The sequence below is a fragment of the Artibeus jamaicensis genome, unplaced genomic scaffold (genome assembly GCF_021234435.1).
Source record: "Artibeus jamaicensis isolate MK-2021 breed Jamaican fruit bat unplaced genomic scaffold, CSHL_Jam_final scaffold_3222, whole genome shotgun sequence".
Taxonomy (NCBI): Eukaryota; Metazoa; Chordata; class Mammalia; order Chiroptera; family Phyllostomidae; genus Artibeus; species Artibeus jamaicensis.
In genome coordinates this window covers 4,883,257-5,009,535 of record NW_026522038.1, presented here as the reverse complement: position 1 = coordinate 5,009,535, position 126,279 = coordinate 4,883,257, and the positions used below count along the sequence as shown (strand labels likewise).

Here is a 126,279-nt window from a genome sequence, read left to right as displayed (position 1 = left end):
AAATGATGGGTAAACTGTATAATTTAAGGATGGGGGCAGGGTGGGGTAAAAAGCCTCTGATTGCAGGGGTCCAGTTCACAGGTCAATTGGTGGTCCTCTAAAAATGCCTCATTCATCATTCACTCAGGGATTTTCATTTCTAAAAATGTCGATGTTTAGGAAAAGAACTCTTGCTTTTCTATCACAACACACCCTTTCCCCTGACCTTTGATCCTGCTGAGTCTAGAAGAGGCATAGTTCCATTAAGCATATAGCATTTGAAGGCACGACAAGAGTACTAGAGGTGCTATAAACTTCATGTAATTAAAGCTAGTTTCTGGAAATTAGTGAAAACATAAACCATAGTTGGCTGCTTTTCCTTTGCTCTTACTATATTTATGAACAGTGAAATAGTATCTTCTTTCCCTTTTCTAAATTTCAAGGACTGAAATTATTTGAGTAAAAATAATCATGGTCTCCACCCCTTGAAACTGCAAAGATGTACCAAATAGTTTGTACAAGAGGGAGAAAATTTTCAAGTCAAGGATATAGTGTTTGAATTTCAAATACCAGAGAAACAAAATGAATTAAGCTGCTTTTATTTGGTTTTCCCAGCCTGACTGGACTCAGATGCTTTCATTACGTTTACTAAAGTAAACTTTTTATTAAGTGAACAGATCTTAAGTATAAATTACCACTGAAATTCCCTTCGTGCTCCCTCCAATGTCACCCACGTCCACAGGCAACCATTGTTTTGATTTCTGTGATCATAGATTAGTTTAGTCTCTTCTTAAACTTCACATTGATGCAATCATAGAGTAAGTTCACTTTGGTATCTGAGTTTTGTTCAACATGATAGTTTTTCATAGTCATCCATATTATTGTCTATATCAGTACTTCATTCCTTTTTTATTATTGGAAAGTATCCTTTTGTATGAATATATCATAATTTGTTTATCCATTTTTCTATTGTTGGACATGTGGGTTGTTTCTAGGTTAAAATAAATGAATGTTTTCATTTCTCTTCAGTTAATGCCTAGTTGCTGGTTCATTGGGTAGGTATGTGTTTAACATCATAAAAAGCTGCAAAACTTTTTCCCAAAGCGTCTGCTCCATTTTATACTCACTAGCAATGCATGTGAGGTCCAGTTGCTCCACATTCTCACCCCCATTTGGTACTGACAATCTTTCTAATTTTAAACATTTTAGTAGGTGTGTCTTAATATCACATTGCCATTTTAATTTGCCTTTCCTTGATGAATGGTGTTTCACTATCTTTTCACATGTTAATTGATCATTCATGTATCTTCTTTTGTGAGATGTCTATTCAAATCTTTTACCCACTTGTATGTATTGGGTTTCTTATTTCTTTATTGATTTGTAGAAGTTCTTTATATATATTCTGTATACAAATCCAGATCTATGTACTACAAGCATGTTAATATGTATGTGAGATTTATGTATTACATATATCTTCTCCAGGTTCATGGCTTGTCTATTCATTTCAGTAAGAGTGTCTTGTGATGAGCAGATAATTTTGATGAAATCCAACTTATTAACTTTTATCTTTAGAGTTATATTTTGTGTGTGTTATTTTTAATAAATTGTTACCAATTCTAATCTCTCAATTATGTTCTCCAAAATTTTTAGGAACTTTTAGCATTTTAGCTTTTATGTTAGAAGTTTTGATTCATCTTTATTAATGTTCGTATATAATATAAGACTGGAGTTGAAGCTCATTTTTCTTCATACATACCTTTACTAAATATATAGTTCGATTTGGGACAAACTTACATCTGAACAATAATAAATCTCCCATTCTATGAATGTTCATGAAGATCTTCTTTATCTCATCAATGTTTTCAACTTTTCAGTGTAGAACTTTACATACCTTTTGTTATACTTATTTGTACATTGTTTTTTAAATGCTCTTACAAGTCTTTATTTTTATGTTTAGTTGTTTATTGCTCTTTTATAGAAATAAAATTGAATTTTATGTCTAACTTTGTATCCAGCAAATGTGCTAAATATTTTTTATATATAAGGAGTTTTTTCATTGAGTCCACAATACCAGATGCAAAATTAGAAGAAAAAACAAAGTCATGTTTTCTCAAACTTCAGATATCTTTGCTTGCCAGCAATCAGGAGTAAGATCTGAAAGAAAAGTTTTCCTCTAATTCCTTTGGAAAGGAGGCATTAACTGCATTTTATGGAAGGTAAATCCAAGGTTAGAGAAGTTAAAGATCTTGCCCAAAGTCTCATAGTTATGAAGTGATGGAGACGGACACAAACTCCATATCTTTCTGACTCTAGAGCACATGCCAAAACCCCCGCTCTCTAGAGCCCCTTTATTCACTAAGAATGCTAAGGTGAGTGTCCATCCCCCATGCTGGCTCCGAGACCAAAACAGCAACAGGAAAACATGGATTATCGCACCCACCCTCCCGTTCTCTTTTGCCAGTGTCTTTAATATCTCCTCAACGTTTAAAACTCCACCTGGTAAGGTATCTCTGGCTGCTGTGAATGCCACAATGTGTGTCATTTGAGAAATGAAGTCATCTTCTTTAGTGATCCATAAAGATGTGTCTGGAGATTATTAAAAAAAAAAGAGGTGGCCATTATATTAGGAAAATAGATGTCCTGATCTTCATGGAAGGTTAAATCTGTGATCAGTACAGGGAAGTCATGTATGAGACAACAAGCCCTAAAATGAATACAAAATATTGGAGAAGGAAGAGAGGAAGAGATTCAGTCACCTTTGCTGAGACCAAGACATCCTGGAGCACTTTTGAAACACGGAATCCCAGATCCTGTGATAGCTCAGCTGAATTAAATCCATGTCTTGAAAAGGATCCATTCTCTCATAGGTCACCTGTGGCTCCAGTTTCCCTGGGTGCTTTCATGTATTCACTTTAGCCCTTTCATGAAATGTATCTGCCAAACCAAGAATAACAAAATTATGCAACTCTGGCATTTTGCAGAAGAAAGCCTTTGTGCGCAGTATTTTAAAACTATACACCAGAATCTGACTGCCCAATTTGGAAACCAGCTATAATCTTCATCCTTAATTCCCTCAAATGAAGATTACAAAGTAAAATCAAGCTCACCGTTGAGTCCACACAAAAATACATATATGGCCTCAATCCTCCCATCTGTACTGAGGCAAAAAGAGAATTGAAATTTCATATCTGGGTCTTAGGCTTCAGATTGTCCAAAATGTAACTTCCGGAAGAAAGGATCTACTTCACAGTTATGGCCAAAAGGAACAGAAGTGAGATTTGTGATCGCCTGGCCCACTCACAGTATGACGGACTTGGGTATGATTCCTGCATTATGTTCTTATTTTATATGTTAAGAAATGATAGGTGTTGTTTCTCACCAGTCGATAAGTGGTTCAGTTTAATGTAACACATATGTTGATCTTGTATCAAAATAAATCTGACCTTTAATTAAGAGCCAACTTGCATTTGGTACAACTCTTTTAGCAAGCAATTTGGCAACACATTTCAGAGCCATAAAAATATTCATAGGCGTTGACCATGTAATCTCACTCCTGGCAATGTCTCCCCAGAGGAATAATCTCTCCACTAAAAAAAGAAGTTATAATCATACAAATAGGTATTGTAATGTTATTCATGGCAGCAAAAATTAGACACAGTTTTTATTGCCAGTAACAGAAATAGTTAAGAAAGTATGAGAATACAATATAATCATTAAAAAGGAAGTGTTTACCACAGAATTAATAGAAAAAGTACAAACTCCTATGATTACATTTATTATTTTGTATAACAAATAAACCCAGAAAATTGAAGCTAGTTTATTTGAATAGGCAGTGAGATTATGCATTTTACCACCTTTTTAGTTTAAGATTTGTTGCTTAAAGTTGTCATTTTATAGAAAATCTAGTAAGATATCGACTGACCTTCAGGTGAAGAGCATTATGTTCGGTTCTCTTCTAATCTAAAGACCCTGCCCTCTGCCCTGCAGCCTCTGAGAGTGCCTTCTGATTGCCTCCTCGTTGAAAGGGAAATTGCTCTTAGATTGTAATCCCTTTAGAATGTCTCCCAAGGCCTTGCCTGTAAGGATTCTACATCCTAGTCTCAGTAGTTCATGTCAAGAACACCGGGAGTCCCAAACACACGCTGTTTAAAAATTGAAGCAAGATGATTCTCAGAAGGCAAGTGGTTTAAAAAAATTTCAAATCTCAATCTAGCCCACTGCTAGCAAATTAATTTCCATCCAACGTGTTACCTATTTCCAGCATAGGAAGAGAAGCACAAAGCCTCAACAAGACAGTTTTTTGTCTGACAATTACTAAGAAAGTAGATGTTTACTTGATTTAGTTATTAAAATTAAGCATGTAAAGGTGAACATGTGCTTAAGCAGTATTGTTTTATATGATAATTTTATATTTATACCTTACTTAACTCAGTCTATTTTTTGATATGTATGTACAGATTTACTAAAACATTGTCTTCAGAATTCTCTATGACAAAATTTGGATTTCACCCACTACTGTGACTCTTCAAGATGGCACTTCCCATTCAGCTTGTCTGTCTGTTAAGCACTGTTACATGTTTCCCTTTTCTTCTGATAAGTGTTAGAGTAATAATGTAATGTGATCATGACTTTTTAGAACAAATTTCTGTGTGAAAAGTTTCATATGTAGCAAGGACCAGCTATATAATAATCTGGGTCCACATTTGAGTCTTCACCAAGAACACCTGGTCTCTTGACTCACCGTTCTTTGAGGAAAAATAAGTACCTGAAGAAGCAAACATTGCCCCCAGGAGGATAACCAAATTTGGATTATATTGGCGGAGGGATTAACCGACAAAGTCAGGGCTTTGGACGGGCTGCAAATTGGGAAGATTTTTGCATCTATAGGAAAAAATTAATTTGTTATCTCTCATATTTGCTGAGAGGAGTACCCAAACATAGGAGCAAATTATTTTTTAATCTACTGATGGCAATTCAGGTATAAAAGTTATAGGATCTGCTGGATTTGAAACATATTGACCACACGCCTGCTATTTGCCTGAAGGGATTGGTGTCCTCGGTATTGTTCTCAGTGTACCACACAAGTCAGGTCCTTCTTCACAAGCCAGAGTTCCCCTCCTCTCAGGGAAAAATCAGCTGCATTAATTAATGTGTGACCACATAACTAAGGAAGCTCGTGCTGACAATAGTGCCTGGATATTATAAATTTCTCATTTCCTTTCATGACTCTTTAAAATTATGACTACTTGATTACTGGCTTGTTTTTATTTCAAGTTAATTATCTCAGAGGGAGCTACTCCAAAGTGCTGCCGCCAGATTCCTAAGTCACGTAACCAACCACACATCTTGTCAATACAGAGTTAGTGCCTGGCACAGAGCAGGCACTGGGTATATATCTTTGTCAAGTGAAGAAATAAGTGCCCAACAGGTTAAAAGTAAAAAGAAAGAGCAGAAACCCATTTGCATTGTGCATGTGTTCACATGCACGTGCACCTCTAAAGCACACAAATATAGAGACTCAGAAAATCTACCTAGTAATAGGAAAATCTTCCGTGGAGCTGATGATGGATTTTCCCCCAGAGACGCATCCCCCAAATGTCACTTCAATCCAAGGGAAAACCCCATCTGGTCATTTGGAAAACTCTGAGACATCCCCAGGGAGAAGGGAGACGCATCAGTTCTACCCTAAAAGGAAATGAGACCACTGGGAAGGGAAAGCAGGCACCATGTGAGAAGCTCTGTGACCCTACACAACCTCCCAGCTGCCCAGGAGCAAAGCCAACGTGTGAATCTCAACCTCAAATGCCACCATGGGAGAGAGAATCTAGTGTGTGGCATCTGAGCCCCATAGCCAAAGTCACACCCTGTTTACTATGACAGCTGTCCCTGCTGTTCTTGGATAGGGACAAGGAGGAGGCCAGCTGAGAACAAAGTCAGAGGGCACAAGAGTGAATTTGGTTCCTGGACTCGTTAAATCTTTGAACAGATTGTTCTTTGCTAGAATTAATCCATTTTAAACTAGAACTTTATTTGATGGCTCTGTTCCTATATTTTCCCAGCATGCCACATGGCTTGGAGCAATTCACATTCATTGCCCTGTCCTTGACTTTTACCTGGAAGTTACTGACAAAGTCAAGAAACAGGCCAAGAGTTAGAGAACACCAAGTTCAAATAATAATAATAATAATATAGTACTGTGAACATGCTATTTATTCTGAAACAAATGAAGGAAAGTTTTCAGCACCTAGTAGTCTATTTCACACCCTTTTTAATGTTTCTGAACACCTGGTTAATTGCATTCCTGAGAAAGGTGACATTTCTGGGGCACTGAAAGCAGGGGGCACAGCTATTTCCCCAATCATGTTTCCAGCCTGGTGCCAAGAATGTCCAGTTAATTACTGAAGGAAATTATCTCACCTGAGATCCCCTTGGACTGCCTGCATTTGTTTTATGCTGATTATGCTGAGTCAAATTCTACTGGGCATTTAATCCAGCAACTCTTAACCGAATTCTATCCTCCTGGCCCAACACCTGCCTTCGGGTAGTTCACCTGCACAAAAGTGCAGAGACCTAAGTGCCAGCAAAGGCCCTGACCTTGGATAAAACATTTATCCTTCTGGATGATGGTTTCCTTCTCTGTAAGTTAAAAGAATTGTTCCAGATGACTTCTAAGGTGTCTTTTGACTCAAAGGTAGTATGTGCTGTAAATGGTAACAGAAGAGACTGCCAATTACAGTTCATTGTCCATCTGCTGGAGAAAAGAAATCACAGCATTTTTAATGGAACTATGGAGAGCTGATTCCAACACCTTCTGTTACCCACCCCCCCAAAAAAGGAAATAGGACCTATAGGAAAAAAGGTGTCCCAGCTAGTTAGTGACGAAACAGACTGATCCCCAAATCTCTTGCTGTGTTGACATGTACCTCTCCAAAACATGCTCCCAAGCACAGTTGCCAAATTTCCTACTGAAAATGGAGGTCTGACATCAGCTAAGGAGTGGAAGAGTCAAGGTCTCCCTTACCTCAGCTCTCCTTGCTTTTTGCTAATATCCTTTCTAGAACTCTCACTTTGCTTCGCATTTAGTTGGGTGCAGGTTTAAACAACATACAGGCACAGACATGCACACATGCTCACCCCACAGGCACTTACCCACACTTTAGACTGTGAACTCTTTGAGTACTTTATCTACTCCAAAGTGCTTTACACATGGTCGACACCCAATAAATGCTTACAGGGTGTTGCTGCATGTGTGAGGTGGGGGTAAACCAACAACTGACCCTTCTTCTGCTCCGTGTTCTATTCCCCTTCCTGATTTTGCTCCAATAGCCCATAAATACAAACCACTGATGCCTATACAGATATCACAGAGGCAGCCTCATTACCGGAAGACCGGTAGATCTCAGCATACAAGGTGCCCTGGTGAAGGTGCACTAGCAAATATGGATTGAAATCAGGCCAAAACAAGGCTTAAGCCTTTGGAACCACTGGGACAAAAATGGGTCAATAAAGAGACTAAACATACAAAGGACCACAAGCTGCCTAGGCAGCCACCCAGGCACCCACAGAGCTGACAAGTGGGCTTGTCCCCTGTCCCAGTTTGCTTGTGCATCACATAGACACCACAGAAGACATCTGCTGTCAACCAGTCCAGGAGGCGGCAGTGGAGGATGTGGTAGCGGGGACCTGCGGTAGCAGGCGTGTGAGGCTGCTGCCCAGGACCCAAATCCACCTGATGCCTGACTTTCCCCAGGCACTTAGCAGCTCCTCTTCCTTTGAAGAAGAGGCTTGAAGTAAGGGAGAGGGGGGACAAATAGAAAGGAAGTTAAAACACCAAGAGAGTGCACCATAATACCTCCTTGCACAAAAATATCAAGATAGAAAAACAGATTATCCTCTACCTTGAGAATTAAACAATTGTTTAAATTGTTAAAAATTTAAATCAAATAAAAATATAAAATAAGATTCTTTTTAGACAGAATACTACTTATATTGTTGTCTTGGTTTTATAAAATGAAAGCTATTAAGAATATTTGGATGATTCATATGAGCCAATTATAAATTTCTAGTTTAAATAGTATCTTTTTCCTCTATAGAAGTAACGCATGATCATGCCAGAAAACTGGGAAAGTGTAAAAACACAAAAAGAGGGGAAAAATTAATTGCCCATAATCCCAACCATCTGGCAGCAAGATCTTGGTATAAAATGTGTTGTGGCAAAATTTGTTCTGTGGCTTCTGCTACCAGAGCAGAAGGAACATCGTGCTGCAGCTGGGAGAACAGTGAGGTCTCGAGGTGTCTACTTTGAAAGGGACTGAGGCATCATTGTCCCATGTACAATGTTTCTTGCATCTTCTTCAGTGAATGTCTCTATTTTTCATAGTACATGGTTAGATACTTTCTGGACATATCCTACCATTTATCTGTTCTCTGCTTCACATCATATATAAATTAAATTGCATATAAATTAAAAACATCAAAGTAAAAGACAGCTATAAAAAGGGGCAAAACGGCTCTGACTGTGGTGGCTCAGTTGGTTGGCCATTGTTCTACAAAGCAAAAGGTTGCCAGTTCAATTCTCAGGGCACACGCATAGGTTGCAAGTTTGGTCCCTGGTTGGGTATGCACAAGAAATAGCCCATCAATGTTTCTCTCCTTCTTTTTCTTCCTTCTCCTTTCTCTAAAAAATAAATGAATAAAATTTTTTAAAGACTCAGAACACTTGGAGAGCACAAAAGCAATTTTGGGATGGAGAAACCTTTTTAAGTACAGTAATAAGGCCAGAAACCAGAATGGTGAATATGAACTGATTTAACTACACAACGGTGTGCTTAAACTGTAAAACTTTTCTATGCACAACACAATAAATAAACCTAAAAGACATATGAAAAGCAGAGAAGGAATATTTGCTATATACAGGGTCCGGCAGAAGTAATGCCTGCTTGAGTGTGGTTGGTAGGGTAATAATATGGGTATAATAATTTGTAGTTTTAATTTGAACATTTCACCTAAAATGTCATATTGTGTTCTTGAGTATGATGTTGTTATGTTACAGAATTACATGTTTATGATTTTGTAATAAAAATGGGGTGTTATTTGTGCTGGACCTTGTATATAGATGTATAATTAGTATACTGAATATTTAAATATTCTTATAAATTAAAAGGGCAAAGACCACCAATGCAATAGAAAAATGTGAAAAGTCCAAAGCTAAGCTATTCACAAACAAGTATAAACAACCAAAATATATAAAGGTAAAGGTTCAATCTCAGCAAGAAAACAATTGAAATAGCAAAGAAATGTTTGGTCACTTGTGAGACAATGAGAATGACTTGATTCTTTTGGTGGAGACCTAACTCCAAAATATCCTTTGCCGAGACTCATCATTTGTCAATATTTTGCCACATTTGTAACATCAAGTAGATATTGAAGGACAAGTTGCATACATAATAATACATCATGTGTGTTTACTCCTCAATATTATATGTGTATCTCCATTTTAATCTTTTGATTATCCTATATAAAAAATTTTTTCTGCCATCAGGTAAAAAGCTAATAATTTAGCTTAGCTTGTTAATTACGTTAGTGAGTATCAGAGCCACAAAACTATTCTGCAAAAGAATTTCCTTGGTCATCATGATAACACTTATTAAATAACCATGTGTGATATCTGGCAAATTGACAGACATGGCCCCTTCCATTCGAGAATTTGGCCTCTAAAACATGACCACAGACAACAAACTTGCAGCCATACATAAAAAACTGTATCTGAATTCCAAGAGTGTACTAGAGGATCAGTTTATCAAGGAGCAGACTGCGCACCCATAAATACACACAGGCAGATGCACATGCATATTTGAAGAAGCTAGGACACACCCCTTAAGTAATGCTAAATGCTTTGAAAATTAAAACCTTAGGTGTCCAATTTTACAAATGTGCAAACTGCTAAAGTGAAATAAGATTCTGCTAAGGGTAAAACGATAACAGAACCCACAAGAGTGTATGGGAATGTGGCAGGGATGGGGTGGGGGGTAGGAAGGAGTCCTAAGGAAAGAGAATGCAATGAATGTTGAGTTTGTAAGTATTTCCCTGGGCTAAGGAAACTCCATTTGTCCAGAAAAAAGAGAATCAGCTGCTGCGTTGGGACATTGGCTATATATACGATGTGCTTGCGCATATGGCACAGATCAGGTTTAAATAAATACTAAAAATACCTGCCTTAAGCAGCCATAGTCTAATAATACATAAGTACCATTGAATTTAGACTAAAGATACACCTTAATTGCATTAATATCAAAGTCGATTTCAAATTTTTTAATTGTCACTACTTTCTAATTTTTTAATTTTTCACAAGCTGAGGAAGCTGGTCTAATGACTTATGTGCATTGAAGTTCTGGTGTTCCTTTCAGTGAGTGTCAAATACGTAAAAAGTGATTATAATCATAAGCTCTGCAAACCAGAACAAAAGTAGTTTCAACACAAATTTCTGGCTGTAATGCAGAGATGGAGCTTCCGCAGGGTTTCCATGTCCTGCCTTCACTTATTTTGGTCTATTATCATATATATTTGCTTTTTTTACTTGAAAATAGTTTGAACTCACAAAAAAAATTGCAAGGGACCTCAAAAATATATTTTATCCAGATTACCAATTGTTAACCTTTTGCTAGTTTTGCACAATCAGTTTCTTGCTCTCTCCAAATATATATTGAAGTATATATTGCATACATACATCATAATACCGCACATCCTTTCACTCCTCAGTATTACATGTGCATCTCTTTTTAAAAATATTTTATTTATTTATTTTCAGAGAGAGGGGAAGGGAAGGAGAAAGAGAGGGAGAGAAACATCAATGTGTGGTTGCCTCTCATGTGTCCCCCGCTGAGAACTGGCCTGCAACCCAGGCATGTGCCCTGACTGGGAATTGAACCACGATCCTTCGATTCACAGGCCCGTGCTCAATCCACTGAGCTACACCAGCCAGGGCACATATGCATCTAACTACACAAATATTGGGACTTCCAGTCGAGATAATGACATAGGCAGATATGACTCACCTTTTTGCACAACCACATCAAAATTACAACTAAAATATAGAACAACCTTTGCCCAGAACTGACAAAAATCAAGCTGAACTAAAGTCTGACAACTACGGAATTAAAGAAACCACATCCATCCAGACTGGTAAGAGGGGCATAGATGTGGAATGGGCTGGTCCCACACCCATGTGCGGTGGATAAAAATTCAGGAGGGATATCTCAGGAGCAGGGAATCCCAGCCCCACACCAGGCCCCCTCAGCCCAGGGTTCCAGTGCCATGAAGATAAGTCCCCACAACTTCTGGCTGCAAAAACCAGCAGAGATTGAGTCAGTAGAAGAAACTTCCGGAGCCCTAAGCGGTCCCTCTTAAAGAACAGACACAAGCCCTGTGAGGGCGCCAAAGGAATACTTTTCTCTCCCTCTTTTCCCTCCCTTAGATAAAAGACACGACTCACCTACTCAGACTCACTCCTTCTAGGCTCTGACACTGTGGAGATGTCTTGAGAGGCAGCAGCAGTGTGCAGAGGGAGGCAGTAGTGTCTGGCATCAAGGTGAGCAATGGACACAGGACAGTGTCCATTTTCTAGGCCCTCTGCCCACAGAGCCAGCAGGCAGGTGCCATATCTAAGATTCCATCAACCTGGCCAAGACTGTTTGACCCACTTTGGAGATCCCCAGAGAGTCCACCCCACTCAACTTATAGGCCCACCCAAGCTGCTTTTCCATATGAATGGCTTGTCTTGGCTTATACTTCATAACTTCCTAAAGCCTCTCAAACAAGCAGTAGCTGGCCTCAGTGAGCCCCAGGCCCAGCACTAGCAGCAGCCAGCCTAGATTCACAACTTGGCTTCTCTTGGAAATTTCGAGGCCCAGCACAACTAGCAGCCATCTCAGATTGCTTTATAGCTCAGGCAGCGTGGCTTTGGGCAAAATGCAGGTGGGGGCTGACCTTGACCTGCACCACCCAGGAAACCTCAGGGCCAGTACACCCAGTGGACAGCTACTGACCACATCAGAGCACTACCACCCTGCCCCAGTACAGCCTGATCCTCCATAGAAGGTGGAGGTTGGTGGTCAGTGGTCACAGCCAGTCCTTGCAGGTGACTGACCTGGATAAATACCTCCTATTGACATGCCAACAGCAACCAAGTGTCAACTAAAAAAGGAGGGTATACTCAGCCCCCACAAAGCACGGACCTCGAGTACCAAGCTTGGGCTATAGGGGAGTCTGTGCCATTGGACCCTATAGGACACCTACTACATTAGGCCACACTACCAAGACAGGGAGCCATAGTGACTCTACCTAATATATAAAAACAAGAACAGGAAGGCTGCCAAAATGAGGAAACAAGGAAACATGGCCCAGATGAAAGAACAGACCAAAACTCTAGAAAAACAGCTAAACAAAATGAAGATAAGCAATCTCTCAGATGCAGAATTCAAAACAGTGGTTATAAGGATGCTCAAGGAACTTAGTGAGGACCTCAACAGCATAAAAATGTCAGTTAGAAGTGAAGGATACACTAATTGAAATAAAGAACAATTTACAGGGAAACAACAGTAGAGTGCATGGAGCTGAGAATCAGATCAATGATTTGGAACATATGGAAGAGAAAAAACAGCCAATCAGAACAATAAGAAGAAAAGAGAATCCAAAAAAAAAGAGACAAGGATAGTGTTAGCAGCCTGTGGGACAACTTCAAGTGTTCCAATATTCACATCATAGGGGTGCTAGAAGGAGAAGAGAAAGATAGAGAAATAGGAAATCTATTTGAAAAGATAATGAAAGAAAAGTTCCCTAATTTGATGAAGAAAATAGACATACAAGTCCAGGAAGCACAGAGTCCCAAACAAGATGGATGCAAAAAGGCCCACCCCAAGACACATTATAATTAAAATGCCAAACATTAAAGATAAAGAGATGGGAGGGAGGCTGTGGGAAAGCAGGTGGGAGGGGAGGGGATTAAGCAGTACAAATAGGTAGTTACAGAATAGCCATGGGGATATAAAGTACTATATAGGAATGAGAGTAGCCAGAGAACTTAGGATCATGACCCATGGACATGAACAAGGGCGGTGGGATGGCGTGAGGTAGTAATAACATATCACTAAACAATGAATGAGTCAACAAGGAGATTAAGGAAGAAATCAAAAGATACCTTGAAACAAATGATAGTAACATGTTATTTAGCCTCCATGTCTTTGTGCATTTTTCAGTTTTTTTCCTGTGTGGTTCTAGTTTTATACCATTATGGTCAGAGAAGATGCATGATATGATTTCAATCTTATTAAATTTATTGAGACTTGTTTTGTGTCCTAACATATGGTCTCTCCTAAAAATATTCTATGTGTACTTAAAAAGAATGCATATTCTGCTACTTTGGGGTGAAATGCTCTGAAGATATCAGTTAAATCCATTTGGGGTAGAGTGTGTCATTTAAGGCAGCTGTCTTCTTGTTCATTTTCCTTCTTGAAGATCTCTCCATTGATGACAATGCGATGTAAACCCCCCTATTATCACTGCATTACTGTTATTCTCTCCCTTTACGTCTATCAATATTTGCTTTATATATTAGGTGCTCCTAAGTGGGGTACATAAATGTTTACTGGTGTTATATTTTGGATTGTTCTTTTTATCATTATTTAGTGTCCTTCTTTGTCTCTTACTATAGCCTTGGTTTTAAAATCTACTTTGTCACCTTTAACAGGAACCTAAACAATAAAACAAACAAACAAGCAAAATAAAACCAAAGACACAGAAGTAGAGAACAAGCTGACAATGACCAGAGGGGAGAGGGGAGGAAATTTCAGGGGAAAAGGGGAAGGGTTCACAGGAACAAGTATAAAGGACACATGGACAACAACTAGGGAGGGTGGAAATGGGAGGGAGGTGGGGAGGACTGGGTGGGTGGGCCAGGAGGGGAGTAAAAGACAGAAAACTGTACTTGAACAACAATTAAAATGTTTTAAAAATCTACTTTGTCAGGTATAAGTATTGCTTGCTACCTCTTGTTTTTTCCCCTTTCCATTTGCATGAAATATTTTTTTGCATCCCTTTTAATTTTAGTCTGTGTTTCTCTTTCATTAGGAGTGGATCTCTGTAGATAGCATACTTATAGGTCTTGTTCACTTATCCATTCTGCTACCCTATGTCTTTTGATTAGGGCATTTATACCATTTAGATTTAAGGTGATTATTGCCATTTTCTTCTTTTAACTATGTCTTCGCTCCTCCTCCTCCTCCTTCTCCTCCTCCTCCTTCTTCTTCTTCTTCCTTCTTTCTTCTCTCCTCTTCCTCCTCCTCCTCCTTCTCCTCCTCCTCCTTCTTCATTTTCTTGCACGCCCTTTAACGTTTCTTATAATAATTTGGTGGTAACAATCTCTTTCAGCATTTTTTGTCTAGGAAGCTCTTTGTTTCTTCTTCAATTTTAAATGATAGCCTAAGGCAGTCTTAATTGTAAGCTCTTTCTTTTCATTATGTTAAATGTTTCATTACAATCCCTACTAACCTGAAAAGTTTTTGTTGAAAAATCAGCTGACAGTCTTATGGGAGTCCTCTTGTAAGTAACTGTCTTTCTTTTGCTGCCTTTAAGACTCTCTCTCTGTCTTAACCTTTGATTTTTTAAATATGATGTGTCTTGGTGTAGGTTTCTTTTGGTTTGGAATGCTCTGCACTTCCTGAACTTTTGGCTTTTTCTTTCACTAGGTTAGGGAAGTTTTCATTCCTTATTTTTTCAAATGGGTTCTCGATCTCTTTCAGTCTCTCTCTTCTCCTTCTAGTACCCTCATGATGTGAATGTTATTATGTCTCATGTTATCCCAAAGGTCTCTTGAATTATATTCACCTTTTAAATCCTTTTTTTCTTTTTTGCAGTTCCTATTGTCGTTTTCTGCTATGTTGTAAATCTACTTCTGCTATGTTTCCAATTCTACTTCCAAATCTCTGATTTGATTCTTTGCTTCATCCAATCTATTGTTTATTCCTTCTAGTGCATTCTTTATTTCAGATATTATATTCTTCATTTCTAACTGGTTCTTTTTTATGGTTCCTATATCCTATTTTAGGCTTGCTAGCTCCCTTTTTAAAATTTATTTTAGGGGAACAGGAAAGAAAAAGGAGAGAGAAACAGAGAAGGAGAGAGACAGGTCTGTTGTTCCACTTATTTGTGCATTCATTGGTTGATTCTTGTATGTGCCCTGACCAGGGATCAAACCCACTACTTGGCTTATTGGTACAACACCCTAACCAACTGAGCTAGCGGGCCAGGTAATGTGTTTTGCTATCTCTGTTGAAGTTCTCACTAAGTTCCTTAAGATTCCATATAACCATTATTTTGAACTCCATATTTGGTAAATTGCTTGCCTTCATTACATTAAGGCCTTTTTCTGGAGACTTCTCCTGTTCTTTCACCTAGGGCATGTTTCTTTGTCTTCCCACTTTGGCTGCCTATTTGTGCTTATTTGTATGCATTATGTAGATGTAATATGGCTTCCAGTTTTGGTAGGGTGGCCTTATGTATTTAGTAGCTGTCCTGTGGAACCTAGTAGCACAGTCTCCTTGATCACCTGAGCTGTGTGCTCCAGGAATGTTCCTTTTGTGGTTTATTTAGACACTCTTGTTGTAATTAAATCTTGATTACTACTGGTCCATTGGTGAGTGAGGTCAACCTTCAGACTGCCTGACTAGGAGGATCACCCCCAACCATAGCGTACAAGGTGCTGTCAAGGTGTTGACCACACAAAATAGAATTTGCCTCAGAGACTCTGGTGCCTGCTGAGATCTCCTTTGGGATAAACTACTTGTGAAGTTAATTGTATCTTACTTTGATGTTCTATATTCTGCCAAGACATCAGCAGGGCGGGGGTTGGGGGGTGGACTACCAGGGTGGGGCTAGCAGATCTCCCATGGTGAGGAGGCACCAGTCAGCTTCATGGGACAGTGGGGGAAATGCCCCCTGCTCCAAAGCCACGCCACAGTCACTGACATTCCCTGAGTCTGCCCAGACCTTTACACCACAGTCCAGGCAGCTGACTCCTCCATAGGGCATGAGCTCCACAGGGTGGGGTGACAGGGAGTCCAGGGGATTGGGCTACTGCATCCCTCCAAGTTGATGTGGTAAGGAGATGAGCACTCCACCCGTCTTTCTTGGTGGTGTGGGAGAGAGACTCAACTCAAAGGCACAACCCCCCGTCTCTCTTCACACGACTCTAGTCTGCTCTGCCCTCCATCTGCCAGAGCCCAGGATGAGTGGCTGTGAGTAAGATTTTGTGCATTGACCCCTTAAGAGGGAATGTGTGTCTCTCTAGCAGACGGCTGTCTCTCCCTGGCAGACAGAATCCCTGCTGAATTTCATAGCTAGATGTTATGTAAGTGCCTGTCCCAGCTCTGGTACTCTAAGTTGGGAAGGCCAGCTTGGGGTCAGATGCTGCACTCCTCAGGAAGAGCCTTTGCAGGTGAGATAGGCCTCTGGGATCTCAGCTGCCACCCATGCGAGCGGGGCCAGCCCTTTTGATGTCTCCATCCTTCCTATTAGTCTTCTGTAAATCCTTGGTTATAAGATTTCTGTTCAGTTTGTCTTCAGCTGGTTATTCAGGTTGATTGTTCTATATTTTAGTTGTAATTCCAGTTTGATCCTGTGAGGAGGTGAGCGTAACAGCCACCTACTCTGCCACCATCTTGGATCTCTCATGATGTAAATGTTCTTCAGTTTGGGTTCATTTGTTGTTTTCTCATGACTAGATTCACATTATTGCATCCACAGCTAGAATATTATATGTAAGTGGTATTGTGGCTTTCTCAGGACATCCCATATAGAGACTGGTTATGTCGTTTGTCCCCTTATCCATGATGTTAATTTTCTATCCCCAGCCAAAGGGTCTTTCTGCTTATCCACTATACAGTTATTATTTTCCCCTATTGCTATAATATAATAAACAATCTGTGGGGAGACATCTGGAAGACCATGCAAGTATCTTGATCCTCCTCCAACTTTCCCCCCTAGATTTTTTATTCATTCATGATACTTGCCCCAACCAATCTTTACTATGATAGCTACTGGTGATTTTCCAAGTCTTCTCTCTGCGGATATATCAATAAGCTTTCTGTTATAAGAAAAAAACTCTTACTTCTTATCTATCTGCTTATCTATCCTCCTATCTATGTACCTACCTACCTAACCTACCTCTTTACTATACATTATTAGCAATAATGCATGATTTCTATTTTATTCAATGGATTATAATTCATTACTGTCTTCACTTATTTTTATGCTCAAATTGTCAGATTTAGCCAGGAAGAGAACTTCCAAACTGGTTTCAAGGGGGCTTTTGACATTATCCCATTGCTTTTTTGAGCACTTCCTCAATATTCTGCCACAATAAGATGTTTCAGATTCAACTCTTACAGTCCCTAACACAGTCTTGAAATCAGCTATTTCTTCGGAGTCCTGGCTCATTTCGGTGGGAATGCTATTTAGAAAGCAAGATTTGGGTGCTAGTTGTGCTCAGTACTATTAGAGTGTAACAGAAACATATGTAGATGAGGGGTGACAGATGGTAGATAGATGATACATAGATAGATGAGAGACAGACAGACAGAGATATGAAATAATCAGTTTACACCTTCAATTCCAAAGTCCGATCAACCCCACAGCATTTTCCCCCATTCTTTCCTATCTTGTGTTTGTATCCTTCTTCATAGTAAATATCCTGCTTTCTAAGATTATCAGTCCGTTTGTTCATTTACTTATTCTGACAATACAGAAGAAATGGTTTTAGAATTGTTACACTTGTAATAATCCAAAAAAATAACCTACCAAAAAAAGAATTTGAGATTTGTTTGCAGTTCCTTCTCTCCCTAAGACTGATATATAGTATCTCACATAGTACCTGTAGAGTGTCCTTTGACAGTCCTTGTAACAGGACTGTATCCCAGAGTTCTTTGGGAGAGACTTCCACTTTTACTAATATGGAATAGACATACTTTTATTCTCTCCTTCTGTTCAGTACAGCTAAAAACCTTAGAATTGCTGGGTAAAACAAACATAAGGAGAGTCTGAAAGGTGGAGAGAAAACAGACAAACAGGGACCTCAAGCCCCGAAAGATGACGTGATAGTAGGGAGTTCCCTGGTTTTTTTTTTTGTATATATATACATTCAAGTCAATGCATGTGTGGGTCTATGTAAACCATAATCATAAATAATTCATACTATATAAATATCATAATCAATGATTTGTGATATATAAATGTCATATGTAAAGGAAGTATTCATCCACTTTTATTTTCCTGAGAGTTTTTATTAGCAATGAGTGTTGAATTTTTCAAAGGCTTTTTCAGAACTATGAATATATTGATATACAGCTGACCCTTAAACAAAATAGATTTGAAGTATACAGGTTCACTTATAAGCAGTTCTTCAATTGACAATTTAAAAAAAACTTGTGGATAGCCACTGAGCCTGAAAGAGACATGGCATCGGCAAATATGGGACAGCACTGCAAATGTACTTTCCCTTGTGACTTTCTTAATGACACTTTCTTTTCTCTGCTTTGTTGTAAGAACACAGTATATAATACATACAATACACAAAATATGTGTTACTTGACTGGTTAGGTCATTGGCAAGGCTTCCAGTCAACAGTAGGATACTAGCAAAGTTTTGGGGGACTCAAACATTTTACATGGATGTTTGAGCTTGCAGGGGCTTAGCACCCCTAACCCATGTTGTTCAGGGTCAACTGTAGTGGCTTATTTTAATACATTTCCTAATACTGAACTATCTTGAGTTTTTTGTAAACCTTCATGAAGTTTTCTGAATGAAGTCTGTTCACTTAAATTTTATGTTGGACTTTTCATACCAATATTCATAAATGACATTCATGTGAAATGTTTTTCTTTTTAACTGTCTTTTTAGCATATTAGTGTTATAGTGGTCTTTAGATATTAGTGCTATACTTGCTTCATAAAAAGAATTTGGAAATTGTCCTTCATTTTCTCTGAAGGAATTTAAGTAGCTCTAAGACTGTCTGTCTCTCTGTAGGATTCCCCTGTGACATCATGTGGACCTAGTGCCTTCTGTGAGCTAGTTCCTTCCTAACTTCCTTTAATTCTGTTGTAACTTACAGCCATTAACAACCTAACCAAAAACAAACTAAGCAAACAGCTAAAATAGGAACAGAATTACAGGAATGGAGATCCCATGGCGGGTTACGCTTTCCAGGAACACCTGTGCACATTTTGGTAAACTGTGTTTTTCTATGAAATGATGCATTTCATCTGGATTTTCTAATTTTTTTACATAAAGGTATGCAAAGTAGTCTTCTATGATTTTTCATGTTTTCTATATATTAACAGTTATTTCTCTCTTGTCATTTTATGTAGTATATTTGTGCTTTTTCCCTTTTTAAAATTAAATTTGTTAGTGGTTCATCTCTCTGGCTGACTTGTTTAAAACACAGGATTTTAATTTATTTTATGTATTTTTTATTTTCTGCCTCATTAGCATCCATTGCTACTTCATTTACTTCCATGAGCTTCTTTTTGTTTATTTTCTTCTTTTTCTAGGTTTGGGGTTTTCTTAATTTAACTCGGTAATTTTTATTTTTATTCATTTTTATTTTACTGACATGTTTTTGCCACTATGGATTTTCTGCTGATCATTGTTTTAAAAGTACCTCATTAATTTTTTAAATTTAACTTTACTTTTTACTTTTCAATTAAAATTGACATTCCAATATTGTTTTATTTATCATTTAACTTTTTTATTTTATTGATTCTAGAGAGAGGAAAAAGTCAGGGGAAGAAGAGGGAGAGAAATAGTGATTGGTTTCCTCTTGCACACACCCCAGCGGGAACTAAACCCACATCCCAGGCATGTGCCCTGACCTGGAACTGAACCAGCGACCTTTCAGTTTGCAGGACAGTGCTCAACCAACTGAGCCATACTGGCCAGGGCCATTATTATTTTATACTAGTTTCAGGGTCTCGTTAGTTCTTTTATATAGAATTTCGTCACTGTTTTTTAAAAATTCTGAAATTTCTGCTTATATTTTAGCTTTTATCCAAAAATTGTTCAATGGCAACATTTTTTTGTTTAATTTCTAGGTGGACTTTCTACCTGGCGGGTTAAAGATAGCCATGTATCTCTTACACACCTCCACTGACAGGTGGGGTGTGTTTACCTTTCCACTTAATTCTGGACTGGCCTGTAGCTACTTAGGTTAATAGAATACATTCTGCTAGTTGTGTCTTTTAAGACAACTGCCATTTTCTGCTTTGTTCTCCTGAATCCCCAAACCACCACATAGGAGTCTGACAACTCATCTAGGAAGACCGAGGGCAGGGGCCCTGAAACCAGACGGAAGGGGAGGGTCCCAGGTACACCCAGACTTCCACTGTCCCCACCAAGGAACCAGACACGTGACTAGAGAAATCACCTGGCAGTGTGTCCTCCCAGCTGATAACACAGGAACAGAAATGAATAATCCAGTTGAGCCCTTTCCAAATTCTCCCCCAAGTAATCACAAAATGTAATGTTTTAAACCAGTAACAGACTACTTTAGTGGGAAAAAAAAAGTCATTGATGTCTTTCATCCTGGAAAACCAAATGTACATAAGACAGAAATTCAGGGGGGAAAAAAGTAGCCAAAATGAGTAAGACCAAGCCAGATGTCATCTTTGTACCTGGATTCAGAACCCACTCGTGGTAGCAGGACAACTGGCTATGGTGTGATTTATGATTCCTTGGATTATGCAAAGAAAAACAAACCCAAACATACACTTGCAGGACGTAACCTGTATGAGAAGAAGAAGACCTCACCCTGGCCAGTGTGGGTCAGTTGGTTGGAACATCCTCCCTTAACCTGAGAAGTCATGAGTCTGATTCTTGGTCAGGGCGTGTGACTAGGCTGTGGGTTTGGTCCCCTGTGGGCCACATGCCGATCAGTGTTTCTGTCTTACATCAGTGTTTCTCTCCCTCTATCTCTCCCTCTCTCCCTCCCTTCCCCTTTCTCTAAAGTCAGTGGGCATGTCTTTTGGTGAGGATTTTTTAAAAAAGGAAGAAGACCTCAAGAAAACAGTAAAAGGAATACAGGCACAACATGAACAAAGTCAGGGGATACAAAGGTCAGCATAGGTGCTGGCAAACAGTGAACTAGGCCAGTCAGAGAAAGACGGGTGCACTGTGGTTTCCACGTGGTTTCACCTGCACGTGGAATCCAAAAACCAACATAAACAAACAAACGAAACAGAAATAAACTCATAGATACAGAGTCATATTATGACAACATGGTTTACTCCACTAGTTTCCAACTCCGGTTGTTACAAAAAAACATAGTTGGTTTTTTAAAATGTGGATTCCTTCTGCATCTTTGTAGCTCTAATATTGTTTTTACACACATTGCATAGAGCAGCGTTTCTTGAAGTCTTTACAGGCATCATCCCCCTGGGTGGAGCATCAAAATGTCCTTTTGAAGACCCCAGGCTGATGAACCCAAATTTCTGACTGTAGAACCAACCCAGGAGCCTCCCTTTTAACAACCCAAGCAGATGCTCCTGGGCACAGTGTTTGAGGGCAACAGTTAGTGTCATGTGCTGCCCAAAGCTAATCTGGTCTCCCCGGAGTCTGTGCTGCGTATTCTTAACCTTTTCTTGCATAATTAAGTTTCTCCATGCTGGCTAATCTTAGGCGCCTTCCTAAGGAAATTGTGTAGATTTGACACCCCAGATCAAACCTGTCCCTATAGAAATGGCTTAGTAATGCAGAGCATAGAGGAACTCATACCTTCTTTGATATAACCACTACTTACATTAAAGTGACTTAACATTAGCATTTTTAGCAAATGACATAACTGTCCTAGTTCATAGAGTGATTCTAATCAACTAAAGTCACAGATTTTTTTTCATTCGAACACCCGTATTTGTGGTAAACAAAAGACAAAACTTACAGTTATCCCTATTAGATTTAATTTCATTAGTATGCCATCTCATCAAGGTAATTTTCAAAATTTGGTTTCCTCACCTAGCATGTCCGCGTGCCCCTTGTTGCCTTTATACAGCACGGACGGTCTCTGATGGAGGTCCACAGGGCCCTGTCCTTTATTCTATTCGAACAGAATAAAGTTTTATAACTGGCTTAGGTGAAGGTAGGCAGAACAGCTCTGGGGGGAATACGTGCCATCATTGAAGGCACAGAAATGCCAGTTTTACCTTAAGAAATGAGATTGGTTAGAGAGAGGGCTGTTTTATATTTTTAAAAATCATGGCATAATATGGAAATCCATGTGATTTTCAGTTAGGACACAATAGTTCCGGGCAATGCCCCTCTCCTGGCAGTCACGGAGGACAACTGCCCTGGCTTCCCCAGGTGACCTGTTTACTGTCCCTTTCCACTCAGAATATTCTAAGGGACCTTGTCTGTTTTCAAGTCATCTGCAGAGTTAGAAAGCATATATTCATTCACTCATTTATAAAAATGCCAAACAAAATAGGGTATAGACATCTTACTGCACGCTTTGTTATGTCATTTAAAACCATTACAAAACATACTAGAAGGAGGCAACCCATTTTAGTCCAAGTCAAGACAAATAACAATTGCTGGCTGCTAGTTGATTTTCAAGCCGTTTTTTAATCTATCTGCCTAGTAACCTCATTTTAAAAAATATTAGTTTTTCAAAGCTTCTCCTTAGTTGTCATTTGTTGGCTGCTAATGACCATACCATTCATTTTTGCACGCTCAATTATGGCTGAAAATTCTGTTACCTCCTGAGGTGTAATTCCTCTGGCCTCAGTTTAAACATCTTAGTGTTAGTTGACTAATCTCCCATCTATTTTGGGCTGAAAATTCCCACTTTTCATAGTTTCTTCTTTATATTCAGTTTAAAAACACATCTAGAAAAGAGAAAGGGGAAAAAACCCAGCTGAATGATTTTGCTACTTCTCTAATATGCTTTCTGTTATCATCTCTAAGCAGTAGACTTATTATTTCCTTGTTCTTTTTAACTTAGAGAAAACATGCCTTATAGTTCCTTAGTCAACCTTATCATTTTTTTATTCTTAATTTATTGGGAGCCTTAATTTAAGACACTTTTATAAATAGATTCGCTGCATTTTTACATTCATCCTTAGTTACTCTCTCTTCTTTATATCCTTTATACAGGTGTTTGAAATTTTAGATTACTAGGCAGCCATTCAACTTACCTAAGCTGTCTCCCATTTCATTTGAATTATTTTGCAATTATTCCACTAGAAGTTTTGTTGTTTTTTAATCTCCTTTTGTTAGTCACGATCCCTTTTTGAGACTCAAGCCCATGGGTCAAGAACTGTTATTCTTTTGAACTTTTAATGAAAGTTTGCCGAAGTCCAGCGTGCTTGTCTGATCCTGGAGCCCAGGGTTCGCCCTCCTGTCCATCGTAAACTCTTAGCTTGGAGTTCTCACTAATTTTGTACATCACAGCACAACACCAGTGAGAGTCTCCCATATGACACACCCTCATGCATAACCCAAATTTCACAAACCTGAGGAATATTGTGTCTGAAAGTAAAACATTGGAATCTCATTTCATTGTGGCCTATATTGACTCTCCACAATGACATGGTGACACTAACAGACAAGCTGCTGATTAAGTAGAATTCCATGTCACTTCCTGTAAGAATGTAAGAGCAATGACATTGTCCAGATAACCTTGACTACATGCAAATGTATGTGTTTTTAGAAAGTAGATGGTTTACAATTTTACTTCTTTTACTATTAGTAACAAATTGCTTGCAACTCACTTCCTGTGCCAAGAGAAGTTAAAGATGACAAAGGTGCTTTCTCCCCTCCACACCACCAACTGGCTTTTCCTCATTGGTCAAAACTAAGCCAAGCCTTACTCAGTTTGAATTATGAGCACAGTCAGTAATTCATTTCATTAGGATGGTCCAAGTCGTCTTTCCTGACAAAAACAGCCTGCCTTGTAGAATTTGGGTGCCATTTGGCTCCATCTGTCATCTATGATGCTCTCCCACAGACATATATATTATTTAAAATGTGCTAATATTTTGGCAGTTTCTATATAAGCTTTTAAAATATGGCAGTGAGATTTCACGATGACTCTAGAAGAAATGCAAGTTGTTGCAGTCCTTAATTTAAAATAAGTTGAGCATAACTTGAAGCTAAATAAAACATTGCTTGCAAAAGGTATTTTTCTAAAAAATCCTAACAATGAATACTGAATTAAAGACTTAGATCGCCCTGGCTGGTGTGGCTCAGTGGATTGAGTGCTGGCCTGTGAACCAAAGGGTCACCAGTTTGATTCCCAGTCGGGGCACATGCTTGGGTTGCAGGCCAGGTCCCCAGTGGTGGGCATGCGAGAGGCAACCACACATTGATGCTTCTCTCCCTCTCTTTCTCCCTCCTTTCTCATCTCTCTACAAATAAATAAATAAATAAAATCTTTTTAAAAAATTAAGAACTGTTAGATCATTTGATGGGAGCACCAAGGACAAACAGGCTGGAAAGGAAAGGAAATTCTACAGAACAGGGAAATTTGTGAGTCCCAAGCAAGCCATCCATCCATGCTGGTCTTCTTCTAATATGCAGATTATGGGCAAACTAGAATTCCTTTTTCTTTTAAATGAAGAGCCATTTGAAATGAACATTTTTTTCATTGTCCAGCTACTTGTATTACAATTTCCATAATGTGTTATATTAAAGCCAATCTATTTCTTAAAAAATATATAAGTTTCCTTAGAACTTGCTTCTCAGAACATTTAAGGATCCTGACACACCTTCATAAATGTGTTATATATTCTAAAACCTTCAATGTAAAGGGAATGTCATTTCTAGTAAAGGTAATGAAAACTTTAAAAAAGCTCAATTTTTTAAATTGAATTTATTGAGGAGACACTGATTCATAACACCGTACAGGTTTCATGTGTACAACTTGACAAAAAATCATCTGCACACTGCTGTGGGGCAACTTCTCTCACAAGTTCCCCCCGGTGCCACGGATACACGTGAATGAATAAATATGGCCAAGAGGTGCTGGATCTGCTTGGGGAAGGAGGGGTGGGCTGTGGCCAGTTTCTCTGGGGAGACAAAGGCCAGCAGCAGCCAGTTTCTCCAAGGAGAAAAAGGCCCCAAGCGCCTTTCTCCATAGCCTTTTATTGAGTTGTAATACACAGGAGTACAGGGCGGCAAGGATCAAACAGTAGATAACATTACAAAGAGATCTGAGTCAGTGTCTGTCAGGAAGACAGTGTCTTCCTTCCATGAAGGCCTCCCAGGTGATGGAGTCTGGCTTAGGTTGCCCCCCTCCCCCCCCCCGCTGTGAGGGGTCTTACCCGTCATTGACTTCGGACCAAGCTCTGGGGGCAGGGAGAGGAACTGAGGCAGCGTTTGCTACCAGAGACAGGCTTTGTCTCCTGCGGCTGGCATTCCAAAGGTCGTCTTTAGTCTTTAGCCACAAGGGGTAGAGATACAATTCCTAAAACCAGGCAGAGCGGTCTACTACACACTGCATCATGCACAGAAGTAAAAAGCAAAGTCTCTTTCTGTCCCCATTTTCCAGCCCTTTGCCCACCTCCACCTACCCCCACCCACCTTTACCTCTGGCTGTCACCACACTGTTGTCTGTGTCTGTGTGTTATATGTGTGTATGTGTGTGTTTGGGTTAATCCTTTTGCCCTCTTTCATCCAGGTCCCCAGGGCCCTCCCCTCTGACACTGTCAACCTGTTCCACATACCCATGCCTCTGTTTCTATTCTGCTCATCAGCTTATTTTGTCCCTTGATTCCATATACAAGTGAGATCACATGGTATTTGTCTTTTAAAGCCCCTTTCCTGTCTAGTCATGTGATGAATACACTGAAGCTGCTCTTTCAAAATGTTAACACATCCTTTATTGGATCTAAAAAGACTTCCAAAGTTTGCCCTTTATCCAGGAAGTCAAAATATAATGTGGCCAATAGAAACAGCTTAGATGTGGTCTTTGACTACCTGAATGTCTTCAGGCAAAGCAGAAGGGGGAAAAGAAGAAAAGAGTGGGAAGAAAAGAAAAGAGACAGTGAGAAAATAAGAGTAAATATCAAAATAGTAAAGAAAAGTGGTTTTAAAATGAGCACTTGAAAGACCCACACAATGTGTTAGCAAATGTATTAAGTGCAAGGTACTATTTTTTTAAATGGCTTCACTATTGATCATGTCCTCTTTTTAAACTATTTTTTGCTAATAACTGTATTTCTAGGGACCAGGGAAATATTGGATACAACTATATAATGTAGTCACGCAGCGTGGTACGTGCAATCCTGTACTGCTCACTCTCGTCCACTAGGTAAGGGCCACACCAAATGCCATAAGGCACTTCGAACTTGAATGAACATCAAGGCTTAGCTGGTCTCACTAATCTTTCCTCATTGCTCCGAATCTATGTTTTAAAAATTCAGACTTCACTCTTTGACAATGATTTTCACATGAATTTACTTTTAAGAACTAAAACATTATCCTAAAACATATTTCTAACTTGTTAAGCATGGCTCTAAAAATTATTTCTCTGCACATCTTCTGCAAAACAACATCAAGATCATTTGTCCCTTCAGTTCAGAGGTCTGACTGTAGTTTTTTAAAACACAATTAAAATCCCTCCATTTGTGATTTTTATGGAGGATGTGAAAGTCTGTCTAAAAGTTATCTAAACAAACAGTCAAATATACCCTCAGAGATGCCATTTTTTGGAAGAAACTTTGTGGGTTCTGGTGTGCCTGAGCTATAAAACCTTAGGAATAATACTCTGGTCTGGAACCCTTGTTTTTAAAAGTCATCCGTGATTCCACACTCGACCCAGAACAAAGCAGCAATTTTTCTGAATCATCTCTGTGCCCTCGTGTCCAAAGCTCCCCTATACTTTGAGACCTCGGGGACAGAGTTTCAAATTGGATATAAGTCTCTTTTGCCAAATCCTCTTCCCAGAAGGGTTCTGATTTACACTGCAGTTTGCAAACTTTGTACAGCAGGAAAAAAATCAATGGCAAGACAACAACACAGGCAGTACCGCTCACCACAATAAGGACAGGCCCGGGAGAATGACCTTCTTCAACTCTGTCGGTAGAAAAAGTGATACACTGGTCTTTCTGGGGAGGCACTCCTTTTGGAGAGACACATGCTATGTATTGCCCACCTGGCTCCAAGCCCTCAATGGTTATTTGGTTGTTGCTGGAGTCTGCATTCAGCAGCAGCAGGTCCTCCTCACCATGCTTGGAATACAACACGGTCATCTCAGGGTTATGCGTGATGTTAACAGTGTTCCACATCAAGGTCACACTCTCTTTGGTCCCACTGACTGCTCTGAGATTTTCGACTGTGGCATTCGTCTCCATAGGCATTGCTCGATCCAATAATGCCAGCTCTTCTTTTTTACTTGCACTATCTGGGGGAAGCTTACTTCCACCCATCTCCACCTTTAAATTTCTTTTCCCATCTGGATGGAGCTGGAGTGACTGCCGACTGACCATAGCGGTGCTTGTTGAAATCCTAGTACTTAGAGTTGTAGCTGAAGAAACAGTGGAGGAAAAGAAAGGAGATAAGGAGAAGGAAGCATCAGCAGAAGGAGGTGAAGTAGAAGTAGAAAGAAAAGTGGAAGAAGATGGAGAGAAAGAAGAGGAGGAAGAAAGCCAGGGGGATGGCGGAGAACCAGGTACGGACATAGACCTTCTTGATCCCGGCTGAACTTCTCGCTCAGGGTGACCTCCAGGTCTTCTCTCAGCAGTGTCTGGTGCCACGGTGGTTGTGACAATGCCAACGACTGTCACAGTAACCACAGCTTCTGAGATCCCAGCCAAATTTTTGGCCTTGCACGTGTAATCCCCAGCATCCTTGTAAGAAATGCCTGTCAAGCTTATTATGGACCATCTGACTCCTTCCTTAGGAGATTCCTGAATTACTGGAAGAAAAAAATATATAACTCTGAAGTGGGAGGAAGGAAAAATCAACATGCCAGCTGAAAAATAAGCAACTATTTGGTTCTACAATCATTTCTTTCCCATAAACCAAGAGGGAAATGGCACACCACAAATCCCTGATGGCAGACGGTGCCATTGCCCACGTGAAGGTCTAGGTCATGCCAGGTGCTGTGAGAACTATATGGGGAATGGTATTGTGAAAAGACATGAAGCTGTGAATTGGGAGACTTGATTTTAGTAAACTTTTGTCCAATAAGTCATACGTAACTCAGATAAGTCAGTGTCTTTAGGCCTCTGTTTCTATACTTTTAAAATTAGAGGATAAAACAAAAGTGATCTCAAAGATCCCTTCTAATTTTAATACACTGTGGTCCAATACAATGTTTATCACAAGACCTTGATTAAATATTTCCCCAAATATTTAATCTTCATTGTAATAAAATGCTATCTATCAACAGAGGGCACAGTAGGTCATTTTCCGGCCTGGAGAGGTCATCATTTGTATTTTTAATCTTTCATTTTATATTCACTTTATATGAATTAATAAGCCATGGATTCTTTTATTTGCAGAATAATATATGATCCCGGGAAAGTTGGCATTTTGCCTTCCTAAACACTAAAATGTAACATACGTCCATCCTGTCTTGATTTCTGAAGCTTTCTGGAGAATAACAATACACGCAGCAGCAACCCAGTTGCCCCAGATTTAACTCGCTGCTGCAAAGAACCATTTATGATCTATCTGTAGGCATATTAGGCCTTGATTTTCTATTACATCAGATTTCATTATTTGAACTTTGATTGAAGTTAATTGTGAAGAGTTTAAATATATTGCTCTAGTCATCAGAATATCACTACTGAAACAGAGGCCAAAGCACTGCCTTGGTTGCAGTAGGATCTGAAAAGTCTATGACACCAGCATTTCTAAAATTGTACTTTTTGTTTCATAATAATGTTTGCATGTAATTATTTAAAGAATCATTTTAAAATAAGAAACTGGCATGAAAATCCCCTCTGCAGAAGTTGTAATGGCTGTAGGATTTAATGTGAGCGGATCCAAGAAGACACAGCAAGACAAGGGCCTTGTGGGCAATCCCTCGTGCCCTGGGTCATGTTATGTTGTTTTCTAAGAAAAAAATCAGATTTTCTAATTTCATCTATGCAATCAGTCAGATAAACAGAAAAATATTAACCAATCAAATGACCTTTCAAATCCCTGTCACCTAACAATCTTAGCATATTTTAATAGAAGTAATCAGCCAATTGAAAATCTCCCCAATTCCTCAAGTTAAATACAAATCTTTGAAATCTCCTTGTTTTAACATAGGCTGAATTAAGAAAATACCTGTGTAATTAACTGGCGAGCTGTCCGGTCTGGTCCACGTGAGCTGTGGGGTGGGGTAGCCTGTGGCATCACACCGCAGCAGGACGTTGCTGCCCAGAGCTGACGTGATTTGGGTGGCCGAGGCCATCACCGACGGCTTCAGGCACTGATCCAACACGGCCCGCTGAAATAAGACCCCTGCCAGGCTCTCGGGCTCGCTGCAGACCATCAGTGGATCAAGAAGTACTATGGAAGGGTCAGCCACTTTGGACATCTCCATCACTTTGGAAATGTGACAGTCACAGAACCAAGGGTTGTCTTGCAGACCTAGAGGGAGGAAACCAGAGGGAGGAAAAGGCTGATGAATTTATTCTCATGGCTTCCACTTACAGCGTCTTGGAGAAGCCGGTGTCCACACGATCTCCTGAAAAACAGAAGGACTCTCGGGGATGAAACAGAGTCACCTCTCTATCGGGTTTGCCCTGCAATTCAGCCACCAGAACGAAAAAATCCTGCCGGTTTGTATCGTTAATGATCACAGCTAACCGTCACTGAGCACTCACTCTCTGCTTTGTTCTAAGCATTTACATGTTTTATCTCATTTAATCCCAACAACCTTATGAGGAGGAGAGTATTCTTATTCTCGCACTTTTTTTTAATCCTCAGCCAAAGATATCCTCATTGATTTTAGCGAAAGAGGAAGGGAGAAAGAGAGATACATCGATGTGAGAGAGAATCAGCAATTGATTGGCTCTCATTTGCACCCAAACAGGGGATCAAACCCACAACCTAGGCATGTGCTCTGCCTGGGAATTGAACCCACAACTGTTTGGTGTAGTCGACAACATTACAACGAACTGAGCCACCTGGGCACGGCTATTTCCATTTAAAAGGTAAGAAAGTCAAGGCACAAAGAAACCAAATAATTTGACCAAGGTCACATAGCTAATTAGCATCAGAGCCAACATTTGAATCCAAGTACCTCAGCATGCAATACAGTGATAGAGATATTTCTCAGGTGCTGTTGACGTGCTTATATTATTATAGGTATTATAGGGTGCCAAGAGCACCTTACACAGTCTGCACTGAGTCATGATTTTGTGTGATCTGAAGACACTGAAGTAGTGTAAGTTCTGTGCAGCAAAAGCATTGAGTGAGATGCAGGCAATGTGAGGAGATAAGATTGGGAAGACTGGCAGAGGTTAGAACATAGCTTGGCATGAATGTCATACATGGGGCCATGGAGGTGCATGTTCAAGTCTCTCCTCCAGAGAGAATCAGCAGCCAGGAGCAGAGCTGGCTGACAGCCTCTAGTTGCAAGTGCCTTCAGGGTCTGCCTCAGCTTTCAGAGTTCTTAGCTGAAATGTTTTGGCCTAGTGCGAGCTTAAAGGAAAGTGAGGAAAATGCTACTGAAAACTAGAGGAAAGGGGACCCTTGTTATGGAACAGCAGAAAGTTTAGCAACACTGTGGTTAACATGGAAAGCAGAACACATACTCAATAAGACAAATATTCTAGCTAAGGATATTGCCATGGAGTTCGGAACTGCTGCCTGGTGTCTTCTTGCTGCTCATAATAATATAGAAGCAGAGGTCCCCAGCTTTTTGGCACCAGGGGCCGGTTTCATGGGAGACAGTCTCCCCACTGATGGTGGGGAGGAGGGAGGGGATGGAAGGGGGACAGTTTCAGGATGATTCAAGCGCATTACCTTCAAGCTCACCTCCTGCTGCACAGCCCGGCTCCTAAAGGCCCGGACTAGTACTGGCCCCCGGCCTGGAGGCTGGGGACCCCTGAATTGTGATATATATAAAAGAGCCCAAACTTGCTGGGTTCAGTACTGAAACTGTTGCAGTATGGAGGCTCCTCAAAAAGTTAAAAGTGGAGCCCTGGCTGGTGTAGCTCAGTGGATTGAGCACAGGCCTGTGAACTAAAGCATCGCTGGTTTGATTCCCAGTCAGGGCACATGCCTGGGTTGCAGACCATATCTCTAGCATGGGGTGTCCTAGAGGCAATCATACATTGATGTCTCAGTCCCTCTCTTTCTCTCTCCCTTCCCCATCTCTCTAAAATAAATAAATAAATAAAATCTTTTTAAAAAATTAAAAATGGAACTGCCTATGACCCAGAGTTCCACTCCTTGGTACATCTGTGAAGAAATCTGAAACACGAATGCAAAAGAATATATTCTGAACAGCTCTGTGTTCACTGCAGAATTATCTATAACAGCCAAGATACAGAAGCAGCCCACGTGCCCACCAGTAGACCGTGGGGCAGCCCTGGCAGGTCGGCTCAGTTTGTTGGAGCATCGTCCTGTACACCAAGAAGGTTGCAGGGTTGATCCCCAGGGGGGCAACTGATCGATGTTTCTCTTTCTCATTCTCTCCCCCTTTCTCTTTTTCTAAGATCAATAATAAAAAAATCCTCAGGTGAGAATTAAAAAATAAAAATACTGTGAGGTGTGTGTGTGTGTGTGTGTGTGTGTGTGTGTGATGGAATATTACTCAGCCATAAAAAAAGAATGAAATCTTACCATTTGCAAAAGCATGGACAGACCTGGAGGGTATTGTGCTAAGTAAAATGAGTGAGACAGAGAAAGATAAATATCATATGATCTCACTTGTATGTGGTATCTGAAGAGCAAATAAACTAACAAACAAAATAGAAACAGACTCATAGAGATAGAGATCGGACTGATGGTTGCCAGAGGTAAGGGCAGTTAGAGGCTAGATGAAAAAGATGAAGGGATTAGGAAGTGCAAAGTGATAGTCACAAAATAGTCATTGGGATGTAAAGCACAGCATAGAGAATATAGTCAATAACATCGTAATAACTACATACAGTGCCAGGTGGGTTCTGGAAATATCGGGGGAACACTTTGTAAAGTATATGATTGTCTAACCACTATGCTCTACACTTGAAACTAATACGAAATAATATTAAGTGTGAACTGTAATTGAAAAATAAAAAAGAAATAAAAGTTTTTTTTACTCCAAGCCTTTCTAAAATTCCCAAATTAAGAAAGTGCTTCAGAGTGAAACTCAAATCCAAGGTGGGTGGGAATATGAACACATTTGCTAAGATCTCAGGTGGTTCTAAAATGATGCTTCAGAGCCTTCAGTCAGACAAATGTCTCTAAGGAACTTAGGGTGGTGTCCCAGAGCAGCTTCCCATAAATGCCAAGGTTGGAAAGATTTACCTCAGAAAAATCTGTGGTCATGGCTTTTTACTAATGGAGTGGATTACACAGTGATTCCTAAGGAGAAAAGACAGAATTATAATTTTAAATATTCTAAGAAGATTTAACTGTTCATTTGTAAATTCTACATTTCTATTTAACTAAAGATTTAACCATTCAAATGTAAATTCTACATCTCTATTTAGGCCTGTTTTTATTATAATAGCACTTCATGACTGGTTCAGATGTTGGTAAACATTTACTGCCTTTTTAAAACAAAATCTTCTCTTAGAAATCCCTTTTCTTTCACAGTGCATTACCGTAGACTTCTTCCTCTTACATGAAATCCATGACTGGTTCCCTAATATTGATTCGAATCCTAGCCAACCTGCCAACAAACATCGAATTCATTCTGTAATAATTAATATGTATAGAATACTTTATGCTTTCAAAGTGTTTGTTATTCCAGATTTTTTCTTTGTCAGGTAGTAACAATACAAGTTGTCATTTATTGTTGCAAAGACTGTACTTGTCAAGAATTGTGAAAGGTCTGAGTTTTGCCCTACTCTAGGCAACCAGCTCATCCCAGTTTGCTGGTTTTATAGACGTTGGCAGGAGACACAGACTCCCGGCCAGAGAGGTAGGAGAGTTTCGTACTCGCAGCTCTGGAGGGAGACATTGTCTGTACTACACTGGGCAGTAAGCATGCCTACCCTTTGCTCTGAAGGGGGACATACCTCTGCCTCCCAAAGCAGCTCTATGCACAAACATCCTTGAAAAGATAGTTTAGAACAAAAAGCAGTCAGAGCCTGCCTCTGCTCTGAAGACGTGCAGAGATGTGGGAGACCACGGAAAACTGTCTCCCAAGAGCGCTAATCATGCCAAAGGGTTTGTCTACCTCAATCCTGACAATAGCACCAGGAGGATAATATTAGTATCAACCTCACTTTAAGAAGGAGAAAACCAAGGCTCGGGAAGGTAAGGGATCTGCCCAAGGTCACACAAGAGGATGCGGTCAGGATTTGAGCCTCACTATCTTGCTCTTAAAGCTTTCCTTCTCTCCCACTGTGTATGTCTTACACTGACCTCAGGGAGCTCCTGTGACTTTTCCAACTTCACGCCAAAGGACATTAGAGCACAAAGAGATTACTGTCTCGACTTCATGAGAAGCCCTAAATCCCGTATGTTGTAGCCTCCTAATCTAATACCCTTTCTACGGTAACTCACCTCTTCATCACCCTAACGCATCCACAGCCACGGGGGGCAGTGAGAAGGGCTATTGTGGACAAAGAACAGAAGTCGAAGCAGTAGTGTCTGGAGCAGAAAGTCTTTACAGAGAAAGAGCCGTGTGCCATCCGCCATGAACAGTTCCATTCAGGCTTTGAAACTGTTATCAAACTGTGGTAACAATGAAGCAGAACTCTTAAAAAACTAATTTAACTTTTTATATCTAAAAGTCATGTAAACCAGGAAAATATTTTTAAATCCCTCAAAACTAAACTGTGCATTTTTTCCAGCTTTGAACCATCTAAGGTCAAGGTACAACTTTTAAAGCCTGGATGACAGTAACCTGAGTGCTGAACACATTCGTCTCCTGTTTTTTTCTTCTGGGGACAAAGGTACAAGAACTCTCTGAAGTTAAAGTGTTACTTCTGCTGCATTCCTTCAAAGCGACAGGCCAACCGCAGTCTCAGTAATCTGCATTAATTATTTTACATGACTATTCTTACTGAGGGCCGGATGAACTTGGCCTTATCCCCTTTCTAAAAGGGTAATGTTTTCCATGCATCACAGCAGTAGGATTTAGAGGGCTAATTTTGGGGGAAAAGTCAGCAATAAATTCCTGTACAAGTTATTCTGCAAACTCAAGCTCTCAAAGGTGAAGACCACGCCTTAGTCAGCTTCGGGGAGGCAGCGGTGTTTAACAACTCACGGGGGAAAAGAAAATCATTCTGCAAACGGTGCTGGAACGACACACACTTGCTCCGAAGAAAACAACCTCAACCCCTACTTCACACTATACTCAAAACTATTTTGAGTTGGATCTTAGTCATAAGCATAAAAACTAAGAATAAAGCTTAAAAGTTAAAACTATAAAGAGAGTAGAATACCTCTGTGACCTGTAGGTAGGCAAATATTTCTTACATGGGAAAGCACTAACTATAAAAGAAAACGACCGGTAAGTCAGATGTCATCAAAATTTAAAACTTTCTTACCGAAGACAGCATGAAGAAAATGAATAGACAAGCCACAGACTTGAAGGAAATGCATATAACAGACAATAGACTTGTTTTCAATAATAAAAAGATAAGCAATGTTGAAAAGTTATAAAGGAATATACTATGGCCAACTAGCCAATGAAACACGGTCCACATCGTTATAGATGGTCCTCAGCTCAGAGGGCGGTGAGGCCCTGTCAGACCCGGGACAGGCTGAGAGTGTCGTAAAAGTCAAAACTGCATCTACACACCTAACCTCCCAAACACCACAGCCTAATCTAGCCTGCCTGAGACGTGCTCAGAACACTTACGTTAGCCTACAGTTAATTATATTGTTTCATCCCCAAAGTAATTGCCTTCCTCTTCTTATCACCAGAAGCAGGAGACACAAAGGGGCTTTTTGCAGACATGATAGGATGCAAAACCATAAAATAAAATATAAAAAAAACACTAGCAACACAGGGCACTCTAGATGGCGGTCCCCAACCTTTTCGGCACCAAGGACCGGTTTCATGGAAGACAGTTTTTCCATGGACGGGGGTGGGGGCAATGGTTTCAGGATGATTCAAACACATTACATTCAAGCTCACCTCCTGCTGTGCAACCCAGTTCTAACATGCCCGGACCAGTACCAGTCCTGGACCCGGAGATTGGGGACCCCTGCTCTAAAGTATCAGTTGTTGACCCTTGTGCTCTGTGGCTGACTGGGAGCTGAGGCTGCTGTCACTAGGCAACATCCCAAGGGAACATCATTACACATGTCACTAGCTTTGGGAATGATCCAAATTCAAAATTCGAAGTACAGTTTCCACTCAATGTATGTCACTTTTGTACCATGGTAAAGCTGAAAAGCCATAAGCTGAATCACTGTACATCAGACCATCCTAAGTCTGGCACAGGCTGTGGTCATCAGAGAAGTGCAAATTACATCACAGTGTGATGCTGCTCCCCCACCCCCTCCACCCCCAAATGGCTGAAAGAGAAAAGACCCTTGTACTGGTGAGGACATGGAGCTAGCAGACGGTTCTGCCGCGCTAGCGAGAGTGTAAAACAGTGCAGCCTCTTTAAAGACTAGCAATTTCCTTTTGTTTTTAATGAGCAGCTTCTTTAAAAGTTATGTATATAGTTATTCTATGACCTAGCAATTTCAATCCTAAGAATTTGTCCAAAAGAAATGAAAATAAATGCTACAAAAGCTTTGCACAAGAATGTAAATAGCAGCTTAATTCAGAAGAGCTGAAAACTAGAAACAGCCCTGTGTCCCACAACAGGAGAAAGAAGGAACAATTGGTACCTTCATAAAAGAGAAGGGACTCTGCAGCGAGGCCCTTTCAGTACACTGATGAGTCTCAAAAACATCACGCTGAGGGGAAGAAGCCAGGCACAAGAGAGCCTCTTACATGATTCTGTTTACATGGAATTCTGGGGAAGACGGAGTAAGCTGGGGGACAGAAACAAAAACAGTGTTGCCTGGGTGGGAGGAGATTTACTGAGAAGAGGCGTGGGGGAGCTTCCTGGGTGCGGGATTAGTCTGCATCTTGGTGAGGGAGGAGTACACACTTATCATCGTTTACCAAGTTACACACTTAAGATTCAGTGTATGCAAGTTATACCTCCATTCCTCAAAATTAAAAAAGAAAAATTTACTACTCGGCTGTAAAAAAAGAAAAGGAAATCTTACCCTTTGCAACTGCATGATGGACCTGGAGATCATTTTGCTAAGTGAAATGAGTCAGTCAGAGAAAGACAATTGCCGTGTGATTTCACTTATATGTGGAATCTAATGAACAAAATAACTAACAAAAAAATAGAAACAGACTCATGGATACAGGGAACAGACTGACAGTTGTAGAGGGGAGGAGGTTTAGGGGACTTGGTGAAAAAGGTGGAGAAATTAAGCAGAAAGCCAAAAAACTCAAATACACAGGCAAGAGTATGGTGACTATCAGAGGAGGATGGGGGAGGTGGAAGAGGTTATGGTGGAATAGATGGTGATGGAAAGAGACTTGAGTTGAGGTGGTGAAAAAATCCAGCCATTACTAATATAATGAGAACAGTTTGGGCAACACTGACGTAAAGTGGCAGCCAAGGAGAGTGGAGTGGAATGCACATGCGTGAACAATGATGACTTCACTGCACTAGTCAGTGGGAGCGGTAGATGCCATGTGTACTGAGTGAGCATATGTTGTGTGGCCATAGCATTCAAAATTAGCAAGTAGAACACCAAACCTCCATCAAATTTTGTGTTAAGCTTGAACATTTCTCCACGGAAACTATTCGGATAATTCAGAAGGCTGTAGCTATGAGCAACTGGTGATGGGCAGCTTCACTATGACAGCGTGCCTGCTCCTGCATCATGTCTCATGCAGTTTTTTTGTGAAACATCAAATCACTCGGGCGACTCAGCCCCTCTTCAGGCCAGAGTTGGTGCTCTATGACTTTTGGCTTTTCCCAAAACTGAAATCGCTTTGAAAGGGAAGAGATTTCAGACCATCAGTGAGATTCAGGAAAATATAATGGGGCAGCTGATGGCGATTGGGAGAACTGTGTGAGGTGCCAAGGTGCCTACTTTGAAGAGGACTGAGGCGTCATTGTCCTGTGTACAATGTTTCTTGTATCTTGTCTCTTCTTCAATAATGTCTCTATTTTTCATATGGTATGGATGGATATGTTTGGGACAGACCTCATATAGATGACGTATTATAGAATTTACACCTGAAACCTGCATAATTTTACTAGCCAATGTCACCCCAATAAATTCAATACAAAATTAAATAAATAAATAAGTAAATGTTTAAAGAATAAAAGAATGAAGCCCTGGCTGGGGATCTCAGTTGGAGCACCATCTCAATGTGCCCTGGTCAGGGCGCATAAAAGAAACAATAAATGAATGTATAAATAAGTAAAAGAACAAATAGATCTTTCTCAAATTAATAATTTTTTTAAAAGAATAAAATAGTGATATCCTTGAAGATGGGCTACAAATTGGAAGCTTGACTCTGCCTCTGTCTCAGCTGTAAAAGAGGGTGGTGAGGATTACGGCCGCGGTTCAGGGGGCTCTGCAGGAGGCTGAGATGCTGCGGCAGTCCCCAGAAGGACGGCTGGCTAGAGTAAGCCTGAGCTCCCTGGAACTCGTCCCCTCCGTGCCTAGGGAAGGACAGGCATACCCACAGGGCTCGAGTAGTGGTTGTTGAATTAAGTTAATGCCATTTTTGGAAATTCTTTGGAAGTACTCGGGGGCCACTGTAGCCCTTCAGGCGAACTCCATTCTGAATAGAAGAACCCATATTTACAACTGAACAATTTGGGTACCAGGAAAAAAGCACCCAATGGACATTTTATGACCTCTTTGACTGCAGGCTTTTTTCTCCAAGATAAACAGTGTTAGGCCTTACGGAGTCTGCCTGTGTAAATATTTACTTGTTCTTGAGAAAGAGGCCATGGAAACACCTGTATTGCACATCAAAAATCTAATGTAGCTTCATAGTTAATTTGAATGTTTACTTGCTGGACACTGCATTTTATGGGTACATTAAAGTACAATTTTATTAAGTTGGTATTTTTACTCATGTAGAAGAGAGAAGGAGTGATGGAAAAGCTCCTCCCTAAATTTCTTTTAAATAAATCAATGATACAAAGAACTCAGTGAAGAAATGCATGTGGAAGGAAAGTAAGCCTGGTGTTGTTACAGAGCAACCTTGAACTACAGAGGAGTGAGGAAGGGCACAGGTTCTGCTGCCACGCAGCCCGTGCTCATCCCAGCTCCTCCACTGCTGGGCCCTGGGCCCACCTCCTGCCTCATTTCCTCGTCTGCAAAATGGGGATGAGATGGTCCTTAGGACGGTGTTAGTATGACACTGGAAGAAGACACACCCACAAGGTCTAAGAGGTAGGCGTGGCCCTGAGTAAACACTCCATCTGTATTAGCCATTACGATGATTATTACAAATAGAAGCTCTCTCTGCCAACAATACTAAACACAGGGCAATAAAAATGAAACAAAAGCAGAATGCATCCCAGAATGACAGTACATGAGTAAATTCTCCAGGCCGCCTGGGAAGATTAATTGCTATGGTTAAACAGTGAAGTGAGCTCTAGAAAATCTAGAACTGGTTCTCATCACCATATTTTAATGGTGAACTTTAAAGACTCAAATGTAATAACAAAAAAGCCAAAGTAGAAAAGTCTTTCTTTATAATAAATTGCCACCTCTGTCACAGCTGCCGTAGATAGCATCTAGCTGCTTCTCACTCCAAAAGGCTTACAATTCATTTCACTGGCCAGGCACTCAATAGTTCTTTCACCCTTCTGAGAAGTACAGCCTCTTCTGCAGCCCTGATGGACACAACTTATGAGCTCACAGCACATCTGTAATGGGCAAGCAACATTTTAGGAACTCAATCTCACTGATCAAAGCCTCAGGCTTGTGTCTCATATGTAAGTATGAAAGGCCTCGCTGCCCATGGATACCCCTGAAAAGGGCCTCGGTTCACTGATTTCAAATGGGCAACCACTTTTCCTGGCCATTCACCATGTGCAAAGCACCGTACAAAGCATTGTGAGAAGACACAAAAAAAAGAAAAGAGAGACTTTACTGGAGGGCGTTTACATTTTAAAAACACAAGACAAATATATATAGAACATAAACAGAGTCAAAATTGAAATATCCAAAACTAATCACAGCTAAACTGAGACCAAATCCATTAGGAGACCTATTTGGAGGCCGTAAAATAACTGGTGTCTTTATTATTTCTTATTTGATGAAGCAAAGTTGGCGGCTATCCCCTAATTAAAGCACTGCAACCTCATCAAAATGCCAGTGCCTCTCTCCCACTCCTGAAGGGCCTAACAAAGGGCTGAAAAGAGGACCGAACAGCGGGTTGAGCGTGGCAGAGTATGGAGCATCAGTGTGCTCAGAGGAACCGGGGTAGGTGGGCAGTTTGTCACCCATCTTCAGGCTCTCTAATGGCAGCGTTAGTCTCTCAGTTTTGGAGGCAAACTCCCCTCCCCCTTCACAACACACACACACAGACACAGACACAGACACACACACCCCATTATATCTTACACTGGGTAGATGAGTATATTGACCTAAGTCAATGGATAAAATGCTATTCCACCAAAAGTGCAAGTATAGAGTAAGCAACCAAACTCAATGAATACAAAAAGACTGGACAACCGAAGGGATGCTGAGCACATTATCTGGACCCGAGAAGCGCGGAGGCTTGTGAGCTCACCTAGAATAATTCTTCTTGGTGAAAGGTCCAGGCTTCGGGGCGATGTTGTGAGCACGTGGGGCCAGCTCTCCAGGAATTCCGGCGGCAGTGTGGTCAGCCCGTTGCTTGATAAATCCAAGTAGGCGAGGTTCTTCAGGTACCTGACAGCCTCGTTGGGCACACTGGTTATTCTGTTGTTGTGCAAATCCAGGGTCCTTAGGTGGGGCATGTCCTGCAGAGACGCCCAAGGGAAGGCGTCCAGAGCATTGCCATCCAGGCGCAGCTCGTGCAGCTGCCTGAGGTTGTAAAAGCTGCTGGCCTCAAGGCTGGCGACGGAATTGTAGGTCACCCAGAGGAACTGGAGCTCCACCAGGTAGTAGAAGGCCTCGGCGGGGATGCTGCGGATGACGGTCTTCTCTATGCGAAGCTTCACAGTGTCCACGGGGACGTTCGTAGGGACCTCGGTCATATCCAGGTCATTACACAGCACTGACCTAGTGTTACAACGAGAACAGTGAAAGGAAATCTTATTCGTGAGACGCATTTGTAAAAAACAATACTTACAGAAACATTCCCTACTGGTTTTCACAAAGTGTCAACTCAGCCTGGCTGATCTATTCGTTAATAATCTGTCATCATCATCTTCTAGGTTGACCATAGGAAATGGCCCTTTTTTCAGTTCACAAATGATCAAATAGAAGCAGTTTCACATGGTTCATCCCAACAGTGACAGAGTTCTTTGCAAGTCAGGCCCGTGCAATGCACCTCACGTCCATTACCTTGTTCAATTGTCACGGCAGCTGTAGGACGTTGATAGTGGGGAACAGGTAAAGTCTCCAGCTCTGGAGTCAGGCTGATCTTAGCTCAGATTTAAGCTCTGCCACCTCCTCTATGGCAAAGCCAATCCTCACCAATTGCTCAACTTCATCTTCCCCTATAGTGCTGGTAGGATGGTTCATTAAAACAAATGCAAAGTTTTACACCTTCCTGACTCATAACAGATACTCAGTGGGTTCACGCTATTTTTGTCATCAATCTTATATTTACAGCTAAAATAACTGAGGCCTGCCAACATCAGATAACTTCCCAAGGTCACCTAGCCAGTGGGTTACACAGCCAGCCTCCAAACCCACATCTGCTCACCTCCCAAGGGCACACTTAACCTCATTGCAAAATGGCCCATTTGAAAAGAATCCCCTGTTGGAGTTACAGGTGTTTCTTAAGGAAGGAAGGAACAAGTGTTCACACTAGATGTTCAAAGGTGAGCTCTATTTTAACAATGTGACTTCTAGCCAAGGAATGAACCAGAAACAGCAAGTTTATTCCTTTTACTACTCTCTAACTTAAGTGACCTTGAGCAAGTCACACTGTGATCTTGCTTAGTGGCACATGCAAATCATGCATTGGAAAACAAGCCTGTCCACTATGTGGGTGTGAAGCATGAAGAATCAGAGAATTTAGATGCCTTATAACTTGGAAAAAGATCAGTTTATCTCACGCTGTATACTCATTCCCACTGGATTGCTGAAAATGAACAATGAAACATTTTACAAAGCAGGATCCAAATCACAACACATTTACACATGTAGTAAACAGTAACAACATAACAGCCACTTGATGAAACACATCACATTAAATCGGTGAACTCTGAAAGTCAGCCCGTGCCGCAAAGAGAGGTGGAACGGCACGAAGCAGATGTACCGCTACCATCTCCCGTCTGTACCGTTAGGAGAAGATCGTACGGAAGCACTGCATTTCTCGGGATGCCTCCTGCTCTCCATCTCTGTTCCTTCCACAAATTTCAGTGCTACTTTAGACCAGAATGATCCAGTTTCTACTCCCTAAGTTGGCATGTCAGGGTAATGGGAAAAAAAAGCCTGGATTGGAAGCTGAAAGACCCAGTGTCTTTTATCAGCCAGTCACTGTATCAACTCATGCTATGACCTTGGAGAAGTCATTTAGCCTCTGGATGGTTTCATTTCTTCATTTGTAAAATAACAGCAGTAGAGCTAGATTATTTCTAGAGCTTTTACCAAGAGTAATACACTGTGATTTTCATAAAATCCATGAATAGTGGTGCCACCAAGAAGAAGGAAACACTTCTATGATTATTTCTCAAAAGCACCCTGGCCTGACTCATTAACTGCTAACACGTCTTTTGTCAAGTAGGTATTTAATTTGTTAAATTCTTCTCATTGTCCAAAACCACCTAGTGAATTTCTCAAAAAGATACCAAGAGTTGGTTAAGTAAAGTTTATGGAATAACAAGACAAACTACCCAATAACATGTTTTCATTTTTGTTGATTTGTTTAAAGTTATAGAACATAAATTGAGTGACTCTTTTCAACAAATTATTTTTTAAGAAGCTCACTGTTCAAATAACCTCTAAACTCACAAAACCAACAACTGAGTCATAAAAAAAATCTGAAATTGTCACTAAATATTTTCTTCAAAATATCATGATCCATCATGTTTAATTAACAAAAGTTCCACTTTGCATGTAATTTCTATATTGAAGTCCTCATGTATAAGTATGCAATTGTTTATGAATAACCCTCAAAGGAAATGGAAAACCAGGAAGCAAATGATCAGGGCACATCCAGCACCTGCTGACCTGCCCTGCTTTCTATAATCAGGCTGAGCTGGCCACACACATTTCAACTTGACCTCCTGAAAGGAGCATTTTGTCAACACAAGTGCAATGAACATTTTTGTAACTCAGAATGTGTTTGAGTCTCAAATGATTTGAGGGGCTTTTAAGAGCTGAGCTGCCCAAGACGAAAACAATGGAGCTGACACCCCATATTAATATAATTAAGTTAAATCTTATGTCAATTAAACCTTCTCTCCTCTGATTTCTGATCGACAGTTTGATTTCAAAATAGAGCTGCTGGCAGAGTCCTTTTTCTCCGAATCATGAGAGCACTTAGTAGCAAGGAGAGGAGCATACCTTGATCCCAGGCCGTCGCTGCTGCTGTGATAACCGCAGGTGCACTGTGAAGGGCACGAACAGCTCACTTCTTCCAAAAAGCTAAGCACCATGCCCAGACATGCTAAGAGATGCATTGCTCCTTTTAGAGGTTATTTGAACAAAGGGTAAAAACAAATCCTAAGCATTTAGAAACTAGAGTGACTGGAATGCAAACAGCCATTTAGTAAGCGCAGATTATGCAGGATTAGCTGAGATCTGTAGTTACTTAACCTTCAAGTGTATCTTGTGGGGGATCAATCTTCCTAGCCTTTGAATATGGTTTCAGCAAAGTAACACATTCTAGGGAAAATGAAAATCAAACACATGTCAAGAAAATTTCATTAGTTGCCCATATCTAGATTTGCAAGAAAATACCTGTTAAATTCTTTTCCTATGGATGTAATTGTTACTACACTTTGAAGCTATACTTAATGTTAAAAATAATCCAGTTCTTAGAAGATACTAGAAAATAACTGCGGACTATTTACATTATAATATTATAAATTTTATTTTGTGCATTTGCTTTTTTCACCAGTATGCATAACAATCACTTTTACAAAATTTAGCTTTAAGAATAGAAGCACATGATAAAAAATTGATTTAGAATAGAGTTATCAATATTGCCACATATTGGCATTCTCCAAAAACAAACTAGACAAAGTCCCTAGCTAGGAGTGTCCAACAACTCACTTCAGTAATTATTTATTAAAGAGTGTTAATTATATTATTATCATAGTTATACCCTGCTCAGGCAAGATACCAGGTCATCGACACAGCGTAATGCACGCCATGACAGAGAGAAAGAGAAGAGGCCTTAATCTCATGTGTCTGGACTCATCAAAGGAGATGAACAGTAAGTTTACATATAAGGAAATAAAGAAATATTCCCTATGGTAGTCAGTGCACAAACAGAAGAACTATAAACTACACTTGAGGAATTCAGTCTATTAGGACAATAATCTATGTCTGCATTTGACCTAAAAAGGCTCATATTTTAAATAAAGTTAAAACATTGCAAACAAGTAAATAAAGGGTTTTGATAACTTGTGTTTTCCTCTTTTTTTTTCAGATTCTTCCAGAAGTCAATGGGTTTTGAGGTACATCCATTGGCAAAAGACTTGTCACAGGCATAGCTGGATGGGTTTGACATTTGAACATGTCAAAGATCGCCCTCCGAAACCTACAATAAAAAGGGAAAATCTGGCACTATCCTATAATGACTTGAAATTTTAAAACATTTTCACATATGGCTAAGATGCCACTACTGCCAGTTGACATTTCCAGATAGATTTTTGCCTCCAACTTTCTCTCCTGTTGAGAACCTTTATAATGAAGAAAGTACATGGTATAGTTGAAGACCAATTTTGTGTCATTAATTATAAACATTGGAGACATTTAATAAAAATCAGTAATTATGTGTTTAAATGACACTTCTAATGCCAGCTGCAATCATTTATTTATTTGAACAAGGGATATGCATTTCATGCATCTGCTCTTCTGAGCAAAGGCCAGCTGAAATTAAGGGGACCTTGAGAATGATCGATCTTTCCAAAAGAACTATCAACAGACTGAATTTAACACGCGTTCTTTACTTTTTCTTATAGGGTCTGTGTAGCCATAAAGTTTTTGTACTTCTTCACATGGCTATAACTAAAGCTGCTCTCCCAGGTATGTGCATACTTGCATCAGTTCAATAGAAACAGCATTGACATTCCAGGGTCAAAATACTTGACCTGTACTGAGATATAAGCTCAGTAGATTGCTTCATTCCATCTTCCAGAAGCAAAGGAAAATGAAATAATCCAAGTTTCACTGAGGAGGCAGAAAAGAAATCCTTACCAAGAGTCCTAACAAAAGGGATGGGTTTCTTTCTCCGTAGTCCTACATGACCACCCTCTCCTGAAGCCTGGGATTTTTCTCTTGCATTTGAATGGCATGTCTTCCTTCCAGTAAATATACAACTATGCTCCCCATTTAGGGAGCCCAGCGTTGCCTTGCCTTGTCCATTACCTGGTAATAGAACTACTCTTTTCTTGGAAATACCAGTTCCACGTATTTTGGGTGGGGTAACCAAAAGAAGCTGCTGAGCCAGCAGCTTCTCTGCCAGAGAGTCATCTGAGATGAAACTTGAATTCAGGGCTGCTGAGCTGGTAGAACTTGGGTTCAGGGTTGCCTGCGATCATCTCGCCTCCCTGTGGGAAGAGCCTGTCATGGAACTGGAGCTCTAGGCATGTAAGGTTCTCCAGTTGCATGAGTCAAACAACTTTTAAGAACTTTTTCAAAGTGAGTTTCTGTCACTTATCTCCTCCCCAGAAGTCTTAGAACATTGTGGTCTTTTTAAATATTCTTCCTGTATCCACTATTTTGTTCAGAAGCCTTTTAAACATTACTTACTTTTTATTGGCAACCACATAAATACAGGGATTGTAGAATGTAGAAGATTTTGCAAACAGTGGAGCAATGATGGCCATCGAGGGAGGGATCCTCTTTGGGTCACCGAAAGAAGCCCATAAGCACACGACTGAGTAAGGGGACCATGCCACCAGAAACGTGAATATCATTATCACAGACATCTGTAAAAGAAATCAGTATTTGCCCAACCCAATAGCTAAATAACTAACATATCTAAAACAGCATGAAAATGATCTAGATTGAAATTTGAATAAGTTTATGTTGTTGACGGCATAAAGGAAAAAACTGAATTTTACCCCCCATTATTCTTTGCTCATGTGCAAAAAAAGTCATCTGTGACAGCAACAGCTTGTGAAAGGGATGCAACGTGACACAAATGTAGAGAGGGCCTCCTCTCCTTTGCTGTGCTAGGGAAGAGTGCAAATGCTGGCCTTGATGAAAAGCCGGTATGTACCCACTTCCAACTCATTTCTAGTCATTGTGGAATGGACTTCTGGCAAACACAAACTAACCCATTGCACACAGCTCAGAAAGCCTCAGGAGCTGGAGGTGACAGCTGGCTCTGAATGTGGGGCTGCCCGTGGAACTTAAAAGAGAACTCACTGAAATCTCCAAAAAGAAGCAGGTAGAATTCTGAATTCCCTCTGCATGCAGCCAGGCAGCTGCCCCCATCTTCTCCCGAGAAGCACCCAGAAGGTCAGTGTAAAAGGGGGAAAGCAGGGAAACTCAGGCCTGGGGAACACTGCGCTCAATTGAGAGCTAGGGCATTGTACTGGAAAGAGGGGTGCTTCTCCCGCCCTGCTCCGAGCCATAGCATACAGACAAACAGACTCCCTCCCAGGCATTGGGAAGAATCCCGTCCTTGGAAACTGACCACCCTGAAGAAAAGACCTGGAGACGCGGATTGTCAGAAAGCCCCCCAAAGAAACATCCCAAGCAAAGAACCCATCGAAGCCTACAGTCAGCACTTTAGTGCATCACTCAGTCCTCAGGACAGTCACTGACCACCAGACACCGAGGAAGCATGCAAACCAACAGGCAGAGACCAAAATGGCTCAGAAACTCAAGAGAAACAATATGTGATGAACATAAGGAAAATATACACAGAAGATACAAAACGAGAAGAGGAGGCTATTAAAAAGGAGCATAGAGTATAAAATAATTCTTTTATCTATAACAATAATTTTACCCTGTATAGGAGAGCCGAATTTTTAAACACAATGGAAGGGGTAAGGTAAATGATGTGAGTTGTGCAAGTGCAGGGCCAGATCCCATCTTTATTTAAAACTTATATTGTGTTCAATATGGGTTTTTGCATTATTTTTATTTTTGACAATATTGCATTGACTGCTTTTTTTAATTACTGAGTTTTTTGGTGCCTACTTAAATTTTGCACCTGAGGCTTGAGTGGCACTCTCCCTACCTGACCCCAGACCTGGACAAGGTTGAGGAAATCCCTCAGAAAGTAGAAATAAAAACAAACAAACCCCAAACAGGGACAATATAAAAGAGAAAATTTTTTTAAATGAGAAGATAAATCCAAGAGATAAATATCCAAATAAAAGGAGTTCCAGGAAAAGAGAACAGAGAAAACAAAACAGGGTGAGAGATCACCAGGAAATAACGTAAGAGCTCGCCCAAAGCGGGGGCCCTGGGTCTCCCCAGTTACCCAAGCCCAGCGTGTGGGTGAATGAAGAGCCACACCAGTTTGCAAGTCCAGAAAACCAGACCCTACCAGCCTCCAGAGATAACACACAGGTCGCTACACAGAGTCAGTCACCAGCACACAGCGAGCCTTCTCATGAGCAACACCAGAGGCTAGGAGACTGCAGGGTATGCCTTCCAAGTTCTCGGAAAATCATCTGTCTGCTTAGAATTTTATACCAGGCAAACAATCAGTTCATTATGATAGTAGAATTTGAAAACATTTTCAGGCATGCAAAGTCTTTAAAACTTTAAACCTCCTCATAGCTTTCTCAGGAATCTTGTTGAGAATGTGCTCCACCAAATGAGGGGGAATAACCAAGAAAAAGGAAGACACGCAACCCAGAAAACAGGCAATCTCACCCAAGAGAGAGGTTGCCGGCTTTCTGGACTGTGGTTTTAGAAGACAGCCAGTGGAGAGCAGGGCAAAAGGCCCAGGAGTGCCAGGAAGCAGGGTTCCATGAAAAAGAGAAAGTCTCCGATGCCTTTGAAAGTGCCGAGAGGAAACCGATGCTCTTGGTGGAGAGATTAGAGATGAATTAGTGGCAGGTACACAGGGGAGTAAGCAAAGGAAACCAAAATGAGAGAGCTCTGGCAGGAGAGGGGAGCAAAGAGAGAGAGAAGAAGGGAGAAAGAGGAAGAAAGAAGAAAATAAACAAATCATTAACTCCATGGGAAAAAAGTTTTATAAAAAATGAATCAATGATCACTTTGTAAATTATATAAATGTCTAATCACTGGGCTGTACATCTTGAAACTAATATCATAATGTACATCAACTGCAATTGAAAAAATTTAAAGATCGTTTAAAACAAAATATAAATCATTGACCCCCTACAGAAATCTGCAATAAATAAAAGTTAGGTAATCACAATAGTGTAAACTTGACTCTTCATCTAACCAAACAGGATGAGGAGAGAGAAAGGTTGTTGAGGAGGAATAGAAAAGGTTGGCTGCATAAGAGAAACAAATTCTCATTGTCCGCAGTGAGAAATCAAGAGGGAAGGGCAAACAAAAATATCCCAAATAGCAGATTAGCATTGTTCAGAAATAGGGAGGCAAACGCCAGGCAAGAGAGCCAGAGAGTAAGAATCGAGGGGGTGGAGAGAGGTGACTGCAGGGGGTGGGGGACCACAGAGGAGTAAAAGCCTGATTACTGAGTATTTTAAGGATGTTAGTGCTTTACCTTTGTTACAGCCACCTGGTCTGACCAGTCTCTGCTGAGGAAGGCAGTGCAGTTTCCCGCAGCGCGACATGTAATGGATCGAGCGACATGGTAATAGCAGTAGGACATCACTGCCAAGGGCACAAGAAAATTTATGGCAATGACTGTCATCGTGAAGGACACAAAAGATCTGAAAGTAAGAAAAGCGAGTCATTAAACCACTGCTTGACCGATGTACTAAATCGAGGAGGGGGAGCAGGGTTATTATTGGAAACAACACTGGCACGGTCCAGCAGCCGTTATATTATTCGATGGCCTAGGAGGTGTGTTTGACTCTCAGTCCGTTTGGACTAGGGGTTGGCAAACTCTGGCCTCGGGGCCAAAGCCGGCCTGTCATCTATGTTTGTAAACAAAGTTTTGTTGAACCCACATTCTGACAGGTGTCCAGACTCTTGGCATCTCTGGGCCACACTGGAAGAAGACAAGTTGTTGTGGGTCACACAGTAAATACACAAACACTAACGAAAACTGATGAGCAAAAAAAAGTTTTAAGTAAGTTTATGATTTTGTGCTGGGCTGCATTCATGGCCATCCTGGGCTGCAAGCAGCCCGCGCTGCAGGTGAGACACCCCTTTAGATCCCGTCTGTTCACGGGCAGAGTGGAATGATGTAATAGGAATAGTCTTGCCTGTAAAAACTTAAAATATGTACTTGTCTACCCTTTACACAAAAGGTTTTACAATTCGAAACTTTGTTGCTCTGAGTAAGCTTTCATTTTCTTTAACAAACTAAATTATGCTCTTTTCCTTGGTAAATATAGAAAAGCATTACTAACTGGCAAGCAAATCCTTGCAGGGATAGTGCTTTTGCTGCATAATTCTTGGAAGGTGCTTTATCGCCGGATCATTTTGAAAAGACAGGAAGGAGCCAGCATTGGCTTTTGCCTGAGCTGTGTGCTGTCTAGCAATACAAACACCCCTTACCCCTCTCAGAATCTCCCTCTGAGTTGCAGATGCCAAGGGTCCCCGGTATCTCCTTTGTTTCCAGAGGAGAGAGATGAAGGGACAGGTTAACCAGGGCAAGGGGAGCTGGACGGCCTTTACTTGCAAACAAGCATAATTCAATGCTGAATCACATCACCCCTACCAAGGAAGCTCTTCGACGCACTGTATGGAAAACATTTGATGTGAGCTTAAATTTGAAATGGTGAGACCATGTCCACATCAGAAGCATTTGATTATCAAGTGTAAAAGTGTCCCTTACACATCATTTTTCCGCCAGTTTATGGTACAGGTAGCACCTGTAGGATCGGGGGCATAACTAGCCCACCCTACGATAGGCATCAAAGCCCAGAAGAGGCCATTGATCCAGGCCCCCAGGATCATGCCGAGGTAAGTGCGTGTGGTCATTCTTCTTCCTGTTAATAAACATATGAAATAGCCACATCATTTGCCAGTAATGCAATTCATACATTCACTTTGTTTTAACTGATTATTTAAAAATCATTATCAACTAGATTGTTTACAGATCACCTCAGCTCACTCAAAGCCTATGTGTAGCCCTGGCTGGTGTGGCTCAGTGGACTGAGGGCCAGCCTGTGCACCGAAGTGTCACAGGCTGTATTCCCAGTCAGGGCACATGCCTGGGTTGTGGGCCAGGTCCCCAGGAGGGGGTGCACAAGAGGCAACTACACATTGGTGTTTCTCTCCATCTCTTTCTCCCTCCCTTCGCCTCTCTAAAATAAATAAATAAAATCTTCAAATAAAAAAAGCCTGTAAACAGGGATAAACGGATCACCCAGAGGCCAAGCTGAGAGAAGCAATTTCCAGACCTAAGGAAACAGCATCTACAAAGTCCCAAAATTGGGAAAAGGGTTGGCCAGAATCCCAAAGTGAGGGGGCCCTAGTCAAAGAGAGAAAAGCAGCTGGGCTTTCGAGCCTCATAGGAAATTTGGATTTTATTCTAAGTATAATAGCAGGTCATTTAAATTTTTGAACAAAGATCGTTGGAGAAATGACGCTGACCACAACTTCAGCCATTCTGTCCACATTTACAGTGGCTGTGTGTCAAGAGGCACTTAGGCAAGCAGTGGATTCACTGAGAAAGCTGAGAAAAGCGCTGCACCTGCATCAGGTCGGCAGATGGTCAGGTATCGATCCATGGCCACGACTGTGAGTAATCCAATACTCGCCATTCCGAAAAAGATATTCAAGCCAGCATAAATCTGAAAACCAAAATTGTACAGAATCCGCCATTCTATACACCTTCCAAGGGACATTTACATTTTTATCCCATTGCAAGAATATATTTTAAATACATTAAATGTTTTTTATTATACTAATTTTTTATTTAACCACTTTTTATTGTTTTTCTGTTACAATTGTCCCAGTGTCTCCCCCTTTGCCCTCCTCCACCCATCCTACTCCCACCCCCACTCCCACCATGAACCCCACTCTGTTGTCCAAGTTCATGGGTCATTCATACATATCCTCTGTCTGGTCCCTTCCTCTTCTTTCCACCATTATCCACGCACCCCGTCCACTCTGCTGTACTAATTTTAAAATACATCTTCCACTGTCAAATTGTAACTGGTTTTAAAAAGGTATTTATGAAAAGTGTTTTGAGAGTTCATCAATTAAAATAATTTTTTTAACATTTAAAGACAAAATAAAACTTCTATACAACATACTCTAGAGTGCAAAGTCAAACCATAAATTAGGTACAATGCACATAACCAACAGAAGATTAGTATTCAGAAGGCAGACAATGTAATAATGGGAAAAGACAACCAGAAAAATAGGCTATTCCTACAAGGGTGAATCTGAATGTTTATGGCAATATATATATATATCACATTACATATTCAAAGAAGTGCAAATTATAAATAGACACCATAATACACCTATCAAAATGATAAAAAAAAATTTAAAGTCTGATGATCCAAAGCCCTGGGGAGAATGTGAAGTAATAGAAGCTCTTATAAATGGCATCACAATTTTGGAGAGCAATTTGGCCACATCTGATAAGTTTGAAGATGAACATTTTCTACAACCCAGCCACCCTCCCCTAAGCAATGTGTCTAAAGAAACTCTCACATCTTGTAGGAGGCATGCATCAGAACATGCACTGAAGCCTTTTTTTAATGGGAGAAAAGCATTGGGAAGAAAGGCTCAGTAACAGGAAAATGAGCGTGTTGGGGCATGTTCATAAAATGAACGACTTACAGCTACATGCATCGACATGGATCAACCTCAAAACTATTGAATAATGAAAGTTGTGTAATGCAGACAACATATTATTTACACAAAATTTAATACATTCAACCAGTGTTTAGTTTATGTACATGTAAATGTACATAAACATTTTCTATCTTATGTAGTAAGATAGAAAAACATTCATGGGAGAAAAGGGAATAAGATCGGAATGGTATGCACTGACTTTCAACAGCATCTGTAAAGTTCTATATCTTTAAAGAGAAAAACAACCTGAGCACGTGTGAAAAACATTAAGATCTGACAAAACTTGTTGGTGTGTATATGGATATTCATTTTCTCTATTAGTCTCATTTTACTCTTTAGTTTTAGAGTTAATATAGTAAACTTTAAAAAAAACAGGCCAAGAGTCCTATTTGCCTACTATCTTAATGAAAATTAATATTAATTTCTTTTCTTGTCAGTAAAAATAATAGTGGATATATTCAATTCTCATGGAGGACTTCCCATACCAAAAAAAAAAAAGGATCAATAATGTGGTAGACAGCTTAACTATCTTATTTAGATATTATAATTTATCATTAACGTTTATTATTTCAAATGGAAGCATGGTATTTCTTTTTCAATTTGCAATGTGCAAGTTTTCACTTGAATATGCAAGGATGTGCTTTTGTTCTTTAGTTGAGTGTTAATTTTGTTTTCCTTTGGGTTGGGGAAATTTAAAAAATACATAAATATGGCTAGTAATTTCATTTCTTATATTAAAGAATATATTTTCCCAGTCACTCCTGAAACTGTTTTTAATAAGAGCGCCATAACTATTACCTTATATGATCTTATTTGATTAAAGCCATGGGATTTTTTTAGACATTTAAATTTCTATCTCTTTAATCTACTTTATTTAGATTTCATTCCAAAGATCTCCAATACCTGACATCCTGCATCTCCAAATTTCCAGCTCCCATGCAGGTCGGAAGCAGCAGACATGGGATAGCCAAGGCTACTGACCCCTATGTCCGTGACAGCCAGGTTGATGATAACTGCACCTGTGGGTGTCCGAAGCGCTTTGAACTTGATGAAGATGCCCAGAACTATGATGTTGCTGAGAATACTTATTGTACCTGGGAACATACACAAAAATTATATATATATATACTTTATTGTATGTTTAAAAGTAGTGTCAAAATTAAACATTTAAGCCCCTCTTATGCATATATATATATATATATATATATATATATATATATATATTCATTGCAGCATTATTTACAATAGCCAAGATGTGGAAACAACCTAAGTGTCCATCAGAAAGTGAGTGGATAAATAAGAAGTGATGCATACACACAATGGAATGTGAATATGAATCAGCCATAAAAGAATGAATCTTACCATTTACAATAACGTGGATGGACCTACAGGGTATTAAACTGAGTGAAATAAGTCAGAGAAAGACAAATACCACATGATTTCACTTACGAAGAAAATGAACACACAAAACAGACACAAACTCATGGAGACAGAGAACATTGGATGGTTGCCTATGGAAGGGGGCTTGGGGAGTGAGTAAAGTGGAAGGTATACTTGGGAAGTTCAAATGTGTTGTTGAAGGTGAAAATTAGGGGAACTTAAGAATAGTAAGTGTTTGAACAGAAGCATAGAAAGGTTAGATACGCCCCCTGCAGTTCATCTACCACCAACCCAAACCCATATTCATGACGTTCCTTGATAATGTGCTGTGGTTATATGTGGGGGCTCGAGAACCAAAATGCCTGATTTCAACCCTGATCTAACTACTTAGTAGACATGTGTTCGGCAAGTCACCTAAACTCTTCATCTGTATAAAGGGGAAAGCAAAACGAACTCACTTACTGAATTAGTGTAAGGATGAGCTATGCTGTATGTGTATTTAGAACAGCACTTGGTATATACCACCTACTCAAACGATGGCATTGGCAGCCGCAGCAGTAGAGAGGCTGGGTAGAGAGGTAGCAGCAGTCACCGGACTCACAGCAGTAACATTACCAGTTAATGCTGCAGAGGTAAGAACCGTGTAGAACGCTTTCTTAACAGGAAATTTTCTTTGCACACTATTACTGTAACTAGATCAAAAATGACAGCTTTTCTTGGTCATCTACAAAAAAAAACCTAACTAAACCAAAAGTTTTGTATACAAAGTATTTCTGTGTAATTGTCATATGATTTTCTTTAAGTGGCATACTGTTTTCTCATACAGAAAAAAAAAATAAAAAGAACTTGTCCAGTACTTATCATACAGAATAATTCTGAGTATGTCATTAAAATTTACAAAAATTAATTCAGGAAACACAATCTAGCACAAAATAATACTCTAATTGTGAATTACGGGGAAACTAAAAGTTATAAAAAATAAACTACATACAGTATGATTTCTTTTACTTTTCACTCTGCTTGTGAATATGTTTGAAAATTTGTTTAAATCAATCCAAAAATAACAGTTATGGCTAAAATGCATTACTAAGTATAGTTGGAAATATGGTGACTGGCCAACGTAGAACTTATACCACAATTCAACCTGTGCATAAAGAAGATAAACAGAGAGCTATTGTCATTTCCCCCATCCCTTCTTTATCTTAACTCAACATACGCATCCATGAATGTGTTATGGGGAGGGGGACAAGTATTTGTCCAACACCTACTGTGTCAGGTAAGTGTATTTATGTCAGTAAATTTCACTCCACAAGAATCATGACAAGTAGCTTACTCTTACCCCCATTGTACAGATATGAAAATAAAAGGACAAGGAGGTGAAAGAAGTCGCTCACTGCTGCAGAAATACTGAAAGATAAACTCCAAAGCTTGAGCCTTTTTCAATGCAGCACTCTGGCAGTGATCACCAATACACTCTGCTCGCTCTTTTTATGATACTAATTTTCTTCCTAGGACTTTTCAGTCTTAACTAGATTCCACCACCAAGGACAAAACTACAAAAACTATGTAAATGACATAAAAATGCATTTTGCATGGTGCAGTCTTTCCCAATAAAAACTTAACAATGTAATAACCAAACATATGGATTGTAAAAGAATTACTAATTTTATAAACATTTCTCGGCCCCACTTCACTGCTCTCGCATTGTATATCAAGATTCAAAATAACATGTGACATTAACCACCATTAACAATGCTTTCATTTATTGCCTCACCTGCATTCTCTTATTTGATCTTTACAGCCAGAAAACAGAGCAGGTATCATCAGCCCTAATTACTTGAGCACCCCAACTCAGAAAAGATAAGTGACTTCAGGTTTGCCATCAATATGGAACTTGAAACATTATCTCTGAACCCACGCTTTTTCTACTGCCTTATGCTGAAAACCCTGCTTTTCTACACCCACAGGAAAGCAAAAATACCATTAACAGAGTAGTAAATATCCATACCTGCCATAATCAAGTAAGTTGCAACAATATTGTGTTCAGTCTGTGAAAAGACAGAGCCATCTTCATTGTAAGAGCCTGAACTGTTGCCTAAATCATTCTGGGGCATTTTGGAAGGAATATATTGAGGTGGCCTTCATAGTAAGCCTTCAATAATTATAAATTGTTATAAATGCCACTGAAGAGTTTTCAGAACCAATCATTTCCACTTCAAGACCTCAGAGAATAGCCTTTTCATAAGGGCCCTCCCTTGACAAATGTGATTGGGCTAGGAACTAATTCCCAGAGCAAGGGAAAAGCTTTTTAGCAAAGTAGAGAGAAATTCACCAAACTACACATTCTAATCAACTTGGGCATCCGCCTTACATACCTAAGGAGATTATCAAGTGTGAACATCCATTGAAACACTCAGACAAACTCAGAAAACCAGTGCAGGAGCTGATTTAACTGTTCTCTGCTGGTCGTCAGTTCTGAAATTAAGAGCCAGACCTAGTCCTCTGAAACTATTAATAAAATAGCTGGTTTGGGTTTAAAGTTTTGCCTTAACAATTTAAGAGAGACAAAAAAGTAATCTCCCCACCTCCTTCCAAATCTCGTGCCCCTAAGGCAGTGATATTGTTTGGCTTATATCCTTTCTGATTATCTTTGCTATTGACACAACGGTTTCAGGTTTCTTGCATTTCCTTTTGAGCAAAAATGGAGATATGAATACATAAAATGATTCTGTAACATTTCCCTCTACAGCCATATCATAAAATCCAGGTCTATAAATGTAAGTCTAACTTATTAATAGCTATATATTTCATAACATGGATATAGCATGATCTACTTCACCATTCACCTCAGTTAATTTATCCTATACCTAATAATGCACAGTTATCTGATAATAATAATCACATGTATCAGCCAAGTGCCTGGGTTCAATCATTCATTTTGTATAGGGGCAATTCTAACACTCTGGACTATGTTATAACTCAAAAAGTAGGTTACGTAAGTGAGTTACAATCTAACACGAACATTTATTGTTAGAGATATTCCTAACACCATTTTCCCCATATTTTTATACCATATATTACTAAAATCTGATTCAACAATTTCTTAAAATCACTAACTTTAGAAAAATGTTAGGTGCTTGCAGCATTATTTACAATCACCAAGATATGGAAGCAGCCCAAGTGTCCATCAATAGATGAGTGGGTAAAACTATGGGACATTTATATAATGGAATACTACTCAGCCATAAAAATTTATACCCTTTGCAACAGCATCCATGGACCTGGAAAACATTATGCTGAGTAAAATAAGCCAGTCAGAGAAAGACAAATACCTTATGATTTCACTCACATGTGGAATCGAATGAACAAACTGAACTAAGCAAAATACAGACAGACTCATAGGTGGAGAGTAGGATGACAGCTAAGGGGTGGGGGTAAGTTAGGGGGTGGAAAGATGGAGCAAAAAGGAAAAAAGACTCATGGACAACAGTGTGGTGATTGCTGAGGCGAGTTGGGTATAAGGGGACTAAGTAGAAATGGGGAAACAATACAGGATTACACTTTACGCTACATGCACCAGTGTGAGCATGATGACCACTAGAGGGCGGTATCTCCCCACTCAATTTAATCTTGTGTGCCTTAGACCAGCACAGCAGGAAGGGACACAAGGATTTTTGCCTCCATTCACCCAGCTATTTATAGACTGAAGCAGTTGAACTAGATTGGGTGACCTGTCCCAGATATGAGAGCTAGCATAAGTCAAATTCTTAATAAATGTAAATACTTGACAGTATCAGTACTAGTAAGTTTGAACAGTATTCCAGTAACAAAGTATTTTCAAACATTGAAACAATGGACGTATCATTTAAGTGGAACTCCCTTTTAAAAAACCTTTGTTGGGTTTTAAATCTTTTTCACACTCAATATGGAGAAAACTAAACATTTTCAAGTATGTTTTGGACCAGTCCTTTCCTTTTCTGTAATGGGTTATACCTAGCTGTTACATCCACTTAAATTTCCCAGAAATAATTATTTCTATTTATAAAAATTGAATAATTCTGAAGATGGCCACCTATCTGCTATAGATAGGTGTATTCAAAGTACTTTTTTCATGCTTCCTTCATGAAACAGAAAAGCTATATTGTTATGAAGCTTAGAATACTAATAGACCTGTTTCATATCAATGTTTACATAGCTCACAGCTCTTTTAATCTTGTAAATTTCAATTGTCTAGTCCATCCTCCTTTCATAACTCTTCCAAATTTTTCAGGAATATGGGGAAATATGGTGTATATTCCATTACACTGTTTAACTGCTATGGCAATAAATACATTTTAACATGATGAAGCATGTTAATTCAGTTAGCTCAAAAGATTTAATGTGAATAGTGATCAAAATATTCTTTACAGTGGAACTCAGTGATACCACAGTACCACATTCACTGGTGTTAAGCTCCCTAAATGTGAACTTAATTCAAAACTAAATGCCCCAAAGGAAACCCAGAAACAACTATATAGGGAAGGACAAATAAGATGTGAAAACAAAAGATTAATGGTGGCCAATGACCAAAAGATACACCTAAGAAAAAGGTGAAATCTCTAAGTGGTTTGTCTACCGACACATATACTACTTCCATCAGACATTTTAAGACCTTTTTTTTAATGTAAAAAAAAAGTGTGGGAATGTTATTTGTCCTTGGGATGATGTCTCGGCCCCTTTGGTGCTCACCATGTCTTTTATAAACCAAGCCTAGAAACCTGGCCCTAACTCTAAAAACTTGAACCCGACGATTCTAAATTAAATAGCCTCCTGTCCCATGTTCTGAAAGCATGACTGCTTCCTGTGAAACAGTAATTTACAACACATTTCTTCGTTATATATATTCACAGCCTACATATTTACTAATGTTGCCACAATTCCATTAATCCAAAAAGATAAGTAAAACCCACAGTACTGACGCAGACAATACTATATGCTACTCCCAGGAGTATTAGGTTAGAAAAATTTAGGAGAAGATCTGGCAACCTCATTCTTCTGAGAAAAAACACAAGTTGGGGGAAACCAGTGACAGGGAAGTGGTCCTGGACCACACAGTTTTCTAACTTGTTCTCGTGACTGCTTCTGACACCACACCAACCGGGACCAACACCGATCCCATAGTTGTGTCTCTACACGGGATTCTGGACGTGTAGCAGGAAGAAAATCAAGTATCTGCTTGCGTGAATGACATCTTATACTTTTAGAATCACCTTTAAAAAAGTAAAATAAGAACAATTAGTAAAACTTTCAACATTCAAACTATATTGAATGAGGAAAATTAAACTTGTCTTCAGAAATGTCTCGAACTGCAGTTGTTACTTTGAACAAAGCAGTTCCAACTTTAATAGAGTTGTAATCCATGCTAAAATTTTCTGATCAATTAATCGTTACAATCAGAGACACTGCTTACTAACATAAAAAAAGAAAACACAATAGAGCATGTTGATGTTCTTCTATATAAAAGGCAAACACTTTGAAAAGGATGTTTACAAATAATATTAAAGCATTGTTTCACTAGCCTAATTTTTAAGGATCAGTTATATAGTACATAAACCATTTTCTCTACATGAAAAACACTGGGTTTAAGTTTTAGTTGTTCATTTTAATTTCAAAACTAGCTCTGGTTTAATTAACACAGCTCTAAATAATGTAAAGGGATAAAAGACACTTTTATTATAAAAATTCAAATATGGTTCATATGAAAACTGTCCATTTATTAAGCAACCACAATTCCAAGCAGAATACAAAACATAGGAACACTTGTTCAGACTCCTTTAGAGCATAAATGCCTCCTGTTCTGTCGCACTCATGTTTGAGTGATGTTGACATCCGAATGCCACTGTCACATAATCCCCAGGACTTCAAGACTTGCTCCAGAAACAAATCTGATCCCCAGAAGTAGGTCGTGCAGGTTAACGCAGAAATCAACTGGTAAAGTTCCTCTGTCAAGTTTTATGTCTAATGTCCTCTCCCTGATTAAAAAAAAACAAAAGTATTAAAGGTACAGAAATGAATTTTTAATAGTACTATCACCCAAATCTAAAGTTTAAAATCAACATTAGTCCTTGTCATGTTTAACAAACATACTTTGACAAATTTAACTGTCATTTCTATTACACCTTCTTATTTTTCCAATTAAAAAATACAGCAAAATAAACTTGAAGGTAAAAAAATTCAAAAAGAAAAAAGAAAGAAAGAGTGGAATGAACCGAAGCTATAAATTAGGATAAAGCTAAGAACGCCAGGGTAGGCCACAGACTTGCTGGCAAATAGAAATAAAAATAAATTAAAAAATTTAAATGGCAGGCAGTACCAATTCTAGAAATTCAATCATTAAAGATTTTCCATTTACCTCTGAAACCACCACTCCCTCCTCTTCCTCCTCTGAAGCCTCCGCCTCTACCCCCGCCTCTTCCGCCTCTGAAGCCACCTAAAAATAAAAGATACATTTATTAAATAACCGCAGCCATTTGTATTCTGACAAGCCTACAAATATAATACAATTTCTACAACCATACAGAAAAATACAGATTCATAAATGAATCTTGTAGAATTTTTTAAAAGATAAAAATGGAAAAAAAGTAGAAGTTTCCCAATTGAGAAGGAGGCTACAACCCTAGATTAAAATTTTAAACAAATATTGTTTTTGTTTGGGGGTTTTTGTTTTTTTTACATTGTATTAGGATAGAATGGACCACCCTCAGTAGCTTCTGAGGCTAATACATTTCCATCACTATTGCTACTTGAGCAAACCTGGTTCTCCACACTTCTGAGACAAGTATTTTGTTTTAATGAATTAGGGAAGTGTGTTACTATAAAGCTGCATTTAGCCCTATTGTTAACTGTGTGAGCATCTTAGCCTTTTGGTTACGGTAAATACTTTTTTGATTGAACAATGGCTTTTTATCATAAAAACAAAGGAAAGCTGATAATGAGTGGTTTTCATCTATACGTTCTACAATGAACGCATTAACCTTTTAAGGTTAACTGAGCAGCATATGGACCATCATCAATATTCACATGTAGATGAGCCTTGAAATTTTATATTTGTACAGCAGTTCTCTATTACACAACACCTACTGGATTCCTAGTTCACTCTTCCTTTTTACTTATTTGGGGGCTTACTTTGTAAATGACGAGTTTAAAAAAAATTATAGTAAGTCCTGGCCACAGCAATCAGCCAAGAAAAAAGAAATAAAAGGCATCCAAATGGGAAAGAAAGAAGTAAAACTCATTATTTGCAGATGACATTATATAGAAAGAAGCCTAGAGTATACCAAAAAAAACCCAAAAAAAAACAAAACCCTATTAAAACTGTTAAACAAATTCAGTAAGGTAGCAGGATACAAAATTAATATCCAGAAAACAGTTGCATTTTTACATACTAGTAATAAACTATAAGGAAGAGAAATTAAGAAAACAATCTCATTTACAATTGCATCAAAAAAATACTTAGGAATAAATTTAACCAAGAAGGTAAATGACTTGTACTCAAAAAATTACAAGACAATAAAGAAAGAAACTGAAAGATACAAATAAATGGAAGCACATAACATGCTCATGGACAGAAAGAATTAACATTGTTAAATGTCAATCTCAAAATCAATCTAAATACTCAAATCAATCTAAAAATGCAATGCAATCCCTGTCAAAATACCAATGGCATTTTTCACAGAAGTAGAACAAATGATCCTAAAATTTATACAGAACCACAGAAGACCTCATATAGCCACAGGCATCTTGAGAAGTAAGAATAAAGTTGGACGTATCATGCTACATGATATCAAATTATGCTACAGGGCAACAGTAACCAAAAACAGTATGGTACTGGCATAAAAAACAGACACAATAATCAATGGAGAATACAGACTAGAGAGTCCAGAGATAAACCTACACCTATATGGTCAATTAGTCTATGAGAAAGGAGGTAAAAATACACAATGCAGTAAAAACAGTCTATTTGATAAATGGCATTAGGAAAATCAGAAAGATACATGCAGAAAAAATGAAACGAGACCACCTTCTTACACCATATATAAGGATAAACTAAAATGGATTAAAGACTTAAAGGTAAGATCTGATACCATAGAAATGCCTAGAAAACATAGGCAGTAAAGTCTTTGACATTCCTCTTAGTAATATTTTTTTTCTCATACATCTCCTCGGGCAAGGAAAACAAAAGAAAAAATAAATAAATGGGACTATATAAAAAAAAAAGACCTTGCACAGCAAAGGGAGCCACTAACAAAACACAAACAGAACCCACTGAATGGGCGAACATATTCACCAATGATACACCCAATAGGGGGTTAATATCCAAAATTTATAAAGAATTTATAAAACTCAACATCAAAAAAACAAACTATCCAATTTAAAAATGGGCAGAAGACCTGAATAGACATTTGTCCAAAGAGGACCTATAGATGGCTAACTGACATATGAAAAGATGCTCAATGTAACTAATCACCAGAGAAATGCAAATTGAAACCATAATGCGGTATCACCTCACAGCTGCCAGAGTGGCCATCACCAATAAGTCCAACAAGCTGGTAAGGATGTGGAGAAAGGGGAACCCTTGTGCACTGCTGGTGCAGCTGTAGACAGGTACAGCCACTCTGGAAAATCAGCCACTCTGGAGGTTTCTCAAAATATTAAAAGTAGAACCATCTTGTGACCCACCAATTCCACTTCTTGGTACTTATCTGAAGACACCCAAAACAGTAACTAGAAAAAAATATATGCACTCTTATGTTCACAGCAGCATTATTTACAATAGCCAAGATATGAAAGCAACCTAAGTGGCCATCAGTAAATGAGTGGATCAAGAAGACATGGTACATATATACAATGGAATATTACTTAGCCATAAAAAAGAAAATCTTACAATTTATAACATGGTTGGACCTAGGGGGTATTGTGCTGAGTGAAATAAGTCAGAAAGATAAATACTATGATTTCACTTATATATGGAACCTAAAGAACAAAATAAAGAAGAGAACAGAAACAAACTCACAGAAAGAGAGAACAAACTGAGGGTTGCCAGATGGGAGGAAGTTGGGGGACTGGGTGAAAAAGGCAAAGAGATTAAAAAGTACAAATTGGTAGTTTTCCAGTCAGGGCACATGCCTGGGTTGTGGGCCAGGTCCCCAGTGCGGGCATGTGAGAGGCAACCACACACTGATGTTTCTCTCCCTCTCTTTCTCCTTCCCTTCCCCTCTCTCTAAAAATAATTAAGTAAAATATTTTAAACAATAAAAGAGAAAGTATTATGAGAAAAAACAAATATACATTTCTAAACACTGGTATAAATATATAAAGGTTTTTAAAAATAGAGTTGTGAATTTTTTTTAATGTTGCGTATGAGACCAAACACAGAATAGGAATGAGGGCATCTCTCTCCATCAGATACCCAAAGAGGCACTCCCAAGAATATTTTTAAAAGAAATGTGTTTGCTCTCTTAAGAAATTATCTCCTAGCTATCTAAATGCAAAAAGTACATTTATAGGGTGAAATCGTAACTAAATCAAGAGACACAATGTGAAAAGTACGTTGTCTCTTTTCTGATCCAGTAACAGAAGCTTTCCAACCCGTTTTCAGCTCCTCTTCCTTTCCCCACTGGCCTGCCCACCTTCCAGGCGTCCGCCCACCACCACACCCACAGACACAAGCACGCCCAGCGCTGCATCCCAGCTCCTCCCCAAGGCTGCTCAGCATCTACTCGCCCATGATAATGAATGTACCAAAGCTTTTGGGAAATACATGTCGAAATACTGACCCAAAGCAATTAATTTATTGGTAATAAATTATCCATTTATTATCAATAATTTATTGATGTCTTCAACATGACATCGGAAGGCACAGATTTTATTTCTAGGCTGCCAATTGTTTGATTAGGACAAATTGACTTGTAAGCCTCCATTTCCTCATCCAAAAAATAAGGATATCACAACCTAGCAAGGTTTTCTGAATATTAAAATATACTTAGCTATTAACTATATGACCAGCTCCCAACATATAATCAACACTCAATGACATTAATTAAAATTCAGTTATGATCTTTTATTTTATAAAATTCCCAATAAAACATGAATAACTCAGAGATGAAATCCCTCAAAATTATACTTTATTAGATTTTTTCTTTTTAAATAAGTCACTGAAACTAACATTATTGCTATGGCAATTTGCGAAGATTTAAAGATAGCTTTAGAAAAATAAATGAACAAACAAACATTAGGGAGGTTTGCCTATGTACAAAATTTAATTGTACTACATGAATGAACTACAAGTTTGAAAACTCATTACGAATTTTATCCCACAAGTAACTTACCGCCTCTACCACCTCTGCCTCCGCCTCCTCCTCTTCCTCCTCCTCGCCCACCTCTACCTCCGCCTCTCGGAGGTCCCTTCTCACCTGGAGGTCGAGGTAAAAACCTCTGCAGTGGCAGCAGCTTGTATGGGTCTATATAGAACTGGAAGTATAACAGAAACAGTTAGAGTCATGACTTGGAGGCAGTATAGTATCATCATTAAGAATCCACACCTAGACTCCAAAATGCCTGGGTTCAAATCTCAGCTCTTCTACATACTACAGTACACCCCTGGACTTAAGTTTCTTTGTGCCTTAGTTTTCTGATTTGTAAAATCAAGATAATGAGGTACTGGGTTGGCCAAAGAGTTCATTTGCTTTTTCCATAAGATGGCTCTAGTAGCACTTAGTCATCTAACTTCATTCAAAACAATTTTGTTAGATTGTATTGTACCAGCGTGCATTTTTTTAAAAAAAAGTTCATCATAAATGGTGAATTTTTGTGTAACCATTTTAATACTGAAGATGGGAGGAAAGAAGTGACATTTTTGGCATACTATGCTTTATGATTTCAAGAAAGGTAAAAATGCAACTAAAACATGAAACACGATTTGTTCAGTGTATGGAAAAGGTGCTGTGACTGATTGAATGTGTCAAAAGTGGTTTACAGTTCCATGCTGGAAATTTTCACTGGACCACGCTCCATGGTCAGGCAGACCAGTTGAAGTTGACAACAATCAAGTTGAGACATTAACTGAGAACAATGTGATATCACGCAGAAGATAGATGACATATTCAAAACATCCAAACCAATAAAATTATTGGTAAAAATGAAAAATGTGTCTTCTATTTTATGAGCAAACTGAACAAACTTTCGGCCAACCCTGTACCTACATCACATGATTCTTGTGAAGATCAAAAGAACAGAGTACCTAAAACACCTAAACTTTGGCGTGTAGTAAGTATAACATGCATATAAATAGAAGACCAAAGACCAATTCAATCTAACTCTTCCTTAGGAACAGATAATGCCTTGCAAAAATTAACTACATTTTAACTTAACAGAATTGCTGTAAGAAAAATGAAACCATTAAAAACTTAGTATTAAAGTCCCAACTAAAACATATGTCTAGTATGTCTACTAGCTATTTCAAGACTTTAATAAAGGATCAATAATGTTTTACTGAAAATATTAAGTAATGGAAGATTTGTAGAAACTAAATCCACTGTACATTTAGGGTTAAAAAAATACTGTTTCACGATAATGAAATATAATGGATACATTTCACAATTTTACACAAAACGCTCATGAAGGCTTCAAAACTTCCTAGTATAACAAAATGTCTGAATCCCTCTGTAGATATCACCTTATCACTTTCCTTCCCTGCAGAGACCATCCCTTCAAAAACGTTATCAAGGTCTGCAATGTCCAATGTGCCAACCACTAGCCACATGTGCCTAGATCGAAATTAACTGACAATTAAAAATTCAGCTCCTGAGTCACACGCCACATTTCAGGTGCTCAAAAACTACAAACTGCTAATGGCTACTGTGCTGCAGGAATTTCCATCTTCGCCAAAAATTTGACTGGACAACACTGGTCTAGAGACCATCACAACAACATAGGCTGGGTAAGGAAGGCTTGAACCTAAACACTGAATCTAGAAATGGGGAGAGGTACAATGTACTAATTTAGCATCTGTGATTTAAAACCAAACAAAAAACAACTAAATAAAACCTCAAGTAAATAATGCTGTGAGGAAAGGCAGGTATCCAGATCAAATCTAAATGGCTGTTACAGGCAAATTCTTTTCTTCACATGAGAAGCCTGGCTCTCAGGCCCACCGGTAAAGCAGTGCAATGTCCCGCTGCATGCTTGTCAGGGTTCCCACAGCCAGATGCCAGATGCCAGCAACAAGGCACTGTCCCCATCCCATCTCCGGTCCGAAGCCGGCTTCTGAGCCCACACTCCACTGGCTCCACGACTTGCTGCCCTCCATGTTGCTCTTTCCCATGAGGACTCTGCAACAGCACTTTGCCCTGGCTGAGCGGCACTTACTCTTGGAACCATATTGTTCTCTCAACCTTTATGTACTGCTTTTATGAAACTCTCCTGGTTTACCTTCTCTTTTTTGGGCAGTTACTTCCCAGTCTCGGCTTACAGATAGATAAATTCAGGAGGTGCCCCAATTCTTCCTAGACTCTATCACACACTGCCTGTTAATGACAACTTCCCAGTTCTATCTCTAGTCCATTCTTCCTTTGAGCACCTGTGTGAATGAGTATCTCACAAACACTTCAAACTCATTACGCCCAAAACTGAACTCATTCTCTCCCACCAATTCCCTTCTTCTCCAGTGTTGCCATTTCAGCAACCAGTGACACCATCCACAAAGTGCTGAAATCAGACATCTGAAACATGGTAGCATTTTTAACTTCAACAGCTCATCAATTATCAAAACCTATCAATTCTACTTCCTATCTCTCTCATAAATCTACCCATTTTTCTCCATTTCCACAGTCCAAAATATCTCTTTCAGGACTAATGCAGCAGCCTCCACCTGGCCCCTTCACCCAGAGTACTGACCCCTTCCTAGGTTTCTTTTATTTTTCCTGAGCTCTTAAGTATAAATTTAACCATATTTTCCTAGTATTTAAAAACTAATGCTGAAGTCTAAACTCTTTCCCATGACCTCAAGTCCTTAAGTAAAGCCCCTGCCTACCTCTAGTCTTAATTCACAATTTTCTCATTCCTAAATATTCTATGTCCAAGCTACACCTGTGCTTTTTCCAGATCCTTCAAGTGGCTTACTGTGTCAGACTTGCACTTACTGTTTTCTCTACTTGTAACACACTTCCTTCTCCTCTTTGCCTAGTGCAGCCTAACTACACCAAAGTTCTCCAGGAGCCTTCATTTTAACAACTGAGTCCTGGTCCCTGCTTAAGACATTCAGGGTCCAATTTCTAGGAGTGCGACCCAGAAATTCATCTTCTGAAAAGCACCCCAGATAATTCTGACATGAAGTGGACTTGGCAATAACTGCTAGTCAACTTTCAGGTCTCAGCTTCAAGCTCACTTCCTCAGAAAACCAAGACACTAAATTTGGTGCCACTACTACATTTTCACAGCTACTTGTATTTCTCTTGCACTGCACATACCTGAATAGTATTGAAATATCTGTGAAGTCATTTAATTTCTGACTTCACTCAAATGAGTTTTATCATTTAATATTTTACTTAGAATGTTTGGTCATGCAAGGCTTTTCAATAAGACAGTTTTACATAAACTAAAAAACATAACCTAGCAGCTACAGCATTTGCTAATATGAACAAGGAATACTTTCTGAAAGCCTGTATTAAATAAATTACTCTTCAAGATAATAAGGTCAATGTGAAGTACAGAATAGATCAATTTAAGAGCTTCACTGGTGATATACTGAAGGAGTCTCAAAGTGCCCTATGCAGGACTGCCCTGGGGTAGGCCATTCACTTATAAATCCAAGGACCCTACATACCATGAGCTTGACTCACCTTCTGTAGTTTTTTAAAGGATGATGCCTTCATGTTTTCTGACAGTTTAACTGAAAAGTACTATTAACTGTATTAAGGGAAAATCAATTAAGATTAAAAAAAGGTAACCATCTGAATTCATATGTAATTTTAAAAACAAGGTTAGGATATATGGAAATGTTTACTAAAAGTGAAAAATGAGTTTCCCAGAAGAAATTACCATTTTGTTTTAAAACTAGTATTTTGTTTTAAAACTTCCAGTTCCACCGTACTATTCCAGGGGCCCCGTCGTATCCGAAGTAAAGTACCTCTATCCTGCAGCACTCATCCTGATGGAAATCATTTCTAAAACCTTCCAAAGGACCTGTCTTTACAATACAGGGGTGGGCAAAAGTAGGTTTACAGTTGTGAGTATGCAAAACAGAGTTGATGCTAAAGCTATTTATTATGTTTTCCATACAAACTGTAAACCCACCTTTGTCCACCCCTGTATATATGGAAATACATTCTCCTCTCTTGATTCTTCTTTATGGTCCAATCTCAGCAATACTGTCATGAAGCAAGAGGTTCAATTTAATTAATGCTTAGCTCCAGAAAAAGCAAATAGTCACCTTTCAATGAGATCACTACATCTTCCAATGAAAAAGGATACAAAATCTCTAAGTTGTCCAAATATCTCATCCACTTTTCCAATTTGTTCTTTGTTTTCTAAGTAAACTGGAGCATTGAAATAAGGCACCTTATTTTCATCTGTGGTACATTTACAAACAATGTCATCTTCACAGGGATGCAGGAACTCTCCTAATACTGAAACAGGACAAGAAAACATTAAAATATAAAACAATTTCAAATGACATTGACCAACCTCTCCTAGGCACTTTCTTCTTAACTACCTGGGATTTCACCGTATCTGTTCTCCTGAGAAACAAAAGCCTTTGAGTTGATATTCCAATCCCCCCAAACCAGCTATGTGACACAGGGTAAGGGCCTCACTTTCTACTTTAGTGTCCTCATCTTTAATACAGGGCTAATAACAGGTCCAATACCCGACATATAGTATTCTGAGTATTAAGTGCAATATTAAATGTCAAGTGCTTAGAAAAGTGCCTGGCTCACCGAGACCACTCAACCTGTAACAGTGATTTTATTACATCAATAACTATTATTATTTGCTTAAACACCATACTGCATTTTAATGTCTGTTCTTCCTTCTCCCTGATCCCTAATGGTAAAATCAGTCTTGGTTGTTCCCCTGTATTTTTTCTTTCCCCCTTTATACCTTCCCACTACCATCTCTTCACCAAGGACTCTTCAATCTTTTCCAGAAAAGTGTGAAATCTCAAAATACCTACCTCCATTTCTAACTGACTGTCAACCCAAACTAAATTATTCATCCTATTACTGCAAAACCAACTCTCCCTCCCTATCACTCAGGCTCAAAATCTGGAACACTTTAACATTTCCCAGGACAGTATTCGTCAAGTTCTACCGAGTTTGTTTCCATTGAAATCTCTCTCCTATCTAACCTTTCTTCTCATTCCACCATGTTCTCGCTGTTTCTCTCAGGCAAGGACTGTTGAAATGGCCCTGGGCTAGGGCCTCTTGACTAACCACTACCCTCTGCAAACCACCTTGCATACTGACCTAACCCATTCTGAATGGTGGACTGTGTTCATCTTTTCTCCTCTTTGATACACACTTCCACTGTCAAATCTGTGTCACTTTCCATGACTTCCATTCCACCTCACTGATAATCACTCCAAAACTGCTCTAATTAAGTCTTTTCCTTTGCCTCCCCTCTGCAGCTTCTCTTCCAAGCAAAATTTTTTCTCTCAGCTCTCTTATAAGTAAGATAAACTCTGGGCTTTGGCGTCAGAAAACTTGCTTTGTATACCAAATACACCACTTACTGATTGATCACTTATTCCTAACCATGATGCTGGCAAAGAAACTTAACTATGAGTCACAGTGTTCCTACCTGTAAAATGGGAACAATAGAGGTACGCATACCTATTTAGTATCTTTCAGACCAAGCTCAAGTTCCAAGTTCTATGATGCATTCTAAGTGTCCTTATCTCCCCCTTACACGCTTGAGCAGATTATAAATCCGTTTACAGCATCCCCACAGATTTCACTCCCCAACCGAGCATCGCCCTCCGTGTGTGAGTTGCTGGACCTATCTTAAGAGTACCTGACCCCCAGTCAAACTTACTGGTGATACAAACCCGCAACTTCCTCGGCCCATCCCCATCCCTACTCCACGCCCTCCCCCGCCCCGTCACCGGGTAGGATAAGCTCTGAAAAGGACATACAAACTACGTGTTCTGGAGGTCCTTGGTCTTGACCTTTATTAAAGCCTCCGCGGCCACCCCCACGTCCAAATCCTCCTCTGCCGCCGCCTCTGAAATTGCCACCGCCGCCTCTGAAATTGCCGCCACCTCCACCTCGGAAGTGGTTGTTGCTGCCGCCGCCACGACCGAAGCCACCACCTCCACCGCCCCGATTAAAGCCTCCACGACCTCCGCCTCGAAAAGACATGCTCGCTCCCACCTGTGAGAAAATCAGTGAGTGCCTCTTGGTCACTGTGACCTCTGCGTACACCACCTCACCCTTCTGAACCTCCGCCTAAACACCATAAAAGGGGACAGTAATAACAGCAACTCTGCTACCAAAACCAACTACCAAGCCGCCAGTGACGAACCCGAAGGGTGAGGAGTGTCGCCTCCTCATAGTCCTGTGAGCATCGACCCACCGCCACCAGCCTCGTCGCCCTCGTTAGTACCTCCTCCCCCAGCAGGCAGCAAGGTCTTCTTGCTGTTGTCCCGCCCTTCCCGCCTCCCTCCCGGCCGCAGCATTCCCTGATCCTTCGGCTCCTACAACCACTCACCGGATCCACGTGCGCGTCTGGCCCGGGTGCGCACACCCACCCGCCCGTACTTCCGCCGTGCGCGAGCCTCCTCGGCCACCGTACCGGCACGAAGTGGCGGGGCGAGTCCAGAAACTCTAATAACTGGTTCTGTTTTACAAACACCGAACAAACAAAACTCACCGGCAGAACCAACGACACCGTCGACTTTCCAAAACAGCCTTCAGTGCAAGAAGAGTAGCAGGTCTCAATTCAACCACTGGTTTACGACAGTTAGCCTTGCCTACCGACGAGCCAAGGAAGTGACGCACGACGCCGGCGTCCGTCGCTACCCGACGTAGCGCGAAGTGTTGCTCCGTTGTTGCTCCGGGAGGCAGCGGAGGTTAGCGGCGGCTTCTCTTCGGCCCTCCCTGCGCGTGCCCAGGGGGTACCAGCTTCCTCGCTGGGTCCTTGCTTTTCAGGCTGGGGGCGGGAGGTGATCCTCTCGCTCCTCGGTTCTGTGCCAGCTGTCACCCACACTTCTGAGCAGCTCCGACCCGCGCTCTGCCCAAAGCGTCGGTACCCGAAGGCTGGTCTGCATTTTCTGGAGTTTTTTCCTTCCTTGTCTTTTGAAGTACCCACGGTTGTGGCTGAATTGTGACGGTACTTTTGTTCTGTGGTTTCACTAGAAGAAAAAGATGCCGAGAAACTGTGTTATTTGATAGAGAAAGCCAAATCATATTTTTGTCTTTTGTACCGGATAGTTTCTTTGTCAAGTACGTTTTGAGCACTGCCAGGCTGTACACCGTACATACTACGAGCCCCTCTCCCCTTCTTTCTTTAAGCCCATCATTGATACCTGGTTTCGGCTTCCGCTAACGAGTCTTGCCCAAAGGAAGCTGATGACTTGCTAACTTTGGTTTGCCTCTCTTACACCCGAATCCTCTGAGGCGTTACCTTGGTATTTAACACAATTGACCTCCGCTGAACGAGGATGGGCGTTGGTACCTATGTCAGTTATTTTGATTTTGAAAGAACTTTGTAAACTTCACTGTGGAAATATTAGGAATCATAATATGTCTTCTACACTAAAGTATATGCCGCTTGAGAAAGCACCTAATAGTCCTACGTATAAAAGGAATTTGATAAACTTTAAATTCTATACATCAGAGGTAGAATTCTTCACAAGTTACCTGCTCTATTTTGCTCTGTGTGATTTAATATTTATTTGTATTCAGTGTTTCTCTATTTAGTGTTCCACTTGTTATCTTAAACTCAGTGTGATGAAACCACTGAACTTTTATGGGACCTTCTAAAGTGAAGGCCCCCCACTAATTAGAGGGACAGCCTACAACTTTGGATTTTCACAGCCCTCAGTCCTTTTCAGGCTCCCTTCTCTTCCACTTCCCAAATTGTTCATCATTCCAGTTCTCTGTCCTCATGCTCTTGGTTTTCTGAGTCTTTGGGCTCAGACCTTTCAGTGCTCTTCTCTGTCATCATCGACATTCCTGCCCCAGCCTTGGTTGCTGTATCCAAAGTTACCAATTTCTATTAATTCCGTGTAACAGTGATCCCCTTTTTTGTACCAGGGATCAGTTTCGTGGAAGACAGTTTTTCCATGGACTAGGGAAGAGGGGATAGTTTCAGGATGATTCAAGTGCAGTACATTCAAGCTCACCTCCTGCTGTGCAGTCCTGTTCCTAACAGGCCTGGACTGGTACCTGTCTGCAGGCCCGAGGTCAGAGAACCCTGCCGTGTATGGTGGCTCTTGTACTGTCATTACAGGCCTTCTGTTGTCACTTTCTTGTGTTATTCTTACCTGAAATCACCCAATATGATCTACAAGAATTCAAAAGTATAGAAATAATAGCAGGAAACAACAATAATCTCACATTCTGAGCCTGTTTGTGCCTCAAAATAAATATTTCCAGGCTTAACTTTTTTTCTCTGTGTACTGCATGTGATGACATAGTGACCTTACTAAAATATACCATACCATAGTCATCCTCAGGACCCCAAATACCTCCCCATTTCCTTTAGCAACAAATCTAAATTAAAATTCCCCTCTTGATTAGCCCTTTGGTAGAATTAATTTTACTTTTCTCCTGTGCTGTGCACCTTCCCTCTGGCCCCGTCAAGGCCAACACTGTTGCCTTGCTTCTCGTTCTCTGCAGTTGTTGAACAATTCCTGCTCGCACGTGCTTCTTTTCCCATTCACCAGACCAGCCTTTTTCTGTCTTTTTATCCTGGAGGCGTCCTTGAAATAATTTTCAAGTCTCAAATCTGTGCCAAAAAAAATTTATGATGAGCAAGTTGTAGGCATAATGACTCAGTGATAATTGTCAATGCTTTTCTTTAATGGCTAAAATACATGTAACATAACCTTTACTGTATTAGTCGTTTTTAAGTGTATAGTTCAGTGGTTCACATCGTGCAGTTCAGTGCTCTTTTCAGCAGAGACTGTGGAATTGTATACCTGAAACCTGTATAATTTTATTAACCAGTGTTACCCCAATAAATTCTGTAAAAAATATTTAAAATTTTTAAAAGAATGTTTCTCTGTGACTCTGTTTATTGTTGTTCCATTTATTATCCTACTCTGTAGTTTTCCCTCCCTCACAAACGATATCAATTCTGATGCAAACTAAGTGGGAGAGGAAACCAGTTTTTCCTTTGATTTAGTAAAGGTTGCAAAATGATTTTAGTGTGAATCTCTATTTATAGGCCTATATATGCATAAAAGTGTTATTTTTGAAACTAAAAATAATGAAATTTACCTGTTTAGTAGGAAATCTTTGCTTGTCTTGCCGTGTACATTCTCAGTTCTGAGTTGATCTTAAGACTGGCTTACACAAGCCAAATTTCATTTGCAACCAAAATGAGATGATTTCTGTGTTTGTTCTTAATGCTCATTAGATAAGAAAAAGGTTGTTTGCACAAGATGTTGAAAAGTACAGTAAATTGTTTATCACTTCCCTATATATGGCAGAATGCTTTTTTGCAGAAATCCAGAACTTGTAGAAGTGCAAATCAATAAATTTCATCTTATGTTTATAATCATCCACTCACGAAATTCTTCCTCTTTTCCCGAAGTCAGGTGCTCAGACTGAAAAGAAGATTCAGAGAAAGGAGCCCTCTTTCATACATACCCTTATGTTGAAAGGGAGGGAAAATACTGTTCAGTTTGTTCTCCAATTTTCCCAGGTGACTGGGTCTCAACTTGACACTTGAGACTTTCTCACTGTCAAGTCCAAGCAGCAGTGAAAATATTTCAAGATTTCTTTTTGCCATGATTTTTTCAATGATTTAATGTCTATTTAAAACCAAGAATCTTGTCACTTGAAATCAAAATATGTTCTCCAGGCCCTTGAATATACTTGTTCAACTAGTTCATGTGATGAAAAATATCTACTAAGTAGGCTAAGTTTCTGTAGCCATTCTTGATCTTCAGAGCATTTGGCAAAATCTAGCCTACTATTTTTTTGAAAGTATTCCCACAACTTACTCTTTAGCTCAACCATCCTGTTAAGAACCAAAATATTAGTTTCTGTTAGTGTGTAACAAATTACCCCAACGCTTAATGGCTTAAAACAATAAATATTTTCTTGCATAATCTCTGTAGGTCAGAAATTCAGGAGCAGTTTAACTTGGTGGTTAAGCTTTAGGGTCTCTCGTGTGGTTGCAATCAAAATGTTAACCGAGGCCACAGTCCTCTGAAGGCAAAAGTGGAGAAGGAGGGTCAGTTTTGGAGGTGGCTCACTCCGGTGCCTAGCAACCTAATGTCCTCTTGTCCGGTGCCTAGCAACCTAATGTCGTCTTGGTGAAAGAACTTAGTTCTCGCCACATGGGCCTGTTTACAGAATGCTTAAGCATTCTCGGAACATGGCAGCTGGCTCCCCCAAGAAGGAATGATCTCCTAAGCCAAGAGATTTTATGTATGTGGCAGTAAATTTATGTGATCTTTGTCCATGCTTCCACACACAGTTTTTTAAACATTCTTAAGTGAACTGGCCTTTGGAAACTTTTGCCATTTTTGTAGCATCACTCAGAAATTTTTTCATTTCAGCTCCAAAAATGTCTGACACCAGTACTTCTCTGGGAGGAAAAGAGTATGTCGTGAATCATCAGGGTTTTCTTTTTCTCAGGAAGCAATGCTGAAATCATTGATGGGGTACCATCGATACAGATGCCAACACACTTCCTCCAAAATGTACCTTTTGTTTCCAATCTGAAGACAAAACAGTAAATGTATCTTGACCTTTGTTTTGGGCAGCATTTTATTATGGAAACATTTTCTTGAATGTTACCACAATTTACATATCTTGCAAATGCTATCACATGACGTTTGTTATTGAAATCTGTTGATCCATCAGTGTGGATAAAAAGTTTTTTGTTTTTTGACACACAATCTCTTCACCATGTGACATGTCATCAATTACAACAATTTATCAAACTTCAACAGAGAAACTTTTTTAGTTTCTTACATTATGTATTATTCGAGCATTTTACATACTAGAATTGTGAGTTTCTTACCAACTGTGGGGCTTTTTCCTTTTTTTAATAAAAAAGTTCTACTTAATAACTTGTTTTTTGGACCTTCTTACTGAAGGTAACAGACTTTTAAAACAAATTTTACTCTGGGGTTTCAAAGGCCATTTAAAATTATTTGTTCCTTTAATATGATTTATAGTTGTCTTCTCAATTTTGCTGGGGCCATTGCTGCATTTATTAAGTTCTTCATTATCAGAATTACCTATGCCTAGAATTCTCTTCCATCTCCCACTACATCCTCAAAAATCACCACACTGTGGCTCAGGTAATTGGGTGTTGTTCTGCAAGGTAAAGTGAACTTCACCTTGGTTGGGGCACATGCCCAGGCTGCAGGTTTAGTCCCACTTGGGGCCTGTATGGATTGATGTTTCTGGCTCACACTGATGCTTTCCCCCCTCCCTTCCCCTCTCTAAAAATAAGTAAATAAAATCTTTTAACAACATCACCACATTGGACCCTAAGTCATGTTTGCAAAACAGGTGCTAATAAAGTGTAAAACAAGGAAACAAAATGGAATTACAAAAGAAAAATGAAATCTTTAAAACTACAATTCACTTTTCACCTAGGAGCTCCATGTTTTGCAATATTTACAACATGACAGCAACAGAAAACTATCTGAGTCATAGTGTTTACAAAGCCTTTCCTTAGAATTCAAATGCACTCTTTGATGTGGTATATCAGGAAACCTTGTTTGCTCTCAGCTGGCTGTGGGCAAGGGAAGCTGGGGAGGATCTGACAGAGACAGAGTTCGAGGGGGACAGGGCGATGCCATCAGCCTGCTTCCCCTCCCTCAGTACAACTCAGCACTCACCAGTTAGCAGCAGCCTTCCTTCCTTCTCTTACATCAAAAACAGGACAGACTCAACCAAAAGAACATAGTCATGCAGGGCACTGCCGTATAGGTGAACAATTTTTAGCAAAATTATTAACAGGCTGCTCGATCTATTCATCACTGCAAGTGCTGGCATTGCAATTGCATGGAGAAGGAAATCCAAAAGAATTTTTCCAGCCCTGACGGGAATGGAAGTTTGATCCCTGGTCAGGGCACACACCTAGGCTGAGGATTCAATCCCTGGTCGGGGTGCATATCGGAGGCAGCCCATCAACATCTCTCCCCCTCTCTCTCTCTCATCAATAAAAACGTATCTTCGGGGGAAGATGAAAACAATTTTTTTCAGTCTCTTCTGGAACCCCTAGTAACCTCTCACAGAACCCCTAGTGATATCTGCAGACCTCAACTGAGAAATTGGAACTAGACTATAAGCTCCTGAAGAGTGGGAACTACATCTTACATGTTTTGCTATCATAAGTACTTAGAATAGTGACTAAAAATAAAAATAAAAAACTGATGCCCAGTAAGTATTCGTTGAATTTAACTGAATTCTTCTCTATATTTTGAGTTTCTGTCCATCCATTAAGGTTCTATTTGTTGACAAGTGATTAGAGAATGGTCAACAAAGAGATTATAAAAGAGATGGGTGGAGCGGAAAGAACGTAAGTACATTTGAATTATGGGATCCAAGATCTAAAACACAATACATCCATTGTGTTACTGAAGTTATGTAATCTAATTAAAATACTTGGTAAGGAGATATTGTAAATGACAGAGAAGAAAAAGGACTTAAAACTTTATATTGGAACAGAATTTTAAAAGGACTTAGCCAACTTGCCATTAAATTGAAAATATTAGTATGAACTTATGACTTTCTTTTTAAATTTTTATTAAAATTTCAAACATGACCAAAAGTTGAGAATGTTATAATGAGCCCCTATGTACCCATAATCCACCTTCAATAATTACTAGCTTTTTGCAGCTCTTACTTCATCTACAGACCCCTAGATTTTTAGAGTATATATATTTTTCAATAGTGTATTTTGTAGTAAGCCCCAAATAGCATTTAATTCATAAATGTCTAGCAGAGATCTTTTTAAACATAAGTACCATACCATTATCACATCTAACAAAAATAGTAATTCTGTAGTATCAACTAGTAACAGTCCATTGTAGGTTTTTCGAAACATTATTTCAAAATGTTTTAATAGTTGGTTTGATTAAGTGAAGATACAAGCTATGCCCGTGAATTACGTTTAATTGATATATCCCTTAAATGTCTTCTTTATCAGTTTCCTCTCCCTGTTTTTTTTTCATGGCATTTATTTGGTGAAAGTGTCTTTTATCTGGTAGATTTCCCATCCTCTTGGTGGTATAAAGAATGTTTCCCTATTCTCTCTTAGTGAGATCTGGAGAATTGATTATGTTCAGGTTCTACTTTTTCTTTTTTCTGCAAAAATCTTTTTATAGCATCTCATGGGGAGGCTCATGATGTATGGTTGTCTCTCTTTTAGCAATGTTAAAATTGATAAATAGGATTTGTATCAGCCTGGTTCATCTATTAGAACATTTCCACTTTTTTTTCTTTTTTTTCACCAAGATGGCACTGAAAGTGAAGAAGGAAGCTTCTGCCCCTCCTAAAGCCAAGGTCAAAGCAAAGGCTTTGAAGGCAAAGAAAGCAGTGCTGAAAGGCATTCACAGCCAGAAGAAGGAGGAGTAGAAGAACAAGAAGAAGAAGAAGAACAACAGGAACCATCACTTGTCACCTACCTTCCTACAGCCCAAGACGCTGCGGCTCCAAAGGCAGCCCAAACATGCTGGAAAGCACACACCCTGGAGAAACAAGTTTGACCACTACGATCCCCCCAACTACGGAGTTGGCCCTGAAGAAGACAGAAGATAACCATCCCCTTGTGTTCACTGTGGATGTCAAGGCCAGCTAGCGCCACATCGGACAGGCTGTGAAGAAGCTCTATGACATGGACGTGGCCAAGGTCAGCACCCTGATCAGGCCTGATGGGGAGAAGAAGACCTATGTTCCACTGGCTCCAGACTAGGATGCTTTGGATGTCGCCAACAAAATTGAGATCACCTAAACTGAGTCCAGCTGGCTAATTGTAAATGTAAAAATTTTTTTACTGTAAAAAAAAAATAAAGTGCCTTGACCAGAATGGCTTAGTTGATTGGGCATCATCCCACAAAGCAAATCACCAGCTTGACTCCTGGGCAGGGCACATGCCTGTGTTGCAGGGTGGGTTCGAGAGGCAACGCATCCATGTTCCTCTCACACATCCACATTTTTCTACCTTTCTTTCTCCCTCCCTTCCCCCCTCTCTAAAAATAAATACATAAGATCTTTAAAATAAATAAATAAATAAAAATAAAGTTTCCTTCCAGCCTTTCTGGTTTTAGCAGCTATTGATGATCATCTCCTAGATCCACTGGTCCATGAGGGGCTGCAAAACAGGAATATGCTTATTTTATCATTTCTTCAGCAGTTATTAGATGAAATAAAGGACCTCACTGTACATTTTTATTTCCACTCTTTATTATTGTTGTTCTTTTTAATGTTTAAATTGTTTCATCTTCGGTATATGAGAGCCCATTCAAGGTGGGTCTTATGTCTTTTTATACCATTCACTAGCCTCTGATAGCTTTCTTGTTTTCTAACACAAGATGTCTCTGCTTGATTTACACATTTTCTCCCCAAGATCTTTCCCCAAGGCCTCGCATGCTGAACGCCTTCATGAGACACATACGCTGCAGAGGGTAGGAGACAAGACCTGGCATATCAATAAAATTTTTACAAAACCAATGCTCAGGAACTTGCCAGGACATATTCTCTGAAATTAAAGAAAAATTGTTTCATCTTGCACTTCCTTTCATAAAGAAGGAAGTGTAAAACTTAGTGAGGTTTTAGGGGAATATTCCCTTTTGGGAATAATTGCTCTCTCAAGGAATTGTTCACCCTGAGGAGTGCTGCTCTAGCTGCCAGAACAGGAAAGAGTTCTAAAGCCACCCAGAAGATCCCACAGTGTTGGGGGTGTAAGTAGCGAGAAAAAAACCTTACATAGCATTTGAGGAAGATCCAGTGGGTTCCCCCTCAATACAGGACCCTGTGATTCAAGAACAAGGCCATGCAGTCTGCAGCAAAAAGTGTGCTCTTTTTGAGAAACAACCTGTAACTACTGGGTCCTGGTAAATGTGGAACAACTGAAGACGGGACACTGCATCACTATGTGGCCAGAAATGCCCATTATGAGCTGGGTCTTAACAGACCCGTGAAGCATAAGGTTGAGCAGCCCTAGTAAAAAGGTAATATGGAAGTGTTATAACCGGAAACAAACACAAAAAGGACCCAAGGGCACAAGCAAAGTGCCTGAGCAGGTAGCCCAGATTCCCTACCCCAGACCCAAATTGCTGCACCTGTGCCCCTCTCTCAGCTCACCCCTGTGGCTCTATGGGCAGTTTGGTATGACCAGCTAAGGGAGGAGAGAAAAGCTTGTGTTTGGTGTACAGATGGGTCAGCTCATTACAGTCACACTTAAGAGTGGTTTAAAAGACGGTGGTGAGGAAAATTCTCCCAGTGGGCAGAGCTTCCGTAGTACACCTGGCCATCCACTTTTCCCTCCATGGAAAAATTAGTGGCCTGAGGTTAGATTATACGTGGAATCACAGGAAATAGTGATCGCCTGACCATTTCTTTTTTCCACCTAGAATTAAAAATACTAAGATTATGACCAAGAATATCTGAGGTAGGAACCTGTGGATGTGCATATAGGAGTGGGGATGAAATGTAACAATCTTTGTATCATATGTTAACATCCACCAGGGAAAAGGCACTAAATAACCATCAGAACGACTCAGCCAATTGCTATCAGTGGTTTCAGTCATCAGCCACCCCAGTGCCAACTAACACAAGGGACACAGGAATGAAGCGGCCATGGCAGCAGAGATGGAAGCTACCCATGAGGCCATTAGCATGGACCGCCAAGGTGTATGTAGCTGCAGCCATCAATAAATGTTCTATCTGACAGCCACAGTGCAGACCCCCAAGCCACCTGGTGGTAAATTGCCACGGTCTGTCCTTTCGATCTTCAAAGAGCCAGTAGTACTTTCTTATAGGCATTGACTTACATCACATATTAGCAGGTCCTGTTCTTGTCTGCAGGGCCCCAGCTAGGATCATGATCAAAGAATTACAAAGTATTTAATCTTTCAACAGGGGTCCCATGCGACATCCTGTCGGACAAGGGAACCCACTTTACAGCAGAGAAGGTGTGAGCGTGGGCCTCTGACCACGCTTCACGGGGCACCTCATGCAGCACCATTCAGATCCAGTGTCAAGGAACATTGGGACAGCCTGCTCAAGGCAGAGCTGAGGCACCACTTGAAGGCAGTACTCTGTGAAGACTGGGTGCTATCCCCCCGAAACAGCAAATGCATTGAATCGAAGACCTTCATACACCACTGCATCCCCCAGACAGGGAAAACACCGGTGCGGGGGCCCAAGGAGTAGAATCAGGAATGACCACACTTAACCATCACCTTTATGAGAGTCTCTTGTCTTGCTGTTTCCTTTCTTGGCTGTTACTTCTCAGTCTCCACTAACAGATGATGTGTAAATTGAGGAGGTGTCCCAAAGCACCTTCCCTTTCTTCCTAGACTATATCATATACCATCTGTACAACGGCAACTTCCCAATTCTATCTCTTCCCAATGGCCAATCGGGGATTTCATACTTCCTTGCCCCACACCTCTGGACCCTGCAGGGTTACGGGTCTTGTTCCCCAGAGGAAGTACACTTCTGCCAAGGGCACAGCAAGAATCACACTGAATTATAAGCTAAGCCTTCTGCCTGCTGCACATTGGGTTCCTGGTGTCTGGTGACCAGCAGGGAAGAAGAGGAGACACCCCGTCACAGTGTAATTGGCCCTGATCATTCAGAGGCAGAAGGACTGCTGCTGTATGATATGTAAGGACCATGTAGTTACTTCGGTGTCTCTTGTGACAGGAAAGGGGCAGAAGCAGCAACTAAAACAAAATGGTAACTGCTGCTGGGCGGGGTCGTGGGCCACGCCCTCAGGTAACCCGCTGGAGCTGGCAGCGGTGGAAGGTCAGGGTGAAGGGAATCTAGTCTGGGTAAGGTGAGTACCAACTGCAGCCCCAAGCTCAATGGCAGGGGCAGGGGCTGTAGTTTTTCCCAACACCTCCCTCTTCTAAATTTTCCCTCAGAAGGAGAGGCCCGCTGCAGTTTTCAAGGAGCCACTGTCAGAGCCCATATGGTAAGCAAATCTAAAAGATGTAAAAGATGTGAATAGTGTAAAAGGCATAAATGGTGGAAATGATTTTCCCACGTGCCTCATTCAGGGAAGGTTTTGCTGCCTGGCTATGAAGAGTGTGGTCAGCAGACACCACTCCTCATACTTCTGACTGAATCTCATTGTCTGTTCCTTCAGGGTCTGCCTCACCTAAGGGTGTGCACTTTCTGGGCAACCTAGACCAGATGACTGAGAGCAAGGCAGGGTTTAACGGTCCAGTCACTTCTGCCTGACCCAGGGACACATGACAGGCCACACTCACTCCAGAGCTCCCCATAGGCTGTGACAAACCTGCATTGCAGTCCAGCTGCTCTCTTTGCTCATTCCTGCCCCTTCCCATTTCCTTTCACTGAAGTTCATTGCTAATAAGTATTTTGCACCAACCTCTCAAATTCTGTCTTGTCTGCTTCAGGAGAACCCAAACTGTGACAGCATTTCTGCTGTCACAAATTTATTTTACAAATATAAATGAAACTAGCACTATAGTTGGTGCCAGAGAAAGAATGCTCATTTTAAAAAGGTGTTTTTGCACTCAGAGAATAAGGCTTTATAAGAGCACAGCCAGTGCATGGTAAAGGGGCTGTTTTGTTGAGGATTTTCAATGTATTCAGCATGGCCCTCAATCTGAAGTACTCTTTCCTTTTTGCCATCACCTAGTCTTCGACTGTGAGGGAAAATGTTACTGTTTTAAATATTTTAACAAAAGCATAAGAAATTGTCTTCCAGTGTAGTTTCTGTCTTCCTTAGAAAAGAGAACAGAGGTTTTACTCAATACCAAGAAAGGAAATCAGTTTCCTCTGGAGAAAACGCAATCCCTATTGGTTGCCTCCTGCAGCTACTTACTGGGAAGGATTTTTGTTTTGCTTTGTTTCAGTTACGGTAAACTCTTTGAATTGTAGCCAAACTCTCTACAAGTTCAAAAGTCCAAAGCTCTTGAGGGAGGCTTGCTCTTTTTAAATATTTTTTCAGAGGTTAAATATTAAGTTTGAAAAGACTATCCGGGCCGCAGAAGCACCCCCAGTAGAGACGCCAACCCTGAATGTCTCCAGCATGAAGTGTGCTCATGTAACCCTGTTACTTTTGTGCTTCTACTTAAGTTTTTGCAAGGTAAGTGATGCAGTATTTATGCAAACCACTTTAAGAAAGTTAAATATTGTAGAACATTCAAATCTTGAGACACTATTTTGATTCAGAGATTACGTAGTCCAGTAACATAGGCCAACAGCAGCAGTGTATTAGTAACAAAAACTTTTTTTACTATCTGGATGAAAGAGCTTTAAGAAATTGCTTTTCTGTGTGCTTTTATCTGTGCCTAGAAATGAAACTGAATAAGAATTTCAGTGATGTGGATCTGTAATTTACAGCATTCATATTAAATAAATAAGTGTTTACAAAGCTCCTTCTATGTGCAAACTATAGCGCTGAGCAAATGCCAAGACTGATCTGTTCAGCAGTCTTTTGGTACAGTTGTAGCAAGGTAATATAACTATGCCAGTGAGGAAATAACAAGCAAGGTTTAAATAACATTTGAAAACACAAGAGAAGGAACTGTTACAAGACAGTATATATTTAATTGCCCCCCCAAAAAGGGTGCAAATATCATGTGCCAAGGGACTTTATAGAAGGAAAAATTCCTTCGTGCTAGGAGGTCAGGAAGGGTTTTTGGATCAGTAGGATTTGAGCTAGACCTGTAGTTCTGGATTAGATTTCATAGGAGAAAAGAAAGAGAAAGTGATTTCCAGCTGGAGAAGCAGCGAGTGCTATGGCGGAAGGATAGCAAAGGCTCCTCCAGATGAATAAACCCTTGTGATCAAAGTGGAGACTTTGTGAGTAATTCCGGGAGTCAAAACGGAAAGGGCAGATTACAGCCAGGAAATTCGTCTATTAAGGTTCAAGATGTAGAAGGCCTTTTAGGTATTTATGAAGCATTGCTATCAAAGCATTTTGAAACAGGATTCCAAAAACTGCTTTTGTCTTAATGCTGGTTTATAGAAGCAAAAATTTAAACAAAACTACCTAAGAAATCAAAAGTATTACATACTTTAAGTTTCCTATAAGTTCTAAAATATATATGCAATGTTTAAAACAGAGAACAAATGGGAAGAAACTGAGTGTTCATTGATAAGAAACTGATTAAATCATTGTACATCCATAAATGAACTATCATGTACCCATTAAAATAATGCATTCTATATTTACTTTAAAAAGACCTCACTAAAATCTTGATTTTGTTCAATAAAAAATGTACATGCACATGGCTGTACCTGTGTAGGCACCCAAACATACACACACGCAGCTGCCTACGCGAATGGAGATTTAGGAGTTCCTGGAGACTGTGTCAAGCGTGAACATTGCTTTCTCTGAGTGATGGGATTATTGGTGACTTATTTTCTGTCTTATACATTCATGAATTTTCAGAATTCGGAAATTCTGTTTCATTCATTCTTCATTTTTTTTTAAATACCAAATAAGAGTGTGTTGATTTATGCTAAGAAAAATTGGTTTTTGGAAAAAAAAAAAAAGACATTTCAGCCACATCTTCAGTTCCTGGCACAAAAATGGAATAAAAAACAAAATGGAAAATAGTAGTTTTCACTTATAAAAAAAGAGCCTCTTTTTTTTAACTGAGCAATCATTCAATAGTAAAGTTGTCTTGATATATTTTAACACACAGCATTTTGAGAGAAATTAATACTTGTGAATATTTCAGAACTTCCTAAAATATCAGTTCATAAAAGAATGGAATAACTACTTTAAATAAAGGCTCCCATAGAGATGACATAAATATGTTCAAAGAAGTTTTTTAATGTATCTACATTATTAGAATGAAATGAAATATATACGGCTGCATGAAATTTGTGTTATTTTGAAAGCCAGGAGCCGATTTTCTTCTCGGTAATAAACGGCCCCACCCCTTTTTATATGAAAACATTCTGATGGACTGACTTGGACGTGGACTCCGTCAGTGGCAGATGTGGCCGACAGCGGCACAGACTTAAATTGCTCTGAATAGTGAAATGAGAAGTTCGGTTTGACGGAACCTGCACAGGCAAAGATGGGAGGAGACTCGGGAAAGGATGGCAGAAAACCCCAGGGCCCAGAGGGTGTGGCTGCTGTCCGAATAACCCCGGAATAGGAAGGGGCAGGGAAGCCAAGTGTTTCAGTCAACTTGGTTGTCTACCGTGATGCTACTGTGCTGTGGCATAATCCCTCCCTGAAACCTTAAATGTTTATTTTACTCTAAAAGTTTATCGTAAACCTCGGTTCATACGGGTAGTATTTCAGAAAGACAGAACTAGGGTGGTGTTCAGCAGAGCAACAAAGAGAATAGGCACAGGAGGCGACATGCAGCGCAGAGAGCGAGGGCAGCAAATGGTGGCAGACGAGGCAAATGCCAACACCTGTCATTCCAAAAACGACAGGAGAACCAAGCAGGCTGTCAGAACTAGCTTAGTCAGCACTCTGCTTATCAGTCATGGGCCACCAGCATCCAAGTGAACACTGAATCAAAGACAAGGCAACTTTAAAGTGTCAGGAAAGCTTGGCGTCCTGTCTGCTTGCCTTGCCCCACCCTGTTCCCAGCTCTGTGGCCGTCCTGGAGATGGCAATCCGCATTCTCAGTGTGGAACTCCAGTCCTCAGCTCTAGAAGGAGCACAGCAGACTTTATTTAAAAACAATAGTGTGTCAGTTCTAACCTGTTTTGGGGGTGCCTGAATGCCTGACACTACATACTCACCTTTATTTTGCCTAATTCAGAACTCACTCAGAGTACAAAGGCAGCAGGCATTCCTGAAAAGCATTGTAAGACAATCAAACAACCTGCAGCCATCTAGGACAAAAGATTACAGTGGAGACTTATAACAGAGTGCTGAAGCTTGGGAGGGAAACTCAGGGAAAGAGTATCCGTGGGAAACTAGTGGATTCAACAGCCCCTGTGTATACTCGGGAATATAGAAAGAAACACACACGCCCAGGGCAGAAAGCATACTCAGAAAAGACCTAATAAGATGCTAAACTTACACCTCTAACTAATCTCTAGGCTCAGTGCAAGCATGAACTGAAGGCTAAATTGGAATAGTAAATGACCTGGCTAAGCCTTGTTGTTGATTTCAGCAGTCTCCTTCCTTCCTTCCTTCCTTCCTTCCTTCCTTCCTTCCTTCCTTCCTTCCTTCCTTCCTTCCTTCCTTCCTTCCTTCCTTCCTCCCATCCTAAAGGAAGCTGGAGAAGCCATGGTTGACATCGGCCCATACAGCTGAGGAGCCAGAGACTATTTAAATCATCCTTAGAACTGCAATCATAGCAGTGTATTTTTTTTAACAAAATATATTCTTGTTGTATTTTTACCATATGAAGTATTTTTTAATGGAGAAATTAAGACATTCTCAGATGGTGGCGTTAGTTGCTAGTAGACCCACTCTCCAAAAAATGCGCCACAAGGAAGGGAGTGCTTCAGACTGAGCAAAAAGACGCTGTACAGTAACTTGAAGGCATACAAAGAAATAAAGATCCTGCAAGGGCAAATTTTTTTGTATTTATGTAGGTAAATACAAAAGTCAACATTGTTTTATTTTTAGTTTGTATCTCTTCTTTTTATTTCCTAAATGATTTAAAACACAATGTATAAAATAATCACAACTCTATGTTAATAGTCACACAATGTATAAAGATGTAATGTGTAATGATAACAACAGAAAAGAGAGTATGGAATTGTAAAGGAGCGGAGTTTTTATATGCTCTTGAAGCTAGATTGGTATTAATGCAAACCAAATTGCTCTAAATTTAAGATTTTAAGTATAATCTCCATGATAACTACAAAGAAAGTATCTTTAAAAATACACAAAAAAGGAAATGAGAAGAGAATCAAGGCAGTTCACACACAAAACATCAACACAAAACAAGGCAGTAATGGAGGAACTAAAAGACAAAAAGGCAGAAGTAAGGCCTTCCTCATCAGCAATTAACTTAAATGCAAGTACATTAAATTCTCCAAATCATAGGCACAGATTGGAAGCATTTCTTTTAAAAAACAACAAACCATGATCCAACTCTATGCTGTCTACAAGAGACCCACTTCAGATCCAAAGACATAAATAGTTTGAAAGTAAAACACTGGAAAATGGTATTCCATGCAAATAAATAGTAACCAAAAAAGAGATGGAGTGTCCATGTTACTATGAGCCACATGTCCATTTGTGAAGAGTATGTTAATGATTAAATTAGCTAAAACCAAATTATATAATCCTATATAATCCATAATGTTCCTTTACCAAGCACATACACATGATTCTCTGTCTTAAAATACAAAGCCTCTCTGAACTCCATCACCCCTCCAAATATTGCCCCATTTCCCCATGCCCCTTTACATCTAAACTCTCAAAAACATGCTGTGCTCAGTTTCTCTTTTTTCATTCTTCCCTGAACCCAGTCAGGTCTGAGTTTGCACCATCCTACCCAAATTACATTTGTCAAGGTCATCCCCCCACTGGAGATGCATCAGACACAGCTGCTGATCACTGTCCTTTCTCTTTGCCTCTGTGCCATCATTTTCCATTTATTTGTCACTTCGCTGGCCACATCCTCTCTTCTCTACTAAATCGTCAACATCTGTCTAACCCCTAAGCGTTGGAGGGCTCACTCCCTCCAGTGGCTTTATATTTCATTTACAGAATAAGCCGAAATCTCTGCAGCAGCCTACAAAATTCTACATGATCAGTTGCCTGCCCCTCCAATACTCTGACCTCCTAGCTTCCTGTTCTCCCTCCAGCCACTTACTCCCCTCCAGCCATGCTGGTCCCCCTGACCAAGCGCACACCCCACAGCACATATGCTTCTGCTCTACAGCTCTTCCCTGGCTGTTTCCTCTGATGATGACACGCCCCCTCTAGAATCTGCACTGCCTGCTCACGCACCTTCAGATTTCTGCTCTAAGGTAAACTTCTCCCCATAGTCTTCCCTGACAACTCTGTAAAAAATAGCAATCCTCCTGTCTCTCTCTACTATTTCCATCCCTCTCACCCTGCATAGCATTTGTCATTGTTATTTCATCCTGTATATTTATTCTTTATTCTTTTGTGACTGCTTCTCCTACTAGAAATGGAAGCTCTTTGACTTTGTGCCATTCACAGTTGTAACGGCAGGAGCTAGGACAGTGCCTTGCATGGGATACGCTCTCGACAAATACTGAACGACTATGTTATTGGTGTGTTTTTTAAATTATTTATTGTTGTTCAATTACCATGTCTGCATTTTCTCCCCACCACTTCCCATCCCCTTTATTTTTCTCCATCTCCTCCATGAACAATAGGCCCCTTGTGCCCCTGAAGTGAGTCTCAACTAGGAGAAAAGAGAAGCTTTCAACCGAAATGAAGTTTCAAGTCTCAATGATTACACAGGCTGGGTAGTGTGATCATTGTTGAATAATGGTTCCTAGCACTAAAAGTCTTTTAACATTTTGTTTCTGCTCTAACCTAAGGGTGACTAAAAAGTTCTGACACTTGCCTAAGTTTCTATCCAAAATCAAGGAAAAATAGCCCTCAGAAAGATTTAAAGAGATTAAAGGTGGAATCAAATTGGTTTCCCTTTGCACCCAATTAAAATACCACTCTTTCAATAGAAGGGTGATACTTGAAGGCATGACAGTCAACTCACACAGGGGTAAGGAATTATAGAAATTTCAACTCCAGTAGTGGAACCATGAAAGGTATGTGACTGGTAGGTTTCATTCTAGACCAATGTATCAAAAGCCAGTGTAGTGGATGACTAATTTGTCCAATTGTTTCAGTGGCTATTTAATAAAAATTTATTGAAAAGCACATTGGACAAGATGACTTCGACAGCTTTTGCAAATTTTTGCATGGGTTTAAATGACTGTTTTTTTTTTAAATTTGTCTTCATAAGAGCATTCAAAGATTGCTTTGTTTCTGCCCCAGCTTGCTGTTACCACAGCAGGAGGGCACTGAGAAGAGAGGGGCTCTCAGGCAGGGGGCTGGGAGCCTGGAGGGCAGAGTGCCCAAGAGGGGGGCGCCTGGGACACACAGAGAAGACCCTGGCTCTCCACATCGACTTTTGACCCGCTTGGCCTGTTCCCAGCCCTCATCTCACTACTTTGGATTCCTGCAAGTCTAATCAGTCAGGCTGCCTATCTCCCCCCTTCGGGTTAGGACAGGAGCTTTTACTTCTCTGGCCGGGGGCACAGAGCACTGCTTACTAATTCATTTATTGAATTCATTGACAAATGAGCTAGTGACCTGTCTTCCAAGCTTCAGACACGCATTCCTCTTCCCACATATCTCCTGATACATGTGCATCAGGCACCTCAGTCTGAAACCAAATTCACATTGCTCTGTTTTAACTTAATATCTATTTTGATTAATGTCACTATACATCCTTACTATCGCTCAACTTCAAAACCTAGGACCCACCCTCAACCCCTATATGGAATAAACTGTCCAATGTCATTGCTTTTGCTTCTGCAATGTCTTCCCAAACCTTCCTCATGCTCACTCCTGCTGCCTCGTCCTCCCCAGTTTCCTGAGCCGTGCCCACCCCATTGGAAGCGCATCCCGCCCCACCGCGTGCCCGTCTGTTGGGACTGCCCGCAGTTCCCTAGATGCGGTGGGCACCACCCGTCCTGGGCTCTGCCGGCACCGGCCCTCTGCTAGCACCTGTCCCTCCTCCCCTTGCTCAACTGCTGCCCCTCCATGAGGCCTTTTAAAATCCCCCTTGAAAGACTCACTCTCTTCCACCCCAGGAGCACTGTGCATATTTTTATCCACTGCTGTATCACTTACCACAGTGTGCCTGGTACCCCAGTTATTATGTGTGTTTCTACATTATCTTCTTAGGAGACAGAACCCATGATGTGTTCATCTTAGAAAAATTTTGCACACAGTAGGGGTTTAACAATTAGTTTTGCATTTATTAGTAGAATTAATCCATTTCATTCATCAGTTCATTCCATAAGACTATGTCTAGCATCAAATTTGTGATTCCTTAACATGGCTGATGAGACTCATTGATTTCTTCAAAGGTGGAATGTTATGCGGGCTTTAGGGTAGTGATAGCTGCCACTGATTTCATGCCCACGCCCTGTCAAGCATGAGATGCATATTATTTTTGACCTTTGCAATAACCTTGCAAAATAGAAGAGCTCATGCCCATTTCACAGATGAGGAAGCTCACATCCACGAGGGTAACTTGCCCAAGATCATATACAAGTAACTGTAAGTGCCCAGGGTGGGACTAGAAGCCAGGTTTATTTAATTCTAGAAACAACCAGACCAAATCCCCCTCATCTATATTGTGGGGTAGGTGAGCCTGTTGTTTTTTTTTTTCCTTTCCTTCACTTATTCATCTTCAAAAAGAAGATTTTGGTTTGTTGATAACCTAACTTTTATTTGTGTTTTGTAGGTAACTTCAGCATCAGACACATCTCAAGAGAACCTGGTGGATAAAAAGTGCTTAACGGAAAAATTCACACATCTCTCCTGCCATAAAGTCTTCTGCCAGCCATGGCAGAGATGCATTGATGGGATGTGTGTTTGTAAACTTCCCTATCAGTGCCCAAAGAATGGTACCCCGGTGTGCTCAGTCAACGGGAGGAGCTACCCCACTTACTGTCAGCAAAAGAGTTTAGAGTGTCTTCGACCAGAGGCAAAGTTTTTAAATAATGGAACATGTACAGCCAATGGTAGGAAAAGCCTAATTTGTTCTATAATATGAGAAGGAAATTGTCTATCATATTTTCCATTAGAAAGTAGTTCTCCTTTGAAATGTTAGAGTGACAATTCAAAATTATCTCCAGTCTCGGTAGTAACTGGGGTGATAACTGAAGGAGCCAGCCCGTGGGGCCCAGGCCCAAGGACCTGAGGCAGGTCCTCCCCTCGGTGCCTGTGCTATGCTTTGCTGCCCAGCCCTTCAGAACTGTGACCACCCTCACTTCTGCTGAGCTAAAAGCTCACTGACTTGGTTCAGAACCTAGTGACGAAGTCTCTGCATGAGATTGGTACTGATAAGGAGCCCCTGCTGGACCTCCGGCTCCAATCATTTCTTCCAATATTCACCCCTCCGGCCAAGGGGAGCCCAGGCCACTGCTGACCTAGGACACACTCCAACCTAGCAAACTCAGTGCATCAGATCAGAGAGCTTGTCTGCCCTCCATTCAGGTGCCTAATATAGTAAGAAGGCTGGGAAACCATCACGTGGGTTAATGGAGTGGTTAAGTCAATATCAGTCCGATTTCATTGCAAGCCCCGCCAAACCCCAAATTTGGTTGTTGACAAGCTACACGACTTCTCTGGGCCCCTGTTTCCACAATTGCAGGATATGAACAATAGTAATTCCTACCTAGTAAGACTCTCGTGGAAATTAAATAAAATCATGTATGTAAAGCTCTTCACACAGTGTGGGCACAGAGAATGCTCATGAAATTTTCAGCGATGACAGCAAACCTCAGGCTTATTGTCTTGTGATATCAATGATCACAGGCACTCAATGAATCTGCAGAGGAATGCTTGAAACATTCTTTTTAAAAGCATCGTGATATGTATGTACCACCTCACCGTGGCCTACTTGTTTCTGTGGTGCTGAGTGAAGATGTCGAAGGACGGTGGAAAAGGAGAAGGAAAGCCCCTGTGGGAGCCCATCTCTATTACCTGTGGGAGAGGCGGAAAGCCACTGTGGAGACTGTTTTGTTCTCATGAGACATTAAATGCCTTAAATGCATGAGAATACACAAACCTTACTTACATTTTCATCATTTGTTTGGCGAACTCTCCAGAGGACAGACTCTGGCGTGAGATCGATATTAGTAGATTCGGATTCCTGGCTTCACCATTTGAGCAAGTAACTTAACTTCTTGCATAAAAATGGAGAAGCTTAGGCTCCTCATGTGTAAAAATGGGAATGAACATCAGCCTAATCTTCTTAGGGTTGACACGAGGACTTTGTGATGTTCTATATAACTGGGCAGCACAGCCAGTGACACACAATAAGCCCTCATAAAATAGTGGGTATCATTATTGTTAAAATCTTCATGGTGTTCAATCTTATGTTATGTATTTTACTATTTTAAAGCCTTTTAATCAAGAGGAGAGTGAGTGCCTAAATTGTTGCTCATTCTGTTGGTTTTATTTTAGGACAATTTAATGTTGCCTTGAAGTATGGAAATAACTATTCAGAGGGACTTGTGGAAGTAAAACTTGCAAACCAAGATAAGAAAATGTTCCTATGCAATGACAGCTGGAGCATGACACAGGCCAACGTGGCCTGTTTTGACCTGGGATTTCAACAGTGAGTGCCTGTATCAGGGTATTTTCTCAGGGCTGATTTTCTTGTTCCAACTATGTGCTTTTTCATGACCTAACCTTCCTGTGGCACAATTTCCTCATATGTAACCTGAGAATATTAACTGCCTGCCTCAATTCAGCATTGTTAGGATTAAATGTGTTCATGATTGATTAGCGCTTAGAATACTGCTGAACACAAAGCAACTGAAAGTTTGTTCAAGTATCTGGATACAAATTCTTTGCTGATTCAGAGAGTTGCAGATATATTCATTAGTCTGTTTCTACTCGTCTATAATTATGTCAACTTTTTCATACTAATATTATTTATTTAAGCCTTGTTTCTTTTTTTCTTGATCGACCTTGCAGAGCTTTGTCTATTTAATTAGTGTTTTTGATTTTGGGGTTTGTAAATTGTCTCATTTCTTTTTCAGCTTCATTAAGTTTTGCTGTTATGTTTGTCTCTCTCTTCTTTTCTGTATTGTAATTTTTCTAATTCCTTGAGTTAAATACTTAACTAATCAATTTTTCTTTGTTTTTTTTTATTGTTGTTCAAGTACAGTTTTCCACCTTCTCCCTCCACCCCTCCCCACTACCTCTTTTTTTTCCCAAGATAAGCATTCAAGGTACAAATTTCCCCCTACCTACTTAGTGCTTCATCTGCTTGTCCCTGGCCTCCATAAGCGGTTTTATTTATTGCTGAGTTCAAAATATTTTCTCATTTTTCAATATGATTTATTCTCTGACACATGTAATTTAGAAGTTTCTTTCCCAGTGAATATATTAGTTTGCTTTTAATTAACTTTTGTTATTGATTTTCAATTTAATTGTGTTGTAGTCAGAGAATGTCTCTATACAATGACAATTGCTTAAATATTTGTTGAGACTTGCTTGGTGCTGAGTACATTTTAAATACTTCATGTGCAGGGTCCTATATAATCAATATGTTATTTACTAGAATAAGCAAGCTTGTTAACTGCATTAAATCTTTTCCCACTTCTTGACTTTCGTGTTTTTGTGTCCCTTATAAACAGCACACGCCTAGATTTTTTAAAGTCCAGTATGACAATGACCGTATGAAGTGCGCAGACTGTTTATACTCGTGATTATTTACATTGTGAATTTTATTTTTCCTATCTTATTTGGGGCTTATGATTTACCCTGCTTTTTCTGTGCTCTTGTTCCTTCCTTTTCTAACTTCTATTAGGTTAATAAAGTTGTCATTGTTTTAATCTTTCCCCTTTTCTTCCTCTATGTGATTTGCAAATTCTGTTCTATTTCTATTCCTTTGGTGTCATCTGTACATTAACACCATGAGTTCTTGACTGAGAGAGTCCTCACCCTCTTCAGGAATCAAACAAACAATGTCATTACCCTATCAAGTTTCTAGTATTTAGTTCCACCTTATTTAACATGTCCTTGCAGTTAATTGCTATCACTACCTAATAAGCAGCTATTATTACTGCTGTTTAGTCCATACTTACTCAGATTTGGTTGATGGTTACCAGCTTCTCGATTCAATTCTGGATTCAGTTTTCTTCCTCCTCAACCATATCTGTCAGTCAGTAGTTCATCAGTGAGAGTCTCTAACCATTAAGTTGAACAGGGTATTTATGATTTTTTGGCAGTTTGTGACCTACAATCTATAATTCAACCTAATGGTAAACTCTCTCACTATCATGTTCTTATCATATTTTTTGTAAGCTCATGAACAGACTTCTCTGATTTGAGCCAGTGGATACTTCCCTTACTTCCTTAAGAGTTTGTTGTAAGCATTTATTATATTTTATCTAGTATTTTTGGATAGTTTTAGGTTGAAAGTTTTTTCATATTATTCACCTGACAGATTAGCCCAAGTGGCTCTCCTTTATGCTCATATCTTGATGCTGTTTGACAGTTTCACGACTACTGTATCCTCACTATGGGTCTAAAATAATAAAAATACCCTCCTTGTTCCCTTTCATTGTTTTGTCTTTCATTCTAGTTCTAATTTACCTGATATTTATATTGCCATTATCCCCTTATTTTTGTTTATATTTGCATGATGTATCTTTGCCCAGCTTTTTATTCTTTAACTCGTTTTTCTCATTTGCTTCTAACGAGAAGCAGAGAGCTATTAAATCTCCTGGAATCGTAGTTCACTGTAATTCATAACCTTTAGAATACTGGGTCATTAAGGTAGCCTCTCACACATATTTTAAACAAATTCAGAAGTCCAGGCAATGATATATATATGTCAAAATATCACCTTAATAGTGTTAAAGATGAATTGAAGGTATAGCTTAGTATAAAAGCAAGATGGACCTGCTCACATTAAACCGATGTGGCCTCCCGGATCTGAGGCAACAATGGAAACAGCGTGGTGAGCCTGACAGCGTGGAGCAGGCAAAGGGGCACCTCCATCCCCCACCTAAAATGGAAAAGCTGGGCTGACCTCCCTTCATTTATATTTCCAAAATTCCCTGATTAAATGAGTCCATTCCCTTCTCTGGAGAGAAAGGCCAAGAGTGGCACATCTCATGTTGGAAGGAACATCAGGAGTGAGAAAGAAGAAGCAACCCTCATTAACAAGAAACAGAGGAAAGGAAACCAATAATTGCTGCATGCTTGCCACGTTTAGAACTCTGGCTCATCAGTTTAGATTGATTGTTTGTTATAGTTTATCTTTGCAAAGCTTGGTGAGATAGTTATACTCACTTTTTCAGGTGAAAGTACTGAGGCTCAGAGATTTTAAGTATCTTGCCCAATCTATCACTCATAAATAGAAAACAAGAGGAAATTAACTATTACTTTTCTTCTACAGCAAGGTTATAAATGCAAAGGACTCATTATTCTACCCTGATATTTCATTTTTGCTATCTGCAGAGGTGCTCATGATACTCAAGGAAGTTTTCATTTTCCCGAAGATCTCCACAGAAATTCCACCGAATGCCTGCATGTGCAGTGTCGAGGGTTTGAGTCCCGTTTGGCTGAATGTACTTTTACCAAGAGAAAAACTGAGAGTTACCAGGGTTTAGCCAGTGTGGTGTGTTACACAGAGAATACAGGTTGGTAGAGAGTGTTTGCCTGATGTTTGCCCTTCCTTCAAGGTTGTTTACTTCAAACCAAGTCTGTAATAAATAAACAAATGGTAAATATCCAGTTGCCAGTCACAGAGGCAAAATCATGTTGTGGGTTTTATAGCCTAAATTGATATTCTTCCCCTATTGTAGCTTTTGCCATTCAAATATTAATTCTGTCTAGGATCCTTTATGGGAAGCAGAGTTGCTTGACTCCCTTTTGCTTCCTTGAACATCTGGAATAAAGTTAGCATAACAAACACAAGTCAGTCAACATCAGAAGAAGCCCCAGCATCTCCTTTGAGATGTCTAGCCTGTACGCAGTCCTTTAACACCTGGAAGTGACCACATCTGGGTTTCAGTGTCCAGGCCACTTTTTCTCCTTCATCCTGATATTGGAATATTTTAGCCATGTGTATGGCGTTAAAGGCCAAAGCCTTTTATGGTGCTAAAAATAAATGTAGCATCAAGATGTAAATGGCACTGTCCGAGTAAGTCTAGGGATGAAGGTGGGGACGAATGAAGAAGCATGAAAAGAACGGGCGAGCACACCAGTGTTTGCCAGGGCCCGCCCGCACGGCTGATCCCCGGGCCGTCCCCCGGTCTCAGCAGGTACAGGGCTGCACAGCAAACACTGGTCTTCAGAGAGAACGACAGGGCCTCCATCGGCCAGTGTTGGCGTGTATTTTCCTTATGAACAATATGTACTATGACCTGCCACCTATACATTTTAAATCAGTTTTTATTTGATGCCCGACTTAATTTTAATGTCCCCACCCTTCCCCAAATGTGATTGAGATGTCATCCAGAACCCCACAAGTAGAACTCACAGAGATCATTCCTACTTTACAGTTTCCCCAACAAATGACTCCTTTCAGTGTGTCAACGGGAAACACATTGCGTGGAGCAAGGCCTGTGACGGCGTCAATGACTGCGGAGACCAGAGTGATGAGCTGTGCTGTAAAGGTAGCGATAAATCTCGCCTTGAAATCCCCCAGATGCATCCGTCGGACTCAAAAAGCAGAAACAACTTTACCATAGAATTTTAGAGTCCATTTCATTCAATTTTAAGAATTAAAAAAACACCAAAATTCTTCTATTTATGCTCGTTTTGCATAGGGTGTCGTGGCAAAAGTTTCCATTGTAAATCGGGCGTTTGCATTCCAAAACAGTACGTGTGCAATGGTGAGGCGGACTGCATCACCGGAGACGACGAAGTTGGTTGTCAAGGTAATTTAAATTGTGTGGTTCCTTTTTTTTATTATTTGATCCAGGGGTTCTAAAAATTATTTTAAGACACATTGAAATCTTTTTTGTTTTTTAAAAGTTTTTATTTATTCACTTTTGGAGAGAAGGGAAAGGAGAGAGAAAAAGGAGAGAGACATCAATGTGTGTTTGCCTCTCATGTACTCCCTACCAGGGAGGGACCTGGCCCGAAACCCAGGCATGTGCCCTGACTGGGAATTAAACCGACGACCCTTCAGTTTGCAAGCCAGAGCTCAATCCACTGAGCCACACCACCCAGGGCCCTCCATAGATCTTATAGTCATGCGGGTGAGGAAGACAATAGAAAAGAGAAATAAATAAAATATCTTGGGAAAAAAAAAGTACTAAGAAGAAAAATAAAACAAGGAAGAAGGATATAAAATGCCAGGGGTAAATTTTTAAATTTTAGATAAGGTGGCCTGGGAAGGCTCACTCACTGATGTAACTTTTAGGTCAAGAGCTGGAAAAAATGATGGATGTAATAACTATATATGGTGCCTGGTGGGTACTGGAAATATTGAGGGGAACACTTTGTAAAGTATATGATTGTCTAACCACTACGCTGAACACCTGAAATCAATACAAAATAATATTGTAATTATTTTTGAATTATTAATTATTGAATATAAACTGTAATTTAAAAATAAAATTTGAAAAGAAAAGATGTAACCAGCCATGCAGATATCTGTGGAGGAGTGTTCTGGGCAGAGGCAACAACCAGGGCACTGTTCCTCAGACAAGAGCTCGTCAGTTTGCTCGTGGAACAAGCAGCCAGGAGGCTAGTGGGGCAGGTGTGGCAGGTAGTGGTAGTGAGAGATTTTTATAAAAGAGACGTGGGAGAGGCTGCAGAGGTGGTTTGGATGGAGGAGACCAGAGCCTGTTAGTGAGTGAAATGGGGGTTTTAAGTAGAGGAGCAACGTGATCAGACACTCATTGTAAATGCAGATCAGCCTGGTGGATGAGTGGGAAATAGTCTGTTCAGGGGTAAGGGCAGATGCAAAGGAGATGGGAGGAAGCCACCGCATCAGTCCAGGGAAGAGATGATAGTGACTGAGATGAGCGGATAGGAAGGGAAATGAGAAGCAGTCAGATGTTGGATCTGTTTTGAAGCTAGAGCCAAAAAAGTTCGCTGATAGATTGGATGGGGGTGTGGGAACAAATCAGCAGTCGAGGATAAGACCAGCGGTTTGGGCCTGAGAATTGAAAGGATGGGGCTACTTTCAACAAAGGTGGTAAGGCTTCGAGAGAAGTGGCTGTACTTACACCCACCTCATGGGTGGTAATTACCCAGTGGTGTGAGAGTAAGTGTTTAACAACTGACTTTGAGAAGGAGAGGGAAGCCCTGATTTGTAGCCTCTGCCAATTTCTGTGGTGTAAATGCTCCCACATGGGCCATTTCAAGCCATTGACATGATGCCACAGAACACAAGCCGGGAAGTCACCCAACAGCCCCTCGTGTAGTGGCGGAGTCCCTGTCAGGACACTACTGAACGACTGGAAACTGCTTATTGTCGTGTCTGTGCTTGTCTTACCTTCCCTTCTCAAATGTAAACACCTTTATATTCCAAACGTCCTAGGTAAAGAACTTCACACATAAGTATTAAATAAGCAAATGTTGAAGATACGTAGGATAAGTGAACCGATACTAAGTTTATGTTGTCATCACTGGGTATGCCAAGAGTTTGACTTCGCCAAAATTTTGTTTAATTTTCCATTCATATCACTTCTTAAATTAAAAAAAAACACACTTCCTAGGATTTCAAACTATAACATTTCTCTTGAAGGGTATATAAGCAGTTGAGCGAAATACTTTTGTATTCGTTAAATTCTTTGCAAAGGGAGAGGAGAAAGAAATTTCTAAATTTTTAGGGAGAAGGACAGTAAACCATGGCTTTTGCCAGCAAAGCTTAACAGTCTTCCCGCTGGTTTCACTGAGATATAACTGATACCCAGCACTGAGTAAGTTTAGGGTGCACAGCATAATGACGACACACATATATTGTGAAATAATTAGAATAAGCTAAATTAACATGTTACCTCACACAGTTACAAAGAAGCTTTTTCCCCTGTGATGAGAAAGTTTAGGATTTACTCTCTTAGCAACTTTCAAACATGCCATCCAGCAGTGTTAACTGTAGTCACCGGCTGTATATTTATTTCATCTGCAGCACTCACTTATCCTATCACTGATTACATCTTGTACCTTTTGACCACCTTCTCCCAATTCCCCGTCCCTGTGCCCTGCCTCTGGTGACCACCAATTGGATTTTGGTGTCTATGAGTTTGGTTTTTTTGCATTTGAGGTGTAAGTGAGATCGTATAGTATTTGTCTTTCTCTGGAGCTATATACAGTTCGATTTCACTTCTTCAGTGTAGTATTTTGGGTTTCTTCTCTTCCTCTTTTTTTCCCCACTCCCTCTCTTTCCTCCTTCTCTTCCTAATTCAAAAGTTTTAAGTTTATGGTCAAAGAACACAATTGGTTATTTCATCAGAAAAAAAATATTCTACTACAAAGGAGTAACTACAGCACATAGTTTAGTTTTCTTATCAATTTCTCAAATCGATATCAAAAATATAGGTAGTCAACTGTCTCTGTTACTTCGGCTTACCCTTCTCTTTCTACAATGGGTCTAATTTTTCCCCCTGAAGAAAGAGCAAGTGAGAGTAGATATGTAAAATGTATGTATATTAGTATATTCATTAATCTCTCTTTTCAGTGGACAGATTAGAATTAATAAGCCAAGGGAGGTTTAGGGTATATCTTGATTTCATTTATCTTTCATAAGCCTACCTTTTATTAATATAACTGAAAGAGTTATAAATCTTGAATAACTATAGTAACTTTGCTGTTGGGCATGGGTTCAACTATATCTAAAATACAAATCTCGTTTTAAATCTCAAGTAAAGATGATTTCCTTGCTGTGTGAAATCGGTGTGTTTACATGGAAGATGAAACATTTGCTATGCAGTGTTAAAAATCAAAGGAAGAGCCCTGGTTAATGTGACTCAGCTGGCTGGGTGTCATCATGCAAACCAAAAGGTCTTGGCTTCCATTCCCAGTCAGGGCACACACCTAAATTTTAGGTTTGGCCCCCATTCGCAACACATGCAAGAGGCCACCAATCAATGTTTCTCTTCTTCCCTTCCCCTCTCTCTAAAATCAATAAAAGAAAAAAATTAAATCAAAGGAAGGTGGCATAATGTGGTTGCCTTTTATGTTCTTGTAAATATTACTTTAACTTGTTATATTATGTCTGAAATAATGATTTGTGTATATTTTATGGAAGTGAAAATAATCTTTTGCTACAGTGAGCTTTTTGTTTTGTTTTTAGGAGCCAGAAATCGTAAATTTAAAGGTAAATGTATTTTTATAATACACAATTTATACTACAAAATAGAAAATAAGAATAAAGTGTTATAACTTTTACAATACATGTACTGATATAGTGTGCGTTTTTCTCAAATAAAAATTACCCTTCGCTGTGGTAAATTTTTTGTGTTTCTTTTCAGGCTTCTCACATGTGGCTCAAGGTAAAAAAAATTTTTATTAACTTCTTGGGCTATTGAGGAATTGAAATAAAACAAAGATACTGCTACCTTACATTTTCAATGAACCGTTAACTGAGGATATGGCCATGTGTTGCCATTCACTGAGCCCTCTCATGAGTTTAGGCACAGAGGCCTCTGTTCACGGTGAGATAAACTTTCATTCACATTCTCAGTCCCCACCCACAGTCTGTGTGTGAACTAAAACCACCCACAGTGGGGCATCTCCTGCACATTCCACATTCGCCAAGTACCCTTTCTTCTTTTCCTTCACTTTTCCCTCAAAACCAAGGCAGTTCCTGACTAAACTGCTACCAGATGAAAGATATATCTTTGCATGATAGGTATTTTCTTGTACTTCGTAAATTGAGAGTTCCCAAATCCGGCTCTTTAGGATCACTTTTTTCTTTGTCATTCGTTTTAAATGACTACCAGAAGGTCAAAGTCCCCCCTCAGGGTTTCTTACGATTTCTGGGAGACTTTTATATGCTCAAGATCACCCCTAAGGGCCTAATGTCAATTATTTCTGTCTATTCCCCCATCTTGTCATCTTGCCTTCCAAGGTTGCTGTTGTTCCCACCACCACTAGTAGCCTTCATTATTTCTTTCCCTCGTCCCTCCCTCTTCCCCTTCCTTCCTTCCTTCCTTCCTTCCTTCCTTCCTTCCTTCCTTCCTCCCTCCCTCCCTCCCTCCCTCCCTTCCTTCCTTCCTAGTGTCAGACCTCAGGGGCACAGAGATGAGTTCATGATATGCTTCAGCTCATTGAACATGACCATCCCTGGTCCAGACAAGGCCCCACTCTTGTTTTATTTATTCTGTTATCCCCATTCCTTATGCCAATTCCCCAAAGTGACCATTTTCATGTGATTTAACATGTATGTTTCTTGGTTTGCATGCATTCTCATCCGATGTGTATTATTATTTTGTGATCATACATTTTAAATTCACATAGTATTTTGTTGTAGATCTCATATTTCCTTTTTTATTTTCACAAAGAATTATGTTTTAAGGATCTGTTCATGCTGTTATGTGGCCATTCAATCTGTTGCTTTTTAACTGCTGTGTAAGATAGTCTGTGGTGTTCTTACTTCACAATTTACTCTCTGCTTTCTCAGCGATTCACTCTCAGCCCCCAATCACACTGTAATGAATGTCCTCTCCTTAGGCCTGTGTAGGAGACTTCTCTGAGACATCTAGCTGGCCAGGAGTTGCTGGCTCTTGGGGTACACATCTACTTAATTTGACTAGGCAGTGCCTGTGTGTTCTTCAGCAGAGCCATCCAGTCCTTACCTCCACGAACCACACACCTCAGGGTTCTCCTCAACTGCACCAACATTTACTATTATCCAGCTTTCTCCTTTTCCTGGTCTCATACCGTCTAATAACATGGCATTGCTTATTAATTTGAATTTTTGTTATAACCAATGATTTTGAATCTCTTTATATGCATGCTAGCCTTTTGGATTTTTTTCCTGCTTTTTCTTTCTTCTTTGCTGCCACCACTTGACACCTTCCACCTCATTCCACATTGGGATTGCAGTCTTCTTCCCTGTTGGTTTGCATCCTAGGCATTAATCTGTTTTCAGTTTAAGCATTGCCTATACTTTCTTCCATTCTGTCATGTATTGACTTTATCTATAGTGAGCCTTGTTGAATATAAATCTTTACATAATCAAAGCCACTGATTATTTTCCTTATGGTCAGTGCTGTCAGAGCTCTGTGCTGATCTTTCAATATGTAGTTGACCTTAGCTACACTGGGCTTTCCCCATCTTCCTTTTTCAAGCATTTAGTGGGAATTTTGAGGTTTTTCTATGAGCCATGAAGGTGCTTTAGTGAAAGCTCTGAGCAGAGCCTGCCTCAGCCTAGAAAATGCCCTATGTGTGTGGCATAACAGATACATGCATGTGTCTTCTAAAAAAGAACTTGGGAAATCCAGGGCTAAGCCTCAGGTGGCTGCACAAGGTAGCCTTGCCCTCTAGGCAGCAACCTCATCCAAGACAGAGAGCCACGGGTTGGAGGGAATCCACCTTCGAATCCCCAGTTCAAAGAAATCAGGATCCTGGGCATAACTGAAATGTTCTAGGGGAGCAGAGTGAAGATTAACATCCTTCTATATATCTTCAAGCAAAATCTAAGGATGAGAGAGAGAAGAATATTTTTTGTTTCTTTTATTTTTTGCTTTTGACTTTGGTATCCCAGATGTCTAATACCAACCATGCCTGACACTGAACCCAATGCGATCTCCTTGTTTGCGTGAGCCCTGAAAGAAGTGCCCTGTTATGTCCACAAAGAGGGGAGCCTTTGCAATGTCAGCTCCGAACTTTTTGGATCAGGGACTGCTCCCTACCCTATGTAAGGAACTTGTGAGTGCAGAGTTGAAAGAGCAGCGTTTCTTCTTCGGGCACTTTGGGTGTTCTAAAATGCAGAAAACTGTGGCACTGTGAGCCTCCCCATTCCATTTCACCGACAGACACCTCTACTTTATGCAAGCAAAATCCTGCCTCGTTCCTTTGGCGCCTTCACAATTACCTAGTTGAAAACAAAGGACTCAGATGATGTGCTTTAGGGGCTTTGTAGTGTCCTTTTTAAAGGGAAGACAAGTTTTAAGACAGAAAATTATTATCAAAGTTTAACTAATTCTAATGGTTTGATTTTTGCTATTAGCACAACTTTAAACTTTGGAAATCTGTTTTATTATAGAAGAAATAGAAATTTTGACGGCTAACATGGATGCAGGTATGTTAACATTATTCTTTTTTGCTCTATGTGTGTGTACATGTATGTAATTTCATTGATTCGAGCAACAATTAGCTTTTACATAAATAGAAAAAACATTACATTTTTCTTTTCCTTATCACTTTTAAGAAAAACAAGCATAAATGCTTCTTGAGAACTGCTTTAAAAATGGATTAATGCATTTGACTAATTTGAGGTGAAAACAATACTCTAGCCCTTCATAAAGTTTTTCTATTTGTTATGAGCTTTGTCAGGTCAATTTTGTTAAAAAGAAAAACAAAACAGCAAAATTTCAAGCATGACCCAGAACATACATTTTGAAATAGAAAAATAATGGACTTCATTGAATTAACCTGTTCTTTCCCAATGTTTTAAACCATGATAATAGAAGGACTATGAAAACCTATACTCTGGCCAGTTGTGAAGCTAAATTGAATGTTAGTATTAAGTTTCTGGGAAGACAGTAATTGATAAGAGCTTTGAGGTCAGACTGACTTGCATTAAATACTGACTCAGTTATTTATTTGCCACATAACCTTAGGTGAGTAACTGAACCTCAACTACATTTGGGAATAAAATAGCTCCCTATTTTAAAGGTATTTTAAACTGAAGTACATGCAAGACTCCCTTCTAATTGCCAGACCCCAAAATTAATTAACAAATTTAAAAAATCAGGCAATGAGTTAAAAATTTAGATCTCAAAGCCACAAATACTCAGAAGGGATTTTCAACAAAGGCCCTTTGTTTTCAACCCAAGATAACATTAATTTTTAGGTACTACCCAAGCTGGTTTCACAGCCTTGATGAATACAATCTCTCGTCTTTCAAAGGCCCAAGCAGAAATTTAAAACCTGCCATCACACTCTTCCTCCAACCTTAGGAGGGGTGGGAGCCCCCCCAAAATAATTTACCCACATTTTTCACAACTTCTCTCCCTTGAGGATCTACGTCCTTTTATACTGAAAGCAATTACAGTGATATTAATTTTCCTTTCTCATTTGAGTCTGTAAACATTTTCATGATGTGATAAGATATACAGGGAGGATAAGGAGAGCATCTTATACTGTTACTTTCTCCCTTTGTCAGGAATTCTCTTGCAGATCCTTGCCTTAAGCCTAGCTCTACCATGTTTTCTTCCCAGTAACCAATGTACCACATCCGAATGCTCACAGAGAAGGAAATGTCATTGCACATCAAGTGGCTGAACACACATCCACTCTCCTGGCCAATTGACAAGGGATTGTCTAGGGGTTCCTGGCACGTTATCTCTCCAAGTTAATGTGATGATTAAATGAGATAACCATAGACAAAGCACTCAGCACGGGGCCTGGCACATCATTGTTAATGATGTTAATATTAATATTATTCAAAAGATTTCCATATAAATAGCCTGTAAAAAGTCAAAAAAAAAAATCAAAGCTAGGAGAATGAGAAGATAAGAGTTTTCCACCCGGAGGCTGCCACTCTGAGCTGACCTAACCCAGCAGTAATTCCTGGGCTGGTGCTGTTTCTCATTGGCCAGAGGCGGATGAATGTTTAACCCTTCGGCGAGCCTCCTTCTGCCACTGGTCCACCTTTAGGAAGAGTTTGAGATAACCAAGACAATTTTTCAACAGGATGAAAAGTACAGTTCAGCATCCAAAATAATTCACTGATGAATCTGGCCTCTTTCATATTAGCTGTGACTCCGCTTTTTTTTGTGGCATGCATCAATTGAGAACTGTCTGCCCACAAGATAATGGGTTCACAATCATGAGACATGGATGGTGTGGCTCAGTGGATTGAGCTTTGGCCTGCAAACCAAAAGGTCACTGGTTCAATATCTGGTTAGGTCACATGCCTGGGTCGTGGGCCGCATCCCCAGTTGGGGGCATGAGGGAGGCAACCTATCAATGTGCATGTTGATGTTTCTCTCCATCTCTTCCACCTTCCATTTCCCTCTCTCTAAAAATAAACAAATGAAATCTTTTTTAAAAATCATGATATAATCTCTTTTCTTGAAGAAAGAAAACGAATAAAATCGTTGTTCCCTAAACTATCCTGTGGAGTTAAAAACAGCTCGCCCACTCGAAGGAAACGAGTCGTTGGAGGAAAACCAGCAAGAGTGGTAAACCCACATGAAAAGTTCCCTCTGACTTCCCAGGAATGCCTGAGTTTGGGGGAATACAGGGAAGGGGGACGTATATAATTCTAAGAGACTAGGGGCCTTGCAATAAAAAATCTTATAGGAATATCTGTTTGTAGAATGATAGTGACCACCCAAATGTCTTTATAGGGAGACTTCCCGTGGCAGATAGCAATTAAGGAAGATGACAAATTCAACTGTGGAGGCATTTATATTGGTGGCTGTTGGGTCCTGACTGCTGCGCATTGTGTCAGGTAAAGAATGTCTCCAGTAGATTTGGGATTTCCTGAAATATTGAATATGAGTAATAGAGATTGTGACAGATGATAAACAAAAATATATGTGAGAGATGTCATTGGCAAGTTCCATTCTACTACTGCTAAACGCCCACTGATATTCACAATAGGGACTTCAGAACCTACTGTGTTCCCCCAGACCAAAGTATTGATCTCAGCTGGCAAGGGCAGACCAAACTTGTTGGTACCAAGTTACTTCACTTGGCTCATTTGCATGGTGGGAAAGTAAGTTGATGATAACTACATTTATCTCCTCCTTTGTCAGGGTTTTGAGATTCTCAGGTTAGAGAGGTGGAATAGGCATAGTGTCAACATTAGCACGTGACAAAAGATGTCTCCTAATTACCTACAGATGGGGAACATAATTTTCATTCAGGGCCAGTAAGGTAGTTAATAAGTGTCTTTATTCATTGGCAAAGGCTGCCATAAGTAAATATGAAGGTAGGAGAGAGCAGGGCTTAAATAACAGAAATTTATTTTCTCATAGTCTGGAGGCTGGAAAGGCAAGATCAAGATATTGGTAGGGGTGGTTTCTCTTTGGCTTGTAGACAGCTGCTTTCTTGCTGTGTCTTCACATGGCCTTTTCTCTGCGTGTTTGCATTCCCGATGTCTCTTTCTGGTTTTATAAGGAGACCAGTCGTCCTGGATTGGGCTCTGCTCCTATGGCCTCATTTAACCTTAATTAAACCTCTTTGAAGGTCCTATCTGCAAACACGTCTAGTCACATTTGGGATTAGGGCTTCAACATGTGAATTTTAGGGGGCACACAATTGAGTCCATAACAGTGACTGCAGGGAAATACCTAAAAGGTGTTAATAATGAATAAAGGTCATCTCAGAGGAGGACAGAGTTTGGGATTCTGGCCTCGGTTCTGACCATTAGAATGAATGAAATATCATTTACTGAGCGCCTCTTACAGACCAAATACCATGCCTGGTACTTCCACACATGCTATTTTGTTTTAATATTCTCACAGTTTTAAGAGGTAAATAGTAGTATTTACTACTCTTCCCATTATACAGATAAGAAAACTGAGACTGAAAACTTACATGACTTGGCTGAAGCTACACTAATCAGGTTCAACATATCTGACAGTAACTTAGATGAAGGCCTACTAAACAATTCTGCAGATGATCCAAAGTTGAGAAGAATAGGAAACACGCTGAATGATTGATTTCATGTTGGGTGATGCCCATAATTATCCTCAGGGGTTGGAGCAATGAGCCAAATCTAATTTCCTCCTTCTTAATGACCCTTTTCTCTTGACTTCTATGAGACACACTCTCTGGTTTTCTATCATCCTCTGTAGAGGCCCTGCCTTCTCTGCCTTTTGCAGCTTCCCCTTCATGTGACTGAGCATTATTGCTCAAGTGAAATTCTGGAGTCCTTCAATATTTAGCCTGGTTTCCCCTTCTCTTCTTACTTCTCTCTTTAAAGTTAACTGTGCTTTGTGGTAAACAATGCTATAAGCTGATACAATGGTATCTCCAGCCTGGACGTCTCCTCCAACCACTGACTGTCTACAGTCCATCAACACTTCTTTGCTATATCAAAAGTACATCAAATCAAAATCTCTAAAAGTGAGCTCATGATATGCCTCTTGCCCCAAATATGGTTCCCTATCTCAGCAAATGGCAACACCATTCATCCAGTTACACCAGACAGAAATCTAAGCATCATTGCATTTCATGTCCTCAACCCGACACAGCCCAGGCAATATATTACCAACTCCAGGTGGCATTTTTACTTTCTAACTATTTCATCTCAAAACTTTCCATCTCTGTGGTTACCCTGCTTTCACCTCTCATCTGAATTATACCAACTGCCTCCTAAATGGCTACCTACATTCACTCTGCCCACCTCATCCCCTATCTATCCATTCTCTACTATGCAGCAAGAGTAATATTTTCATACCTGGTTTTGATCACTTGTTGCTTAAAATTCAATAGCTTTGCATTCCCCATAGGATAAAAAAAACTAAACTAAACAAAAACACTGCATTACCCAGTAGGCCCCATACGACCTGAGCTCCATTTACCTTGGTCAATCTCACCTTGCCCCAGGCTTCACCTCTTGCTCTCTGCTCCACCCTTCCTCAGAGAACCTTCCCTGGCTCTCATGTCAGAGAACTCCTCTTGGTAAGTTCTAGAACTCATGTGTTTTCATTCCTCTCACTTTTCACAATAGAATACATATCTTCATTAGTGTGAGTATCTATTTAATGCTACATCTTTCCCTAAATACTGAGCTCCAGGAAGGCAGGAACTCTTTCTGATTTTGCTCATTTCTCTACTCCAATGGCTACCACAGCACCTGGTATGCAGTAGGTGCACACTAAGTATTTGTTTAGTAATCTGAATGCATAAACAGGGTTAACCTTTCAACAATATTCATTCAGAACCTCTGATCCTAAAAAAACCAATCAAAATTAATATGAAGTACATTCTTGGACCACTAGTATTAAATAAAGGCATCCTGAACACCTCATTAGCTTGTAGGATATCACTGTTTAAGGTGATTACCTGAGAAAAATGATGGTAGATGCCCAATTTCCTAGAAACCAAGAGCTGAAAATTGGTACAAAATGGAGTGAGGCATAAGAACAGTCTCATTCACCATTTAGCTCATTCACCATTGCTTGCTCTTTCTTTCTTTCTTTCTTTCTTTCTTTCTTTCTTTCTTTCTTTCTTTCTTTCTTTCTTTCTTTCTTTCTTTCTCCATATTTGAATTTACTATTTTGTTTTATTTTAAATTATGTTCTATTGATTATGCTAGTGTAGTTAATCCAATTTTTCCTCCTTTGCCCCCCTTCACCCAGCAACCCCCGCTCCCTCTGGCAATCCCCATTCCATTGTCCATGTCTATGGGTTATACATATGTTCTTGCCTACTCTATTTCCTATGCTATACTTTACATCTCCATGACTATTCTGTAACTACTAATTTGTACTTCTTTTTTTAAGCTTTTTTAAAGGTTTTATTTATCTTTTAGAGGGGAAAGGAAGGAGAGAGGAAGAGAAACATCAATGTATGGTTGCCTCTTATGCGTCCCCTGCTGGGAACTGGCCAGCAACCCAGGCATATGCCCTGACTGGGAATTGAACCTCGATCCTTTGGTTTGAAGGTCCGTGCTCAATCCACTGAGCTACACCAGCCAGGGCTAATTTGTACTTCTTAATCCATTCACCCTTTTCAGCCATTCTCTACTCCCCACCCAACCTGACAACTATCAAAACATTCTCTGTATCTATTATTCTGCTTTTGTTCTGCTTGCTTATTTAATTTGTTTTTTAGATTCAATTGTTAATAGATAGTATTTATTGCCATTTTATTGTTCATATTTTTATCTTCTACTTAAAGAAAATTTTTTTAACATTTCATATAACACTGGTTTTGTGGTGATGAATTACTTTAGCTCTGTTTTGTTTGGGAAGCTCTTTAGCTGTCCTTTGATTCTAAATGATAGCTTTGCTGTATAGAGCAATCTAGGTTGTAAGTCTTTGCTTTTAATCACTTTGAATATTCCTTGCCAATCTCTTCTAGCCTGCAGTTTCTTTTCAGAAATCAGCTGACAGTCTTATGGGGCCTCCCATGTAGATAACTAACTGCTTTTCTCTTGCTGCTTTTAAGATTCTCTCTTTGTCTTTAACCTTTGGCATTCTAATTAAGATGTGTCTCTTAATTAGATGAGCCGCTTTGGGTTTATCTTGTTTGGGACTCTCTGGACTTATATGTCTATTTCTGTCACCAAGTTAGGGAAGTTTTCTTTATTTTTTCAAATAGATTTCCAATTTCTTGCCCTTTCTCTTTTCCTTCTGGCACCACCATGATGTGAATGTTGGTATGCCTGAAGGTTTCCCAGAGGTTCCTTACATTATCCTCATTTTTTTTCAATTTCTATTTTCTTGCTGTTCTTATTGGTTGTTTTTTGCTCTTTATATCCCAAATCACTGCTTTGATTCTTGGCTCATCCACTATACAGTTGATTCTTTGTAAATTGTTCTTTTTTCAAATTAGTGTATCCTTTATTTCTGGCTGGATCTTATTTATGCTATTGAGGTTCTCACTAAGTTCCTTGAGCATCCTTATAACAAGTGCTTTGAACTCTGCATCTAGCAGATTGTTTCTCTCCATTTTGTTTAGTTCTTTTTCCAGAGTTTTGTTCTGTTTATTCATTTGGGCCATGTTTCTTTTTTTTTTTTTTTTATTTTTTTTTTTTTAGGGAGAGGGGAAGAAGGGGGGAAAATTGTTGTTTCTTTTCTTGCCCGTGAGGGACGGCGACGAAACGAGGGCCCTAGTGGGGCGCCGAGGTCTGTGCTGCGAGCCGGCCCACTGCTCGCCGCCAGGGCTTTGGGCCATGTTTCTTTGTCTCCTCATTGTGGCAACCTCTTGGTGTTTGTTTCTATGTACTAGGTAGCTGCTACATCTCCCAGGCTTGGTCCAGTGGCCTAATGTAGTAGGTGTCCTGTAGGATCCAGTGACACAACCTCCCTTATTAACCAAGCTGGATACTCGAGGTGTGCCCACTGAATGGGCTGTGTACACCTTCCTATCATATTTAAATCTTCATTGCTGTTGTTCCACCCAAGTTTAGCCATGAACTGTGTTCTGTCTGGGATCACACAGCATGAGTTATAAAGCGATCTTCAGATGGCTGCTACTTGTGCTGGGCTTGGAGGTGCCCAAGGGAGGCCAAGCTATGAACCAAGGCTGCCTGCTGCTAGTGACAGGCATGGGGCAACTTTGCATGAGATAACAGGGCTTGCTGAAACCAGATGTTTTTTTGAGAGAATTTAGGAAAATCTGAAGCATGAGCCACAACAAGCCATTCAATGCGAAACCCACTGGAAGTAGCTTGGGAAGTAGCAAAATCCACTGGAAGTAGTGTGGGGCCTCATGGAATCATCACAGGCGGGGCAAACAGTATGAGCTAGGATGACGGAATCTCAGCTACGGCACCTGCCTTCCAGCGCTGTGGCTCTGCAGAGAGAGGGCTCAGAAAAGGAGTAGTGGCCTCTACCAGTACTTCTGTCTGGGAGAAAGATGCCTCCCAGCTCTCACCCTGATGCCACCAGACAATCAGTTCCTCTCTTTATGTCTTTGATGCCTTTCAACCTGCTTCCCCCACGCTAGAGCTCGGAGGGTGTGAGTCTAAGTAGGTTTGTGTGGGGGTCCTTAAGAAGAACTGCCTGAGAGTCCAGCAATTTCTGTCTTCCACCGTCTCAATCCTCACTGGTTTTTATAGCCAGAAGTTATGGTGACTTCTCTTCCTAGCACTGGAACCCTGGGCTGGGTGGCCAGATATGAGGCTAGGATGCTTCTCTCCTAAGATATCCCTCCTGATTTTTATCCCACACTTGGGTATGGGTCCAGCCTGTTCTACTTCTCCACCCCTCCTACCAGTCTGGATGCAGTTTCTTCTTTAATTCTGTAGTTGTCTGACTTCCATTCATCTCAACTTTGAATAGTTCTGAATGATGGTTGTTTTATAGTTTAGTTTTCATTGTAATGTGGTTATGTGAGGAGGTGAGCCATGTTTACTTATGCTGACATCTTGACCAGAAGTCATTCACCATTTCAACCAGATTTAAAACAGCTACTATGTTCCATGTACAATACTAGTCATAGACAGCTATCATAGATTAATAAGACCCCATTTTTACCTCCAAGGCTTGTGAGCAAATAAATATAATGCAAAGTTAGGATGAAATTTAAAGGTCAGGATGACAACTGCTGTAGTCTTCACTCAGAAGCTCTGGGGTTAGCAGATTAATGGCAGTGTACATTCTGATTCCCCATTTCTGGCTAGATACTGCCTGGTCTCGGCAAACACCTTCAGTAATGGTGCTCTCACTCCACCGGCAGCTAACTCCCACCTGTGTGCATCTCTGGTTGTTAGAGTATTCTTTATGTCCCTGATATTGAGCAGTTACATGAATTATTCCTCTCTTCACTTACCCACTGACTTTAACACTGTCTTAAGTAAACTTAATCATACTGCTTTATGACAATGAGGATAAAAAAATCTGAGAAAGTTAAAAATGTTCTTTGGAAGGGAGACTATCATGTTTTTGGAGTGGGGTATGGGTTGGGCTAAGGAAAGCAAAGGAGTAAATATGAGGACAACTGTAATAGAATAACAACAAAAAAATACTTTAAAAAAAGATAAAGGATCAGAAGTTCATGTTTGTAGTTGTTTTTTTTCTCAACATATATTAATTCCCTTCCCTCCCTTTTTTCAATAGAGCCAGTAAAGTTCACCGTTACCAAGTATGGCTATCATTATTAGACTGGATAAAGCCTAATGCTGAGATAGTTATTCAGATGGTCAATAAAATTATTATCCACGAAAACTACAATGGAGCCACCTACCAAAACGACATAGCTCTGATTGAAATGAAGAAACGCCCAAGGCAATCTGACTGTGTGCTGCCTTCCATCCCTGCCTGTGTTCCCTGGTCTCCATATTTATTCCAACCTAATGATAAATGCATCATTTCTGGCTGGGGCCGAGAAAAAGGTATTTGTTTTACAATTTGTTCATCATAACCTAGGGGCTGAAAATAAATAGAATACAAATGCATGGGGATAATTTCCTAATGCTCAGGGAGAACATAGCATCAAATCTGGAAAAGGGAACACCCAGCAGGCTGGCTCCTTGGGTGTGGGACCTGTGCAGGTGCCCAGCGCGCTGGGCCCTAAGGGGCCTGTGCTTGGTTTACTGATCTGCCGTCACCGTCATGAAATCCTTAATTTCTGCAGGAAACCCACCTCACATTTTCATTTTTCATTGCCTTCCCAAATTATGTAGCCAATCCTGACCTGAATTTTCAAAGGACACCTACACTCTGTGATCCTAAAGCACACGTTGAGGGGTAACCATTCACCAGGAAAAAGTATAGTGACAGAGACATAAAGCATGGCTCTGGGACTTGTGGGAGAGATCTGGATGGAAGATAAGCAGGCTTTTGAAGGACGGTCACACCACAACCCTTCCACTCGCTCCTCTCCCTCCCCCACTCTCCATGCCCTGCACCCCCATGTCCCCAAAAGAAAAAGACAACATAAAGAATTCATTTTCTGAGCCTCTACAATTTGAGATGAACATTCATAGGAATAAGGGATGTGGACACTTACAAAAATTATTAGAAAATAAATTTTAGATTATTTTCTAAATAATTATTAGAAAAACCTGCTAGCCCTGGCTGGTGTAGCTCAGTGGATTGAGCACGGGCCTGCGAACCAGACAATCGAGGTTCGATTCCCAGTCAGGGCACATGCCTAGGTTGCAGACCAGTTCCCTGCAGGCCAATTCCCAGCAGGGGACTCATGAAAGGCAACCATACATTGATGTTTCTCTCCCTCTCTCCTTCCCTTCCCCTCTAAAGACAGATAAATAAAATCTTTAAAAAAAAGTTAAAAAAAAGAAAAACCTGCTAATTGAGAGGTTAAATTAGAATTAAATTAGCAATACCTTTCTTTCATCTTGAAGAGTTAGCCTTGAAATTTAGCTCCCTTCTGACCTCTTAAACTCTCTTTGTAAATAACTCCATTCTGTTGATCTTATAGACTCGTATCCAATGCATCCTTTATAATTGCCACACTGTAAAGTATAAAGTATGTGTATGAATTCACCTAGATTTGTGGTATGTTTGAATACCCAAGACTTACAAAATATTAAATTTTATTAGTAATTAATTCACCCAAAAAGCACTATCTACTTATAGTAAAACACACACATACACACACACACACACTTTTATGTACATTTACAAATATACCCAAAAGTAGAGGTAAAAGTATAATTAAACCCATTTATTCATCATCCAGTTCAACAGCTATCAACATTCTACCATTCTAGTTTTATCTCTCTGAATCAATAACTATTTTGATGGGACAATTAGGAAGGTTTATTTATAAAAAAGTTAATTACAAAGATGTGTGGGTTGGGAACCACAAGGACCATGGAGAAACCCAGGATTAACAGTACCAGAACTGAGACCTCTGCTAGACCTGATGTGTAAAGGGAAAGAAGCTACTGGAAGGAGAAAGAGCCTTAAGTATAGCAGGCTGCTTTGAGAGAAGCAGTGACCTTGAGTTGAAGGTTATAGCTAGCCCAAAGCTTGCTAGCTTCTCCTCTTCCCTCCTACCCTTCTGTTGGAGTCTTGCACTGGAAACCTGCTGGAAACCAGAGGCTGAGGGATTCCTACTGAGGTACCTCTGACCTGCAGGTTAGGCCCTTAGCGCAAGGAGCAGGGCATTGAAGAGTTGGGAACGGTGCTGCAGGACAATCAGGAGCTATTCAGCACATTCCCAACACACACTTATTTTTTTCCTTGAAATATATTAAATCTAATCCCAGATATCATATAATTTCACCTATGAATACTGTAGTAAATATTTTTACCAGGTAAGGTCTTAAAAAAATGTACTACTCTTCATACTCAAAAAAATGAAAGTGATTTGGCAATGGCATTTAATAATAACCAGCACTTACTTAACATTCCTCAATTATTTACAATGTATTTTTACAATCAGATCATTTCCACTGGGATCTAAACAAAGCCCACATGTTGCACTTGGTGGCTATTTTACTTAAATCTCTTTTAATCTAGAAGTTACTCCTTTCTTCTATTTAATTGTATTCATTAAAGAAATTGGGTCATTTTTATTTTAGAATTTCCACACTTTGCATTTTGCTAATTGTGGCATTGAACAGGTTCTCCTCTTCCATGTATTTTCTATAAATGGTAGATATGTTCTTATGCATTGGTTTGCTTATTAATCAAATATGGTTTAACATTTTTATTGAGCCCTTACTATGCGTCAAGAATGCTAACATGCTAAGATTTTACTGAATAAAACTGGACCCAGTGAAAAAACAGGGGATGCAGAAGCAACACGGTTGAGAGACAAAGGGCAGTTCCTAAGGGACTTACAGCTCTCAGCGGATTCCTCTCCTCCCCTTTGGGAGCCATCGGTCATGAATGCCACCATCAGACAGCAGAATGTGACAAGTGCTGAAGAGCTATACAAAACAAGAGTTCAGGGAAGGGAGCAATCTCCCAAGTCATTCAAAATTTCTCACATGATTACCAGAACTCCCCATTTTACCAGAACTCAGGGCTTCTCCTGAGCTAAGGGAAACAATAAATCACTAATTTTTAAAAAGCTCTTATCCTGAGGAAGGTAGCCATCTTGAGACTAACTTGAAGTAGGACTTGAAGGAGAAAAAAAGGAACTCCAGATTTGCCACATACTTTGGTGGATTTTTATCTCCCTCTGTGTCCCAGAAGAGAATATTAGTTCTACAGTTAACCTTGGGGTGGCAAAAAAGTTCATTTGGTTTTTCCCATGCAATGGCTTATAGTGCTTAGTTGTCTTTAACTTCATTCAAAACAATTTTGTTAGATGGTATTGTGACAGTTATCATATCAGTGTTCATTTTTAAAAAATCAAAATTAGCAAATTTTTGTGTGGCCATTTTAATATTGAAGACAGAAGAAAATAAGCAACACTTTTGGTGTATTATGCTATTATGCTTTATTATATCAAGAAAGGTAAAAATGCAACTGAAATGCAAAAAAAAAGGTTTGTGCAGTGTATGAAGCAGGTGCTGTGACTGATCAGACCTGTCAAAAGTGGTTTGTGAAGTTTCATGCTGATTTCTTGCCAGACAATGCTCCTTGGTCAGAGAGACCAGTTGAAGTTGATAGCGATCAAATCAAGACATTAACTGAAAATAATCAACGTTATACCATACCGGAGATAGCCAACATACTCAAAATATCCAAATCAATAGTTCTTGGTAAAAATGAAAAATGCCTTTTTTTATGGAGAAAATGGTTTGGACCTTTTGGCCTACCCAATGATACGTGCTCACTGCAGTGCTAGGCTCTGTGGGTTGTTCTGTCAGGATAAGCCAGAGGGATCTCTGGCTCCAGGTAGTTTATAGGTTAACTGAGAAGGTAAATCATTTGGCATAAGATGTTTAGTGTATGATTGAATTACTGAGTTCATGGATTGATTGTATAATTTTTTATTAAGCAATTACTATGTGCTAGTGTGAGGCTGGGGGCCGTGCAGCAAGGAATGAGAGAGGCCTGGCACCGGCCCTCCTAGAGCGCTACAGCTGCTGCCAGATGGGAAAAAGGAGTAGGGGAGCTGGGCAGAGTCACTCGTTCTCCCTAAGGCATCTCGCCCTGTATTCGTAGGTTTTTCTCATCTTCCCCAGACTGTCCTTCAGATCACTTAGAAGATGGAGTTCCTCACAGGCACACACAAAATGTGTACATGCCCGTAGCTTTGTATTTTATTTTAACTTCTTACATTAAAAAGCTGTTTTCACTGTAACAAGCACTTTCAAGGAAATAAGGAAGCTATTTCCATGAGAAGAAAATAGGAGCTATTTCCACGAGAAGACCCTGATTCCTCCCCAACTCCCCCATGGACTAGGCAATCAGAGGGGCAGCAGTGTACCTCACTCATCTCAGCTCCTGACTAAATGAGTGTGACTTCAGAGCACCTTCTGACTATTTTTAGTAAGACAAATACAGAAAGTGGCGATATGAGCAATGTGTGGTTAAACATGCTAATGAATTATCCTCAGAAGTATTTAAGAATATGTATATTCTTATATCTTCCCAATGGTTTACTAAATTATGAGACTAAGTATTTATTTAGATTTCTCATTTCTGACTTCTAAATATCTATTTATTTTCTCACTTTGTTTAGATAATGCAAAAGTCTATTCACTTCGTTGGGGCGAAGTTCACCTAATAGCTAACTGCTCTAAGTTTTACCCAGGTCGGTACTTTGAAAAAGAAATGGAATGTGCAGGTAAGTACTACATGGTTTCTCTGATGTATTTTTATACATACTCGCTAACAAACGTGTCTCCTCCACCCCACCAAATTGGTACCCTTGCTCTGGGTGCTAACCTTTGGTGGGTGAAAGAACCCTTTCATTTGGCCTTCTGGCTGTTGCGTTATCAAACTCCTTCAGTCCCTTCCCCTTAGTTCAAGTTTCTTCATTCTAATACTAAGAAGAAAAGTCTTCCTTAGGCTACTTTATAGCAGTATAGCAAGGTGACTAAGAGCACAGACTCTGGAACCAGACTGCCTGGGTTTATATCCTTGTTTTTACCCACTTATACGCATGTGACCTTGAGCAAGGTTCCTTATCTGCAAAACTGGGGATCTTAATAGATGTGGACACTGAGATGCAGAGAGTTACCTGATTTGCCCAAAGTCTTGCAGACAAACAGTATGTCCAGGATCAAAACCCAAACTTCTTCCAAATAAAAATCCAAATGATCTCATTTCAAATGCATACAATTGGAATTGAATTCTCTCTCCTCAGAAGTCCCATTGCACTTCTTACACCGTCTGCCGCTGTCTCCTTGGTTATCTGGTTATCGTAGTGATGCCAGTGCCCCTACCTAACACAACACGGCAGTTCCTACTTTGGGTGGAGACCCACAGGCAGGCTCCCGGTCAGGTAGTGCATTAACGATGCTTTATTGAGACCACCTATAAGGAGTGTATTACAGAAAAAGAGTTATTGACATCCTGTAAATGCTTGATACAGTGATTTTTAAATCTTAGAAAGTCATAAAAGTGAGAAGAAAGTAAATAGACCATTTCCTATGCCCTCCCATCTTAAAATGGAGTTCAGGATTATAGAGACAAAGGGAAGAATAGCACAAAATCTACCAGGAGGCAATATCACAGTTAAGAGGACAAGCTGTGAGGTCTGGCTGCCGAAGTCCAGGCTCTGCCACTTAGTAGTTGTATGGTCTTGGGGAAGAGGTTAAGGTTTATAACCTCTCCATGCTTTATTTGTCTCATTTTAAAATAAAGGTAATAACGATACCTCATAGGGTTATCGTGAGGACTAAAGCAATGAATGACTAATACATACAAGTACTCAATAAGCACTCAGTATTCCTATTACTTTCCCACTTAGCATTTGATGCTACTCTCAGAATACAATCCCATTGTAGTATATACCTATATAAAGTAGAGAAAGCAGGGAGAGTACTTGCTCAATTTAGAGAATGAGTAGAAGACAAAGTATTTTCCAACCTGCACGCTACAGCTCCATGGGCCCAGCAGGGGCCTGCAAGGAGAGCAGACATGCCTTCCTGTTAGGAAAGTGTGAGAAGCAAAGTCACTACACTCATTGTGGAAAAGGCAGGCAGGCGGCATGGTGGCCTTGACAAATGCAAGTACATGTGTGATTCCCTTTTTCCTTTGTCTTTCTCAGGTACAGACGATGGTTCCATTGATGCCTGTAAAGGGGACTCTGGAGGCCCCTTGGTCTGTAAGGACGCCAACAACGTGACTTATGTTTGGGGTGTTGTCAGCTGGGGTGAAAACTGTGGAAGACCAGAGTTCCCAGGCGTTTACACCAAAGTGGCCAATTATTTTGACTGGATTAGTTATCACGTGGGAAGGTCTCTTATTTCTCAGTACAATATATAAAACTCTCTTTTTCCTACTCTTTTTCTCAGCAGTTCCATTTTAATTGAAATGACACTGCATAATTTGTGCTTCTCCAGAAAAGAATAAAGCAAATTTTATTGGACATTTTTAAAGGCCTCTTCAAAGTCTATCCATATTGGAACTTTGTTGTATAATCCTCAATAAATGTTTTAGTCAACCACACATGTTTTATGTATTCGAAATGTGGTTAGGTTATCTGTTCATAGTAGAGTGATGTACTGAAGTTACTAAAGGTAGAGCTAGTTGAGGGACACGGGAGTCACACACACCTACTTTCCAGCCCCAATCCTACCGCCTGCTCATTACTTGAACGTGGGCGATATGTTATCCATTTCGTGTCTCGTTGTCCATCTTTAAAATGAAAACTAGAATTTTGATCAACTAAAACTATATACTGAAATAAAGTGTTTACCATAGTACCTGTCACAGGGAAATAACTGACTTCGCAGTCTTTGTCTCATTTCTCTTCTTTAAGAATTAAAAGTTCTTGAAAAATTTGTCTCTAGTTCCTCATTTCACCCGTTCTCCTTGACCCTTTCTTTAAACCTCTCCATAGACAACACAGTACGACCACCGACCTCCTCAGTGTCAAAGCTCACAGCCAACCCCTCAGGGCACCTGGCCTGCTGCCTCCCTAGCTACTGGTCTCAGCCCCTCTCCAGTCCCTCCCTCTGGTCACTTCTCTCTTTTTGCACTTCCGCTGGTGACGTCATCTAGGTTCAGCTTTAAATCCCACCCACAGTCCAACGATTCTCAAATCCATTACCTCCAGCCATGACCTTTCCTGGAACTCTGGACGGAACATCACCTATTCCATAGCATTTCAAAAGAAACATGGCCACCCCAAATCTCTGTGCCTTCTTAAACCTGTTCCTCCCTCCTCAGTAAATGCACCAACATGGATGCCAGGTCCCTGTGGAGCCCATGCACAGTAGGCTCCCAGGCTCTGTACCGCCCGCCCCTGCTTTCACCTCACCGTAGCACTTGTCACCACGCGAGTGATGACGAGTTTGTGTTTGTCTGTCGACCTCTTCCCATTACACTGTAAGACACGTGAGAAGAGAGACTGTGTTCTCTCTGCTCTGTCTGCATCCCTATCATTTGATTCATAGGAGGTACTTGTGAATAAACATTAGCTGCTTTTATTTATTTATTTTTACTTATTGATTTTTAGAGAGAGAGAAGGGGAGAGACAGAAAGAGAGAGAGAAACATCAGTTTGTTGTCCTACTTATTTATGCATTCATTGGCTGATTCTTGTTTATGCCCTGACTAGGGATCGAACCCACAACCTTGGGGTATGGGGATGATGCTCTAAGCAACTGAGCTATGTGGCTGGGGCCTACTATTATTATTTTTTAAAGCACAACTATCATCACCCTGAAGGCAGAGGTATATATATTTTTAAGATTTTATTTATTTATCTTTAGAGGGGAAGGGAAAGACAGAGGGAGAGAAACATCAATGTATGGTTGCCTTTTGTGCATCCCCTGCTGGGAACTGGCCTGCAGGGAACTGGCCTGCAACCCAGGCATGTGCCCTGACTGGGAATCAAACCTCGATCATGTGGTTTGCAGGCCCGCACTCAATCCACTGAGCTACACCAGCCAAGGCCAGAGGTATATTTTTTTATATAAATATTACCTTCAACTCCTGGGGTCCAGTCCTGGATAGAGCCCAGCTGTTTTGATAATAGAAGTGCCTATATCTACATACATGCCAAAATTGGTTACTGTCCAATTATTTTTTCTTTTTAAAGTTTTTTGGTAAAATACACATAAAATTTTTACCATTTTAACCATTCTGAAGTATATAGCCAGATGCATTAAGTACATTCACATTGTTGTGTACCCTTCTCCATCTCCAGAAATTTTTTACCTTCCCCAAATGAAACTCTGTGCCCATAAACCATAACTCCTCCCCTTCCATGCTGCTCAGATTTTTAATTCCTTTTGTCACTGAATGCAAGACAGTATTTGGTTATCTATGGCCATGTAAGAAAGAACCCTAACATAGTCATTTCAATAACAACGGTTTATTATTTTGCTTCTGTATTTCGGGGAGGACGGAGCATAGCTGGAGAATACTTCCAATCTCTCATGCAGTCGCTGTCAGACAGGGCTGGGGCCAGGGTCATCGCTAAGGCTTCTTCACTCTTGGGTCTGGTTGCTGGGTTGGGAGGACTCGGCTGGGGCTCTTCAGACCTTCCTCTGCATGGGCTCTCCACAAGGGCTCTCGACATGGTTACTCGGAGACGCCCGATTTCTTACACAGCACCTGGCAAGTGCCTCAGGAGAACCCACAGAACCTGCACAGCCTTTCTAAACCTGGTCCTGGAAGCCATTTAGCCTTCCATCACAAAGATCTGACCAGGTTCAGGGGGAGGAGATGTAATTCATCTCTTGAAAGAAGGGGTATCAAAGAATTTGTGGCATATTTTAAAACCACCATTTTGTCTTGATCCAGCAAACCTGGAACATGTGGCACTTTAGAACATATCTGTTTAAGACAAAAAGACAGAAGTACTAAAAGCAGCAAGCTGGGAAATCCAGCACATGGGGGACTGAGTGGATCTAGGAAGGAGGGTCGACGTGGCACCTTGAAGGACCAAGCCAGTCTGCACAGTGGCCTGGGAATCAGCAGCAGGGTGGACTAGGCGGAGGCCTGAAGCAAAGAGCTAGCTTCTGGGTAGCAATTCCATGTGGGAAAGACTAGGAGCAGCAGGAGTGGATGACCTGGCTCCAGGGCTCTTCCAGTTTAGAGGTCTGTGTGAGGGCTCCTAGTTGCAGACAAACAGAAGCCAATCTCATTGGTTTCATGAAAACTTAGTTTACTTAAAGACATTATGCAGTTCACAGAATCTTCAGGAAAGCCAAAGACTTAGAGGCAGTTCATCTGGGAATAATGCTCAAACACCGTTACAGAAATGCTTATCAGAGCTGCCACTACCTCAGGTTCCAGGTGCCAGGTTTGAACTGGACTGCAGAGGCTGGGCACTGGACACTGCTGCTTGGCCTTGAGACACTGCTGCTTCTGTGAGTTAGCATGGTCCTCGGCAACAGTGGTTCATGAACAGAGCTCACTAAATGTGGAGATCTGCCATCATCTTACACTTTTAACACTGGCCTCAGAAATTACCATCTTATGAGGGAGACATAAAAAGAGATTATACACCTGTACTTTGCCAAGTATGATGGTGAGAAAAACTCAAAGGAGACTCATAAATCAGCCTGAAGTATCAAAGACTTCCCCATAGGTGAGCTTAATCTGACTTATGGAAGAACTTTCTAGGCAGATGCAATTGCAAAGTTCCTGTGGCTAAAGGAGCCAACTGCACAAGAAAATGAAGAGCAGTTTGGTGAGACTGGAGCCCAGGGTGTAGCTAAGAACCTGATGATGGAGAAAAAACATGATCGGGGAGAGTATCCTGACTAAGAGCTGGCACCACTGAAGGGCTTTGGAAAACCCATGCTGGAGGCATTGAGGAAGATAGACAAGAGAAGAGTGAGATGGGGTAGGAAAAAAGTCAAGAGACTACTGGACTAATTTAATAGAAAATGATGAAGGTAGAAACTAAAGCAGAGTACTTTTGCTTATTTATTTTTAAAAATTTATATGTTATTGATTATGCTATTGTAGTTGTTCCAATTTTTCTCCCTTTTGCCCCCCTCCACCCAGCACCCCCCACTCCCTCAGGCCATCCCCACGCCATTGTTCATGTCCATGAGTCATATGTATAAGTTCTTTTTCTGCTCCATCTCCTATAGTGTACTTTACATTCTATGGCTGTTATGTAACTATCAATTTGTACTTCTTAATCGCCTTACCTGTTCACCTATTATCCCAAACCCACTCCCATCTGTCAATCATTTTCTTAAATAAATTCCTTTAACATTTCATATAATAATGGTTTGATGATGATGAACTCCTTTATTTTTCTTATCTGGGAAGCTCTTTAACTGCCCTTTGATTCTGAATGATAGCTTTATTGGTAGAGCAATCTTGGCTGTAGGTCCCTGCTTTTCATGACTGAATATTTCTTGGCAATTCCTTCCAGAACCTGCAGTTTCTTTTGAGAAATCAGCTGACAGTCTTATGGAGACTCTCCTGTAAGTAACCAATTGCTTTTCTATTGTTGCTTTTAAGATTCTCTCTTTATCATTAACCCTTGGCATTTTAATTATGATGTGTTTAAGAGTGGGCCTCTTTGCATCTATCTTGTTTGGGGCTCTCTGTGCTTTCTGGACTTGTATGTCTGTTTCCTTTACCAAATTAGAAAAGTTTTCTTTCATTATTTTTTTCTAATGAATTTCTGATTCCTTGCTCTTTCTCTTTTCCTGGAACCCCATCGGGTAAATGTTGGAACATTTGAAGTTTTCCCAGAGTATGCTTCCACCATCCTTGTTTTTTGAGGGGGGTTTGAATTTTTTTTCTTGTTGTTCTGACTGGTTGTTTTTTCTTTGCCTCCTTATGTTCCAAATCATTGGTTTGATTCTTTGCTTCATATACTCCACTGTTTCCCTGTAAATAGTTATTTATTGCAATTAGTGTATCTTTCACTTCTGACTGGATCTTTTTTATGCTATTGAGGTCCTCACTAAGTTTACTGAACATCCTTATAACCAGTGTTTTGAATTCTGTATCTGATAGATTGCTTATCACCATTTTGTTCAGTACTTTTTCTAGAGTGTTGATCTGTTCTTTCACTTGGGCTATGTTTCTTTGTCTCTTCATTATGGCAGCCTCCCTGCGTTTGTTTCTATGTATTACTTACAGCTACTATGGCTTCCTGTCTTGGTAGTGTTGCCTAATGTAGTAGGTGTTCTGTAGGGTCCAGTGGAACAGCAGCCTCCCCTTTCACCCAAGCTGGGTACTCAAGGTGCACCCATTGTGTGGGTTGAGTACACACTCCTCTTGTAGTTGTTGATTACTATTGGCAAGCTACAAGGACTGGTTGTGACCTCTGCCCACCAACCACTACCCTCCATGGAGGATCTGCATGCAGGGGCAGGATGGTAGTGCTCCAACATGGTCTGTAACTATCCACTGGGTGTGCAGGCTCTGCGGTTTACTGGGTGGTACAGGTCAAGGTTCACCCCTACATCTGTCCTGCCCAAGGTGTCCCTGCATGAGCTATAAAGCAAACTGAGATGGCTGCTACCTGCGCTGTGTGTAGAGGTTCCCAGGCAAAGCCAGTTGTGAACCTACATTGGCTGCTGCTAGTGCCAGGCCTGGGGCCACTTAGCAAGTGGTTAGGGATTGGGGGCTCACTGAGGCTAGTTGTTGCTTATTTGGGAGGATTTAGGAAATTGTGAAGCCTGAGCTAAGACCAGCCATTCAAATGGAAAAGCCACTGTTAACAGCTTGGGTGGACTAGTCAGTTGGGTGGGACAGGGCCTCAGGGGATCTCCAGGTGGGGCGAAGTGTCAGACAGGTGGTGGCATCTCAGATATGGCCCCTACTTGCTGGCTCTGTGGCCCTGGGGAGGGGGCAGAGTTTAGAAGAGAGACGATGGCCTCTTAAAGCAGAGTACTTTTAAAGAGAATGACACTGACTCTAGGTATGTTAAGGCAGGGAAATAAGTGGCAGTGGGACCACAAGAGATGACAAGGCACTAGGGAGGAAGATGTGAGCCTAGGATAACCCCCAGGTTTTCTCTTGGATAATGATGTCATTGGCACTGCCATGCAGAAATAAAGGTAAGAGAGGAATAAAAGTAGGTTTAGTTAGTTAGGGGTATTTTTGAAGCTATGCTGGCCCTGGAAGCCCAGGGAAGATGCGTCATCATATACAGTAGAAAGTATGAAGCTGAAAATCAACCAGAAGTTTGGAAGTAGCCAGAGAGTCTGTCTAGAATAATCACAGTCCTGAATTTATCCTGATGGTCTAAACCCCTGTAGTCTCACTAAGTGGGTTCCTTTCCATCTTCTCCAGTGTTTCCTCTCTGTGTGAAGTAATCTCACTTTCTATGCACAAGGATCATTTGTAAACCTCTCCACCTGGTTGCTATGGTCCAAATGTTTGTGTCCCTCCCAAACTCCTGTGTTGAGATACTAATGCCCAATGTGATGGTATGAGGAAGTTGGGTCTTAGGTCTTAAGGGTGAATTCTTCACGAATGTAATAGTGAAGAATCTCTATAAAAGAATGGTAATAGTGAAGAATCTTTATAAAAGAGATCCCAAAGATCCCACACCTTTTCAGTGTGGGGACCCAGCAAGATGTCAGTAGTCTGCAACCAGGAAGAAGGCTCTCCCCAGAAACCAACCATGCTGGCACCCTGATCTTGAATTTCCAGCTTCTCGAACTGTAAGAAATAAACTTCTGTTGTTTATAAGCCACCCAGTCTGTACATTTTGTCATAGAAGCCCAAATGCACAAAGATACTGATCAAATTTGCCAGATGGTAGACATTCCCAAGCAGAGAGCCATTATCTTCAAGATATCATGAAAGCAACCCTTGCTCACAGATGTGGTACAGCCATCTCTTGTCCTTCCCTTCAACCACAGCTTGAGAGTTATTCATGCCATTGATTTTTGTAGACAGAGGCTGGAACCTAGTACTTATTTCCCCTTAACTGGAACCCCTTTTAAAAACTAACCTACCAGTCTTCACACTGGGCAAAGACTGATTGTCATGACTGGAACTGTTTCACTACATGGCATTTATTTTCATCACAACAACGTTGTTGAGATCATTTAATGAGATGATGGAAAATACTAAAAAACAGAAACTGCCTTTGATAATTTGTATTTTGTTGGTTTTGTGTGGTTTCAAATAACATAATATTCTAGGAAAAATTACATAATATTCTAGTTTCCAAGTATTCTGAGTTAATGTTTTACATTAAACCCAATAAATTTTGCATTCTTACCTCATTAATACAACCATCTTCCATGATGATCCAGGTACAGGGAAGGAACCACTAGGGACTTCTAGAGGGATGTCTGACTGATTCTCCTTACAGTTGCCCTGTACAGAAAACAAAGCCTAGTCTCAGCCACCCAAGAGATCACATTCCAAGGCACCCATTCAGACAAAAATAAGCACAAATACAGCATGTTTTATATGTTCATAATTTTGTTTTGGTAATATTGACTACAATTGCATCTCCCCACTCCCCTGACTACAACTGTGTTTTGTCCTCAGTACACGTTGAAACTTGGGTTGTGAAGTTCACCAATAACCTCCACATTACTAAAGCCAGTGATCAATATCTAGTCCTCCACTTCCTCCACATCAGTTGCACCAATGGCTCTTTCTTAGACATACTGAAACACAGCCCTCTCCTGCCGTACTGCCATTCTTCTTCGGCATCCTTCACCACTCTTAGTTCCCTCCAGCAAGGTGGACTTTGTTCTGCTCCTTTACACACTCACCCTTTAGAGGATTGCATCTAGGCCCACAGCTTTACAAGCTGTTTCTATGCTGGTGACTTCCAAATTTATTTCCTTATCCCATTTCTGAACTACAGATTTAAAATAAGCTTTTCAAACATCTCTGAAATTAACTTCCTAAATTTCCCCTGTAATCTGTTCCTCTGGAATCCTCATTTCAGTTAGCAAGAACACTCTATCCTTCTAACTACTCAGGGCCAAAACCCCACAGTCGTCCTTGATTCCTCTTTCCCCCCATGTACTATAACGAATCCATTAGCAAATCCTGTTGGCTCTACCATCAAGTCAAATTTAGAATGTGACCGCCTTTCACACTTCCACTGTTCCCTCCCTGGGCCAAACCATGAGAATGTCCTTCCTACTTGATTATGTCTTAACTGGCTTGCTGGGCAGCTCCTGCCATCCACAGTCAAAGCATTTATAGACACACTAGCCATGTGCTAACTATCCTGTTGATAGTGTGCTAACGAACTATTGGAACAGGCTTTGTTGATTAGATGACAGTGCCTGTAAAGAAGGCTCTTTTCAAGCAGTTTATATTAACAATTTACGATGAAAAGATGAAGTTGGATCATCTAGAAGAAGATACAGGATTTGGTCAATCAGGGATGGCTTCATGTAGAGACGCACAAGGCCCTGAGCTCAGAAACCTTCCACACTTGCTTTCACGTTCTCCTGTCATCACCTTCATAGTCATATTTTTTTGGTATTCTCATATTCATTTTATTTTTTTCCTTTTTTAAAATTTAATTGTTATTCAAGTACAGTTTTCTTTTACTCCCAGCCCAGCCCACCCCCCAGGTGCTCCCCACCTCCCTCCCATTTCCACCCCCCTTAGTTGTTGTCCATGTGTCCTTTATACTAGTTCCTGTCATATTCATAATTTTTAACAAGGGCCTCACCACTTTTGTTTTATACTGAGTCCTGCAAATTATGTAGCTGGTTGTATGGTCAGTGCTGAATGGTATCTGATGGCAGGAATTGAGAAGAAAAAGCAAATCTTGGAATTAGTGCAGCAGAACAACAAATATCTAATGATTGACTATGAAAATAAAATGCGGCTCTGGATGATGTGGCTCTGATTGAGCACTGGCCTGCAAACCAAAAACATCACCAGTTCAATGCCCAAGCAGGGAACAGGCCTGGGTTGAGGGCCAGGTCCCCAGTTGAGGGTGAGCTAGAGGTCACCTAACAATGTATCTCTGGTGCATTCATGTTTCTCTCCCTTTCTTTCTCTCTTCCTTCCCCTCTCTCTAAAAATAAATAAAATATTTAAAAAATAAAAAGTGAACCTTAAAAAATGTGAAAATAAAACTTTGAATCTTGTTTTCTGGAGAGATTGTGGTTTTTCCCATGGAAAACACAGTGGAAAAGATTTGTTTGAGATAAAAAGGGAACAGCTCTATGAGCCTGAGGAACAAGAGTTTGAGAATGTAATCCCTAAGGAAAGACCGAGAGACAGAGAGACTTGCCCAAAATCCTCAGAATTGAGGCTGTAGTCAAAGATAGTAGAAATTATGAGACCATCAAGGAACAAATACATAGAGAAAAGAGAAAAAAGGAGGCCTTCTATAACTAAGGGCTAGAACGAGGTTACCTTACCACATTCTTTCTTTCGAGAACTTATTCATTACCAGGCAGTTTTTCTGAAACCTAGGAAGAACCAAGAGTAGTTTAAGGGTTTTGATAGTGGTGCTAGGAGGGACCTCCAGTCCAACATCCACATTTCGGAAATGAGAAAACCAATATTCCAGGAACTTAAGATAATTCTACAAATGTTTCCATTTCCGAGTGTGTTGAAATGTGCTGCTGTCCAAAGTTAAGGAAAACTAATCTTTGGCAATTGTGATGGTAGAAAGAGGCCTTGGTTTGACGTGATATTGTCACGTGACTACTCCGGGCCTCCATTCCTTCATTGAGAGAATACCATCCAGTCGCATTCCTCTTCTTCCTCCACAATGGTGCTGGCTGATCACAGCCCAAAGGCACCCTACTGAAGGTCTGAGTAAAGCTGGGGCCCAGGATCGGGCTACATCCATATGGGGAGAGGGGTGCCTTTTTTTAACTGTCAAAAACGCTGCATTAAGATAAAGCGGTGCTCTAAAAGTGAGAGCTCAGAAGTGCATGGCACAGGGTAAGCACTCAATACAGGATATAATTCTGAAGAACTCTGAACTGCACAATTACTTCAAACTCATGAAGCTCTTTACCGACATAAATTGCCAACCTAGAATTTACCCGTAATTCTTGTGAAAAGGCCGCATCTATTCCCAACACTTGCAATACTGCTCTGGACCTTACTATAAAATTCTTGGAAACTGTTGACACTAACATAACCGGGTATTTATAGTTCTGGTAAAAATTACTGCAATTGTTATTTAAGGATACTGCACACACAGCACAGGATAAAAATACAGAGAAATGCTATTGGCTCAATCAAGTCACGAAATTAGTAGGAAAAGAGTAGTATCCATAAGATTAAAAAAAAAAAAACTGCACTTAAGTGTTAAAACTGCTTCTTCCTTACCCGAGGAAGAAAACTTATGGTTTTAATTGCAAACCATTTTCTTCCAGAATTTCTAGACCAGTATCTAGCTATCACCCTCGTGAGTCAGGTACCGCCTCGGCCTTAGAGACGTGTTAGGCTCTCCACTCCCCTGACTGCGGCCATTCGGGCAGGAGAACCAGGCAAAGACCCGTGAGAGTACGGCCACGTCCCCGGCGCAGAATCACATTTTTAAATTCCCAACTCGGCTGGACCCTTCGCAGCGACCTCTACAATCCGCCACGGGGGCTCAGTTCTCCAACGCTGTCCACACTCACATAAGCTTGTCTCTGGGCAGGTCGGTTTGGTTCACCTGGGTTCTTCTCCAACGGGAGGTACTCTACTATCACCCGGGGAGC

At 40.3% G+C, this 126,279-nt stretch overlaps 4 protein-coding genes and 2 pseudogenes across 10 annotated transcripts; 2 read left to right on the top strand and 4 right to left on the bottom strand.

Moving 5' to 3' along the window:
* Nucleotides 1-26,604: 26,604 nt before the first annotated feature.
* On the bottom strand, nt 26,605-43,142 carry LRIT3 (leucine rich repeat, Ig-like and transmembrane domains 3). Of its 2 annotated transcripts, none has more exons than XM_037156168.2 (4): nt 42,835-43,142; nt 39,905-40,377; nt 29,296-29,601; nt 26,605-27,931 (listed from the first exon to the last, which is right to left on the bottom strand). In XM_037156168.2, the coding sequence occupies exons 1-4, from the start codon at nt 42,948-42,950 to the stop codon at nt 26,769-26,771; spliced, it is 2,058 nt and encodes a 685-aa protein (XP_037012063.2). In that variant the 5' UTR covers nt 42,951-43,142; the 3' UTR covers nt 26,605-26,768. The 2 variants fall into 2 exon arrangements, with proteins under 2 accessions (XP_037012063.2, XP_037012073.2); XM_037156178.2 differs by lacking the exon at nt 42,835-43,142 and adding an exon at nt 40,663-41,130.
* Nucleotides 43,143-43,338: 196 nt separating this feature from the next.
* RRH (retinal pigment epithelium-derived rhodopsin homolog) lies at nt 43,339-54,919 on the bottom strand. 2 transcript variants are annotated; one of them, XM_037155922.2, is made up of 7 exons: nt 54,764-54,919; nt 52,279-52,469; nt 50,261-50,360; nt 49,400-49,553; nt 48,158-48,326; nt 45,250-45,428; nt 43,339-44,035 (listed from the first exon to the last, which is right to left on the bottom strand). In XM_037155922.2, exons 1-7 carry the CDS (start codon nt 54,867-54,869, stop codon nt 43,921-43,923), a joined length of 1,014 nt encoding a protein of 337 aa, XP_037011817.2. In that variant the 5' UTR covers nt 54,870-54,919; the 3' UTR covers nt 43,339-43,920. The 2 variants fall into 2 exon arrangements, with proteins under 2 accessions (XP_037011817.2, XP_037011825.2); XM_037155930.2 differs by having other exon boundaries at nt 52,357-52,469.
* Nucleotides 54,920-58,444: 3,525 nt separating this feature from the next.
* On the bottom strand, nt 58,445-69,817 carry GAR1 (GAR1 ribonucleoprotein). Of its 4 annotated transcripts, none has more exons than XM_037156127.2 (7): nt 69,661-69,817; nt 68,924-69,161; nt 67,264-67,418; nt 66,633-66,692; nt 63,123-63,264; nt 59,147-59,224; nt 58,445-58,766 (listed from the first exon to the last, which is right to left on the bottom strand). In XM_037156127.2, the coding sequence occupies exons 2-7, from the start codon at nt 69,147-69,149 to the stop codon at nt 58,753-58,755; spliced, it is 675 nt and encodes a 224-aa protein (XP_037012022.1). In that variant the 5' UTR covers nt 69,150-69,161; nt 69,661-69,817; the 3' UTR covers nt 58,445-58,752. The 4 variants fall into 4 exon arrangements, with proteins under 4 accessions (XP_037012022.1, XP_037012043.1, XP_037012035.1 ...); XM_037156148.2 differs by lacking the exon at nt 69,661-69,817 and adding an exon at nt 69,499-69,589; XM_037156140.2 differs by lacking the exon at nt 69,661-69,817 and adding an exon at nt 69,313-69,491.
* On the bottom strand, nt 59,467-59,587 carry LOC119057924 (uncharacterized; annotated as a pseudogene).
* A 6,622-nt stretch (nt 69,818-76,439) lies between the features above and the next one.
* LOC128626128 (60S ribosomal protein L23a-like) lies at nt 76,440-76,896 on the top strand (annotated as a pseudogene).
* Nucleotides 76,897-81,090: 4,194 nt separating this feature from the next.
* CFI (complement factor I) lies at nt 81,091-116,420 on the top strand. 2 transcript variants are annotated; one of them, XM_037156099.2, is made up of 14 exons: nt 81,093-81,267; nt 88,571-88,850; nt 90,298-90,451; nt 93,310-93,491; nt 94,356-94,469; nt 94,623-94,733; nt 98,102-98,125; nt 98,280-98,300; nt 101,018-101,053; nt 103,057-103,160; nt 103,329-103,432; nt 109,719-109,993; nt 114,208-114,312; nt 115,741-116,420. In XM_037156099.2, exons 1-14 carry the CDS (start codon nt 81,211-81,213, stop codon nt 115,956-115,958), a joined length of 1,785 nt encoding a protein of 594 aa, XP_037011994.2. In that variant the 5' UTR covers nt 81,093-81,210; the 3' UTR covers nt 115,959-116,420. The 2 variants fall into 2 exon arrangements, with proteins under 2 accessions (XP_053512998.1, XP_037011994.2); XM_053657023.1 differs by lacking the exon at nt 98,102-98,125 and having other exon boundaries at nt 81,091-81,267.
* The last annotated feature ends 9,859 nt before the right edge of the window (nt 116,421-126,279 follow it).

Excerpts from the sequence above, each read along its gene's own strand:
- LRIT3 (XM_037156168.2), bottom strand. The coding sequence starts at position 42,950 with ATGCATCTCTTAGCATGTCTGGGCATGGTGCTTAGCTTTTTGGAAGAA. Across the intron at positions 40,378-42,834 it reads AGCGACGGCCTGGGATCAAG|GTCAGTGCTGTGTAATGACC; the intron begins GTATGCTCCTCT and ends TTGTAACACTAG. Across the intron at positions 27,932-29,295 it reads CTCGCCAGTTAATTACACAG|TAATTCAGGAATCTCCTAAG; the intron begins GTATTTTCTTAA and ends TTTTTCTTCCAG.
- RRH (XM_037155922.2), bottom strand. The coding sequence starts at position 54,869 with ATGCCCCAGAATGATTTAGGCAACAGTTCAGGCTCTTACAATGAAGAT. Across the intron at positions 52,470-54,763 it reads AACTTACTTGATTATGGCAG|GTACAATAAGTATTCTCAGC; the intron begins GTATGGATATTT and ends GTATGTTCCCAG. Across the intron at positions 49,554-50,260 it reads CATCTGCCGACCTGATGCAG|GAAGAAGAATGACCACACGC; the intron begins GTGCAGCGCTTT and ends GTTTATTAACAG.
- GAR1 (XM_037156127.2), bottom strand. The coding sequence starts at position 69,149 with ATGTCTTTTCGAGGCGGAGGTCGTGGAGGCTTTAATCGGGGCGGTGGA. Across the intron at positions 66,693-67,263 it reads TTGGACAACTTAGAGATTTT|TACTTTTCAGTTAAACTGTC; the intron begins GTATCCTTTTTC and ends TACAGTTAATAG. Across the intron at positions 63,265-66,632 it reads CCTTTAAAAAACTACAGAAG|TTCTATATAGACCCATACAA; the intron begins GTGAGTCAAGCT and ends TTATACTTCCAG.
- CFI (XM_037156099.2), top strand. The coding sequence starts at position 81,211 with ATGAAGTGTGCTCATGTAACCCTGTTACTTTTGTGCTTCTACTTAAGT. Across the intron at positions 81,268-88,570 it reads TCTACTTAAGTTTTTGCAAG|GTAACTTCAGCATCAGACAC; the intron begins GTAAGTGATGCA and ends TGTGTTTTGTAG. Across the intron at positions 98,301-101,017 it reads CTTCTCACATGTGGCTCAAG|AAGAAATAGAAATTTTGACG; the intron begins GTAAAAAAAATT and ends GTTTTATTATAG.